This window comes from Prionailurus viverrinus, chromosome F1 (genome assembly GCF_022837055.1).
Source record: "Prionailurus viverrinus isolate Anna chromosome F1, UM_Priviv_1.0, whole genome shotgun sequence".
NCBI lineage: Eukaryota > Metazoa > Chordata > Mammalia > Carnivora > Felidae > Prionailurus > Prionailurus viverrinus.
This window is the reverse complement of record NC_062577.1, coordinates 32629163-32746468: the sequence shown is the minus strand read 5'-3', so window position 1 is coordinate 32746468 and position 117306 is coordinate 32629163. Positions and strand designations below refer to the sequence as shown.

At 40.2% G+C, this 117306-nt stretch overlaps 2 protein-coding genes and 2 long non-coding RNA genes across 10 annotated transcripts; 2 read left to right on the top strand and 2 right to left on the bottom strand.

Moving 5' to 3' along the window:
* Positions 1-3293: 3293 nt before the first annotated feature.
* CR1L (complement C3b/C4b receptor 1 like) lies at positions 3294-70117 on the top strand. 2 transcript variants are annotated; one of them, XM_047841161.1, is made up of 19 exons: positions 3294-3676; positions 8599-8778; positions 9422-9521; positions 16391-16476; positions 26743-27141; positions 28840-29016; positions 29107-29209; positions 30491-30576; positions 35474-35701; positions 37985-38164; positions 38780-38879; positions 44193-44278; positions 52280-52507; positions 53496-53672; positions 56046-56231; positions 59711-59734; positions 60543-60618; positions 65298-65399; positions 69294-70117. In XM_047841161.1, exons 1-19 carry the CDS (start codon positions 3559-3561, stop codon positions 69304-69306), a joined length of 2649 nt encoding a protein of 882 aa, XP_047697117.1. In that variant the 5' UTR covers positions 3294-3558; the 3' UTR covers positions 69307-70117. The 2 variants fall into 2 exon arrangements, with proteins under 2 accessions (XP_047697117.1, XP_047697118.1); XM_047841162.1 differs by lacking the exons at positions 59711-59734; positions 60543-60618; positions 65298-65399; positions 69294-70117 and adding exons at positions 59891-59894; positions 61327-61337 and having other exon boundaries at positions 56046-56315.
* Positions 70118-72418: 2301 nt separating this feature from the next.
* LOC125155675 (uncharacterized) lies at positions 72419-75378 on the bottom strand. Its single transcript, XR_007148303.1, has 2 exons — positions 74723-75378; positions 72419-73980 (listed from the first exon to the last, which is right to left on the bottom strand). It is a non-coding gene; the product is annotated as an uncharacterized LOC125155675 (long non-coding RNA).
* Positions 75379-75471: 93 nt separating this feature from the next.
* Positions 75472-108455, top strand: LOC125155674 (membrane cofactor protein-like). Of its 6 annotated transcripts, none has more exons than XM_047841174.1 (10): positions 75472-75689; positions 83025-83204; positions 83534-83633; positions 88074-88159; positions 89081-89167; positions 97836-98018; positions 100556-100603; positions 106458-106508; positions 107020-107055; positions 107554-108455. In XM_047841174.1, the coding sequence occupies exons 1-10, from the start codon at positions 75572-75574 to the stop codon at positions 107613-107615; spliced, it is 951 nt and encodes a 316-aa protein (XP_047697130.1). In that variant the 5' UTR covers positions 75472-75571; the 3' UTR covers positions 107616-108455. The 6 variants fall into 6 exon arrangements, with proteins under 6 accessions (XP_047697130.1, XP_047697133.1, XP_047697128.1 ...); XM_047841172.1 differs by having other exon boundaries at positions 75473-75689; positions 88970-89167; positions 107020-107025; XM_047841171.1 differs by having other exon boundaries at positions 75473-75689; positions 88970-89167.
* LOC125155676 (uncharacterized) lies at positions 79755-89191 on the bottom strand. The gene is made up of 3 exons (XR_007148304.1): positions 89062-89191; positions 82949-83075; positions 79755-79858 (listed from the first exon to the last, which is right to left on the bottom strand). It is a non-coding gene; the product is annotated as an uncharacterized LOC125155676 (long non-coding RNA).
* Positions 108456-117306: the final 8851 nt, after the last annotated feature.

Below are 117306 nucleotides of genomic sequence, written 5' to 3'. Positions count from 1 at the left end.
AAATTTCTCTTGCCACCCTCTCCTAGACTATGTATTCTGTTTGGCATCTTTTTTGTTTTTGTTTTAAAATATACATAACATAAAATTTAGAATCTTAACCATTTTCCAATGTCCAGCTCATAAATGTTTGCATATTCATTATTGTGCAACAGATTTCTAGACCTTTCTCATCTTAGAACATTGAAATGCTCTATCCATTAAACAATAACTCTACATTCCCCTCTTCCTCCAGCCCTCAGAAACCACTACTCTACCTTCTGTTCCTATGAATTTGACTACTTTAGATACCTCCTATGTGTGGAATCCTACCGTGTTTGTCTGATTTATTTCACTCAGCATAACGTCAAGTTTTCCCCATGGGTAGCATGTGTCAGAATCTCCTTCCTTTTTCAGACTGAATGATATTTCGTTGCTTGTATATATCACATTTAGTTCATTCATCTGTCAGTGGACATTTGGGCTGTTTTCATGACTACCGTACATAATGCTGCTATGAACATGCATGTGCAAATAGCTCTTCAATTCAATTCATTGCTTTCAATTCAATTCAATTCATTGCTTTCAATTCAATTCAATTCATTGCTTTCAATTCAATTCAATTCATTGCTTTCAATTCATTAGACACATACCCAAAAGTGGGATGCTGTTCAGCACCTTTTATTCAGTCATAATCAGTACTATTTTCATTCCTCCAAATTATCCGTCCATGCACCTCAAGCCATCTATTCTACCTTTGTCTCTATTCTCCTTCTCTTAGGAGCTGATGAAAGCATCACAGGGTAACTGGGTCAACCTCCTCTCCCTCCACCTCTGTCACTTCACCCAAATACTTGTGTCCGGCTTGTACAGCTTCCTTAGCTTCTGTGAGTATGGGGATGGTAACAGGAGTAACGGCAGAGAAGGCTGCTCTGAGCTGAGAACTAGACCTTCAAGAAAGGGGGTGAGAGAGCAGATGTCAGGAAATCAGTGCAAAAGGAAGTGGTAATGGGTGGTCTAATATCTGCTACTATATCTTCCCACCCCCATCCTCCTCCCTTCTCTACAGCATTTGACGGTTGCAATTATTCCACTCTCCACGCAACTCATTCCAACTCTTGCTTTACATACAACTGACTCTTATTTTAACTAACTTTTAAATCTGGGGTCCTTAGGGACCACAGACCTCCAAAGGTTTATGGCTAGAACTAAATTTCAATATAGCCGCTTTCCTTTGTAATCCTAGATATTCTATTTTGTGCATTAAAAAGATTAATTCTAGGGCCACCTGGGTGGCTCAGTCGGTTAAGCGTCCGACTTCAGCTCAGGTCATGATCTCACGGTTTGTGAGTTCAAGTCTCACATCGGGCTCTGTGCTGACAGCTCGGAGCCTGGAGCCTGCTTCGGATTCTGTGTCTCCTTCTCTCTCTGCCCCTCCCCTGCTCTCTCTCTCTCTCTCTAAATAAACATTTAAAAAAATTAAAAATTAATTCTGGAGGCACCTGGGTGGCTCAGTTGGCTAAGTGTCCAACTCTCAATTTTGGCTTAGGTCATGATCTCACAGTTCTTGAGATCAAACCCTGCAACAAGCTCCACATTGACAGCTCAGAGCACGCTTGGGATTCTCTCTCTCTCCCTCTCCCCACCTCACACACTCTCTCAAAATAAATAAATGAACATTAAGAAAAAATAATTCTGAGGAGGGGTCCAAAGGCTCAGCCAAAGAGACAAATGGGTCCACCATACACAAAAATATTAAAAACCATGAACCACATGTGAACCACATCTAAATGTTTCCATCCTGATCTTCCTATAATTTATTCTACATACATGTTCTCCCTTAAGAGTGCCATCAATTCCTGAGGTTTTGACCCTCTGCCACCCATTTCCTTTTCAAAAGGCCTCTTGCTGGACATCTCTGGAAGTCCGGTTTCATAATCAAACTATATTCCCAATATTTTCCTAGAACACTCTCACACTTCCTGGCTCTCACTAAAACTCCATCTGTCTCATGCCCCCAAGTCTTTCTCAGGTTTAAAAAAAAAAAAAAATCTTTTGACACTCTCTCTTTAAAAAAAAAAAAAAAAAAAAAAAAAGCTTATTTTTGAGAGAGAGCACGTGAGCTGGGGAGGGGCAGAGGATCCAAAGTGATGCGGGGCTTGAACTCACAAACTGTGAGGTCATGACCTGAACCAAAGGCTGACACTTTACCAGCTGAGCCACCTGGGTGCCCCAACACACTCTCCCTTGATCAAGTTACCCTCTCTCTCCCGTATGTTTCCTACTGGTGCTGCAACAAGTTACTTTGTAGCTGGAAATGACTCAGATGTATTCTTTTACCAGCCTGGAGGTCAGGAGGCCAAATGAATCCTACAGAGCTAAGACCAAGGTGCTGCCTTTTCCAGCATCTAGAGGTGGCTGTCATTCTGTTCGGCTCATGGCAGCACCTCTCCAGTCTCTGCTCCGGTCATTGCCTTCTCTCACTCTGATGTAGTGCCTCCCTTTCATAAGGAACCGTGTGATAACACTGCCCACCTGGATAATCCAGGGTAATCTCCCACCTCAAAGCCCTTAAATCAATCACATTTGCAAACCCCCTCTTGCCGCCTAAAATAACATAGTCACTGGTCTGGGGATTAGGATGTGGGCATCTTTGGGGTCATTATTCAACCCATCACACACACCCATTTCTCTCACCCTTGAATTCTTAACCCCCTGCTCCAAATGCATCCTTCCCCCACGTTTTTGTTCATTTCAACAAATAGCACCATCACTCGTTTTGAATCCCGAGGCTAATTCAGGATTCAAGGCTAATTCTCTTTCTCAGCACTAACTTTAAGAAAGGAAGTAACCAAAATCCAATGCATGAATAAATTCTGTTCATTCTGCCTCCAGTTTCTTAATTGTCCACTTTACCTCCAGTCAAGGCCACCATCAAATCTCACCTGGATGATGGCAAAACCTCCTTGCTGGTCAGCCCCATTCACTATCGCCTTATTCCAAGCCAGTCTCCCCGCCGTATAGACAATTAATTATATGTTTAAAATGTAAATCTGATTAGGTCAGCTAAAAAAAAAAAATTTCCGGTGGCTTGGTATTTCTCAATTCAACTTAAAGGAATTAGTTCCTGGTATTTCCTACATACTGTACATGGTGCCCCAAACGGTGGCTTTCACACAAGGAGCAGGCATTTCGTTTGCTGACCTATTCACGCGGATTCTTGACCAGGGGAAAAGTCATGCGGAGGCGTTGGAAAGCTGAGCAGCAAGATTCCACCGCCTTTATCCGGAGCCGCCCAGCCTCCACGCGGACGACATCAAGGAAACGAAGCATCACCAGCTTTTGCTCCTGCGGAGGGCTCCCGACGGTGGTCGTGGGAGCGAAACTCGTTAGAAACGTTGCAAATTAGTAGTAAACAGGCCCTCGCCCCTTAAGGGGAAGCTGCGGTCAAAGTCTTCTTTCCGCCCCTCCCAGCTGCGCTCTCCACACTCCGCAGCGCTGGGAGCGAGCGCGTTGCCTCTCATCTCCCCGCTGCGCTCTCTGCTGCGCTTTCCTTCGAGGTCGCACCTCTTCCTGGAGAGGATGGGAGCCTCTTCTCGGAGGAGCCCGCAGCCTCTCGGGCCGCCGGCGCCCCCTCTCTCCCGCTCCGGAGGAGCCCTCCTCGCGGTTCTGCTGCTGCTCAAGCTGCCGGCGGCCTGGGGTGAGACTCGGGGCTGGGCGCTGGGTGGGGCGACAAGGCAGGGGGACTCTGAGATCCCCGCCCATCCCCGGACCCTGGTGGCTCTGGGTGATCCCCTCTGCCGGGGCTTGTGTTGTGCCAGCGCCCGGGAGCGCGCTGGTGCCGAGCAGGTGCAGAGCAGGTGCAGCAGGAAATTTCTCTGCCTTTGTCTGTTAACAAAGGCCGGCGAGAGAGGAGCGTAGTGCTGATTGCAGCCAAGAAACGGGGGGCTGGAAATACGACCAGCTTGGGTTCTAATCCTAGCAAGTTCTTAAGTGTGAGGAAGGTTCCTGCACCTGCCCGAGTCCGTTTCCTTTTCTGTGTGGTGTGAACCCGGATTTCTACCTCGTGGTGTTATTACCTAAATGGCATGAAGTGTGTCCAGGGGTCTAACACAGAGCCTGTCACTTAAGTTCTTTCCTCCAGCCAATCTTTCTGAACTTTGTGCATGAGGGTGTTTGGACAAGGAGTCCTGCCGGTGGAGTTTTCACCGTAAACTGCCTTGCATCTGGTTGGATGCGCCCCACTCACACCCCAGACCACCACGTGCACCTATTGAGCGCCAACGTGTGAAGAAGTCCCAGGGGGTTGGAAGAGCCAGCGAAGTTCCAGAACCCTCCGTGTCACTAGTCGCAGATAGAAGGGAAGTGTAGAGATGTTATCACAGTGTGGCAGTGTGGTCATGTGTTTTAGTAGAAAATAAAGCCTGTTATAACTGATGGGAAATTTTGAGGTGGCATCTTCCCTTCCTTCCTTCCTTTTAAATAGGTAAACATTTTCAGTTTGAACCCTTCTCTTCTTATTTTTGGCTTTCTGAGAAGTCTTAGTTGCTTGGACTCATTGGTAAAACCTCTCCGTTGAAATGAGAGTCTTAATTATTTTTGTCCAGCCTCTTCTTGACCAAGTGACTTTGTTCTCTGTTGTCGCTAGACATTGTGTGTTCATTGTTTGTGCCGTCGAAGAGAGTAAGGAAAAAGGAAAACCAGGTTTCCACTGAAGTCATTACTAATAGACGTCCTAAAGTAACCAACCAGGTGAAGAAACGTGATAAAGCCGAAAGTTTTATTACTAGAAGAGAAGCAAGCCAAGTGTATTAAGCAATCTGTGGTCAATGAGTAGAAATTTTTGTGAGCCTTTTGAGTATATTTGTGTCTCTTCTTACTGGAATGTTAATTGCAAAAAAAAAAAAATATTTACTAAGGTTATCATAATAACCTGAAAATGTGAAACAGCTTAGTAATTTACTTGCCAAAGGAATTTAGGTAAAGAAAATGTTTATGGAATGCTGACAGTGTGCACAGCACTTCGGACTTTATGAGAGAGCTATTTCTCCAAGGTGCATTCATGTAGAAGCTGTGTGGTGGAGTTTTATGAACTTTTCTTAATTAGGAGGCCTGGGTTCTGTTTTTTTCAGCCGCTACTTACTATCTGTCGGCCTGGAGCCCAGCAAGCCAGTCACATCCCTGACTTTCAGTGTCCATACATAGAAAATGAACATAGTCGACATCCTGCCATATGAGAGGACTATTGTGAAAATCAAATGAGGTAGTGTATGTGACAGTGTTTTTTGTAACCTGAAAAGCCCCTGTAGATCTGAGAAACCATGAGTAGGACCTTCCCTGACAAGAGCCTAAAGACCACAGCATGACTCAAAAGGGGGACATCTCAGCTTTGATGATCAGAGAAGGCAGAGGGCAAGGAGCATGGCGCTCGCAGCATTTAAGGAGTGAATCCAAATTGGACATGCGGATTCACCCGGATAGTTACTTCACATACACAGGAGCACACTCAGGGTACTAGGGCAGTGTGGAGCATAGGACGGACTCTGGCGCCCTCACCTGGTCCTTGGGGCAGATCTCACTCTGTTGCCGTGCTGTGTAAAGACGCAAGGTAGAAAAGATGGCCAGTCCAGTGGCTTTCTGTGAATTGTCACCTAATTCAGTTTAAATGTGTTCAGATGAGCAGGTTGATGGTTTATATTACCTCGTTTTATCTAATATAACCCCTGTGATCGCACAAGTAACTTCGAAGTGTTTCCACATAGAAACAGAATGAAGATAATTCTAATAAGGCCAACTTAAGCAAACAAGACAATCCCTTCCACGCATGGACACACGCAGACATGCGCACACAGACACACGCAGGCACACACATATCCAAGCTCTTTGTCAGAGACGCTAAGAGGAAGAAACATTGTCAGTCTAATCACAAGTGGCCAGAAGTTCACAAAATAAAAAAAACGAGAAAATGTCAAGACTACTTGAAATGAACATCCACCTTGTGAACAGAGAAACTCATTGTGACTATTTTGTCCCTTTAGACATTAATTAATGATCATATTAAGTCATCATGATTAGCAAAGCATTTAAAATGTTTATTTCATCTCTACCGTGTATTTTAAAATTTCTATTTATGTATAACATGTGATATTATATAGTTTTATAAATATAAAATTATCACATATATTTAAATATATTTACTATTTTAATATATAATATATGTGATATAGTTCTTTTATATAACAATGTTATATAAATTATGTTATATTTATATATATATAACATGACATTACAATTTGTTATATAATTAACATATATAATTACATCATATGCATGTAAAATTTATTAAGCTGTATAATATGAATATAATTTAATGTGTAGTATTAAGTTGTTATAGTTTGTATATATAGTTTATAAGTAATTTATAATACACATTAATCTGTATAATAGATATAGTATATATTATATATTATAATATAATAAATTAATATGTTATATATAACATAATATTCCAAACTATATATTATAATACATAATATTATATATTACATTAGATTATATAATATACCAAATATAATATGTAGTATATACTAATATTATAAAATATATAAATATTTTAAAATATTAAATATAAATACATTATTTTTTTTAATGCATGCTTTTTTGCCTTAACTGATGAAGGTGTTTTAATAAAACATTTGCAGACATTTGCAGATCTTTTCATAAAAGAGTAGAATCTGCAGACTGGAGACCAGAGTGTGCCCCAGGTTGACAGTTCATGTTTGAACAGAGGCATGGAAGTAATACGTAAATTGTTTTTCTAGCACAGAATAAATCAATCTGCCTTGAATGGAAAGTTTGGATTGGGAGTATTTCAATGTGGACTGGGTCACCCAAGACAAAACCACAGCGAGATGATTGTATACACCCACTAGAATAGCTAAAATGTTAAAAATTGAGCATACAGTGTTGGCAATAAGATGAACTAACTGGAATGACTTCCAACTCCTTTGGAAAACAGTTTGGCAGTTTCTTAAAAAGTTAAACACAAATGTGTCATACGACTGAGCATTTTACCCCTATGTATTTACTCAAGAGATGTGAAAGCATGCGACCACACAAAGACTTCTATAGAATTTTCACAGTGGCTTCACTTGTAATAGCCCACAACTGGAAACAACCCAAATAACCTCCAGCAGCTAAAGAGATGAACTAAATTAAGTATATTTGTACAACTGAATATTACCGAGCAAAAAGAAATATTTTTTTTTTAAATGCAACAACCCGGATAAATCTCAAAATAAGCTTTCTGTGTAAAAGCTAGGCCAAAAGAAAAGAAAAAAAAAAAGTACCAACTGAGTGATGTGGTTTATATGAAATTCTAGAAGGTCAAATCAGTCTGTTGTAAGAGGAAGCAGGTCAGAGATCACCTAGAGGAGGAGGTGGAGAGATGGATGCATTACAAAGGGACGTGAGGAAACTAGAGGGAGCCTGATGGAAGTGTTTGTTATTTCCATTGCGGTAATAGTTTCATGGGGCATACGTGTGTCAAAAGTCATCAAATTGAATACTCCAAATACTTTTCAGTTATTGTATTTAACATACTGTAAAGCTATGCGGAAGAGGTTTTTTTTTTAATAAATTAGAGTAGATCTTGAGTTTATGGAGTTCACGTTAATATATTTATTATAGGACAAATAGGATAACTTATTTATTATAGGATAAATAGGATAATTTGAGGGATTGGAAATGAAGGAGGAAAAGGAAGCTAGGTCAAGCTTTCTCTAGTGAGGATTCATACATTCTTTTTTATTTGGGTTATTATCCATATTTGCATTTTTACTTTTGCCTCACAGCTAGTAAGTAGAAGTTCAAGTCCAGATCGATATGAATCCAGTTCCTAACACTATACACCATTATATTTTGTATTAGTTTCTTATTACTCCTGTTACAAATTACCACAAGCTTAATGAACCAACTTCAGTTCAGGTCACGATCTCACAGTTTGCAAGTTCAAGCCCCACATCGAGTTCACTGCTGTCAGTGCAGGTTCCCTTTGGATTGTTTGTTGCCCTCTCTCTGCCCCTGCCCCACAGGAGCTCTCCCTCTCCCAAAAATAAATAAAAATTTAAAAAATTTTTAAATAATAAAAATTAAAAATTTGAAAAAACAAAACCGACAGATTTCCAAACCTAGAATAAAATGATATTTTTCCAACAGGTATTTCTTCTTGATTACATACTGTTTGACTGTAAATATTATTTTTATTACCTTAACTTAAACCTATTAGGCCTGAAGGGGAGATAGCTGAGTCTAGTATTTAAATACATACACACACACACACACACACATATATATACACACACACACATATATATACATACACATACACACATATATATATTTAACTCTTAATTGCCTTCAAAATAGCAACGACTTTCTAAGTGAGTAGATGCTGATTTAAAAAGTTCATATCTAAGATCGCTACTAAGGGAAGCAATCATTTTACCATAATTACAGTATTCTTTTTCTTTGATCACATCCGTGAAGTTTATTGGAGAAAAACAGACAGCAGAGTAGAAGTTTCTCCATTAACTCTGATGCCACTGTGGTCTTGGTCTCCAGGTAATTGCAAAGCCCCGGCACAGCTCCCGTTTGCCAGGCCTACAGAACCGATTGAGAAGTTTGAGTTTCCCATTGGGGCATCTTTGAACTACATATGCCGCCCTGGTTACTACAAGAAACAGTTCCGTATCACCTGCCAAGAGAACTTGACCTGGTCAAGTGCTGAACACAAATGTGAACGTAAGTACCTTTAGACTGAGAATTCCACTGTGTCAGTTAAACGTCCATAAGAGCTGATTCAATTGTTCAGGTTTTGGAACCAAGATGCATATGACTTAATAAGTTTGCCTAAAAGGGATTGCAGATGTGAGAGTTATTCTTTGCGTCCTATCTTCCTATTGCTTTGATTTCCTGACACCTTCATTACAAGTTCGATTCATGAGAAATGACTATCACAAGGCATGACTGAGGGAAAACCTCCATTCAGTAGGGGTTCCCCGTTGTCACCACTGAAACTGAGTAACGAGTGACTTGGGAAAGGAAAGAGAAGTGTAGGCGGGGAGAAAATCCCACACTTCGAGACCCTGATTTACACTGGTTGAATTACAAAGTGAACACTTTGGGAATAAGGGAAGTTTACATTTTTCTGGGAGGCACAGTATGAGGATGAGGTAGATCTGGAGGGAGGCTCTTTTTGAAAGTGGTGCTTAGTGGGTGGCTGGTCCTAAGGCAGTCTTGTAAGTGTCTTCCAGGGGGCAAAAGCCTTGGAACTACAAATGCTTTTCAGTAAAGGTTGGGACAGCCCGTTGGGATCTTATGTACTTACTAAGAGAAGTTTGGAGTGTTCGATGTCCGGTCTCCAAATTCTACTTCTTTCCCATAGGTAAATCATGTGGAACTCCTCCAGAACTCATAAATGGCAGAATGACCATAAACGGAGACACCAAGTTTGGATCAACTGTTAATTATGCTTGTAATGAAGGGTGAGTCTAGTGCCAAGCATCACTGTTTGGGAGGACAGTTCCAGAATTGTAGCACCAATCTCTAAGCAATAGTCTTAGAAAGTCTACCTGCCTATTAAAAACATAGCAATAAGAGAGGTGCCCGGGTGGCTCAGTTGGTTAAGCTTCTGACTCTTGGTTTTGGCTCAGGTCATGATCCCGATATCATGAGTCCGAGCCCTGCCTCGGGCTCTGCTCTGATGCTGAAAAGCCTGTTTGAGATTCTCTCTCTCACCCTCTCTCTCTCTCTCTGCCCCTCCCCTGCTCTCTCTCTCTCTCTCTCTCTCTCAAAATAAATTTTTTAAAAAAGAGGTTAAAAAACCAGCAATAAGATTTCTAAATAGAAGTGGTGGTTTGAATCCAGACATTCAACTCTGCCTGAAATGACTAAACAAATATTGGAAAAATAGGAAAAAACCTATATCCGTGCTAGAAACCTGGGGGTGGAGAAGAAAGATGCCTACTGCACAACCAATTAATGTACCTAAAACCAAGCGAAACATTCATTAAATGGGAAGGACCAGCTCTCTAAAGAAGCAAATGGAACAAACATTAGTTGATCCACGCATCTATTCTTGCCCCAAAGCGCCAAGAACTAGAGATGTTGGACTGAGAAGTGGGAAAGAATGATTTGTTTGGGATGATGGAGCTGTATGGTAGACAGGCAAATTTCAATTGTTAGAGCACCTCTCCAGAAACGCACACAGTGCAGAAATCTTGCTGTGGGCATATTCTTGGCTTATCCTGAAGGGAGACAACCAATTCAGGAAAGAAGTAGACTGCTTTACCATAGATCTTAACTTTTGCTTTGTTTTTATTCTTTATTGCTCACTTAAAATACATTTACTGTAGCATAAGCAATAACAATAAAATGAACTTTGGCGTATACACCACCTACCTTAAGAAACATTGCTAGTACCTTGGAAGCCTCCTATGTGCCTTTTCCAATTCCGCTTCTACCTCCGACATCTGTGTGGAAGTAACGACCATCCCGAATTTTGTGTGGTTCGTTCCCTTCCATTTGTTCCCCTTCTCTCCCATACATACTCCAAGTCAGTTTCTATTTAGCTTTCCCTAGTTTAAGCTTTATGTCACTGGCATGATAACGCTATGTACTTCTCTTCAACTGGCTTTTCTATTTAACAGTTTGTTTCTGCCAATTATCTATGTGGTTGTGGTTAATTCATTTTCACTTGGGAGAGTATTTCCTTATGTGGGTATGCCACAATTTATTTTTTCTTGCTTGTTATATTTGGATTGTTGCCAGTTTGTTTTACTTTGTTTTGTTTTGGCTACTCTAGGCATTCCTGATATGAATATACATGCCTCCTAGCGCACATGTACCAAAGTTTCCTTAGGACAGTGGTTTTCAAACTTCTCTTATCATGATCCACAGCTAAGAAATGTAGTTTTATAACACACACACACACACACACACACACACACACACACATCACACACGATTTTAATATAAATTAAAAGTTATTGAAAACTTCTTACCACTTCTAATCAACATTGTACTGGAGGTTCAAGCCAGGACAATTAATCAAGAAAAAGAAGCAAAAGGCATCCAAATTGGAAGGAAGGATTAAAACAGTTTCTGTTTGGGGGCACCTGGGTGGCTCAGTCAGTTAAGAATCCGACTTCAGCTCAGGTCATGATCTCACAGTTCATGGGTTTGAGCCCCACATTGGACTCTGTGCTGACAGCTCAGAGCCTGGAGCCTGCTTCGGATTCTGTGTCTCCCCCTCTCTCTGTCCTTCCCCTGCTCCCTCTCTCTCACTCTCTCTCTCAAAAATAAACAAACATTAAAAAAATTTAAATAAATAACTGTTTGAAAATGATGTGTTTTGTATAGAAAATCCTAAGGAATGTACACACACACACACACACACACACACACACCAAAAAACCTATTACAGCTAATAAATAGTTCAACAAGATTCAGGATATCAGACCAATACACAAAATTAAATTGCATTTCTATACTCTAGCAATAATCAATCTGAGAATGAAGTTAAGAAACCAATTCCACTTACAATAACATCAAAAAAATAAAATCACTCAGAAATAAACTGCACCAAAGAAGTATAAAATTATACACTGAAGATTATGAAATATTTTGGAAAACAAAATGAAAGAGGATCTACATAAATGGAAATATATTCTATATTCATAGATTGGATGACTTAATATTGCTAGTGTTATAATAATATTGAATATTATAGAATTACAGAATATTGACTTCACCAAATTGACCTGCAGATTTAATAGAATCCCTATAAATTCCGGCATCCTTTTGCAGAAATCGACAAGTTGATCCTGAAATTCTTATGGAAGTGCAAGGCACCCATACAGTCAAAAAAAATATTGAAAAAGCAGAACTTCTCAATTTCAAAACTTACTATAAACCTACAGCAATCAAGAATGTGTGATACTGACATAAGGACAGATGTACAGATCAATAGAACAGAATTGGGAATCCAGAAGTAAAACCATACATTTATCATCGACTATTTTGCACCAAGGCACCAAGACTGTTCAAAGGGAAAAGAAGAATCTTTTCAACAACTGGGCCTGGGGCAACTGAATAACCAAATACAAAAGAGTGAAGGAGGAGGAATGCATGTCATGAATTGCGCTAACAGATTAAACCTGAAATGTTGGAGGAACCCAACTCAGTCTGGAAGTATAATAAATATTTTCTATATACTGCTAGATCTGTTTTATAATATTTTATTTCAGATTTTTTTCCTTTTTATTCTCATAAGTATGATAGGCCTCATAATTTCCCATTCTCATGCTGTCCTTGTCTGGCTTTATAACCAATTTATCCTCATAAAATGAACAGAGTGTGTTTCTTTTCTAAAGCAGGCTTGATCTATCAATTTTTTTTCCAATTTCCTCTTGTATTTCTGGGTTTTGTTTTATATATTTGAGGCTATGTAATTAGGTGCATACACATTTAATACTTCCATATCTTCCAAGAGCATTAAAACTTATGTCGATTGCAAGAACTTCCAGTTCCAGGACACGATGGGCAGACTCACTTTTCTCGGCGTCTCTCTATGTAGCTAAATACCCTGGAAACTGTTCAACACGTAACCATGAAAGGACCACAAAAGGTGGAAAGGAGATGGGCTGGAGGACTATAAAACTTAAAGAGTGGCCCCGTAGTGAGGTCCCTGGATTTCCTTTTTATCTCCAAGACTGGGTGCTTGGAAGGAACGCAACCCTGAATATTCAGCAGGCAGGAAGAGAGGGAGAGAGAAGCCTTTTCTCTGGTCAAAGGGCTGGGAAAAGGGAAGCTTAGTGGGGAGGTGGTGGGGAGACATGTTGATGGCAATAGTGGTCCAATCTGCCCAGCTTAGCAGCATAAGCAGAAATCAGGGATGGGGTCAGGGGAGCGTCTCTCCTTCTCGGAGAAGCCCTGAGAAGCAGCAGGTCCCCAGGTCACCAGCAGCTGTATCAATGGTAGAACCTGGGCTTCAGTCCCAATGACAATTTTATCTAATGCCCCACACCAGCCAGCAGCAGTGATCTCTCTTCTGCCGGTGGTGACGGCGTCAACGGAGCCCAGTTGGCGAGACCTAGACTTCAACCCAGCAGCAGAAAGGGAATCAGGTTCGGGGTTTCCTCCTCCTCCATGCAGTAGGAGAGAGCCTCCCAGACCCATGACTCCTGGTTCTCCACCCAGCAGCAAAATGCAGCCTAGATAGGGGCTTCCCTCCCCTGGTGGCCACAACACAAAACGAAGGGGGAGCTCCCCCTCCCCAGATAGCCAGAGAACAGGCCAGGGAGGTTGCTCTCCATGCAAGGGTTGAACATCTCTCACGCCTCACCTAGTGGTACCAGGCAGGTCAGAGAAGCGCCTCCGCTGTCCCAGGCAGTGTCAGCAGGGATGCGGAGCCAGGAGAATGAAGCCAACCAGAATAGCCCTGCAAGACTGGAAAATGCAATTGTCGTTGGAACTAAAGCCCACAAAAATAGGCCAGAATCTACACACTACCCTAAAGAGAGCGGTTACGTGCTAAACTTGATTTCACTAAGAGCAAGAGTCGCTTAACACAATATCCCAAGTGTTAGGATCCAAGAGAAAAATCACGTGTCACATCAAGAACCAGGGAAATGGCAGCTTGACTGAGAAGGGATAATCAATACCAGTAAGGATGCCAATGCCAAGATGAGTCAGATGTTGGAACTATCTAACGAAGATTTTAAAGCAGCCTTCATAAAATCGCTTCAATAAGTAATTACAAATTCCCTTGAGAAAAATCTTAAAGGCAAGCAAAGAGAAAGGACACACTACCTATAGGGGAACACAATTTGAATGGCAGTGGGTTTACTATCTGAAAATATGGAGGCAAGAAGGAAGTGGCACACCTTTTCCAAATACGAAAGAAAAGAACTTATTAACTGTGAACTCCATGTCTTTAAAAATATTAATCGCATACCTGGAATAAATCCCAGTTGGCTATTGTATATGATTCTTTTTATGTACTGTTGGGTTTGATTTGTTAATACTTTATTGAAGTTTTTTTACCGTCTATAAAATGTTAGCAAATCAAACCCAGTAAGGCATTAAAAAAATTGCCTACAGTGACCACAGTGGAAACTACTCCGGGTATGCAAGACAGATTCAACATCCAAAAATCAATCAACATAATCAACTATATTAACAGGCTAAAGAGGAAAAAATTTTTAATATTTTAGAAGTGTTTTATGTATGTATTTTAAGAGAGAGAGCGGAAGAGGGGCAGAGGGAGAAGGAGAGAGAGAATCCCGAGCGGGCTCCACACTGTTAGCATAGAGCCCGATGTGGGTTCTAGCTGGTGAACTGTGAGATCATGACCTGAACTGAAATTGAGTCAGACACTTAATCGACTGATCCACCCAAGCTCATATTAATTTGTATGCTCAAAGTAGAAAACATATATGCTCATATCAACGGTCCCAGAAATTGCAGTTGACAAAGTCCAATAACAAATCATGGTAAAAACTCACAGCAAGTTAGGGATGGAATTGAACAAGTCTGAAATCAAGGTGTAAGCAGGTTGGTTCCTACTGGAGGCTCTAAGGAAGAATTTATTCCATGCTTTTCCCCTAGCTTCTGGTGGTTACCAGCAGTCCTTGGTATCACTTGGCTATAAACACATCTCTCCATCTCTGCCTCTGTCTGGCTTTGCCTCACATGACTTTGCCTCTGTATGTGTTACCTTTGTCTTCCCTCTGTGTGTCTCTTTGTCCAAACTTTCTTCTTCCTTTGAGGACACCAGTCATTGGAGTAGGGCCCCCGCTAATCCAGTGTGACCTCATCCTAACTCTGTTACATCCGCCACAAACTTATTTCCAAATAAAGTCAGTTTCTGGGGTTTCAGGACGTAAATTTAGAGGCATACTATTGAATCCAGAATGGACATGAATGGACATGTCATTGAAGAGAATATGCGATGTAAGTACATGAACATATATTCAGCTTCATTAGCCATTAGGAGAATGCAAACTAAAACAACACGGGGGTGGGGGGGCGTGCCTGGGTGGCTCAATTGGGTGAGCGTCCGACTCTTTGGATACATGTCATTTTACATTTGTCCAAGCCCATAGAATGTCCAACACCAAGAGTGCACCCTGATGTAAACTATGGACTTGAGATGATAATGATGTGTCCACGTAGCTTCATCAATTGCAACAAATTGTACCATTCTGGTGGGGGATGTTGCTAATGTGGGAGGTTGTGCATGTGTGTGGAAAGGGAGTATATGGTAAATCCCTGTACCTTCTGGTCAATATTTCTGTAAACTTGAATCTCCTCTTAAAAATAGTCTGTATAGGGGCGCCTAGGTGGCGCAGTTGGTTAAGCGTCCGACTTCAGCTAGGTCACGATCTCGCGGTCCGGGAGTTCGAGCCCCGCGTCAGGCTCTGGGCTGATGGCTTGGAGCCTGGAGCCTGTTTCCAATTCTGTGTCTCCCTCTCTCTCTGCCCCTCCCCCATTCATGCTCTGTCTCTCTCTGTCCCAAAAAAATAAATAAACGTTGAAAAAAAAAATTTAAAAAAAAATAGTCTGTATAAAAAAAAATTGCATAGATGTAAATACACATGCACCCCTCACACAAATTAGCACAAATAAAACTGAGGAAATTTGAACCAAATTGGCAGATCATACCTATGCCAATGTCCTGGTTGTAATATTCTACTATAGTTTTGCAAGAGATTATCAATGGGGGAGATATTCCACATTTATGGAACGCTTGGAATAGTTTGTGGCATACTAAGTGGGAATTTCTGCCTTGACCATTTTAAATATGAAATCAGTGTTGGACTTTTGTTGTTCTGTTTGGATTTCCTTTGGTTTGAGGTTGATGAATCTTTTTTTTTTTTTTTTTTAAATTTTTTTTCAACGTTTATTTATTTTGGGGACAGAGAGAGACAAAGCATGAACGGGCGAGGGGCAGAGAGAGAGGGAGACACAGAATTGGAAACAGGCTCCAGGCTCTGAGCCATCAGCCCAGAGCCCGACCCGGGGCTCGAACTCACAGACCGCGAGATCGTGACCTGGCTGAAGTCGGACGCTTAACCGACTGCGCCACCCAGGCGCCCCTGAGGTTGATGAATCTTAAATACTGTAGGTTTCTACAAAAGCGTGGCTTAAAGTAGAGAGAGCCCATTTAGTTGAGAAGGCATGAAGAAAAAAATTTAAAGCCCAAATGAAGACATAAACTTTGGGAAAGTGATAGTACTATGACAAATGGAAATTGTCCTTCTGAATTCTCCAAGATTGCGATCTCTAGTAAGTAGCAATATAAGTAGGAAAATGAACAGGGAATATAACATTCATTCTTCTTTATCTTTAGATACCGACTCATTGGTCAGCCCTCTAGCACGTGCCTCATCTCGGGTAATACTGTCGTCTGGGATAACAACCCACCTACTTGTGAAAGTGAGTTGAGATATTCTTTCCTGTTACCTTCACCAATGGATTCTAAGTTTCCTCCTGGAGTTGTAAAAATCTTAATTGAATTCCTTTTGTGCATTCTGTCCCTCAATCCCTAGGGGGTTTCTGGCAACTGTTTCCTTAAATGTTTCCTTATCCCAGGATGTACCTTTTCTGAATCTGGGAACTTAAATGCAGAAAAGCCTTCAAACTTTATTTTTACTTCAAATAATTTGGAATTATGTTGACTGTACCACCCCCAGTATAACAATCATTCTGCTTGGCAAATTAGTGAAGATTTTTTTTTAAGTGTTACTCTCGAAGGTTGGTGAAGCTGTGTATGAATCAACACTTTCATGTACCTAGAGTTACACAAAACCTCTTGAAGGGTACCATGTACTGTGACCCTCAAAAGTGGGCATCTATTTTGACCCAGTTCTTAGAACTTATGCTTGGGAAATAAACACAGACTTTTACTAGGGGTTCACTGTAAATGTTTCACTGCTGCATTCTTTATAATGGCAAAAATGTTAAAGTAACCTAAATGTTTGAAATCATGGTCTGGAAAGTACTGGAAGGAGTCATGTTAAAATGACTATGGAGAGGGGCGCCTGGGTGGCTCAGTCGGTTAAGCGGCCGACTTCGGCTCAGGTCATGATCTCGCGGTCCGTGATTTCGAGCCCCTCATCGGGCTCTGTGCTGACAGCTCTGAGCCTGGAGCCTGTTTGAGATTCTGTGTCTCCCTCTCTCTCTGACCCTCCCCCATTCATGCTCTGTCACTCTCTGTCTCAAAAATAAATAAACATTAAAAAAAAATAACTATGGATAATTCCCTAAGAAACATAAAATCAGAGTTAGAAGAAATACCAGCTATGCACCAGAATATTATTCAGCCATTAAAAAAAGGGGGGGGGGTCATCTGGGTGGCTCAGCTGGTTAAGCTTGGGACTTCAGCTCAGGTCATGATCTTACAGTTTGTGGGTTTGAGCCTCTCCATCAGGCTCTGTGCTGACAGCTCAGAGCCTGGAGCCTGCTTCAGATTCTGTGTCTTCTCTCTCTGCCCCTTCCCAACTCTCTCTTTCTCTCTCTCTCTATCTCAAAAATAAATAAGCATTAAAAAAAAAAAGATGTCATGGAAAAGCACTTCATGACATGTAAAGATGTTAATTATATATTTCATGTGAAAAAATTAGGTGACAGGACAGTACTCTGGCTAGATCTCTTAATTTAAAGATAACACACCTATATCTATTCCTGTATTTTCATCTCTGTTTCTAAATCTGTAACCTTTTGTATATCTAAACCTTGGTGAATGGCTTTCCGCCTCCTTGGTGAAAGTGGGAGGAAACTTCTGGTATACATTTTGACCGTGTAGCCGCATGCTTTCTCAAGAAGATCCAGTCTCCTATTTATTCAAACTGCCCTAGGTCCATAAACTGGCTCTCAAGTCTGGGCATTGGTTGGTGAATAACCATAACTTTTTTTTTTTCAGTGATTCAAGTCAAACCTAGATCTTTTCTGCTTCTACCCATCTAATAACACTTTAGTCTGTTATTCTTCTATTTCGGTTTTAGAGATTCTACAATCAATCAGCCAGGAGCAACGATTTCTGCAGGCAAATCATTCTCATTTCTGTTTCAATTGTCTCTGGCCCTCTGGCCCTCGAGTGCTGCCACTTGACGCCTACCATCCTGAGGTCGTTCCGTCACCATTAAATTCAGGGAAGACAATTCCATAACTAAATCCCAATGTCATTCCCAGCCTACAGAGAATAAGCACCATAGATGTTTTTCAAGGTTACTGAATATTCTTCATGAATGTATTACTCAAAGCCTTGGGTGAAAAGATAAATGTTCTCTCTTTTTTTTTATTTTTTATTTTTTTAACACTTATTTATTATTGAGAGACAGAGCATGGGCTTGGGAGGGGCACAGAGAGCGGGAGACACAGAATCGGAAGCAGACTCCAGGCTCTGAGCTGTCAGTACAGAGCCCAACGCGGGGCTTGAACCCACAAACCGCGAGATCCGGACCTGAGCCCAAGTTGGATGCTCAACTGACTGATCCCCCCAAGCTCCCCTAAAAGTTCTCTCTTTCAACACCCCACCCCTGTGCACATTGGTGGGGAGTTGACAAACAGATACTACATAAATCCACTCTGGCATTCGTAAACCCCAAATCATAGAATTGCTTCCTCAATAGTATCCTGAAAAGGCTCTGGTATTTCAGCTTCGTTCAGCAGAGGCCAGACTCTGACCCGCTGAATTCACAGTCTCATTTCTGGTGTTCTGCACCTTCTTGTAGGTCATAACTTGTACTCCCCACCCCCTCCTGTACTTCCAGGTCTGCCAGGACTTAAATCAGGTTTAAGGACCAAAAACAATGCGAGGTAGTAGGGGTAGGTCCGGAGGAAGATCAGCAGTCCCTGAAATTTGGGCTGCCCGATTTAGTAAATAAAAATACACGATGTTCAGTTAAACTCAAATTTCAAATAAGCAACAAATACTTTTGTATTCTAACTATGTGCCTTGCGATATGGGGGATATACTTACGCTTAGAGTTTTTTCACTGTTTTTCTGAAATTCAAATTTAACTGGACATTCTATATTTTCTCTGGCAATCTCATCAGGGCAGCTGCCTCACGAGAGATCATTACAGTTTCTTTAGAGAAGGGGAGGACCCCCTCAGACAGGGGAGGAGGGCCTGTTTCCCCTAGCAAAGGAGAGTCAGCAGAACTCCCAGGTTCAAGGTATTCAGCTTTGTTCGAATCTGTCCATATATCTCCATCCCAATTTTCAGAGTCCTCCTTCCAATCAGTTCTCAAACTTTAACATAAGAGACCCTGTCGTGAATTCGATTTGTCGTGGAATCCAGCTACGGGATTGATTAGATGTTAGATTTGTGCTTCAGAAATTTTGGCTCTGTGACTACGGAATGCAAGTGTTTTTCTTTTCTTTTTTCTTTTTAAGTTTATTTATTTATTTTGGGAGAGAGAGAGAGGAGAGACAGTGAGCGTGGGAGCTGGGGAGGAGCAGAGAGAGAGGGAGAGGGAGAGAGAACGCTGTCAGCGCAGAGCATGAAGTGGGCTCTATCACACCAACCTTGAGATCATGACCTTAGCCCAAATCAAGAGTCAGACACTCAACTGACCGAGCCACCTAGGTGCCCTACAAGTATTTCTTTTAGGGCAGGTAGAGAAGCTTTCAGAACCAAACCTTGAACAGGAATTTAGAGCATTTTCTTTCTCTTAAGTTCTCCAAAGCACTTGGAAGCAAGCAACCAACCAGCTCGCTTTTCCTTCCTTCCTTCCTTCCTTCTCTCCTACTTGCTTCCTCCCTTCCTCCCTCCCTTCTTGTCTTCCTTCTCTCTTTTTTTCTTATACTAGATAGGACCCCTAATAAAATCTTGATGAAGGTATCTTTGTCTTGTTCCCCATCTCAAAGGGAAAGATTGAAATATTTCACCACTAACCAATATTTGCTGTAGGCTTTTGTAGATACCCATTTTTAGATTAAGAAAATTCCCTTACAATATTCTTCATTGCTAAGAATTTTTTTTATCATTAAACCATAAAGTTTACCAAACACATTGGCTACATATAGTGAACAATCATATCTGTTTCTCCATTACTCTCTCTCTCTTTTTTTTTTTTTATTTATTTCTTTTTGAGAGAGACAGAGACAGAATGCGAGTGGGTTGGGACAGAGAGAGAGGGAGACACAGAATCCAAAACAGGCTCCAGGCTCTGAGCTGTCAGCACAGAGCCCGACGCGGGGCTCGAACCCACAAGCTGCAAGATCATGACCTGAGCTGAAGTCGGATGCTCAACCGACTGAGCCACCCAGGCGCCCCTCTCCGTTACTCTCTTAATGTAATGAATAGTTTTAATTTCTTTTTGAAAGACAAACTGATTTTGAATTCCAATTTTATATGCTTGGAATACATCAACTTGACAAAATATTTTATAATTTTTGTATGTTGCTTAACGTGCTTTTGTAATGTATTTTAGATGTTTTTGAGATATAATTTACATATCATAAAGTTACTCTTTTAAAGGATACACTGTAATGATTTTTAGTATATTCGTAAGGTTGTGCGACCAGCACCACTCATTCTAGAACACTTTTATCACCCCATTCCTAATGTTTTTTAGAGGGATCAGACTGTAATATTTTTCCCGTGATTTAAATATCCCGTGTAATATTTTTCCCATTTCATTTCTCCCGTGAGAAAAAAAATGAAATATTTTTCTCATGTCCTTATGAGGTTTTGGTATCAAACTTACAATAGACTCATAAAGCCACCTGATTGTGTTCCATAGATTTGTTTCCCTTTAAGGCATTATTTCTTCCTTAGATATTTGAAAAAAACTCACCAATAAAGCCCTATTGCCTATAGTTTATGTTGCTGGAAGTCCTTTTTTTCTTCTCCTTTTTTAAATCTCCAAGTTTTTATTTAAATTCCAGCCAGCTAACATATAGTGTAATATTAGCTTCAGGAATAGAATTGAGTGATTCATCACTTATATACAACACCCAGTGCCCATTACAAAGAGTGCCCTCCTTGATAGCCATCACCTACTTAACCCATCCCCCTGCCCGACTCCCCTGGAAGGCCTTTTTTGCAACAATTTTTTCACACCATCTAGACTTTTTATTGAAAGACATATATTTATATATTACTGCATATATATAAAGTGCTCAGTAGTAATTATTCACTTCAATGAATCTTTACAAAGTGAACACACATTAATAGCATTCAAATAAGATACAGCACACCAGAAGCTTCCCCATGCTCTTCCTCAGTGCTCATCTTTCCCAAATAACCATTATTCTGGCTTCTATCACAAGGATTAGTTTGCCCCGTCTTGAATTTTCTATTAAAGGAATCAAAAAGCATGTACTCTTTTGTGTCCAACTTCTGTTGAGTGTTATATGTAGGAGACTTATCCATGTTGTTGTATATGGATTAATTGGATCTTTTTTTTTAATTGTTGTATGTATTTCATTGTAAGAACTTAACAATGAATTCGTAAACTCAGCTGTTTATATATCAGCAGTATTTTATGCATGTGCATATGCAATAAATATCCATATATATGCAAATATAAATTTTCAAATCTTTATATATATATATATATATATATATGCACATCTACATAGTGTTTATATTTACATAAGTGGAATTGTTGAGTATGAACATAGCCAGTCTTAATAGATACTGCCAAAAGATGTCATACTGTGGTTGTACACATTACACTTCTACCGAAATCAGATGAAAAGTCCAGCTGCTCAATATCTTTGTCAACTTGATAGTTATCAATTGTTTGAATTTCAGCGATTCTAGGGGCTCACTGTGGCTTTAATTTGCATTTTCCTAATGACTGATGATGCAGAGCACCTTTTCATATCTTTGTGCAGTGCCTGTTCAAAAATTTCACCCGATGTTTGCTAGTTTGTGGATCTTTTTTATTGTCTTGGAGAAATTCTTTATACACAATAAACATAACACAATAAACAAAACACATTTTCTTCCAGGCTAAAATTGGTCCTTTTGCTTTCTTAATGGTGTCTTTTGATGATAGAAGGTATACATTTTTATAGTGTTTTTTAATAAGACGTAATAAATCTTTTCCTTTCTAGTCACTACTTTCTCTGTTCTTTTTTTTTAATGTTTTTATTTTTTATTTTTGAGAGAGAGAGCAAGTATGAGTGGGGGAGGGGCAGAGAGAGAAGGAGAGAGAGAATCTTAAGCAGGCTCCACACTCAACATGGAACCTGACATGAGGCTCGACCCCACAATCCTGGGATCATGACCTGAGCCTAAATCAAGAGTTGGATGCTCAACCAACTAGATGGGCCACCCAGGCGCCCCACCACTTTCTCTGTTCTATGTAAGGAAGCTTTGCCTATCATTTTATCTCTTAAGTTTATGATTCACCTCAAATTTATTTTTTGTGTGGTGTGAAGTATGGTCAAGGAATGTATTTCCTTTTTTGTATGTGTTTTTGTTTGTTTTTTTCCTAATGGGTAGGCAATTCATCTAATATTGCTGATTTTAAAAACCATTAAAAAAACATTTTTGTATATCACCATACAATAGTTTAATATCTGTGTCAGGTGTCATTGTATGTGGGTCTCATTTCAGAGAAGTTCTGTGCTATTTTCATTACTATAGTTTTCATTACTATAGTATTTCATTACTATAGTATTCATTACTATAGTATTCATTACTACAGTATTCTAATAAGAGTTGATATCTGGTGGCATATCCTCTGCCATGTACTTCTTCCAAGATTTATTTGGTGATTCTTGGCCCTTTGCATTTCCATATAAAATTTAGAACCAGCTTGTCAGTTTCCACAAAAAGAATACTACTTGAATTGGCATTGGGTTTCTATTGACTCAGCAGATGCAATTGTGGGCCACTTACATTTTTTAATTTTAAATTCATGAACATGAATTTTTGAAATTTTTGAAATCTTAATAATATTTGCCAATTTACATTATAGAAAATAATGTAAACATAGATATGTAACATTGAAAAATGTAACATTTTCTAATTGTTTCTTAAACACGCAATCATTTGACTTTGGAACCAACAATCTTGCTAAATTTACTTAGAAATGCAGTAGTTTATCTGTATATTCTTTTGGATATGCTGTATACATAATCATGTCATTGGTAAATAATTATCCTATTTTTTTTAATCTTTTCCTTTCTTGCAGCTTTTTATTTCTCTTGCTTTACTGCGTTGGCTAGAACCTCCAGTACAATGTTGAATGGAAGAGAAGATACTGGGTTTTAAAAAAAATCTTTTTGTAATGTTTATTTATTTTTGAGAAAGAGAGGCAAAGTGTGAGTGGGGGAGGTACATAGAGAGAGAGAGAGAGAGAGAGAGAGAGAGAGAGAATCCAAAGCAGGTTCCAAGCTCCAAGCTATCATCACAGAACTTGACGTGGGGCTTGAACCCACAGACTGTGAGATCATGACCTCAGCCAATGTCAGATGCTTAACAGACTGAACCACCCAGGTTTTTTAATAGTCATTATATTGGGTTTTTAATATTGGTTTTTTAATAGTCATTATAAAGCATGATGTTTACAGAAGGTTTTAGGGAGATATTCTTTATCAGATTAAGGAAGTTGCTTTTTATACCTAAATTGCTAAAAGATTTATCACGAATGTGTATTCTAATTTATCACTGTTCATCTAATGAGATGATCAGATCCTATTTCTCCTTCATTGTGTCGGTTTTTGTGCTTTTACATTGATCTCACAAGACATTATTGTTGTTTTTATAAAAAGAGTATTTCGGGGCGCCTGGGTGGCGCAGTCAGTTAAGCGTCCCACTTCAGCCAGGTCATGATCTCGCGGTCCGTGAGTTCGAGCCCCGCATCGGGCTCTGGGCTGATGGCTCAGAGCCTGGAGCCTGTTTCCGATTCTGTGTCTCCCTCTCTCTCTGCCCCACCCCCGTTCATGCTCTGTCTCTCTCTGTCCCAAAAATAAATAAGTGTTGAAAAAAAAATTTTTTTAAAGAGTATTTATACTCCTCCATCTATTAACTCTTTCTGCTATACTTCCTCCAAACTGCAGTTCAGTCAGTTCTTTATGACACTATTTTCCTTCAATCTAAAAAATTATCTTTTAGCATTTTTGTATTGTAGGTATTCTGGCAATAGATTCTTTAAATATTTTTCTAGGCATGCTTTCGTAAAAGTTATCACCCCTGTTTTCTGGCTTCTTTTAAAATTGATTGATCTTGATTTTTTTTTTTTTTTTTTTACAATATTACTATGATGTGTCTAGGTAAAGTTTTTCCTTTTTTTTTTTTTTTTTAGTATTTGTATTGTTTGAGTTTGTATGGCTTCTTGAATCTGTAGGTTTAATGATGTCTTTTATTGGTTTTGGAAAATTCTCAGCCATTACTTCTTCAAATGTTCACGCCGTGTGTTATTGCTCCCCTCTCATTATCGGAATTCATTTAAACATGCATTAGGCCTTCCTTATCCCTCTATCCTATAAGTCTATTACTCTTTTTTATGTATTTCTGATCCTTCTGTGTCTCTGTGTTTTATTCTGGATATTTTCTTCAGTCCTGGCTTCCAATTCATTGATCTTTATTCAACTGTGTCCCACCTGCTGTTAATTGCATCAGATTCTTAATTTCAGTAACTGTATTTTACAAAGACAACAACTTTTATTTGATTCCTTTCAAAATTTTCCCTGTTGTTTTTAATTGTTTCTTGTTCTTACCAAAAGTTTGGGTATCGTATATTTTACCTTTGAATAGATAAACATAATTATCTTAAATCTGTGAGTGAAAATTCCAATAGCTGGGGTCCTAACGGTTCAGTTTCTATTGTCAGTGATTATGCTGCTTCTAATTCATGTTATTTTATCTCATTAAGTATCTCATTGATTGTATGTCAGGAATTATACTTGAGAACCTTTCTCTGTACAAATAAATTCAAGGTCTTAGAAAACGAACCTTCTTTAAGAAGGATTTTTGTTGTTATTTCTTCCAGAAACCTGGGGACCTAGCAGTCTGGGACCACTTTCATTCAATTTCAGAAACTGTTATTTTTCTAGGCCACCCACAGTACTTGAGGAACAACTCCAGTAATCTTGATTCCCAAGGCCTATTTCTTTGAGGTCCCTATAAGTATACAGCAGAAGATATTACCAAGGCTTCCACCTTGCAAGATCTGGATTCCACTTTAGTTCCTTGACTCCTTGAGACTATCAAAGTCTGCTCACCACTCAGATCCCCCCTCCTGATTCAGCTATCCTTCCCGCAGAACAGCAGCCTAAATGCCTCTTACCCAGCTTTTTATCTTCTATCAGATTATGGTCTGGTAATGCTTCACTAGTTCATTGCTTTCTGATATATCACAGACATAGTTTATATCTTATCCAGCATTTATAGTCTTTCTTGGGGTGGGGGGGAGAATGGAGGGGTAGAATGATTTAAATTGTTAAGGTTACCCTTATCAGAAGGAGTATCCTTCTTAAGAATTTTTATTTTTAATTTCAAGTGTTTTGGAGTTTTGGCTGAAGTTACTTCGTTCTAGTTATATAGTATTATAGTCGTACAATGTACTATGTCCTACTTCTAGATTTTCAACTGTATTGCGAGTTTTTTTTTTATGAACTAATATATGATCCCTTTTACATGGGTATCATGTTGTGATACCAAACTTAGGCTTGATGAAATGAGCTGGTAAGTTTTCTATTTTCTACATCTTGTGAAAAATTTGAAATTACATTTGAAAGTACATATTACCTGAAAGTAACTTGATAGCATTTTTATGTAAAATATTTTCTTCTATTCTTACAAGTTTCTTTGCCCATTCTGGCTTTCTGTATCTTCTTGAATGCATATTGGTAATTTACATTTCCATTTATATCATTTAGATTTTCAAAATGTTTAATTAACATATATTAGCCTACAGCTGTATAAATTTCTCATATATATGCAAATATATTTAATACTATTTCCCACTGTTGTATATCTGTGTTGTTTCTCTTCCCTTACATTTTTTTCTTTTAGCAAGGGTTTTTTTTTTTTGTTTTTTTAAAGCTTTACTGAGCTAATAACAAAAATGAAAATTAAGAAGGAAAATGGAGGGGCGCCTGGGTGGCGCAGTCGGTTAAGCGTCCGACTTCAGCCAGGTCACGATCCCGCGCTCCGTGAGTTCGAGCCCCGCGTCGGGCTCTGGGCTGATGGCTCAGAGCCTGGAGCCTGTTTCCGATTCTGTGTCTCCCTCTCTCTCTGCCCCTCCCCCGTTCATGCTCTGTCTCTCTCTGTCCCAAAAATAAATAAACGTTGAAAAAAAAAATTAAAAAAAAAAAAAAGAAGGAAAATAGAAAAGAGTAGGGGAAAGCTGTGTAAAGTATGGTAAAATAAAATGATCAAAGAGCTGTTTAAAATGAAAGGAATGTGAATTATATTAAAAATGCATATGCTTATAGGAAATAATGTAAGTAAGAAAGGCAGTACGCATGCTACTTATTATGCCCACCTAAATGACGACTTTGTACATTGAGGAGGGCACCTGTTGGGATGAAAACTGGGTGTTGTATGGAAACCAATTTGACAATACATTTCATATTAAAAAATAAATTAAAAATAAATTATGACTTTGTAAAAACATACCCACATGTGAGGAAAGATCAAAAGCAAATAGCAAATGTAAAAAGAGTTATACTCATTGGATCTCTGCCTAGTTATTTTAATTCACTATTATTTAAGTCACTGTCTCTTTTCCCAGGAATTCCTTGTGGGCCGCCCCCAAACATTGCCAATGGAAGTTTCACTAGCATCAACAGAGAATATTTTCCATACGGGACGGTGGTGACCTATCGCTGCAATTCTGGACAGAGAGGGAAAAAGCCGTTTGAGCTTGTGGGCCAGCCGTCAATATATTGCACCAGCAAAGACAACCGCGTCGGCACATGGAGCGGCCCTCCCCCTCAGTGCATTATACCTAATAAATGCACACCTCCGGAAATTGAAAATGCAGTAATAGTATCTGAGCGCAAAACCTTATATTCCTTAAATGAAATCGTGGTGTTTATGTGTGAGTCCGGCTTTGACATGAAAGGACCCTCCAGTGTGAAATGCCAACCTCGAAACAGATGGGAGCCACAGCTGCCAAGCTGCTCTAGGCGTGAGTCTGACTGAGGCTTTGAAGGGGCCTACAAATGGCATGAGTTGTAAAAGGATCAGGAGATTAGTGTTTGTTCCGGGGGAGGACGCGTGGGAAGCAGTGTGGGTCAATTTGGGGGGATGGAGCATGAAATTAAGAAAGGGGGCGTGTGCATGTATGTGTGTGTGCACTTATGTATATGTGCCTTCATTTTGAAAGCAGGAGCTTAGTTAATCAAGGAAGGAGACATTTGAGACTCTCCTATTGAGCAAGTCTCCGGGCGAAATACCAGCTCCAGTATCTCTCAAATATATTGAAAACTGAGGTGGACTTTCTAGTCAGCTGTGTCACAAGGACTCCAATTTTTTTAGTCTTTATTTATTTTTGAGAGAGAAGGCAGGGAAGGGGCAGAGAGAGAGGGAGACAGAGCATCCGAGGCAGGCTCTGCACTGTCAGTGCAAAGCCTGATGCGGGGCTCGAACCCACTAACTGTGAGATCATGGACCTGAGCCGAAGTCAGACGCTCAACCGGCCAGGTGCCCTGGTGATCAGCACCTTAAATGCATGATCTCATCTACCCTTCACAACACTCCTTTACAATAGGGCTATTCTTATATCCATATGGCAGTGAAGTTTGTTTGGTATTTCAGAGGTTGAGTAAACCGTCCAGATCACGTGCTATTAAGTGGAGTACCCAGGAATGGAAGCAAATGGGTCAGACTCCAGGGCCTGAGTTCTCTGGTCCTAGTTATACTTCTGTCAGCATCTCTCCCAGAAAATAAGAAACTGGCTTATGAAGACAGATATCATAGCCTCAGAATAGTGGCCAAGACCTTAGAGTTTGTCTGTTCTGGTCCATCTCCTACATTTTATCATTAGGAATCTCAAGTTGAGAGTGAAAGTTGCTTAAAGCCAAACAGATTTTCCCTCATTGTTCATTGGATATAGATTAGGTTGAAGTGCAAATGAGTTCAGATGCCTTGAGCACGAAGAGGGCTATGAATGGAGGTAGCCAGACCTTGAGTCAAATACTCTTTAAGCGATATGCCCTCTCGTTACAAGGATGGGTTTATTGAGTGGATGTTGTTCTCAATGGCTTATCTCAATGGCCTTGTATGCCACAATAGCTGCCTTAGGAGTGGATGGGTAAATGCTGTGGCTGATACGTAGGGACAAAGACGGACTTTACCATTCTGGTGCCAACTAACACCAGCCTTGTACAACCACTGAGAGCTGGAAGGACAAACAGACAAAGTGATATAAGTATGAATGATTACTACATTCGATCATAGGAGTACAGTAAAAGACATGGGAAATCTATTAAATAGATTTAGGCTCAGGCAGCCCTCTCCTCTGAAAGATGAGCCTGTAAATTGGATCGCCTTTCTACCAAATATGTGGGTGGAGAACCCCACCAATACTAATAACTCCATCTTGAATAGCCAGCACTAGAAGAAGGGACTTGTAAATGTATTTCACCTTGTGCTGGGGAGAACTTGGCTCTAATTATCTGCTTCTGACTAGCTGTGAGGTCTTCGGCTATATCTCCATATTTTTAACTTCTATATCAGTAAAAGGAGGGGGCTAGAGTATCGTTTGATTTCCCTTCTTATAACACCAAACCCCTTTAACTGTGTCTCTGCTCCTCAGAAGGGTTAGAATTTAGCAAAAGATATTTCTCCCTTAATGACTGGTACTTTGTGCCTGTTCTTTCCACAGTATGTGCGCCGCCTCCAGAAATTCCGCATGGTAAGCCCACCCCAAGCGACAAGGACAGTTTTTCCCCTGGGCAGGAAGTATTCTACAGTTGTGAGCCTGGCTATGATCTCAGAGGGACTGCTTCTGTGCGCTGTACGCCCCAGGGAAACTGGAGCCCAGCAGCCCCTACATGTGCAGGTACCTGTGGTTTCCTCTGGTTTGCAGATCAGTCTTCTTGTTCTTCACAGAGGCAGTCTTACCTCTTTGTTGTTGTTGTTGTTTTCCTAGTGAAATCATGTGATGACTTCCTGGACCAACTCCCTAACGGTCGTGTGCTCTTTCCACTTAATTTCCAGCTTGGGGCAAAAGTGTCCTTCATTTGCAATGAGGGGTGAGTATGATGACCTGGCATGGAGACCAGGGACTCGGTTCTGGATGCTAATATGCTGGCGCCCTGGGCAGTGGGCGTTTATCCAAAAAGCAAGCTGTCTAATGGAACAGAAGTACCAAAAAAAGACTAGTATTTGAGGCAACAATTGGGAAGTATTGTAGCAACCACATAGAACCATGAACGGATGCTTAAAAAGGAAGAACAGTAAAATATACTGAACAGCAGAAGTATAACAACAGATCTTGACTATTGAAGTGAAACTATTTATTACTACTGATGCCTATTTATTACACGTGTGAATAAAACGTAATTTGTAGGCGCCAAGGGAGAAATATTGCAGAGGGGTTGTTTTAAAAAAGTTTGATATAGAAAAGAAAGTTACTTATAAGATAAGTGACATGCAGGGACTGTTTCAAGGAAATTTGAAACCAGTCAGTAGTGAAATGTGGAATAGGAATGAAAGAGTAAATGGGAGTATTTTTAAATCTAATTATATGTCATCTGATTAGGATTAGGCTGTGTTGAAGGAGCATGAAGACTGATGTTCATGTTCCAAGCAATGTCATTAACTCTTTATGTGACTGTAAGTGATCTTGGTATTATGTTCCCACACCGCTGACAGGTAAAAAGCATGTTGTTGTCAGTACATTCCAAGGGCCCTTCATCAGGCATCAAATATCTGTCACCCAATAAACACCTGGAGGCAACTCGGGCAGCTATTGGTCCAACAATAAGCCAGATGTTTGGGGATGATTGTCCTCCAAAGAATCCTCTCTTCTCACCTTGTCTTATTTTTCCTAGATAATTTGGTTTTCCCATCAATAATCTGGATATGCCACAGGTGTCATTCGGGAACATTCCGAATGTGTTGGCAAAAAAGGGCAGTCTCTGATGCCTTTCTCTTTGCTAACTTGAATTGGAAGTTGTTTCCCTCCTGGTCCAGTAAGAAAGGAAAGGGCTACGGGTTGCGTTAGAGGACAAAGTTCCTTACAGAGACAAATAGGGAGCTGTCCGAGGGCAGTCAGGGGCAGACGACCTCCTGAAGGCCGAAGACCAGAGACAGTTGTTACCGCTCTGTCCTCACTGGAAACTGCAATCTCTCCAGACGTCTTGGTGTCAGTCCCTCTATCAGCTGAGAAAACAAATGAGCGGAACTTTTTCACCCGGGGTTTAACTTAGGAACGAAACTGGATTTCAGCAGAAGGACAGGAGCTGAGATCTGTCAATGAAGGGGAGAGAGACACGTGCGCTCGCCCGGTCACTACTGCTTTTGTTCCTCAGGTTCCGTTTAAAGGGAAGTTCTGCTAGTTACTGTACCTTGGTTGAAATGAAAAGCCTTTGGAACAACAGTGTTCCTGTGTGTGAGCGTGAGTACAAGGGATACCTGTTGAGGTCTGCACCTTCCTCCTTGTTTGTTTGTTCAATGTGCTTTGCCTGTAAAATTATCTAACGTTTGCCCCTCTGTTTATCTTCACTTTTGATTGAAATATTTCTTTGTTGCAAGGATTGTTTCTGGGGGAAATAAATCTGTGCATCGTGTGTTTTGGATACCATCCTATAAACGTTTACGAGCATCCTTTGCGCTACAGGTGGAAAGACATGCTTCACAGATGGAGAGAAATTTAAGGCCTGGGCCCTTTTTCCTGTCAAAAATGATACTCCCACTTCTGCTTTTCTGTCCTTCCTTCAATCATCTATTCATTCCTGTCCTCATTCTTTCCACAAAAATTTTTGAGCACCTGCTATGTGCCAACAACCAGTCTTCTAGACACTAGGAATATACCTGTCAACAAGAAAGACTAGGACCCTGCTTTCGTGTTGTTTATATTCTTGTGCAGAAGGAAAGACAAAGAAAACAACAAGCAAACGCATAAATAGATGATTTCAAATAACGCCAAGTGTTATTAAGAAAAAAAAAACAGAGTGATGCAATAAAATGGTTATATGAAGGGGGATAAGGAATGCCAGGAAAAGAATAAAGTCTCCATTTAAAATAAGGTGATTATAGAGGGGCACCTCGGTCCCTCAGTCAGTTGAGCATCTGACTCTTGGTTTCAGCTCAGGTCGTGATCTCATGGCTTGTGAGGCTGAGCCCACGTCAGGTTCTGCACTGGACAGCCTGGAGCCTGCTTGGGATTCTCTCTCTCTCTCTCTCTCTCTCTTTTTCTCTCTGGCACTTCGTCCCTTGTTCATTCTCTCTCTCTCTCTCTCTCAAAATAAATAAATAAACATTTAAAAATAATAAATAAGTAAAATAAGGTGATGATGAGAATCCTCACTGAGAAAGTGACATTTGAGTATCGATGGAAAGTGGTTACTACCAATGGACATAGACAGAGGAATAACTTCCCATACAGATGGTATAAAGGCCCAAGGCAGACACGTTCCCGGCATTTTCTTTGGCAAACCTGTTTTTGACATGTTCTGATGTTTTGACATGTTTTGACATGTTTTGACATGGCTGATACAGAGCGAGCAAATAGAGGAGTAGTCGGAGGTGATAAAAGAGCGGTAAATGTACATCCCGTAACAACGTGGGTTTTCATTCTGAGCAAGATAGAAAGCCACTGGAGCATTGTAAGTAGAAAAGTAACATGATGGAATTTATTTTTAATGATATCACTTTGGCTACTCTAGAGAGGACTCAGTTGGAAGGAACGTACCTTAGATCGAGAGTCCCCGGAAAACAGTGTTGGAGGCAAAGCATAAATTGTCATGCTCTATTCGAGGGTGCCGTTCTGGAGCAACAAGAGTGAAGGAGGAAAAAAGGGTGCAGGAAGGAAAGAAAAGCTGATAAATAAAATATGTTGTGTTGCTGAGGTGGCCGTAAGCTTTACCAAAACAAGCAAACAAAAAAACCCAGCTGGCTGTTGGCTCATATAACACATCCCTGAAGAGGTTCTTTGAAACCAAAACTGTCTAGTAGAAAGAGAAAGAATGAGCAGTTTATTTGCTGGATCTTCCCTGTCTCTTGTCTCCTGTTTATCCCAAGGGTATTAAGGCCCTTGTTTCTATGCTGTATTATCTCATCCCTCTGGACAAACTCTGAAGACACCGGAGCCCATGACCTGCTCCATTTAAGACCAGAAGTGGTGGAAGGAGCCAGAGTGGCCATGGATCCCAGTCCTATTGGCTTGGATGTGGGAGTTACTGTGACCTCTACGTAATGTGCAAGAGCCCCTATCTCCCCCTCACTTCCGGGGGGCTGAGACAGCCAGTACTGTTAGAAAAGGAGGTGACGGGGTGTCAATCAGCATTCCCAAGTGAGAAAGGGAATGCTTTCTCCCAAAGGGGAGAATGCTCCCAAAAGGGAGATGCAGCCAAGGAAATGTAGGGGGATGGCTGAGGGTAAAAGTTGGAAGGCTGTTACACAGATCTAACCACAGATGTTGGATGGCAGTGGGAGAAGAGGTAAGAAGTGGTCACAGGCTAGGTATATTCTGAAAGGTGAAATGACACAATTTGCTGATGGTTTAGAAACAGAGTTTTTTTTTAATGTTTTTATTTATTTTTGAGACAGAGCATGAGCAGGGGAGGGGCAGAGAGAGAGACACACACACAGAATCCGAAGCAGGCTCCAGGTTCTGAACTGTCAGCACAGAGCCCGACGCAGGGCTCGAACTCATGGACCGTGAGATCATGACCTGAGCCGAAGTTGGATGCTTAACTAACTGAGCCACCCAGGCGCCCCAAGAAACCGAGTTTAAAATAGAAATTCAGTGAGATCACCGAGGGGGGGAATGGGGCCAGAAAAGGGATGCAGGGGCTGAGCCTTGTAAATCCAACACTAATAAGTTGGAAAGGTGAGAATGAATCAACAAAAGAGATGAAGAAGAAGCAGCCAGTATATTAAGAGAAAAACCAGGAAAGGAGGAGGTACAGGCTTCCAGTTATAGAACGAGTACATCACGGGAACAAAAGATGCAATGTAAGGAACACAGTCAATGATACTGTAATGGCGATGGGTGCGGACATACAGGAGCTTCACTTGTGGAGAGCAGAGTGTAAGATATGGGAAGGGATAGGGTTGTCCAGTCAACCGTACCCAGGGAGAGAGAGAGGGAGACAGAGACAGAGAAACAGGAGGGTGATATACCTTAGAAGCCAAGAGAAAATTCTCTGAAGGAGGTGAGATTCTCCAGAGAGGTCAAATAAGATGGTGGAAAATTATTATTGGGTATAATGACTTGAAGGTACCAATTGGCCTCAACAAGGAGTTTCAGTGGAATTGTGGGACAAATGTTCTGATTGGAATGAGTTCAAGGGGGAATGAAGGGAAGGAAGGGAAGACCACAGACCACATCTCAGAGGAGTCCTGGTGTCACAGGAGTAGAGAAATGGGATTATTGCTGCACAGGGAAGTGGGATGAAGGGAGCTAGTTTTTTGGTTTTGGTGTGTGTCTGTGTGTGTCTCTGTGTGTGTGTGTGTGTGTGTGTGTGTGTGTGTGTGTGTGTTTTAATGTTTATTTTTGAGAAAGAGAGCTCAAGCAGGAGAGGGCAGAGAGAGAGGGAGACAGGATCTGAGGCAGGCTCTGTGCTGACAGCAGAGAGCCCGATATGGGCTCAAACTCACAAACCATGAGATCATGACCTGAGCCGAAGTCAAACCCTCAACTGACTGAGCCACCCAGGCGCCCTAGTTTTTGTTTTTAAGAGGACAGAAATATAATGTGTTAAATACAGAAATACTATGAATATATTCAGTCTGCCCATTTACTTCTTCACTAAAACAAACAGGATGTTGCTTCACCTTCTGATCATAACTATTGAAAAATATGTTTACAATAGAATTTTTTTTTTCAAATGAATGTTTTACTCTAAAATTGTTTGGAACTTTTGTATTTCTATAACGAAAATTGATCATTATATCCTTCATATTTGGAAGCCAGCTATTTGAAAATGTTAACTTTCCTGGAATATAGTTAATTAAGAAGCATGAAAGAAAGAAAACAATGCTCCCAAGAAGCCAGATACAGCTAAAATCACTTGCTAGAGGAAAAACGTTGGTTAGGTTAGTCCACCTTTGATTAGTTTATCCATAATCCTTTCAAGAGTATCATCTTCCCAAATACAGATCAAAGCAGAAGGGGAAAGGAGCTTCTCCAGATCGTTATTTAAAAACAAACACACAGGGGGCGCCTGGGTGGCGCAGTCGGTTAAGCGTCCGACTTCAGCCAGGTCACGATCTCGCGGTCTGGGAGTTCGAGCCCCGCGTCAGGCTCTGGGCTGATGGCTCAGAGCCTGGAGCCTGTTTCCGATTCTGTGTCTCCCTCTCTCTCTGCCCCTCCCCCGTTCATGCTCTGTCTCTCTCTGTCCCAAAAATAAATAAACGTTGAAAAAAAAAAAAAAACACAAACACACAGGGGCGCCTGGGTGGCTCAGTCGGTTGAGCGTCCAGACTCCGTCTTGGGTCATGATCTCACGGTTTGTGAGTTTGAGCCCCACATCAGGCTCTGTGCTGACAGCTCAGAGCCTGGAGCCTGCTTTGGATTCGGTGTCTCCCTCTCTCTCTCTGCTTCTCCCCCGCTCTCTCTCCTTCAAAAAAATAAAAACATTAAAAAATTGAAAACAAAAACGAATAAAAACAAACAAACAAACAAACAAACAAAAACTCCTGTAGAAACCAATAAGTATCTCAAAGTCGTAAAACATTTCTGAGTCTTCTGGGGCATGCACAGGGCCATTGGGATGTTTCATTTCATTATGATGGCGTCACTACAACCATTCATTTTGCTTTGGAGCCTAACAGCCTCAAGTCATCAAGAAAAGATGAAATCAGTGATAGATAGTAAATGTATAATATATTTTGAAAGATTTCTCTGGGATGAAGAGCCTCGATGTTAAAAGATTTGGTCTATCTTGTACTTAAAATAGTAGGGGATGTACAGTAGGTCCTCAAAAAAATTCCTGTTGAATTAATGGATAACTTTCTTATTAAATGAATGCCTTTCTTGTCAATGTGGTTAAGATTTTTGTCTATTTTAAAAAAATGAGCTCTCAATTATCCAGAAGTTTTACGTCTTCAAAGAGTTCAGGATGATTAAGTCCCTCCTGGACGTTGTAATAATAAACATTGGTTTCAGTGTCATTTCATTTGGAAGCATCTCAACAGCGGCCTAATATATTTATTTTATGGTCTATACTCTCCCTGAGAGTTTAATCATTTAATTGGCTACACAGTCACAGCATCCCATAATTGTAGAATCAACTCGGGTTAAAATGTAAACATTTTGATGTAACTTACAGCTCTTGTGTTCCTTCTAGAAATCTTTTGTCCAAGCCCTCCATCTATCCTTAATGGGAGCCACACCAGAACTCCTCAGGGAGACGTTCCCTATGGAGAGGAAATTACTTATATGTGTGACCCCAGCTCGGCCAGAGGGATGACCTTCAACCTCGTCGGGGAGAGCACCATCCGCTGCACAAGTGACGGTGAAGGGAATGGGATTTGGAGCGGCCCTGCCCCTTCCTGTGAACCTGCTGGTCCTGCTGGTCAGTACCCACGTACCCCAAGTGTCTTCAGATTATCAGGCCCAGATCCTTCATATGTCTCTAAGATTATGGTGTGTGCTTGTGAGTTCAACTTTGTCATAAGTGGAAGTGTCAAAGTTCTAAAACTCTTCTTGCTGGTGCAGTGGTGAGCAGGGTGGGGTAAGAAGGGAGAGGGACGGGGAGGGGAAGATCAAAAAGAAAAACGTATTCACTGGAGAGGACATGAAAACAACTGGCTATGAACAGTAACCAATGGCGGATGATTGCCAAACACTCCCCGCAAGTTCATCATCTGCAAAACTGGCAATATGGATATTATTTAGCTAAGGCTTTAGCCGGTCCTGTGCCAAATAGGCTAAGTGACCAAAGAGACTCTACTTTTGTAGCTTAAGACCTTGACTCAAAGTATGCCCATCTGTCCGCTGGCTTGTGGGGCCCACCTTAATCTTTGCCCTTGAACTTACCCGTTCTGAGAGTTAGAAGCAAGGAAAGATCAGCTCAAGGGAAAGAGTATGGAAAGGAAGAGGCTGTTTCTTCCGAAGGACTGAAAGTTACCTGGTTCTTGAGGACTGACTGTAGGCCTTCCCAAGACAGAAGCAGGGTACACAGGGAGGTGGCACCAGACTTGGGATACCACATGACAGAGAAAAGCAATCCGATGAGAAAAGGCAACACATGATAAAACGCGTTTAACTTTTCTTTGCTGCCCCTCCCCTTCCCAATAGAATCTAGTGAGATTTCTTTAAAAGCAGTTGCCTAGGCCACCAGGCACGCTTATTGAATGGGCAAACAGAAGCAGTCTCCTCCAAAAAGGAGATCGTTGAGGTCAGACTCTATTTGAAATATGCAGCACACAATATACCCTCTCATAAAAAAAGACATAGCTTCTTTTTTTTTTTTTTTTCCCAGTGCAAAAAGGTGTTTTTATTAAAGGACAGAGACAGGGCCCATGGGCAGAAAGAGCTGCCTCGGGACCTTGAGGAGAGACTGGTTATATGGGTGGGGGTGGGGGGCATGGGGGGGGAGGTAAAGGCAAGGGGAAGGGGAAGTTTCCAAAGGGATTTTTCATATGCTAAAGAAGCTACTTGATGGCTTTGTCTGTTTTGTCCTTTTCCTTAAATCTCTGGTTTAGCATCAGAAGAAGAGCGCTCTGTTCGTTCCCTAGGACTGCGTACAAACTACCACAAACTAGGTGGCTTAACACAATAGAAATTTATTCTCTTCACTGATCTGGAGGCTAGAATTCTGAAATCAGGGTTTTGGTGGGGCCGTGCTCCCTCCTGTGACTCTAGAGGAGAATCCTCCTTTACCTCTCTTAGATACTGGTGGCTCCTGGCATTCCAGGGCTAGTGGACACATCATTCTGATCTTTGCCTCTGTCTTCACATGGCCTTCTCCCCTGTGTCTCTGTGTCTCAAATGTCCCTCTCGTTTCTCTTATAGACACCACCAGTCATTGGATTGAAGGCCCACCCTGGTAATCCAGGATGATCTCATCTTGAGATTGTTACCTTAATTATAGCTGAAAAGATCCTTGTTCCAAGTACGTTTCCATTGTGAGGTCCTGGATGCATGTGTCTTTTCGGGGGACATCATTCAACCCACTACAAGTAGTGACTGCTATTTAGTGCCAGAGAAGCTACTTATGGTGGACACCCTGAGAATGAGGTTGGGAGGAACAAATGGAGACAGAGGGTGAAATATGTCTTGATGGATATGAGTACATTAACGCTAATAAATGAGGGTATGAATGGTTAACTCTACACAGAGGCAGTCTGATAGGCCTGACACATGACATCCTTAGCTAAAATTCTTGCTTTGGGTGCCCAGGTGGCTCAGTCGGTTACGCGTCCGACTCTTGGTTTTGGCTCAGTTCATGATCCCATGGTTTGTGAGTTTGAGCACCGCATTGGGCTCTGTGCTGGTGGTGTAAAGCCGGCTTGGGATTGTCTCTCTCCCTCTCTCTCTGCTCCTGTCTTGCTTGTGCTCTCTCTGGCTTTCAAAATAAATGAATAAACTTTAAAAATCAATGAAATTCTTGCTTTGGTGAAACAAGAGCAAAAAGGCCAAAAAAGTGAATCGTCTTCCAAGTAGTAAAAATTTCCTGATGAGTACATGCTGCTGGAAAGCCCCATCCTAAGGTAACTTGAAGGGGAAAAAGACCTTTTGCCATTTTTAGAAGTCTGTCTCCATGAACCCATCTATCAGCTTAACTGGACAGAAAGAGGAGGAAGGGCGGAAATCTCTCGGCTCACTTTTGTATTCCTGTGGTTTTGCTCTCCAGGTTACTGTAAAGCCCCAAAACAGTTTCCATTTGCCAAGCCTACAACTCAGACTGATGAATCTGAGTTTCCAGTTGGGACATCTTTGACTTTTAAATGTTCCCCTGGGTATTTTGAGTCTACGTTTTCTATCACCTGCTTGGAAAACTTGGTCTGGTCCAGTGCCGAAGATACGTGTAGACGTGAGTAACCCCATCCTGGGAGCTAATTCATGTATGTCAAAGTGTCTGTGGGATCTCATTTAATTTGTTCAAATTTTGTAGACATCTAAGTTTGCCCACAGTATTTAAATGGAGGGTGAACTTGTAGGTCAGCCTTTCTTACTGCCTGGAGTTTTTGCAGTCTTGACTCAATGTTTATTTCGCAAGAATGTCTCTCACAAAAGGAATCAGAGGGGAAGTTTCCATTCCCTGGAGGTTACTTTTGATGGCTAAAACCATGACATGAGTGAAATAGGGACACAAAAGAAAATCACGTAGATCACAGTGACCTGTGTTTCAATAACCAAGATGGAGGGGAAATCTCAAATTTTGAGGCCTTTGATTTAGGCTCGTGGGATGAGAAAACAATTCTTTATCCATATATTTCTTCTGTTGGGAGACTCAGGCATCATCTTTTAAAAAGCAGTACCCCAGAGCTGCTTGAGTCTGAAGTTGGTGCACTTCCTCAATGTGGTCAATCCTTTGGAACAATCAGAAGTATACAGACTGTTCAGTCTGCTACACTCCAGACTGAATCGTAAAAGCAAAGGTAATTTGAACTCTACACCTAGTCCCAATTTTCCTTCTCTCCCATAGGAAAATCATGTGGAGCTCCTCCAGAACCCTTCAATGGCATGGTACATATAAACACAGACACCCAGTTTGGATCAACAGTGAATTATTCTTGTAATGAAGGGTGAGTTGAAAGCACTATCCCTGGAATATGAGTTTCAGAACAACAATGCTATCTCTGACCTACTCCCAACCAGACACCCTAGACTATCATCTACACTTCAAAAAGTTGTCAATAGGAACTCCCGGATAGAGATGATAGCTTGAACATGGGCATATGACCAAAGGAATATAAAAAAGTAGCAACAGCTGGAATGCCCAGATGGCTCAGTTGGTTGAGTGTCTTGACTCTTGATTTCTGCTCAGGTCAGTATCTCATGGTCTGTGGGTTCAAGCATCGTGTTGGGCTCTGTGTTGGGCACAGTGCAGAGCCTGCTTGGGATTCTCTCTCTCTCTCTCTCTCTCTGCCCCTCCCCCCACCTCTCTCAAAATAAATAAGTGAACTTTTAGAAAAAATAATTTAAAAAATAAAATAAATTCTAAAAATAAAAAAAGGAGTAGCAAGCAATTTGTATTTTAACTAGAGGACAGCACCAGGTTCCTGCGGAAGGTAGTATGTGTGAAGCCTGGTAAGATATTCACTGGATAAAAAGGACCAGTCTATTAAATGAGTAAAAGGAAAAATGCTACTTGTACCATGCATGGAACATTCTTTAAAAAATTTTTTTTTATTTATTTTTGAGAGAAAGACAGAGTACAAGCAGGGGAGGGGTGGAGAGAGAGGGGGACACAGAATCGAAGCAGACTCCAGGCTCTGAGCTGTCAGCACAGAGCCTGACACGGGGCTCGAACTCAAGCTCTGCGAGATCATGACCCGAGCCGAAGTCGGAGGCTTAACCAACTGAGCCACCCAGGTGCCCCCGTGCATGCAATGTTCTTAACTAAGATCAGCGAGCACTATAGCTGAATTGGAGGACCTTGAATCAGGGGTTGCAGGGTAAATCTTAACGTGATAGCAGCTCTGGGAAATGTAAGTATGAACATGCACAGAGCGGGAACATTAATGAGTTCTTGCTCTGAACTTTTCTTTGGCACAGGGAACCATGCCAGAAACATCGCCTCAACTTAGAGGGAGCAGTTAAAGAATGCGTATTAATTTTCAGTTGCCACAACAAATTCAGAGAAAAAAATAGAATTTTATTGGATTGTAAAATCCAATGAATTTTATTGGAGTGAACATATTTATTGGATTGAACATATATTCATTAGACATACTTGGAAGCCACGAATAACCCAAAGATCAAAAAAATCACCACCCACAGTTCTACTACTCATCATAGTTAATATTTTGCTATGAAGTCTTCTAGCCTTTTTTACCTAAAATATGCATGTGACCCACATGTCAGTTGAGCTCAGTTACCCTTAGAAGAGAGAGGTGGTTAAATTGGACACAAGTATCAATTGCATTATCTGGAAAGTATAGATTTTGCCCTGCTCACCCCTTGCCCCCAACAAGGAGTTCTGACTTCTTAGTTCATCAGTCCTTCAAATGACGGGAGCCCCAGGCAACACCAGGGACATATCAAGGCAGTGACAGGACAGCCCACAGAATGGGAGAGAATATTTGCAAATCATTTCTCTAATAAGGGTTTGATATACAGACTATATAAAGAAGTCCTGCAACTAAACAACAAAAAAACTAACAACCCAACTTAAAAATGGGCAAGGGATTTGAGTAGACATTTCTCCAAAGAGGACAGACAAATGTCCAGGAAACACATGAACAGATACTAAATATTATTAGTCATTAGAGAAATGCATATCAAACCCACTCCATACCTTATAGGCTGGCTATAATGGAAAACAAAAGTATGGTGAGGATGTGGACAAAATGGAACCCTTGTGATTACTACTGGGAATGTAAAATGGTGCAGCCTCTGAGAAAAACCACTCGGTGATTCAAAAGTTAACACAGAATTACCATATGATCCAGCAATTCCAATCCTAGGTACATATCCAAAAAGATTAAAAACATACACTCAAACAGATACGGGTTTATCAGCTGTTCTACCTATTTTTAAATACATCCTGATACATTTTATTTTTCCTTTATATTGATACATCTCATGGATGTTTTCAATTTCATTAAGATAGAGAGGATATAATATTTTGATAAAGTATTGAGTTTTTTTAACATCTGTGATGATAACTACTTTCTCGTTCATGTATATATATTTGTAGATGTGTCATTTTGTGAGGTTACAATTGGCCAAGTTCTGTTTATTTCAATTGACCACTTTAAAGAAATGGCTCTTAGATTTATTCATCATTTATATTCCATTTTTCTTACTTATTAATTTATTTTAGTAATTCCTCAGACCAGCTTCTTTCATATGTTCATGTTTATAGTCTTTAAAACATCTGATATAAAATGTTGTGTTCATTTATTTGAAAATTTTCTTGTCAAATAACAAAAGTACTAAATATTTCTCTAAGGATGGTTTTGGCATCAGTGTCCTAGAAATTTTCAAAGAGTAATATTTGCATCAGCATTTGTAATGAAGTAGCTGAATAATGTAAGGTTTATTACTACAGGCTGTTAAGGCCAATTAACATTATTCAAACTCGAACCTCAATATCTGTCATGTGAATTTGAACAAATTTGTTAAACTCTCTGTTTCCTCTTTTGTAAAATGGGAGCTATGCATAACATTCACTTCAAAGCATCATTTTAAAGATTAAATTAATTGGGGGCGCCTGGGTGGCTCAGTCAGTTAAGCGTCCGACTTCAGCTCAGGTCACGATCTCGCAGTCCGTGAGTTCGAGCCCCACGTCGGGCTCTGGGCTGATGGCTCAGAGCCTGGAGCCTGCTTCCGATTCTGTGTCTCCCTCTCTCTCTGCCCCTCCCCCATTTGTGCTCTGTTTCTCTCTGTCTCAAAAATAAATAAACGTTAAAAAAAATAAAAAAAAATAAAGATTAAATTAATTGATGCAAAGCACTTTGAAGAGTTTTGGGCACATGACTCAATGATCATGCGTCACTGTTATCCTATAGGTAATCTGCGATGGCTGTTTTACTTTCGTCTTTGACCAAGATCCAAAACTTTCAATTTTGTGTTTATTCTGTGATTATTAATTCCTAGTGTTGTTATATTATAATGAGGGTGTAGAGCTGTTTTGATTTCTTCTCTGTGCAAATTCTTGGGGTACACTCTGCCGAGTGATATGATACAACTTTTATAAATGGCTCCTGGAGAGAAAGTTTATATTCTCTGTGAGATGCAAAGTTTAATACACAATTGTGTTATGATTTATTGTTATGATTTATCATATTGTTACATGATTTGTGCCGCAGAATCCTATCTGTGAGCAACTTTTAATCACTTGCAGCCTATTGAATATCTCCATAGATTCCCTCTACTCCCAAATACTTAGAAGTCCGTGAACAAATAGGAAGGATGGAAGGAACACCACCCTCCAGCCCTTAATTATCCCATCCCTGACCTCATGCAATGGACTCTCCGATGCCTGTCTCAGCATGCTTCTCACAGTGTGTATTATTTGCTTATAGGGAAGGGAATCTCATGGCTTTTCTTGAACAGTGGTTTCGCTTTATGGCCACCCAAATTTCTAATGCTGATGGAAGCTAAGGAGTAAGGCTTGAGTACAATTATGAGTTTCAGAGAGATGGGTAATCGAGTCAGGAAGAATTACAACATAATGGCGATTGTAGCATATTAGTGTCTTATAATACTTTAAAAAATATTCACTGTTTTTTACAGCCACACATAGGCTGGAACCTGCTTCACATTTTTTTTTTTTACTCCAGTTCTCTAACTTAGTCATAGTGAACACATTAAGAGCAACCTCTATAGTCAGAAGTCGAGCAAATCCGTGATGTTGTGCTCGTAAGACAACTTTTAAATGTAGGACAGAAAGCAGGCGGAAGAAAACATACTAGTGGCTCTCAAGCTGTTTCTTTGAAGAAATTTTGAAGATTAAATATTTGTTGGCACATTTGAAAGGATTTTACACTGTAATCAATGAAAAGTAACAGTAAGTAAAATTCACTCAATTTGTCTACAATCTGTCAACAAAAGTGACTCAATATGCCTACAAAAGTATTCACTGTCATTGCTATGCCCACATAGCTCCCCATCATCTTTATATCACTATTTTTGCAAGAGCTGGTACATATTAGGGTTAGATTAAGATATAAAAGAACAAATAAAATAATAGGAGCTTAAACAAGATAGTAGTTTACTTCTCTCTGAGGTTAAGAACAGGGGCAGTCCTTCAAAGAAGACTGTAAAGTTTCCAAGTCCAGGCTGATACCTGGCTCCATGATCCACATAAACCTGGGATCCTTCTATTTGAGACTCTGTGTCATCACATGGCCCAAACTCCAGCCAGCAGAGAGAAATAATGGAAGAAGAGAACACCCATTCCTTTAAAGACACTTTCCAGAAGTTTCACAAGACCCTCCAGGGGCATCCCTTTAGCCAGAACTTAGCCATATGGCTGTACGCAACTGTAGGGAAGCTGAGAGATGAAGCCTTCAATGAGGTGGCCAATGGCCCAGTTAAAAACACACAGTTTCATTACTAATGAAGAAGAGGAAAGGAGATACTGGAGATATCAGTAGACTCTGCTACAAATGGTTACTGTCCTGATCACGTGTCTTGGGTAATCAAGAAGCCAAGTTCTTAGCTGTTCCAGTAACTGCTCACTATTATATGACATTGCATTATATCCCTTACCTTTTACTTAATCAAGTTTAACCCTACTGTACATGGAACACGTGAATGGTTTAGCTGGATATCCTTTGTGACATGTCTTACAGTAACTGTATAGTTACCTAATCAATAAAAAATAAGTGATGACAAAATGTTCCGAATTTTGTGGCCTACTTTGAGTGATTGATGGCAAAATAGGTAAGTACCCCTGCCTTTTACATTTAAGGTGTGAAGATGGTTAGCTGTTTCCCCTGCTTCTCACTTTTGAATCTTCTTAGTAAGGCCATCTTTCTGTCCTTTGAGTACCACATGCTTGATCTCTAGGCAAGGTGCTAGAGGATGTGAATATTTCAATAAGGCATCTTCCCTGTTAATCAAGGAGCTTATCATTTCCTTGATGGAAGTGCGCATGAATAAAATAACTCCTGAGGTTCCCTAAGGACAAGTACAAAATGTCCCACGATGAAGGGAATTTTTGTGTTCAGTGGGGAGGGACTAGCAGTAAACATGGATAAAAGCAGTAAGAATATAAGCTTGTCCTTAGAAATAAAGGACTAATTCGCAGATAGAGATGAGGTTTCTTCCTTGACTTCTCCTGTTTGAATCTTCCTGTAATTTGTAGCATCTACCTGCAATTATTTTCTCATGGTGACTTAAGTAAGAAGTGTAGAGTATAATCATTTTTCATTCTTTGCTTCTAGGTATCGACTCGTTGGCTCCCCTTCTGCAGCTTGCCACCTCTCAGGCAATACTGTCACTTGGGATAAGGAAACACCTATTTGTAAGAGTGAGTCGAAGTATTTTTTCCCATAATTCCCTCTGCTCCATCCATATCTGCCTCATGTTACGAAGAGGAAATCCAATCCATCTTGCAGAGAGTAGTCTCCCTGATATTTGAAATCCAGAGTCCTATGCTACATAGTTGTCCAGATTTTTCTTTATTTTAGGAGGTTATTTGTCTAAAACTGTGAACCTGAACTCAGGTAAAATTGCTCTCCCTTCCTACTTTGATAGTAAATGCTTCCCAGTGTAAGGCTTTTCCTCATGACTAAATTAAAAGACATTGAAGAAAATAAAATTTGTCTCTGCCACCTCTTAGTAGCATATGCTAAGCCCAAGAAGTAGGTAACGCCCTTTCTTATTATTTTTACTCTGAAAAAGGAAATAAGATCTCATAAATCTTAGCGATTGCCCCAAGCCTCTGATCGTTCTGCGCTTTATCCTTTCTTTAAATTCTTCCAGGTTGTATTTGTTCTTGATTAGTTGACCCTGCATCTTTTCAGTGGGATATTGCAAAGTGAACCTCCAAAACTTTGAGGAACCTGGAAGAATGACCGATTGCAAATTGGTAAAATTGTAAGGCTCTGAGGAAGTCAAGATCAAACACACAGGACTGATGGCAGTAAAAGTGGGCACAAACGTCTGGAAGGCTTATGAGCAATATATACAAAAGCCTAAAGTAAATACCCTTTGACCTAGTAATTCCATTTCCCAGAGTTTATCCCAAGAAAATCATCATGGAATTTTCCCATGATTTTGGTTCACAGACACCAATGCAACAATACTTATGACAGTGGAAAATGTTAAAAATCTAAATGTTCAGCATGGTTGGAAAATAGCTAATGGAAGAAATAAAACTTATTAAAAATAAGTCTGATAAATTTTTAAGAAATGTAAAAAGTATACCATGAGGAATTAGAGATTGCCCTTTTTAAATCAGACTGTTTGGTTTTTGCTAGTGAGTTGTTTTATGAGTCCTTTATATTTTTTGGATATTAACCCCTTTATCTGCTATATGAGTTGTAAAAGTTTTCTCCCATTCTATAGGTTGCCTTTTCATTTTGCAAATTGTTTCTTTTGCTGTGCAAAAGTCTTCAGGTTTGTTGTAGTCCCATTTGTTGATTTTGCTTTTGAGGTTTGTGCTTTTGGTGTCATGTCCAAAAAATCAATGCCTAGACCAATGTCAAGGGCATTCTCTTCATTTTCTGCCAGGAGTCTTATAGTATCAGGTCTTTGATCCATTTCGAGTTAATTTTTGTGAGTGGGGCTCTTGGCTGTCTTGCCAACTATTAACCGACTGTATAACCAGGAATTTCATTCAGGGCTTTCTATTCTATTTTATTGGTCTAGGTATCTGTTTTTGTGCCAGTACTCTACTGCTTTTATTACTGTAGCCTTGTAGTATAGTTTGAAATCAGAATGTATGATACCTCCAGCTTTGTTCTTTTTCATCAAAATCGCGTTGGCTAATCTGGGTCTTAGTGTTTTGATTTGTTTTTACATTGTGGTTCCAAGCAAATTTTAGAAATTTTTTTGTTCTGTGAAGAATACCACTGATATTTTGATGTGGATTGTACTGAATCTATAGATGGGTTTGGATAGTGTAGACATTTTAACAGTATTTATTTTTCCAATCCATGAACATAGGTTGTCTTTCCATTTGTTTGTGTCTTCTTTGATTTCTCTCAGCAAAGTCTTGTGATTTTCATTGTACAGATCTTTCATTTTCTTGGTTAAACTAATTGCTAAGTATTTTATTCTTTTTGATGTTATTGTTAATGGGAAATTTTTCTTGATTTCTTTTTCAGATGTTTCATCCTTAGTGTATAGAAATGTATCTTGATTTCATATCCTGCAGCTTTACTGAAATCATTGGTTAGTTCCAGCTGTTGTTTGCATTTGAATTTCCTATATATAGAATCATATCATCTCTAAAGAGTGACAGTTTTACTTCTTCCTTCCTGGTTTGAATGCCTTTTATTTCTCTGTCTTACCTAATTGTTCTAGCCAGGATGTCTAATACTACATTGAATAAGACCGGTGAGAGTGGGCACCCTTGTCTTGTTCCTGACCTTAGAGGAAAAGCTTTCAACTTTTCTCCATTGAGTATAATGTTGGCTGTGAGTTTGGCATATATGATATTTATGACATTAAGGTATGTAAATACTCCTTCTATACCTAATCTGCCAAGGGTTTTTGTTATGAAAGGATGCTGTGTTTTGTCAAATGTTTTTTCTGCATCTGTTGAGATGATCATGTGACTTAAAATTTTTCATTTTATTAATGTGATATATTATATTTATTGATTTGTGTATGCTAAAGCATCCTCACATATCGGGGATTAATCCCACTTGGTCATAGTGTATAATCCTTTTTTTGTGTTCTTGAATTTGGTTTGCTAATATTTTGTTGAGAATTTTTACATCTATATCATCAGGAATATTGATCTATAGTTCACTTTTTTTGTTGTGTCCTTATCTGGCATTGGTGTCAAGGTCTCATAGAATGAGTTTAGATGTAGTTTAGATGTAGTCCCACCTCTGCAGTTTTTTGGAAAGGTTTGAGTGGGATTGGTATTAATTTTTCTTGGAACGTTTGGTAGAATTCTCCAGTGAAGTGATCAGCTCTAGAGTTTTCTAGAGGATTCTGATTCCTGAGTCAATCTCTTTGCTTGTCATTGGTCTTTTCAGATTTTGTATTTCTTCCTGAGTTGGTCTTGGTAGGTGTTATGTTTCTAGAAACTTATCCATTTCTTCTAGATTATCTAATTTGTTGGCATATAATTGTTCATAATAGTGTCTTATGGTCTTATGTACTTCTGTAGTATCAGTTGTCTCCTTTTTCATTTCTAATTTTATTTATTGAGTCTTCTCTCTCTTTTTTTGGTGAGTCTGGCTAAAGGTTTGTCAGTTTTTGTTTACCTTTTCACAAAACCAACTTTTAGTTTTGTTGCTTTTCTGTTCTCTATTTCATTTCTTTCCACTCTGATCTTTATTATTTCCCTTCTTCTCATAACTTTGGACTTAATCTGTTCTTCTTTTTCTAGTTACCTGAAGTGTAAAGTTAGGTTATTTGAGGTCATTCAATTTCTCAATATATGCGTTTATCACCACAAACTTTCCGTTCCTAACTGCTTACGCTCCATCCCATAAGATTTGATATGTTGTATTTCCATTTTTATTTCTTTCAAGATAACTTTTTAATTTCCTTTTTGATTTCTTCTTTGATCCGTTGGTTGTTCAGAAGTGTGTTGTTTAGTGCACATATTTGTAGATTTTACAGTTTTCCCCTTGTTGTGGATTTCTGGTGTCCTATTATTGTAGTCAGAAAAAAATAGTTGGTATGATTTCAGTCTTCTTCAATTTGCTGAGATTTGTTTTGTGCCATATCAGATGATCTACCATGGAAAATGTTTTGTGTGCACTCAAGAAGAATGTGTATTCTGCTGCTGTTAGGTAGAATGTTCTATATATGTATGTCAAGTCCATTTGTTCTAGAGCATGGTTCAATTCCGATGTTTCCTTATTGGTTTTCTGTCTGATCTCTCCTTTGCTCACAGTAGGGGTACTGAAGTCCCCTACTACTACTGTAGAGTTTTCTGTTTCTCTCTTTAATCTCTCAGTATTTGCCTGATAGATTTAGTGCTCCAGTGTTGGGTGTGTATATTCGTACAATTGTTATATCTTCTAGCGATATTGACCCGACCCTTTTATCACTATATAATGACGTTCTTTGTCTCTTATCATTTTTGGCATGAAGTCTATTTTGTCTTATGTAAAGTATGGCTATGCCCACTTTCTTTTGATTTCCACTTGCACAGAATATCCCCTTATATCTGTCCACTTTGAGCCTATATGTCTTCAGAGCTGAAATGAATTTCCTGTGGGCAGCATATGTTGGGTGTTATATTTTATCCGCTCAGCTACTCTGTGCCTGGTGATTGGTGAATTCATCCATTTATATTTAGAGTAACTGTTGCTACATAAGGACTTACTACTGCCATCGGATCATTTGCCTTCTGGTTATTGTCTTGTTTCTCCTCCCCCCCCCCCATTTTTGTCTTTGCAAAATGGTGGTTTTCTAGGGTGATTTGCTCATTCTCTTCGTGTTTTATGTTTCATGAGTCTATTCTCGACTTTTGCTTTGTGGTTGCCATGTGGCTTACATGAAGCATCTCACAGATAAACAGTCCTTTTTTATGTTAATAACACCTTATCTTCATTCACCTATAAAGCTTCCACCCTTCTACTCGTCCCCTTTTATATTTTTGATGTTACAGGTTACCTCTTTTTATGCTGTGAATTCATTGAGAAATTATAGTAGGTATAGTTATTTGTAATGTTCTTTTCCGTAAGCTTTTTAAAAAAAGACCAGGATATATTTTTTTAAGTTTATTTATTTGTTTTGGGAGAGAGAGGGAGAGGGTCGGGGAGGGGCAGAGAGAGAGAGAGAGAGAATCCCAAGCACAAAGCCCAGCATGGAGCTGGAACCCATGAACCGTGAGATCATGACTGGGCCAAGATCAAGAGTTGGACACTTAACTGACTGAGCCACCCAGGTGCCCCTCTGTAAGCTTTTATATTATAATTAAGTGGTTAATATGCCATTCCAATATAGAGTTACAGTTTTCTTTATTTTTCATCTTGGCCAGAGTGCTGTGTACTTCCATCTGCTATCATGTCACTCATTAACGTCTCTTCGTTTCAGCTGAAGGGCTTCCTTCAACATTTCTTGTAAGCAGGTCTAGCGGTGATGAGCCTCCCTCAGTTGTTGTATTTTCTGGGAAAGCCTTTATTTCCCATTCATATTTGAAGGCCAGTTTTGCTAAAGTGTTGGTGGCTGGCAACTTTTATCTTTCACCACTTTGAACGTATCATTCCTCTCTCCTGGCCTGTAGAGTTTCTGCTGAGAAATACACTGATAGCCTAATGGGGGTTCCTTTGTAGATTGTTTTATTCCCCACCCCCCCCTCCACTAGCTGCTTTTAAGATCCTTTCTTGCTCATTGATTTTTGACAGTTTCATTATAATATATTTTAGGAGGGTCTTTTTGCAATGGGATAATAGGGTGTTCTATTAGCTTCTTAGATGTGTATGTTCAATTTCTTCCCCACGTTAGAAAAATTCTCAGCTACTGTTTTCCAAAAGACACTTCTTGCTCCCTTCCCCCTCTCTTCTTCTTCTGGCAAACCAGTTATATTTGTTTTTCTCATATCGCATAGCTCTAATCGGGTTTCATCGCTTTAAAAAAATCTTAGCTCTCTCTCCTCCTCAGAGTCCTTTCTAAATTCCCATCCTCCAAGCCACTAATTTGTTCTTCAATCTGATCCATCCTATTTCCTAAGCTCTCCATTCTGCTTTTCATCTGATTCATTGAATTTATCGTCTCCGGAATTTCTGGGTTTTTTTTTTTTCTTTTAGAGAAATAGAAAACTTTATTGTGCATGAATAAAAGGGTAGTTTAGTGGGTGTCTGGTTCTTTTTTTTTTTTTTTAATTTCAGTCTCTTTGGTAAAGAACTCTTCTCCATTAATTTTATTCCTAAACTCATCGACTCGTCATGCTGAATTTTCTTGTAGCTCACTGAATCTCTTCATAACAGCTGTTTTGAATTCTTTGTCAGTTAGATTGCAATACTCCATGCCTTTGTAATCGATCGCTGGAGAATTATCATTTCCTCTGTGCGATTCAATATTCCTGTGATTTTTCATTGTGTTTGACAAAATGTATCTCTGCCATTGCATTTTTTAATATGAAATTTATTGTGGAATTGGTTTCCATGCAACACCCAGTGCTCATCCCAACGGGTGCCCTCCTCAATGCCCATCACCCACCCTCCCCTCCCTCCCAACCCCCATCAACCCTCAGTTTATTCTCAGTTTTTAAGAGTCTCTTATGGTTTGGCTCTCTCCCTCTCTAACTTTTTTTTTCCTTCCCTTCCCCCATGGTCTTCTGTTAAGTTTCTCAGGATGAACATAAGAGTGAAAACATATGGTATCTGTCTTTCTCTGTACGTTCCTCTGAAAATTAAAAATAGATCTGCCCCATGGCCCAGCAATAGCGCTGCTAGGAATTTACCCAAGGGATACAGGAGTGCTGATGCATAGGGGTACTTGTACCTCAATGTTTATAGCAGCACTTTCAACAATAGCCGAAATATGGAAAGAGCCTAAATGTCCATCAACTGATGAAGGGATAAGAAAATTGTGCTTTATATACACAATAGAATACTACTTGGCAATGAGAAAGAATGAAATATGGCCTTTTGTAGCAACATGGATGGAACTGGAGAGTGTTCTGCCATTGCACTTGAAGTAGCACACACCTTTATTTGTTTACTCCAGTTCAACTAACTTGCAATTAGAAACCATTCTTTTGTTTTCCAGAAGGTGGCGCCTTAGCTCAAGTTTTTGGTTTCTCTTCACCTGCAGTGGCTCTGGGCTGCACAGGGGAGCATGCTGGTTTTAAAAAGCTGGTGTAGAAACAGCTGACGGTGGAGTTGGAGGAAGTGTGGGTTTAACACCTGTTGCTCTGTGGGTGCCCACTGCCCACAGATCAGGGGTACTCCCAGAGGTCTGAGAGCAAACCTCCCCCTAACATCCCAAAGCTGATAGCCAGGAAGCAGGTCCCTTCAAGGCCCTTTGTTATTCTTGACTGCCTCTCCTTCCCTTTCCTCTCTCTCCCAGGTGCACAGGTGCCCCCCTCAGAAATCTGTGCAGCTGGATAGAAATGGGTCACAGTCACTCACCACTTTCACTTTCCACCTCTTCTGTGAGGGAAGTCACTGGCCCTAAAGGGGGAGCTGGCTCCTCAAGATCCTTCTCCTCTGCCTCTGTCCTGCCTAGATGGGTGCCCGCTTCTCCCATCAAGTTGGCTGGGCCTGCAAAACCTCTGTCTCTGGTGCATGTCCACCATGTTTTTCTCTCTCCAGCAAATGTGGGTGGGGCAATTCCCCCCAATTCCCTTGGATCCATAGCAGCCTCTGAGATAACTATCCCCATTGTTTTTCGAAGCGCAGGTGTGCAGAAATGTAATGTACAGAGGCACCTTTGTTCAGTTGTGAATGGCTATCTTCCTCTGGATTTTGTTGAAATATCTTTGCTAGAAATCTCTTTGGACACCTGATGGGATTGTGATGGAACTTTACAAGAACGATCGGTATAAATAAAACTCAGATATCCAACAAAAACAAACTCTACTTTCCTGAGACATGTAAATCGGAGAGTAAATACATAAATAAACTTTAGATAAACATAAACACATGGGTAAAATCCAGATATGAGAAGTCAATCACTGTTTGACGTCCTAGGACCTTCACTTTGTTTATTCACACAATTCTGACAGGCTTGGGTATCTATTCTTAAGTTCATGTCAGATTCAAAGCATCAGATTAGTTTAGGGAGGGAACTGCTAGAAACAGATACACTAACAGCAGAAAGAAAGGACAGCTGGTCACCTGGAAGAAAGAAAAAAAAGCAAAAGGGAAAAAAAAGCCTCCCAGAGCCACTTCATCTGGCTCTGAAAAGCCCTGTAATCAGTGTATCCTGAAGATATTATTGTGTATTTGTTAGTGACACGGATAATGGTCTTGAATTATCAAGAAACATTTATTTCTGCTGAAGGTGGTCATCTGTGTTTACTAAAGATTTACAAAGATTTCTTGGCAACTTCGGATCTTTGAGGGCCAATCTTGTCTGTCTTGTGTCTCAGTGTCAACCCAGGACTGTCTTTATGCCAAACAGAAAGTAGACAAATGATAGTTGCTGAAAAAGCAAATTAGTTACCTTTCAAATTAAAACCTTAGCTACCTGGAGGGTCTTGGAACTTTTGCAATAAACTGTAATTAAAGTCTCACTTCAGTTCGTTCCTTCTCAGAAGAAGCCTTACATACTTAAGTCCACCCACTGTAGTTGTGTTCTCACGGAAAAAATACAGTCCCAGGGCACCCCTGCTGTATGATCGTTTTGATTAAAACTCTAATGGGATCTAAAGCTCTTGCTCTCTTTCTAGAAATCTTTTGTCCAAGTCCTCCATCTATCCCTAATGGGAACCACCCCAGAACTTCTCAGGGAGACGTTCCCTATGGAGAGGAAGTTACTTACATGTGTGAACCCCGCTCAGCCAGAGGGATGACCTTCAACCTCGTCGGGGAGAGCACCATTCGCTGCACAAGCGACGGTGAAGGGAACGGGATTTGGAGCGGCCCTGCCCCTTACTGTGAACTTGCTGGTCCTGCTGGTCAGTACCCACTTCCCTATGCCCCAGCCGGATCAGAATATCTAGGCTAGAATGTCCTCATTTCTGTGGTGACAGCTGTGTTTGCTTGTGAACGTGGCTTGGTTATAAAAGTCAGACACACAGAATTGCCTGCTGAGCAGCTTAATAGATGGGTTCTAGATGTGCCATGCTGTGTCCCAGTCCGTGGTACTCTGATGATCCTTCCCACGGGGGCGAGGAGTGTGGGACAGTGAAAAGAGGAGGAGGTGGAGAATGGGGAGAATCAGCGAGGCCCAGATTTTCTCGAGAGTATTTTCAAAGCAGTAAAATACAAGTGCCAAAGAAAATACTCTGTCGTGCCATCTCCAGCACAAGTTGTCTTTATGCTCGCTAAGTGGGTGTGCAGAGCAAAAAGCACATGTTGATGGCCTCACTTTACTTCAGACTGGAGGCTACAGACATAAAGAAACTCCAGTGTAGGCACTTGTATTCCTTTTGTTACCCCTAAGTGTTCTGCTCAGCCTGTAACTGCATTTTGGTGACCCTTTGTCTCACTTGTAGCAATAGGACCTCAACACGCCCTAGAGAAGCGGAGTTCAAGGTTGTGCTCTTAGCAGCTCATTCCTTTTACACATTAGTCTGGCATGAAGTGACAGTGCCTGGCACTTGGAGGCTCATCTGTGGCTGTGATTGTCCACGCAAGCTCTGTGAGCCAGCGAGGACAGACAGCATGCAACTGGTCATTTGAGATCCTGGTGGTATTCCCAGCCAGTGTAGTATGCAAGGGACAACGCAGATGGTCCTGCTTAAAGGCTGAGAGGTCTCCGTTTGAAGAATCATTCTTCCCAGGGATCAGTAAATATTTAGTGCCTTTGGAACCTGCCTGCCTTGGGTCTCCGTGTGGCTCTAATAGAGATGTTATTAGATACGTTGGCGTATTTGTACTTCTTTGTTTAACTGAATGTCTTTTCTTGTGTTTTTTTTTTTTGGGGGGGGGTCTTGTTCTCAGCATGCCCACATCCACCCAGGATCCACAATGGGCATTACATTGGAGGACATCCATTTCCATATCTTCCTGGGATGACGGTCAGCTACACTTGTGACCCAGGCTACTTGTTGGTGGGAAGGAACTTCATCTTCTGCACATACCTGGGAACCTGGAGCCATTTTGAACATTACTGCAGAGGTATTTCTTATTCTTGCCGGGTTTTGTTAATGGAAAATTGATGAATGAGGCTGCTAAGGCGAAGCCACCTTTCTGAGAGGATTGTGAAATGAGTATCGATAGAAGGGGGAGAAAAGCAGAGAAAAAGATAGGAAGGAGGCTGCCCAAGGATTCTCAGCTCTACCAAACAAGTAAGAAGCACTGATGGAATTTCCAGTAATACAGTAGACATCGAACACCAATTTAAAGTGCTTTGCAGGCTTTTAACTAATAACATATCTCAGCTCTAAGAGACCTCAGAGGAGTTACAAGCGGTCCTCATAAATACCTTCGAGAGGAGGCTGGAAGCACACTTTCTTGTGAGGAAAACTGAAATATGGAGGCAGGTTGAGAGCAATTAATTACCGGAATTACTGGACACGGGTCCTCCTTATAATTTCCAAGACCAAAGGTGAAATGTCTGTTTCATCTCTTCCTTAAAACAAGTGCCAAAACTTACTTCCTCTATTCCTGTCTATGTTTGCGAAACCGGCATCTGACTCAAAATGTCTTTTGTTGGCAATATTCTTTTAAAAAAAAAAACCCACAATTGGGGCGCCTGAGTGGCTCAGTCGGTTAAGCATCCGACTTCGGCTCAGGTCATGATCTCGTGGTCCGTGAGTTCGAGCCCCACATCAGGCTCTGTGCTGACAGCTCAGAGCCTGGAGCCTGTTTCTGATTCTGTGTCTCCCTCTCTCTCTGACCCTCCCCCGTTCATGCTGTCTCTCCCTGTCTCAAAAATAAATAAACGTTAAAAAAAAAAATAAATAAACCCCACAAAATATGGAATTAAAAATATTATTCAGTGACTAAGCATGGTACCGAGGTCTTTATAAAAGTCATTTGTGTTAGTCTCCAAAAGAATCTGATGAGATGGGATTATTCTTGCTATTTTACAGAAGAGGAAATAGAGAGCCCCAATAATCACTCGACGATAGGCAGCTCCCAGACGGGGGTGCCAAGACTGGGTGACTGCCCAGCCCATGCTTTGGAACACTGCACTGTATTCTGTCTCCTATTAAATGTGGTTCTTTTGACTTGGCACAACTTTGAGTTAGCAGTTTGCTCTTTGTCTCCTTTGTAGTAAACTAGGTGAAGGGCAGGGATGAGGTAGGAGGGACTTCAGACAGGCCTGTTTTTCCAACGTTAAGGAGCAGTTAGTCCTATGGCTGATGGGGTGGTCACAGGATCATGGGGCTCTCCCCAACCTAAAAGTCTCAGAAGTCCTTCTTGTCCAGCCGACCTCTGGTTTTAGAGATAGAGAAAATATCCTCTACAGACACGGTAAGTGGCTCTTCTCTATTTATTCTCCACGAACTGTGGAGTCCCTGTGCCTCTACAGGACAGGAAGAAAGCTCACCCCTCTTTGCTTTAGTTACATGGAGAAGTATGAAGATTCAGAGAATACTTCAAAGACGGATTATTCAAATTAAGACTCTGGGACGTTTTTTCTCCTGAATATAAAAGGGTACTATTCTAGCCTCTTGGCAGCTGCTTCCAAGTGAAATTCGTTTTGTCTTAATAATTGTCCTCGTCAAACGTGCTTTATAGCGGTCATTCTGTATTTAGCATTAGCAAAATCAGCCAGGCACCTAGTTAAGAAGATTCCAGTCTCAAGCTCCATTCCTAAGAACTCTGATTCTGACATTTTGAGGTGGGGTCTCGAGGTCTATTTTTAACAGACCCATCAGCATATTCTGATGTAGGAAGACCACAGACCGTATTTTGGGAAATACCACTTCGCCTTGTTGGTTTTTTGAAAATAATAATTTCGCCTAATTTTGAGATAATTACAACTGGAAAGCGGGCTTTGCTGGTTGAAGGAGGTATCAATAGCTGGGCAGAGAAAGAAAGCAAAACAAAGGATAAGATAAATGAGATAAAATAAATTAAATTTTAAAATTATGTTTTAAATTGAGAATCATGATTTACTAGCTTCTATGCATAGAAATGAGCCAGAAACATGCATTTAACCAAGAAGCAAAATACCAGTATTTGTTGCATACCTAGAGAGAGTTAATGTGATATTCCTCTTTCCTTACGGTGTGACCCAAGCGGATCCAGGATTAGAACATGGTTATCATAACTCCCAACCTGTCGACCACTTTACAGTTGCAGAGTTGTCAATAATTAAAAGCGGATTGCAGTAGCTTCCATATTCTCTTTCTTTACCTAAGAAATGAAAGAGAATTTAAAATTGTACGGTGTTGGGTAGGTGTCAATAGGTCTTGATTGAAAACATGACTCATCTTTGCTGAAGGCAGGGTAGTTTGGGGGTCATAGATCTTTGCATTATGGTAGTTTCAACTAAAAATTAATAAAATATCAATTTCCTTCTGATTTTTCTATTTTCAGAGGCAAAATGTAGACTCCCAGCGCATATGAATGGAATCCGGAAGGACGTGGAAATGAGAAAAGTCTATCACCATGGAGATAATGTAACTTTTGAGTGTGAAGAAGGGTATACTCTGAAAGGTAGTCCCCAGAGCCAGTGCCAGGCAGATAACACATGGGACCCTCCTCTGGCCATATGTGCATCTAGTAAGTGCACCTGCAAGAAATGTAGGTCCTTCCTTCGTCATGGTCACTGTTCATTCACTCGTCCATCCTGTCATTGAATGTGGTGTGATGTTCATGGCACCTGCTAAGAACGAAGGAGTCCAGTGGGAGAGCCCCATATTCTTCCAAGAAAGCCCTTGGCAATGAAAGTAAAGCAGGCCTTGCTCTTCTCACAGTGCTCAACCCATTCAACTCTCCTCAGGACCCCCTCTGACCCTTTTTTGTCTATATTACTCTACTGCTGGTTGCATGGCATGGAAATGATTTCGTAGCCTGTGGGCCTTAAGAGTCAGAGGAAGCACATCAGTGGTAAAGCAGACCTTCAAGAATATTTCAACATGAGTGAGGGAGCACTTTCCAAGTTGCAGACACCAGATGGTCAGCCTCATTCACTGGTGTAGGCTACAGGATTTTAAGCTGGTAGAGTTGACTAGAGCAGTTTAGAAATCATGTATCCTTGAGCTCAGTAGACGAGTAGCCCTCTGCTGGCAAACAGAGAATGATGTAAGATAGAAAATCTTAAGCCCCAAACTCGTACACAGCAAGTTGCTGATGAGCAAAGTCAACAATGCATAATCATCCTTAATCTAAAGTAGTGCTAGGCTGCCCTCCATAACTCTTGTACCTTTTTTTTTTAAAAAGGATTTATTACAATATTTGTTGGGCAGAAGAAACAGGTAACAAAAAAAATCGTTTATTTCAACAGACAATCTAAATTAGTGCTAGGTTGCCCTCCACAATGCTTAGAACTCCTTTTTTTATTTTATTTTTCAACGTTTTTATTTATTTTTGCGACAGAGAGAGACAGAGCATGAACGGGGGAGGGGCAGAGAGAGAGGGAGACACAGATCCAGAAACAGGCTCCAGGCTCTGAGCCATCAGCCCAGAGCCTGATGCGGGGCTCAAACTCACGGACCGTGAGATCTTGACCTGGCTGAAGTTGGACGCTTAACCGACTGTGCCACCCAGGTGCCCCTAGAACTCTTTTTTATGACACATGATTGAATACTAAGATTGTTCAGGATCTATTTTTTTATAGTTAATCCCTTAAACACGTTAATTAAGCTGACTCAGTAATATTTCCAAATTACAAATTTGACCCTCCCTTCATGTCAAATTATATTCACTTCTTTGGCAAAAACCTCACCATGGAACTGACTGGATGCCTTCAGAGTATCCTGAAGAGGTGGCTGTGAGAGAAAATTCACGTAATTGAGGAACCAGCCCTACCAGATAGCAAAACAAAATATAAAACCACATTACATAAATCACTTTATGCTAGTACAAAAATAAACTTATTTTGTATAAGTGGAACAAAACAGATATTAATAAAATAATGATTACTAAAAAGAAAAGTTATAAGTAAAATTTAATAACGAACATCAACCCATGGGAAAGGAAAAGATGGTCAGATACTCGAAGTAGCATGGAAGAACATTTAGACCCTTTCTTTTTATCTTACAATAAACACCAGATTGAATAAAGAGAAGTTTTCAACGCAAATATGGAAAAGCCAAGGTAAACCATAAAAAAAGAATGTTTATGAAACAGCTAGAAGAAGGCCAGCGGTTTGAGCCTCTTGATAGGATGGAGGAAATCATGAAAGGTCAACAAATTTGACTTAGAATTTACGTACGTTGAAAAGTAAATGGACTATGTTAGCCAGATGAGAAATATGTTCAATATAATGAAGAGCTAATAGTGTTATCGTGCAAATTAGCAATAGTGATGGTTGTGAGGATTGCAAAAGTTGATTCCATCGTTCAAATATTAGATGCATATAGAGAGTCTAGAACCACGTAAAAACTTAGATGCATGGGAAAATGTCCCAGGAAAGAACGTACCAAAACATTTCAGGATATTTAAAAAAACACCAAAAATCAAAAAACAACAGTGCTTCTCAACCAAAGTGATTTTGTTCTCTAGAGAAAATTTGGCAAAGAAAAATAAAAGAAAGAAAGAAGAAAGAAACAAAGAAATCACTTGATGCTTCCTGGATGAATACTGATTATAACCAGTTTTTGGCTTATTACATCCTGAGAATTCATTTCATAGATGCCCTAGGAAGAAAAGTCCACCAAATACATTAAGAGCCATTTTTTTTTATGTTTATTCACTTCTTGAGAGACAGAGATAGAGTTTGAGCAGGGCAGGGGCAGAGAGAGAGGGAGACACAGAATCCGAAGCAGGCTCCAGGCTCTGAGCTGTCAGCACAGAGCCTGACGCGGGGCTCGAACTCACGAACCGTGAGATCACGAACCTGAGCCGAAGTCAGATGCTTAACTGACTGAGCCACCCAGGCCCCCCCCCCCCAAATTCTTCACAGTACAGGAGAATATTACAGGGACTCTTATTTTTCCTTCACATGTTTGTACATTATTTGGATACTATTACATTTGTGATGAAGAAAAAATACATATACATTATGAACAGTAAACAAGAACTAATATCTATTTATTAATACCTTTACAACAAGCACTTCTCCGAGTCCTTTACATTTGTTCTTTTAATTCTATGAAATCTTGAGCAAGTTAATTAATGATTATGCCTAAAGTAATAAAAAGTTTGTCCCATTAAGTGGTTTGTAATATTAAATTGGGGGAAATATATGAATATAGATAGAGAGATAGAGAGATATAGGAATATAGATGTATAAAACCTCCATGAGGGCAGAGATTTTTGCTCTTTATTTCACTTCTGTGTCCCCAGTACCCAGAATTAAATAGCTCATAATATGTGCTCCATAAATATTTACTGAATGAATGATGTTATGAGTTAGATGTACTGTGAACCCCAATATACAGATAAGATAAATGAGACACAGAGAAATCAACTAACATGGCAAATATATGGCTATTTAGTAATAAAACTGATTTTTAACCAAGCCAAATTGACTGCAAGGACTTGTACCCTCTTCTATCATTCTCCTATTATTCTTTTTAGAACAAGGTAAAAGAGAGATAGAAGTAGAATTAGTCCTAAAAAGTAAGATCGAATTAAAGGCCCTCTAGTCCCTGAAGACTTAACCGGAGTTATGAAATCATAACTTCCAGAAATAGCTTTTTAGATCTGAATGTAGAAAAAAGGTACCATTAGGCAAGCATAGTCTGCCTAGGAAGCTGGAGAAATGTACCCCACAATTTTTGGACAGTTTTACCAAGAACAAAAAATGTCAGGGTAGTGGGACCAGGTGTGATATTTTTCTCTTGTACTGTTTTATAACTCTCTGATGTAATTATGTTACTTTTATGCTAAAATGTTAAGTTAAAAAGAAATAAAAACATACTTTGCTGAGTGCACAAGATAAAATGAGGTTGTGTGAGGGAAACCAATGGCTTTTTATATTAGAAAAACATTAGACTGTGTGATGAAAAATATCAGATGAATTTTCACTGTCTGAGCGCTCCTGTTTGACCACCCTGTGTACCAGACTGATGTCCTGGCTTCTGTCTTCCCTTTAGGCACACACGATGCTCTCATAGCTGGTAAGTTCTGTGAAGGGTTTGCTGAGGAGCTCTAGCACGTTCCACAGTAAGTACTCACTTACAATGGGTGAGATGTATAAGGAGAGATCAAAATCTGTAACGTTACAATTTTAGTCAGAAGGAAAAGAGTCTACATTCAGGCCATGGTGTGGCAAGACTGGTATCCTCACAGGCACAGAGTGAGTGAGTGTCCTCTATCGAAGGTTCTACACCGTCTTTGAATCATTACAAATGAATAATCATCATCCTTCCTATTTTAACGGGGCTGGAGAACACAACGTCCCCTTTGGTTTACAACCTGGGAAGATTCTTCAGGATGGTAGTCATGCCCACTTGCGCAGATTAGAAGCCACAAAGATCAATTTTCTTAGCCATTTCTGTGACCTGCCTGTGCAAGAGGAGTGGTTTGGTGAGACTTTGCCTGCAGGGATCAGTGGAGTCGGTAGCACAGAACAGCTCGGGCCTGTGCCTGACATAAGATACGAGTGCGGGGTCCCCGGGCGCCACAGCCAGGAGCTCCCGGGCGGTTCTCGGCTCCTCGATGAAAGGCTGCTTTGGACTAAAGGTTACGCACTGCTCTGCTCACCCCTCATCTGTGACCCTGGGGCAGGAAGACTAATGAGCCAGATCAAATCAGGAGCAGAGGGAAAATCTTCAAGCTAAGCCTGTTTGAGGGGTTTCTTAAAGGCAGAATTTATAGTTGCCTTTAAAAAACTCACTGGCAGCCTCTAGCGGGGCTAGATATTCATTGTTTAAGACCCATGGGTTATGTTTGCCATGCATCCAATGACTCTGTTTTACTGCCTAGGCATTTTCTTTGGCACGATCTTCTTTCTTTTACTCATCATCGTGGCCGGTTGGATAATTGTGAAGCACAAACAAGGGTAAGTACAACCAAACTCGCCTAGAAAAAGGTTGTAAGTGTCCTTGCCTCCTCTTGGAAGCCAAGAGGAATAAAAAAGAAAACCTCAAAAAAAAAAATTAAAAAAAAAAACACCCCACCACTACTATATAAACAGATGTAATAATCGTCAAGAAGGCCCTGAGGCACACTATGGATAGATAAGTATTCACACTAAAAGAAATATATATAATAATATGTTTTTAAAAAGCTTAGGATTTTAAGGACTCAAATTTTGCAAAAGGGAAAACGGACAGAAGGAATTTTTCCAAAGATGAGTGAGACAGTTGGTATCCCAGTTTTGCCAAAACATTCCAGACTCAGACCTCTATACACAGCCCTCATCAAGGCACTAGAAGTTAGAGAGTATGATCCACTGGTTGCCATCACAGGCTGCCAGTATGGAAGAAGTGAGACTTGCTTTGGAGTATTCAAAAAAAAAAAACCCAAACTTTTATAAACACCATTTACTTTTTAACTTTGCAAAACCTTTGCAAAGATTAAGATCTAAATAAACATTTTGACTGGGAAAAGAACGCATACAGCTTTTGTACTATTTATTTCTAGCAAAATCATTGGTTCAAAGTCAATGAGATCAATGTTATAAGCTTGATGAGCAAATCTTAGATCTATGAGAAAGTTTATAACTTTAAGTGAACAGTTTTCTGCGGTAAACGTTCTAAGCAAAGAGTCTCTTAAACAAGCTTTACAGAAACTGAAATGTTGATAATTTATAGAGGATGCCAATCCAATGTAAACTTTTTAAAAAGCAGAGGGTCATGTATTTCCTCTCTCTGCCCTGCATTGGGCCTTCCCATGCTCTGTTAAATTAGCTCTTGTCTCCTCAGTCCCCTCCCTAGACGATGAACATTTTATGAGCAGGGACTGCCTGTAGCTACTCAAAATCATTTTTTAGGTGATTTCTTTTGTTTTTGTTTTGTATACGTATTTTTGAGAGACAGAGCACGTCTCTTTGGAGACGGAGCCTCCAAAGCAGGCTCCAGGCTCTGAGCTGTCAACACCGAGCCCGACATGGGGTTCGAACCCACGAATTGTTAAGATCACGCCCTGAGCTGAAGTCGGAGGCTTAACGCACTGAGCCACGCAGGCGCCCCTAAGTGATTTCTTTTTAATTGAGATATAATTGACATGTAACATTATATTGGTCTCAGGTGTGCAACATAATGAGTTGGTATTTGTATACGTCGCAAAATGATAACAACAGCAAGTCTAGTTTAAAAATAATTTTAATGATTTTTTTTCTACTTTTCCTTGCATTAGTAGTTAAGATTCATGAAGAGTTGCAACAGCTAATATATTTGTTTACAAAATACTTCACCATTTATTGTCTTGTTTCTTCCTCAAAGCAACCCTGTGAGGTAGGGAAGCCCAAAAACGGTGTTATCCCAAAGCAGAAGGCTCTGAGTTTGCAGAGACATTCAGTGGCTTGCTTAAAATCGTACCAGCAGGAAGTTGTTCAGGGGTAGGGCTTCAGCCTGATGATCTTAGAATCCTGAACCCATTTGGCTCTCAGGTAAAAATTTCAGCTGCTCATTTCTGAATCTGATTCTGTATCATCCAGTACAGCATACAGCACAAAACAGGAATAATTCCGTTTTTCTTTCAATATTTCCCATCTGCTTTATTGGATTTTTTTTTTTTTTAGGGACTCTGGTACATTAAGAGTACATTATTCTCCTAGAGAATAGTATGCAATCTCTTCCTTTTTATTCTCAGTTATTATACTATAAGATAATTATAATATTTCTGTCAGGACCTCCGTCCTTATGAAGCCCTTCATTAGCCTTTATTAGGTTTGCTTAAAACTTAGGGAAGTCCATTCATGCAGACGTAAAGTTCTGTGACTTTTTAAAATCGTTACTAAATAGGTACTTTTAGGCTCTGAAGATCATGTAGACCAGAGTAAATTACAGTTTGGTTTGGGTCACTATTCATTGTCAAGTTCATTGGGATGATCATGTTTGATAAATGCGTGTTCACTGGAAATATTTTGTGTTCAGATGCTTAACTGGGCAATGAAAGTAACCACGGGTGCAACTTTCTCATGCTTAATCTCAGGCTAAATGTAAAGGTTGTTTGTAATGTTTGAATAAAAGTCTGCTTACTCATTTTGAGTGACTGCATGTTTAAAAATTGAAATTGTTCATTTTGTGATTACAAAACCTCACTGGCTTGATATTTCACTAGTGAAAAATGCTGTTATCTGCACAGTTGGAATTTCACTGTGTATTTACTAAATACTTGTGACAAATGTTAACAAGGTAAGTCATGAGCTTGATCACTGAGGAGTAATGCTGTGACACTTGTCTATTCAGAGCCCGTTTATCCTTGCCTCTTATTTCTGCCGCTGATCTATTTCCTTTTCTCTACAAACAGCCTTCTTGTCCATAGTGAGACAGCACTTTAAGGTCTTTGTTGGCTTAATGCTTAGTGTGACAAAACTATTAAAGCCCCTCTGTGCAAAGGCTCCCTGTGTTTTCCTATGTTCACATTAACCACAATATTACAAAAATCTGTCTTTCCTCCTGAGGGTCCCCTTAACTGCTCACACAGAACACTTCACTTTTGACTTCTGGTCACTAAATGTGCGGGGTTTCCCCCTCCCCCCCCATACCAAACAATTCTGTGACACCAGCTGTGTGTCCTACAATTTAACTTAATTCAATTCTTAAACTGTCTACCTGGAGATAATGTCAGATCGCACAGCTTCGGGTCTCAGTTCTGCAAGACTATTCCCACCCCACTTCACATGTCAATCTCAAGTACAAGTTGTCATCTGTGCTTCTGACAGATGGGCTATAAATCTGAGTTCCCAGGAATCCCTCCTTGAGTTTGATGTATTTGCTAAAGTGGCTCATAGAACTCAGGGAAGCATTTACTTATATTTATCCATTTATTAAGGGATATGAGAAAGAATACAATGAACAGCCAGCTGAGGAAAGACATAGGGTGTGGTCTGGAAGGGTCCCCAGCACAAGAGCTTCTGTCCCTACGGAGCTGGGGTGCATCACATTCCCCAAACATGGATACATTCACATGCTAGGAAGCTCTCTGAACCCCATACCTCTGAGATTTTATGGAAGTTTGTTGATGTAGGCATGATCAATTATTAATTCCATTTCCAGCCTCTCTCCCCTCTCTGAAGGGTAGGGGATGGGGCTGAAATTCCAACCTTCTGATCACAGTTTCATCATTCTAGTGACCAATCAGCTATCCGGGAGCCATCCAGGAGCACAGCCAGAGTCACCTCATTTGAAAAAAAGATTCTCCTAGTGCTCTTACCACTTAGGACTTCACAAGGATTTTAGGAGAACTGTGTCAGAGATGGGGTCAAAAAATAAATATTAAAACAAGAGATCATCCTAGTGCTCTTAACATTATACATGGGTTTCAGATATCCGTGCCAAGGACTGAGGGAAGAAAACAATATATATTTCCTGTTATCTCATAACCACCATCAATCAACTGGATAGGTATTCATTCAATGTATATTAAGGTTGTATTTTCTCACACCCCACGTACCACTCACCCAAGACTGCTTTTACGCCATTCCTCGGCTAACCACTTAGTCATTTCTCCGTGGACGCCCATAACACCTGTCAGTACAACCCTCTACTCTTCCTCAGGCATGGATCTCAAGTTTGTCCTTCCTCATTCTGGGAACACTTTGGCTTCTGACTCAGTCTTCCTCTTTGTCTCAGGGACGTCCTCATTCTAATTTCCACCGAAGGGTAAAGACTAACTGAGCAATGAGGAAGTACTGGGAGGCGGTGGAGTGAGTTAACTCTTTGCGCTTCGATCCTTAAGTCCCTAATACCAACACATATCTGACCTCTAAGGGTACTGGTATTGTACCATTTACCAGTTCATTTATGTAAAATGAAGAGCTTAAACAACTGCCAAAGAGGCAGAGTAGCATCCCAGGTAAGATGATGGGCTTTGCAATCATTAGGAGCCGTGTCATACCCAGTTACTAGCTATGAAACCCTCAGCAAGGCACTCATCCTCTCTAAACTTTATTTTCCTTGTCTGTAATGTGGGGACAATAATAGTTCCTACCTCACTTAACATGGTGCCTCAGTTAGGATGAATGTCAGAAAGTGTGAGCTATTGTTATTTACATGTGATTGTTATTGACATTTAAAAGTGCTTAAATGCTTGGATTTACCCTAGTCCTCACACACCTCCGGACAACTGCTGCTGCTTTCCAAACTCTGGGTGTTAACTGTACACAAAACAGAACTTCCATCTTCGCTGTAGTGGAAGAAGGAAGCCTTGTGTAAGATTGTTGTGCAAAGCTGTTGCCCTTGTGAAGCCTAAATGTCACCACCTGGTGGTAAACAGTATTTACCAGTCAAAATGACTTTGGAAGCAAATGTCGTTTGAAGGCATGGACACTTGTGTATAAGCAATTCTAGTCTCCTGGCAACGTACAGGATGGTTTTAGTTTTATTTCCTACTCTGAGTTATTTAGTCTTGAGAGGTGGGATTTGGTTGTGTCCTTTTTACATATCTTGCAAAGATTTCAGAAACTTGAGGCAAGTTATGCCCTCAATTTCAAAACGAAAGCCACTGACTACTTTCTTCCAAGACTGAAATGTATAAAATGATTTGTCTTATTTTTCTCCCTCTGCCAATTAGCAAAACTACAGATGAAAAATGTAAGGAGAGTATCCATTTACACCCTCAAGAAGACAGCGGTGTAAGTCCTCAAACTGTGCAAACAAATCAGGAGAACAGCAGGTACCTAATGTACATATTGAATTCATAACGTTGTCAATAACTCAGATAGCGAAAGTGAGAACAGGATGTGCCTAAGATGTTGCTCTGGCTGGATCACTGGGACCACCGGAGATAGAAAGTTCTTCAGGAACTGGAAATGCCTTGGTTGTTCTTTTCTTAGATTCTTGTTTCCAGGGGGTTGGGTGATGGCTGTCAGCGCTGTGCTCCGGGCACTGTTTTCTCAAAGCATTCCTGTATTTTTGTGCGCTGGTGCTATAAACCTTCGAGAAGAAGCAAGCTTTTGTTTTCTTGTGGAACGCAAGCATTTGGCACTTGGGTGTCCCCCTGGCTCCCCCTTCCCTTAAATGTACAGGATCACCTGGGGATCCTGTGGAGACTTTGCACTTACCTCCCCCTGCTTTCTGACTCCCACTGAATTCTCTGCCTCACCAGGTCTCCTAGGACTGCTCTCTCCTTCCTGTTTCCTGTCCTCCCCAACAGGGGCTTGTCACCACACCTCATTCCTGCATGCCACCTAGTCAAAGTACCAGCCTACTACCATAGCTGTTGGGTGGTCACTGTTTAGCTGTTTGCTCAGGACCGGGGTGAAAAGGGAAATTACCAAATTATGTGTACCGAAGTGGCACACAGGTAGAAGTGAATATTAGAAATCAATGGACTAAAAAGTGACTGTTTTGTAAATATAGGTATTGGAACCCAGCCTCCCCCACTGTTAGCCTATTTATGGCTGCTTTCATGCTCTAACAGCAGAATTGAGTGGAAGCTACAGAGACCAAGACTTACTATCTGGTCCTTCAGAAGAAAAATGCCAAACCCTGAACTCTATCATATGATCAGGATTTTCTCACTGTTTAGTTCCCCTGTAAGCCTTGGCTTTCCAGTCTTTTCCTAGGCCACTCTCACATTAGACACTTGTCAGTTTTGTTAAAATCTTTAATGTGTTCTCAGGGTACCTCATTTTGACTCTTGGTCTTGTCGTAAATTCAAAATTCCATTTTTTCTTTATCATACAGAGCAATTCACCCAGTCCTTGCTTCCTCTGGCTGTGCCTAAGTATCCTAAAATTTTTTTTTTTTTAATTTTTTTTTCAACGTTTTTTTTTTTTTATTTATTTTGGGACAGAGAGAGACAGAGCATGAACGGGGGAGGGGCAGAGAGAGAGGGAGACACAGAATCAGAAACAGGCTCCAGGCTCCGAGCCATCAGCCCAGAGCCCGACGCGGGGCTCGAACTCACAGACCGCGAGATCGTGACCTGGCTGAAGTCAGACGCTTAACCGACTGCGCCACCCAGGCGCCCCTAGTATCCTAAAATTCTTATTCAGATTCTTGGGTGTCTGAAACACCAGCACGAAAATGCCATAAAGGGGATTGGCCACTCCTGTAGAAAGCAGAAGCAAAAAGTATCATGTGTTTTCATCAGTTTCCTTTCTGTCCTCTTTCCCATATATCAATGTGCACTTATCTAAACTTGGCATTTTATATCTGCACACATGTCCCAAATCTTAAATTCAACATCGGACAGTAGAAGTGGCCACAGGAAAAGGCAAGGGGTCAGAGAGGCATTTTATAATCAAGACACAGGCAATTCAAATCGTTTGAACAAATATATCGGGTATGGTCAACTTTCTCCTAAATAGAAATTTGTGAATCCCTAGGTTTGTTTTCTGGCTTGTACTCACCTTGCTTTTGCTGAACAGTTTGTTTTTCATGACTGTTTATGGAAGCAAATGAAATGTGCATTGCTTTTTAAAAACTCAGTATTAGTAATTAGCTTTTTGAAGCTATAATAACCATCAGCCTGATTCTTCTCAAAAGAGCATATACCTAGAGAAGCTTGACTAGTAGATCAGTAGGATATAGAAGTCATGAGACAGGAATGGCATGATTTCCTAGGAGAGTGTTTTTTTTTTCTACTGTGATCCCAGTAGTTTGAAATGAAAAGAGCATTATTTATATCTTAACACAAATACATAGGTATAGGAACAGAAGTCAAATAATGCAGATTTTAAGATAAAATAAGACAGATAATACTATGCTTTCAGGAATACTTTACATTATGCCTCCGAGGCTCTTGGGGTGATGTACTGCTTGTCCTTTACTATGATGGAAAAGCTGGGCCAGACTGATTCATCCCTAGCCGGATTGTCACCCACTGTAAACACACAAAGTAACTGCCCACTGTGAGGGCAATGGTTGTCTTTACGAAAGTCCATTCAAAAATAATACAGAATTATACTTAAAATATCATCTGATATCTCCTCAATCCCGGCCGGTTACCCACCTAAACACTTTACCATTTTCCTTCCAATCCTATCTGCATTACTCCGCTCAGAATTCACTCACCCAAGAAGCCCTCCCAATGTGCTGTGGTCCAAAGTAATGTCTTTCTTTGGCACTCGTAGAACTTAGTGCCTATACCATTTTGAAAATAGTGTCTTTTAATAGTAATATGTGCTTATTGAAAAAGTAGAAAATACATAAAATATAAAGTATATAAAAATGACCTATAATAGCCTTCATCCAGTGGCTAGTACTCTTAAGCTTCTTCACATTTACCGGGTTATACACTGAGAATATATTGACTGTATAACATTATTCCTGGTGTGGTTTCTACCAAATAACCACCATCCCTTTATCATTAAAAACTGTATATACGCTTATATCCCGCAGTATCCAATATTTCATTTATTGTTTTTGCCCAGTAACACCAATGCATTCATTCGCTTGCTCATTCATTCTTCAAATATTTGTCACTTGTAATCTACCAATACTGTACTTATGTGTTTTCTTTCCCATGCTAAATTAACTTATGAGTAAGTTAATTTCCCCAAATTCTAAGTACAGACTTACTAAAATGAGAAGTGTACACTAAACAGTTGAGAATAAATTTATCAAAATTTCATTTATCCTCAACTTTTTGGAAACATTTTTTTACATCAAGGTGCATCTCAAATTGTGTAGACTGACTGTTGACCACCGTTTTAATAATAATACAGGAAGTCCGAAATGAATTTGTCACAAGTCTCTTTTTCAAGATTGGGTTTTTGGCCACAGTGTTCCACAGGAGCGAGGTTGATCATTTGTGGCCACATATGGCAGACAAGGAGTGACTTAGTGTCTGTACCAAACTTAGGACCCGTGCACCCGAGCCAAGTGCAAGGGCAGAGGGTGATACAGGGCAAGAGGCAGACTCCAAAGACACAGCTGCATGCTGAAGGACTTGAGAATGTTCAAAGATGACACAGGTACCAAGCGTTGGGAAGTGTCACGAGGTAGAAAGGGAACAATGATGGGGGATCAGGCGGCAGTAATAATGGGGTGTCCGGTGAGCCGATGGGCCTCAACAGGGATCTGTCCACTGGCAGAAGGACAGTCTTCCCGGCCTTGAGGAAGACGAGAGGCTTCAGCATGGGCAGGGAAGCATCTGGACATCATGGATGATACAATGATTTCTTCCAGTCTTGACGGTGTTGGGGGACGAGGACCTGTTCTCTGAGGCTGGCCCTCCTCCAAACTACCAGCTCCTGTTTGCCTTCCCCCGCCACAACATGGCTCAGAAGAGACTCAGAAACATTTGGTGTGTTATGAGGAACCTCTGTTTCTGGAATGAGGCTCTTTTTATTTAGTTGCCCAACGCTGAGAAACATTTTTCCTTTGATAAAAGCAGCAACGGGGAAAGGTCAGCTTATTCATTAATCTCTCTTATCTATTAAGTGTCTCAGCTTATGCAATACCTTCTTGTGCCCTGCACAGCAACCGCTAAAGAAGGCAATAAACACTTCTTCTGAACTCATAATTGGTGTAATACTGTCCTCATGATTATTACCGGTAAGTTCTGGGTAGTTCATTTCAGCCATGCCGTCATCTGAATAAAAATATCCTGTTATTTCAGTGTCCTACCTTGACAAAGTATATAAAGCTGGAGAACACCTCGAATTAAAATGTTGGTCGGGAAGGAAGCGATTCATTTCAACAGAATAAGATGTGAAACGCATAAAATCTCAACTGGAAGTGACCTCACAGAGATGCAAGTATGTGCACTTGAAGATGCCGAAGTGCCCCCGGAATCTAGGAAAAGCTCCCTCCTCTTAGTTTGGATTACTGTCACTCCTTCACCCTCTGTCCTTGTGCTCAAAGCACACACCATCCATTTAGGGGAAAAGACTGCCCTTGGGCTATATAAATAGCCTCACTTACTTAAAGGACAAAGGGGTTGCCTAGGATCTTGGTTTACCAGTTTGTATTTTCCTTTCTTATTTTCAAATGTCCTACTACGGAATGGGCTTATTAACGAGAATTTGAAAATCCAAAGGGAAGATGTGAAAAACAAATAAGTCACAGAGAATTACACTACTCTGTGAAACCGCTGGTAATATTTTGATTTTTCTGCTAACCTTTGATTTTTTGCTAACCTTTGTTCATGTATGTTTCTTTATACACAAGTCTTACTTAAATAGTTAGGTTTTCTGTTATAGAGCAAAATCTCCTCCTATTAGACTGAGTAAAATATAGCTATATCAGTTTTTACTTTCCTTAGAAAAAAGGATATTTCTGTTTATTAAAAATACATTAAATGTTTCTGGAGAAGAGGTTTTCAAGAGAAATATCTGAAACAATGAGTTTTGGATATTCCTAAGTTGATTTTCAAAAGCACTTTTACTCTATTCTTTACCAAAACATAAGTATTTTAAATAAAAGAATAATTTTATTATAAAAGCAACTGGCTTACTTTTGTATGGATTCAGAATACACTAAATAAACTAAGAAACTATGACTTTATGAAGTTAAAAAATTGGGGCTCCTGGGTGGCTCAGTCGGTTGAGCGTCTGACTTCAGCTCAGGTCATGATCTCACAGTTCGGGAGTTCAAGCCCCGCATTGGGCTCTGTGCTGACAGCTCAGAGCCTGGAGCCTGCTTCAGATTCTGTGTCTCCCCCTCTCTCTGCCCCTTTCCTGCTCATGCTCTGTCTCTCTCTGTCTCTGAAAAAATGAATAAACGGTAAAAAAAATTTTTTTTTTAAAAAGAAGTTAAAAAATTAATATATAAATAAGTGGTCTTGGAGTCCTTAACTAGTCCACATACTTATGGATCAAAAATTATTTGGTGTGATATTATGGGTCATGCTAATAATCTAGAAAATATCAGAATCTTCCTGGATATTTAACAATAGATTCGCATAGGACTACTGCTATCTACCGTGTAATCCTGGGTTTTAAGCTGGTTTTAGAGTGTATTCTGCCAAATTGACCTTGATAAATATAAAGAGTGAGCTGAACATCAACTTGAAGTTTTCTTTAAAATCATGGAAGATAGGGAAAAACAGAATAAGCAAAGTTAACTGACAAACCAGAAGAAAAAATTACAACTTAGATCATGGACAGGGGAAACAGGCATATTTAGAGAGTTAAAAATTCAAAAACCATCCCTCTCCATTCCCCCTCCCTGCAAAAGGGCAAAAAATATACAGCCAGCTCACCAAAAGAAGAAAGGGAGGTGACCTATGAATATATAAAAAGATCCTAGGGGCGCCTGGGTGGCGCAGTTGGTTAAGCGTCCGACTTCAGCCAGGTCACGATCTCGGGGTCCGTGAGTTCCAGCCCCGCGTCAGGCTCTGGGCTGATGGCTCGGAGCCTGGAGCCTGTTTCCGATTCTGTGTCTCCGTCTCTCTCTGCCCCTCCCCCATTCATGCTCTGTCTCTCTCTGTCCCAAAAATAAATAAAAAACGTTGGAAAAAAAAAAAAAGATCCTAAATGGCTTTGCTTAGCTGGAACATAGGGAAATCTATTACGTCTTAAGCTTCTGAAGAAGTACATTTTTTTTTTTTAACGTTTTATTTATTTTTGAGACAGGGAGAGACAGAGCATGAACAGGGGATGGTCAGAGAGAGGGAGACACAGAGTCTGAAACAGGCTCCAGGCTTTGAGCTGTCAGCACAGAGCCCGACCCGGAGCTTGAACTCACGTACCGAGAGATCATGACCTGAGCTGAAGTCGGCCGCTAAACCGACTAAGCCACCCAGGCGCCCCTGAAGAAGTACATTTTAAAGGAGGGCTAGAAAATAGTTGTTGGGGACTGGGCTGTTTTAGAATCAAAATTCCCTATCACATGAAAAAAATGTAAATTCCTTTTTTTCCACCCAGAATGAAGTAGGTCTGTGAGTATTGTGGTTAACAACTATCTGATGCCTGGGTCATTTAATTTCAAAAAATTCATGAGACTTTTTTTACCTGTACAACATTTATATAAGGGAAATACTGTATATACTAACTATGGGTAAAATACTGAATTTCAAGTTTAAAAATTTTTAAATTAAATATTTTTAAATACAAAAATTTTTAAATACAAACTTTATTTGTATTCTTGAGCAATTGTGTTAACCTCTGGCCTTATATTTTCCTTCTGAAAAGTAGGGGCTGGTCCAGCTGGTCTCCAAAGTTATTCCTAGTGATAATATTCTCTTTTTTCTCATTTGCCTTTTGTGTACATGCAAGTGTAAGGTGTACGTTAGTTTAAATCTATGACATTTAAGTAAAATGTTCTGTCTCCACCATTATAATGAGAAAGGGATAAAAGATTTTCCTTTCTAAATCTACTTGTGGACTATGGTTTGTAATATATTTACATTTTAAACCTTCCCAAGCCAAGAGGAAACAAAATGAATATGTGTTCCTTCTAAGAAATGCCTTCCTTTCTGCACTTGATTGTTTTAGAATCCCGGGGCAGGTAATGGCTTACCACAGGAATGCTCTTGCGGGTAAGAGCTAAATAAGAAGGTCAACTGAATGGCAGGTGTTTACCAGATACAAAGGGCGGTGGCACAGCCCCCAGGGCCAACATCAGCAAGATGGTTGAACCATCCTGTTTAGCCATCCTCTTTCAGGTTTTCACAAATGCCTCGTGTGTAATTCACCATGGCAGCGGAAAGCCTCTCCTGAGAGCACCCACAGGCCCATTCCTGCTGCTTACCCCCACCTCTGATCAGCACGATGGAAACAGACTAATTTAGGAGGCCAGGAATCATCCAACATTACGATTTATTTTCCAGAAGTTGGCCTGTGTTTAAAGACATCCTCACACACCTACCTCCTCCCCACTGGCCTTCACACAGTCTGAAAGGAGATGTAGCACGTAGCTCCAAACCTGGTCTACGCACAGGCATGTTCTCCATGCTCTCCTCTCCTGCACTTTAGCAGTGTGACAGAATCTCCAGGGGGAGCTGCAGAAACCATGAGCGTTTACTCCCCCGCTTCACTCAAAGCCTGGACTCTTGAGTGCCATTCCCGTCAGGGCTTCAAGAAGTTCACTGTCGACACTCTCCCTTTGAACCAAGTCACTAAAACGATCTCAAGGCTAAGGGACAGACAGCAGCTCTGCTTCGTAACACAGCTTGCAGTGCCCGATCCAGGAACGGTTTGTGTGCACACAGTTGTAGCTGATTCCTTTTAGAGGCAAACCCCACTTTGCTCCCAGTATCTTAAAATTCTCACAACAAAATCTCTCAGAGCTTCCCCAGCATTTGGTAAAGCCATGGTGGCGGAGAATTGCCAGAGACATGTTAGATGCACGAGACAGCAACCCCCATTTATTTCATTCAGTATATATAGGTTTTTATTATACACCTTACAGACACAGAACTGTCTCAGCACTGGAGCTATAGCAAGAGAACTCTATCCCTGTCTCATGGAGCTTGTCCAGAAAAATAAGGAACAGGGCTCGGGACCTCTCAGATAAATTATGTGATGCATTGCGTCAAATAAAAATAATCAATGTGAAAGTACTCAATTATATTAAGAGTGGTTTGATGAACGCCAGGTATAGAAACTTGACTGATTGAAAGTTCCAGTAAAACCCCAAGTCTTGAATCTAATCTAGTATATGACACTAAGAAACCAAACACTAGCCATATACCGTTCCACATCTTTTAAATTTTTTCACGAGAAAATGTGACTTCCAAGCCTAGAAATAAATGTGGAAGTTTTTTCAGCTTTACTGAGATACAACTGACATATATCGTTGTGTACAGATGGTTGCAAAGAGTAAGAAATAGATTATCTGTTTGCAGAAATAATGTCAACATTGAGCTGAAAAACATTTCTGTCCTATCACTCTTAACAATTCTAAGAATTTCCAGAAATGATAATTCTCCCTCATTTGAGTTTCCAGTGTCTCCTTAATTATATATACCTCCTTCAATTAAGTGTCATCATGGAATGCCTCGTTTTTACACTCCAAGATAGTAGGTAAGGTGTTGATTTTATACAACAATCCACAATTTTGTGGCCTACAGGCTGCCCCCAGAATTGAAAATCATGTTTTGGTCTGGGGAGAGGAAATGCCACGGTTTGTCCAACCCAGAATGTCTTCAGTGCATTTTGGGTACAGAATTTTAAAAATAGAGATTTCTGTAATTCCAGAATATGAATCTGAAGTGTATGCAGAGAGCTTACATGTCCTTCCCATCGTCTCATACCTTGACTCTTTGTGGTGCAGGTTTCATCAGTACCGTTCGTGCAAACAATAGCAGTTGGGTTTTTTTTTCTTTACTGATTCCAAATGTAATGTAAGACCGTAACAGAAAACTGAAAAGCACAAAGAAAATGAAACATCCATAATCCTCTCAAGTATTAGTTAATTTTGGTACGTGTCCAACTAATCTCTATTTACATGTATCACTATACTACTTTCGTTTTAATAAAGGAATACCAAAAGGCACATACTGAGCTGGAATCTGCTTTTTCCACTTACATAGGTATCATATTTTTAACATGGATTTTTTTTTTTACACTGCTCGCTGCCTAGACATTCATACCGTAAAGCCACCTATCAAAACTGCCTTCTACTTTTGCTAGACCCTTAGGATTTATTTTTCCCCCCTAAATTGTACATCTTTGGTCACAGCTCTGACGCTTTCTTTGGCATGAACCCTAAATGGAACAACTAGTGGTTTAAAAGTCATGTCCATTTGAAAACTTGACATATGGACAAGTTAACTTGAGAGCCAAAAGTTTCAGGGTGTTGGCCCCCCGATATATTTACTCACGCTGGTTGACATTTATCCTTCTTTGCCAGCTAATAGGAAGAAAATGTCACCTCCTTTTGTGTGCTCTTTTAATAAAGGTCATGTTACTTCTCCTCCTACTAGTCATACAGGTTTAATCACAACGCTACAAATAGATCTGGCTCATTCTTCATTTTCCGCTTGACTTTCCACCGAGAGATTGTTTCCCCAGAAGAGCTCTCTCCTATCAATTCCTCGCATCCCAACAATAACGGCTTTGAGTATCTCCAGGAGATTGGCAATTAATACTCCCTTGTCCTTACCTTTTTCGTGCATGTTTTTTCCTCTTCAATAAAACATTCAGTTGCTCAAGGGCAAGGGCCCCAGAGAGGTGAGGCCCGATATGCTAATGGCCCGGTGTCCTTTAATAATTCATCTCCCATCCTTTCCTTAGGGGTTGGGAGTGCGGTGGCCAAACCTTTGAGATTCTGAAATCTAGCAGGCCTTGAGAAGATCCAAGAGCAGGTGCTGAGACCCGGAAATCACAAGTATTGTCCCTAAGTATTTAGGGACACTGCCTAAATATCCCTAAACATTTAGGGATCATTTAGGGCAGTTGGATCACTGCCAACTCTTGAAACAAGGGCCCAGGGGGTCCGGACAGTCCCGAGTGCCTCAGGACACGACCGGAGCCCCGAGGGGTGCTGCCCCCACGACGACGACCCGCTGCCTGGGCTCTGGGTTTGTATTTTCAGGGCGAGGCGCTTTTCCGCTCCGGAAAAGCCACAAGGATGACCCCCCAGCTCTCGTTTCTTTTCGACCCTTCCAGATGCGGCGGGGAGCCGGCCGAGTCCCGCAAGCCGCCGGGGGCCTCGCGCAGGTGCCCAGACGGGGTCGCCGCAGGGCGCCCGCGAGGGTGGACGCAGGAGGCTGCCCACCGGGTGGGGAGACCCCAGTCTAACGGGCCCCGCCTGCAGGCCCCGCCTCCAGCCGCCTGCCGGCCCCGCCCACACTGACTGGAAGTCCCGGCACTTCCGCCCAAGCACCGCCCAGGCCACGCCCCGCGCCTGGGCGAATGACACCTGGGTACTGGGGGAATTGTTGCGTCTGGTACCGGACTCGGGAGGGTCCCTGCTCTGCGGACACTCGGGTTCCCACAGATATCCAGGAGGATGATGGCGTCCTGCGCGCGGCGCCCTTGCCGTCCCCGCCTCCCCGAGAGGCGCCTTTCTTGGCGCGTGGTCGGGATTCTTTTGGTAGCCCCAGTGCTCCTGCTCTCTCTAAACTCTGGTAAGAGCCTGGAGAGGGTGTGTCCCCTGGCTGCAAGGGGGAGCGGGTCCAAAGGCCCAAGGCCCCGGACCTTTACTTTCCTAACCTTCGGATCCTTGTTTCGCTATTGATCTGGTTGCAGTCACATCGATATAAGCAGAGACTGCATTACTCACTGTGAGGCCCCCAGTGCCATGCACACAGTGGCCGTCAAGAAATAGTTGCTAAAATCTATTGGGAGTGGCAGACACCAAGCATACTACTGATAAATATGTTGTAGCGCAGAAGTGCTCTGGAGGAAAGGAGCTTGAGTCCCTGACAGCATTTAACTGGAGGCAGGAACAGTTTTCTCTTTAAACAGGCCATGCTCTGCCACTGTGGGGCTTCTGCACTTGCTATTCCCTTAGACTTGGAGCATCCACCCCCGGCCCCTTGTGCCTAAGGCTCCTTCTTGTCCTTCACACTCAGCTGAGATGTTGCCCCCTCGGAAGGCCCCTCTCTGACCACCCCGTCTCAGGTGGACCCACACACTCCACCTCAGATCCCCCGACTGGGAGTCACCCTTGCAAACCTGTGTCTTCTGCTCTCCCCAGTAGAATGCAGAGAGCTCCTCTGTCTTGTCACACTTGTGGTTCCAGATGCCCATTTTCTGCGTCAGCATCAACACTCTTGTATACACATTAAGTACCAGAAAATGAAATAAAGGATTCAGGTGAGGCTTACAGTACCGGAGGAAGGTTCTTTAAAGCATCGTGCTTAGGATGGCCTATCCGTGGTGCCTAAGCTAAGGCAGGGGCGCCTGTCAGAGGGGCTCTGTCTTCCACTGTTTATGTAGAGTCTGCAGTGCTCACAATAGTCTTGCTTGATACTGATCATCAAACAGTTCATTTCTGTGTGGGGGGAGTGGAGTGGAGAGGGGCCAGTGGTGGTAAAAAGAAAAGAAAAAGAAGTTTTTAAAAAGGATCAAGGTTAGATTAGCCTTATAGCTAAAAGGGGAAGGAGACTCTGAATGTCATTTGGAATAGAGGAAAGAGACAACTGAAATGAACAGAGTGCAACATGGAAGGGAATAAGACTTAAAAACGAAGAAAAGGGAAATCAAGGCCAAGTGTAAGGTTCAAAGGTAAATTCATGGGGTGCCTGGGTGGCCCAGTCAGTTGAGTGTCCGACTTCAGCTCAGGTCATGATCTTACGATTCGTGAGTTTGAGTCCTGTGTCGGGCTCTGTGCTGATGGCTCAGAGCCTGGAGCCTGCTTCAGATTCTGTGTCTCCCTGACTCTCTGCCCCTCCCCTATTTGCTCTCTGTCTCTCAAAAATAAAGATTAAAAAATACATTTTTTTTAAAGGTAAAATCAGGACAGGTATGAAATTAGGGAAAGTACAGATGAGCCTTCATTATGTTGGGCAGGGAAACAGTGGGAAGGGCGTACACAGTTCAGTTTTGATGCCTCTCATCCTCTCAGGAGAAGGTGTGTAGGCAGGCAGCGTTGTGCCCGAAAGCACACCACCTCAGAGGGAGTTGGTTCCCAGCTGCATGAGATGGCAGAAGGGAACATTTGTCCAGTTTCGGGACCAGTCTCATTCTTACCCAAAGGGTCTGCTGGTTTTGTACAAAACCCACTATCTCCTGTTGTGGGTCATGTCGTTAGGTCTTTTCTTTCTCTCTAATTAAAGAAGCCAAGATCTATAAGTGCTTACATGCTAGTTTCTTAGTTTCTTTACTCTACATATTGTAATACCCAGAGGACAGTCCTTCTGGTCAGTTGCTAGGTTACAGAATACTAGGAGATAGGCAACAGAAGAAATGACATGGCCAGATCTTTCTCCAGTGCTTCAAGCTTAAAGATGGTTAGTTTCAATGTTTCAATGTCAGACGCCTGACAGCGTATTCTTCTCCATGGTGTTCTGTTTGACACCAGTGGTCCTTTGAGTGCCATGTTGTTTTGCCTTGCTACTCTGAGGGACATGCTGTGCTTGGTGTTGTGGCTGCATGGATGAATGGAGCCAGCCATGGGAACTGTTAAACACAAAAACATGTGATAGTGACTTGAGAGGTCCATGCAAAGGACGGTGCAAGGGAAGGGGAAGGGGCCCTGCCTCCCCGGGGAAGTGGAAAACGCTTGCTGGAGGAACAGTTGAGTGGATTCAGTGTAAGGAGACGAGAGTTGAACAGGGCTTGCGGGTGAGCAGGTAGGAAGGGTGTTCAGAGCAGAGGGAATGGTGTGATCAGAGGCTTAGCGATGTGACATGGCTTAGGGCATCCATGGACTGTGGAGCTACCCAGTGTGGCAGCAGGAGGACACAGAGGCGAGACAAAGGCAGAGGACTGGATCACAGAGCAGATCACTGTGACAGCAACAGGATAGTCAAGAATGAACAATCACCATCATTAAAATTCAGCATGACGTTAGCATCTGTCCTTTTAGGGCACCTTGAGCCCTTTTGTTTGACTTGGCACATGGCAAATCTAAACCAGAGTTCCTTTAATTTCTCTAGACTCAGTAGAAGATCATTTCTTGAGGACCACATTGTAGAGTGTTGGTGTAAGTGCGGGAGGGTTTCAGACGAATGTGGTGGGAAGAAGTGTTGGCAGTGGAACCATGGTGCCTCGCTGCTGGAATATGTTGGGGGGTATTTTACTTAATCCCCTTGCCTCAGTTTGCTCATCTTATGGGGTGGGGTGGGGAGAGGGTGGATAGAACCCAACTCATTGGATGCATATGAAGATTGTTAGTTAAAATGCTCTTAAAATAATGGTTGCACAAGTAGTGTTGAATGTTTGCAATTTCTAAAATTATTAGTGTCACCACTGTTGTTTGAGAAAACAGGATACAGAATCTTTCATTACTGTACTTTGGGAGAAAACAAAATCCCCAGTGTTTGGAATTCACCTTCTGTAATGTCAAAATACTGTTTCTAATAATAGCTGTAAGGGAGAAAGCGTTCATAATAAAACAAGAAAGCATAGATAGATTGACATGAAAGAAATTAAATACTCTGACAAGGGGAAATAGTTGTCACTAAACCGAAGGAAAAAGTTTGAAGACAGGCATAAAACAGCAGGGAAAAAAAAAAAAAAAACCACTATAATTTGCCGCTATCTCCGGAAGAAGTTAGCTGAGCAGAAAAGAATTTGAGTTTTGATCTGAGAGCGTATGGAACTGATGACAGTGCTCATTCAGCTCTGGCACTTGGCATTGGAAGTGCAGTGATGAATCACACATGGTCCTCAGAAGGTGACCGTCTCATAGGGAGTATGAACAATAAAGACTAACACTTTGAAGTGTTCCCTGGAAGAGGTAAATGGGACATCATGAGGATACCTAACCCAGTTTTTCGATGAGAGATGTCAAGAGCCATAAAGAGTGGCATCTCAGCGGAAGCTGAGGGATGAGTGGGTGGGAGGGACTTGGAGTCTCTCTGGTCGAAAAGTTAAATGATGCATGGGAGGTCTGGAGTGCTGGTGGCATTCAGAAATGCTAGTGGCAATGTAGATAAGACAGGGTGGTGATTTGAGCTCAAAGGAAAGGCAGAATTAGAGAGGTGGAACAGGAATTTCAGTTGTGAAAACCCTCTATCTTGTTTGCTGGGCATACGTGAGGCTGAAGAGTCAAGAGGCCACACTCTGCCTTCATAATGTTATTTGAGATAGCTTGACACTTTCCAAGTGGAGCGTGTGAACCAAAGCCCAGCACAAAGCTGATATGCAGCAAAGCCCAGCACAAAGCTATCGGATATGCAGCGAGGAAAGTTTATTTGAGAGGCAACCCAAGGAGGGGATGGGAGAACAAGCCCCAAAGCCCCCTCTCTGAGGGAGGCAAGAACAAGTTTTTTTTTTTTTTTAATCATAGGGTTGGGATTATATACATATTGATAAAACAGTGGGGAAACTTACAACTAATCATGAGGAGAGGTAGAGCATGTGCATTCAGTGACCGCAAGCATATATCCCACGTTCCCTTTGGGGTGGATACTTAGCATCAGAAGGAGGCAAAATTTAGCACCCTGGCCTCATGCAGGTATCTTAGGACAAGGAGAAGGGGCTATGGGTCTGCTCTGAGAGCCAGTATAACCTGGATTGGGTCTTGGACTCCTTATCTCGGGTAAGGAATGTATGGCCTTGCTTGTTCATCCATTGACCTTGAAACCAGGCTGCTGCAGAAAAATCTTCTGAGTTTTTTTAGTAGGGTCTGAAAAGAAACAGTAGCTGATGAGGGAGAAACAGTTCTCTGGAAGAAAAAAAAAAAGGTTTAAGCTTTGTGCTAGTTTCAACCTCATTAAGCCGATGGGGTACAGTTTCAGGGAGGCAACTGAATATATGCAGTAGGCTCCCTGGCTAGAGATAGAGGATCTCCCTGGCAGACCAGGATACAGGAGGCAGGTCTTCTCAGTGCTAATGAAGTCATGAGAGTATGCACACTCACCCCCAGAAGGATCTACAGAATGAAGTAACAAGAGTTCCTACAGGAACCCGTCGGGAACATCACATTATCTAATTAGGCGGAGAAGGAAAGGTAGCCAGAGGACAAGCTGAAAACCAGGGTGGTTTGCTATCCTGGAAACCAAGGAGAGAGCTTTTTGGGCAGGAGACAGCTAAGAGTCATCAATGGCTACACATGTTATACACAGGGTAACTGACATCACTGAGGAAGAAACTGTTAAGATGAATTTACCAAGAAGAGAGCCACCTAATGACTGAATAATTTAAGTGATTTTTATAGACTCAGAAGGGAGTGGAAAGTGAGATTACAATTGACAGGGGTAGATGCCACAGTCTGTGTTTTAAGGAAGCAAAGAAAACTAGGTTGTGTAGACGCACGAGATGTAGCGGGTAGGTCAGGTTTCACTGAGATTACAGTTTTGGTCAGAGACCATGATTTTCTGAAGGTAGTGTTTTGGGTGGAGCTGTGGGTGGGTGCTGCTGTCTGGGAGTTATTTTAATTGTTGGAAGGTTAGGGAGTGCTTGCACGATTTTTGCAAGTGTAGAGGTGAACAGTTGTCTTGATCCATAGTAGAGCACTATTTCACTTTCCTGAAACTCCTTTGGAACATTGGGGAATTTTCTGTATACTGCCTATGGTATTATATAATGGCATCTATTGTTAAAGTATAGTATTTCCGGGTAATAGTAATTACATGTAGACTATCTAGAACAAACTAAGCCAAGATACTCTTTTTCTGGAGCTGGAAATATTTAGTTTCAAAATCCCCATAGGAAAAAAATTCTGAGCAATAGAAGAAGTCTGATTATAAGAGGTATAAACCTTGTAATCAATCAACTGGTTGCCAAACTAAATTATAAACTCTGCATGTTGTTGAAAGCATGTCTTTTATAGTGCATGTTAGGAGGAAGAAATACTTCAACTTAGTTGAATAAGTTAAACAATCCAGTTGATTATTTCTTTTTCCATACAGATCACTGTCTATGAAAGTCATATTTGGAATTCTATCTTCTTTATCTGCTTTCAAGATAGTTACTGAAATTGAATGCATAAAACAGGAATACTTGTATAATTTAATCAGGGGTATGCTGTTCCTTAATCTTTTTCTTGGTGGTTCCAGGATTTCTAATGATGTTACATATTTGTATCTACAATGGAATTATGTAGCATTTTTAGCTTTTTTTTTTCCTATTGTAAAATGACTCAGGGTATTCAGTGCATGTAATGTCATTAATACAACTCTATATTAGTCCTCTTTTTAGACAATGCTTTTAATTGCTATGATTTTTTGTTTGCTTTTTGCTTTTGTTCTGATTTGGACAGTTGATTGAGGAACATTCACATATCTTGGTCAGCAGAGTGGTAATGTGGAAAACATATTGCCAGTAGGCGGATTTGAGGACATGATGTAAAGGAAATGTTGGACGGTGTTTATAGATACAATTTTAGAATTTAGGACTATGGTGTAAAAGGAGAGTAATATTTCACTTGAGTAGAGTTCTCTTGACCAGTCTCTTAATCTGAAGTAAGACGGAGATCCAGGGAGTAAGAAAGAAAAGTTTCCTCAGGGATCAAAGTACATCTGTCTCCTTTGTCCTTAGGTCCTCACCCTTACAGGAGAGGCCTCCATGTTCTTTGAGCCCTTTAGGACTTTACTGGATGTGTCTCCATCGTGTTGTTTTACATAATTGTTCTGACAGATCTGTTTGGTTTTCAAGCTCATGGTTAATTGAAAGGGAAGAGGAATTGCTGAAGTAGAAATGACACTATTCTAGGGGGAAAAAATCTCCCCTCCACTCCCCTCAAAATTCTAAAAGCATAGCAACATCATAGCTTTTCTGTAAATGGATATTGGATAAACAGCCCAGACAGCTACCTCAGGGAGTTTCTGAAGGAATGTGTGATCCACTGATCAGTAGGGGAGATGAACTTTTATTTGACATAATGCCCTAAAATGCAACATTTTTTTTTCCATGTAGGGCTATTCAGAGTAGTAAATTTTGATATTTAAGTGACATCTTTTCACTTATGAAAAGCTCAGTTCACTAACATGAAATGAAGCCTTATATTTTGAAAGACTTTAATGCATATTTATTTTGAGCTATGAAATATGTAATGCTTATTTAATAATCACTTGTTACTATAGCATTTCTTAAGCATCCACTGGGTACAGAGTATACTAGAAAAAGAAGGCGTAAGTTGCCTGACCTCTAGGAACTCTCCTGAGAGAGACTGAACCTGAAGTGACAAGTTATCATTAGTTTGTTTCAGATCATGGGAGAGTAATCAGAGCAGAGTGCTATATGCTATAGAAAGCTTCTTAGAGGAGGAGCGAGGTGGTTTTTTTTTTTGTTTTTTTTTTTTAGCGTTTATTTATTTTTGAGACAGAGAAACAGAGCATGAACGGGGGAGGGTCAGAGAGAGAGAGAGGAAGGCACAGAATCTGAAACAGGCTCCAGGCTCTGAGCTGTCAGCACAGAGCCCGACGCGGGGCTTGAACTCAAAAACCGTGAGATCATGACCTGAGCCGAAGTCGGCCGCTTAACCGACTGAGCCACCCAGGCGCCCCAAGGAAGAGCGAGTTTTGAAATGAATTTAGATAAAAGTGGGGAAGGTTGCCTATCTGTATATATTTTAAGAACATGAACATTAATTTTGTCTTTTCAGTTTTATTGTTGAATGTAAATTCAGCTTGTTCCCCATCAAATCAAAAGCTAATAGGCGGTTATTTAACGCAAGCAAGGCACACATCTTACATACTCCCACTAAGTGGGCAAAAGCATGGAAGAATCATTAAAATCTTGCAAAGATCTTTCCCTTTTTTATTCTATTACCTACCTGCTGCCAGACCAGAGCCTTGGCTGGTGAAAGAGATAAATACTTCATTTTCATATTCTCATTGTCTTATCACTAGATGCCTGTGGTGAACCACCAAAATTCGAAACAATGAAGCTCAAGGGTAAACCTAAAAAATATTATGAGGTTGGAGAGAAAATATATTATGAGTGTCTTCCAGGACGCATTACTGTGTTTCCCGTCATGGCTTATTGTGAGCAGAATCACTCGTGGTTCCCTCTCCAAGAAGCTTGTATGAGTAAGTAAACAAAACAACGTATATGTATATATATTGTTTTCTCTAGAGATTTTTACAAATATTAGGGTCCATTTTCCACTACCGCAATTTTTCTCATGTGAAAAATTAGTTTCAGATAGCAATATTTTTTCCAGAATTTGATAAATCTCCAGGGGATCTTTTTCTTGGCAATAATTGTTTACCTGGTTGAGTGTGAATTTTTAAGTTTGCATAACAGCTAGGTATAGAAAATAATATTGTGTTAGCTGCAGAGAGTCGTGCAGAATTTTGACCTTGATTTAAATCTGTTCTGAAATTGGCATTAAAGTTTTTTTTCAATCTTATTTCAGAAAAAGAATGCGATAGGCTATCACTTCAACATGGTGAAGTTGTTGCCCCAAATAAAACCTTTTCGTTTGATCACGAAGCTCACTTTTATTGTGATGAGGGGTAAGTTGCTCCTTAGAGAAAATCAGTTGAATGTCACTAATTCCATTTTTGTTTTGTTTCGTAAGCGTTCCCATAAAGTTTATTTCATTATTTTGTATGTGACAACTCACATTTATAGCCAAACAACTCTTGGGCTTTTTATGGAGACTGAAAAGATGCATAATTAATTCAAGGAAATTTATATTGAAGTGAAGCAAAATTGTCTAATACTATAGCTAATAATAAGTTTATTGTAAGCACCAAAAATGTAGTAATCATGGTGACTTTATTCTTGACCAAGTACATCCTATTTAAAATGCCAACTCTCAGGTTTGAAGGAGGACGTACAGAAATGTTGTGTTCTTAAAGTCCTCTATTTTTTTCTTTACTTACATTGTCTGCTTGTTCTATCCATTATTGTGAATTGGGTAGTGAGGCTTCCAACTACTGTTGTAGAAATGCCTATTATGTAGAAATGTGTATTGTTTTGTCCAATTCTGTCAGTTTTTGCTTCAGATGTTTTGACGGCCTGCATCAGGTGGCATAAATGTTTACAATTGTGACATCTTCTTGTTGCATGAACCCTTATTAATTAGTAACATATAATATCCTTTGTCTCTGGTAACCTTTTTTAATTTAAAGTCTACTTGGTGTGATATTAGTATAGCCAACCATACTCTCTTTTGGTTACTATTTGCTGAAATATCTTATTTAGTCCATTTACTTTCAACCTGTTTTCATCTTTGGATCTCAAGTCTCTTATACATAGCATATGGTGTGATCATGTGTTTTTATCTATTCTACCAATCTCTGTCTTTTGATTGGAGAGTTTTAATCCACTTAAGTTTGAAGTAATGACTGATAAGGAGAGGAATTACTTCTGTCATTGTGCTATTTGTTTTCAGTATGCCGTACAGCTTGTTTTGGCCCTCATCTCCTGCATTACTGTCTTCTTTGTTTATTTGACTTTTTCTGGTAAACTGTTCTTATTCCTTTCTCATTTCCTTTTGTCTATATCCTATGGCTGTTTTTTTGTGGTTACCATGGAGATTACATTTAACATCCTAAAGTTAAAACATTCTAATTTGAATTTATACCAGTTTAACTTCATAACATACAAAAACTTTTATCCTTTATAACTCCATCCCCACCCCATTTGGTTGTTTATTACACAAAAGTACATCTTTATACATCATGTGTGCCATAACATAAACTAATAGTTCTTATAAATTAGTCCTTTCAGTTATGTAGAAAACAAGATTTGGTGTTAAAAACAAAGTTACAGTAATACTATGTTTTACACTGCTGGTTTCTTTTTTTTCTTTTAAATGCACTAGTCTCTTAAGTTATAAAGAAAATAAAAATTGCAATTATAAGCCATTGTTACAATAATACAAGCTGTAATAATTTCCCATGTATTTACCTTTAGTGTGATATTTATCTCTCCTTATGGCTCAAAGCTACTTTCTAGTATTCCTTCGTTTCATCTTGCAGGACTCCCTTGAGAATTTATTTCTTGCAGGGAATGTCTAGTGGTCACTAACTCCTTCAGCTTTTGCGTATCTATCAAGTCTTAGTTTCTCCTTCACTTTTTTTTTTCAGAAATACACATTTAACCTTTATTTTTTTTAATATGAAATTTATTGTGAAATTGGTTTCTATACAATACCCAGTACTCTTCCCAACATCCCCTTCACTTTTGAAAGACAGCTTTGCTGGATAGAGGATTCTTGGTTGACAGTTTTTTTTCTTCTAGCACTTTTTGAGTATATTGTCCCACTGTCTTCTGGCCACCAAAGCTTCTGATAAGAAATCTGCTGATGGTCTTATTAAGGATCCCTTGTATGATGACTCACTTCTGTCGTCCTTCTTTTGAAGATTCTCTCTTTGTCTTTGTCTTTTGAAAGTTTGAGTGTTATGTGTCTTAGTTACTCTTTGAGTTCACTTTACCTGGAAGTTTTTGAGCTTCTTGGATGTTTATATTTATGTCTCTTTTTCTTTAATTTTATTTATTTATTTTGAGAAAGAGAGAGAGAGAGAGAGAGAGAGAATATGTGTGCTAGAACAGGGGAGGGGCAATAAGAAAGAGAATCCCAAGGGCTTCATGCTGTCAGCCCAGAGCCCAACATAGGGCTCGATCCCATGAACCATGAGATCATGACCTGAGCCAAAATCAAGAGTTGGAGGTTTAACTGACTGAGCCACCCAGGCACCCCCAATATATTCATGTCTTTCATTAAATTTGGGAAGTTGTCGGCCATCACTTATTCAGATGTTCTCTCTGCCTCTGTCTGTCTCTCTTCTCCTTCTGGGACTCCCACAATATGTATGTTGGTCCACTTGATGGTGTCCCACGGGTCCCATATGTTCTGCTCACTTTTCTTCACTCTTTTTTCTTTCTTTTCCTCAGACTCAATAATTCCCATTGTTCTGTCTCCATGTCCACTAATTTCTCCTGCTGCTCAAATCTGCATTCAATTCCTCTAGTGAATTTTTCATATCCCAGTTATTTTATTTTTATGTTCCAGAATTTATTTTTTATTTCTTTTTAGGGTTTCTGTCACCCCATTGACATCTCCATTTTGATCATGCATGATTTTCTTGACTTTCTCCAGTTCTTCCTTAGTTTTTTGAGCATGTAAAAATAGTTATTTTGAAGTCTTTGTCTAGTAAATCTGCCATCAGGTCTTTTGGGGGAACAGTTTTCGTTTATTTATTTTTTTCTTTTCAGTGTTCCAAACTCTCCCGTTTCTTTGTATATCTTGTGATTTTTTGTGGAATACTGGACATTTGAATCTAATAATGTGGGCACTCTGTAAACCAGATTCTTCCCTTTCCCCAGGGCCAGTTGTTTTATGTTATTGTTCATGTGTTTTTTTTGTTTTGTTTTGTTTTGTTTTTGAGTGTTGTACAATATCTCTGTTGAAGACCAGCCTGAAATTTAAACCGAAGGCCTTCTCAGTCTTTTCTCAGCCTTTCCCTGGCCATGCACATTCACTTTTTAACTTTATTCACATATTAAGATGTTTCTGAATAATCTTTAATGTCTGGCTCCTGAGAGGGGAAAAATGAAAAATGATATGGGGATCAAAGAGCACTGGCTGTTTAAATCCCCTGGAAGTCACTTCAGCCAATTAGGAAGGGGCTTAAAAGGGTTAGGAGTTGACTACATCTCTGTGACCAGAACCAGAATTCAGTGATAAGAGCACAGATCCCTGCTATTCAGAGGACGGGGCCCTTTTTGCCCACCCTTGATCCCCCAAACTGCTTCCAAGCTGCTCCAGGAATATGTGCACAGCTGCCTGCTGGGGGTCAGGGATGGGTACCTGACACTGTGCTAAGATGAAATCGACTGAAATCAATGGAGTTTACCTGTCCAAGTCTTTCCTGGGAAGTTGCAAGCCATCAACAGACTCCAGAGTTCCACAGTAGTCACCCTTGACAGATTCTGCCATTGCAGTTGTTGCCCAGTTGGGGAGACAGGTTCTTCGCACTTCCCACTCTGCCATTTTCCTAGAATTCTCCCCCAAACACTCTAATATAGAGAAAAGGCAACCGCATCCATGTATAGACATTTTCACTGACTACTTTTTTCACTTGATCAAGAAAACATACTGGAATATCCAGTCAGTAGTTTTAGAGAGAGAGAGCCTGCTAGGCAGTTTGAGGGATGCCGAAAGTTTAAGACCTATTCTTTCCTCCAAGAAGTTATAGCCTTGTTGAGAAACACAATGTATACAGAGAGGTGTCAAAGCAAAATAATTAATGAGAAGTAGCAAATAAATAAAATTATTCATGATTGTTACAAAAAAGTCGAGCAGAAGAGAGTACTGTGAATTTAAATCATGAGAGAAAATTTCATTATGTAGTATTCCTGAGCTATTCCCAGAAAAATATTCTTCCCTAAAAGTATTAAAGGGGCTGAAAACTACCCAGCACTCACTATGTACCAGATGCTAACTCATCTAATCCTTAAAACAATCCCATGGAATATTTACTATTATCCCCTTTTCATAGATGAGGACTCTGAGCAAGAGAAACATTAAAGGACTTGCCTGGGCTCAAACAGAAAGTGAGTCATGGAACTGGGACTCAGATCCAGGCAGGCAAGCTCTAGGGCCTAATGTCTCTACTCAGTTGCTTTCACTGAGAAGAATGGAGTGAGCATAGACATAGAAATGGATGTGTAATGTGGTTGCTGGAGATGACAGACAGACCAGACTGACAGGTACGACAGAGTTATTTCACAATCTTCTGGCTTTTGGTCAGTGAGCATTCACCTGGGGAAACTCTATTTCATTAAGTGCAGATATGGTTAGCGCTTTCACGGTATAATGTTGTTTAAGAAACTTCTCCCTCAGACTACTATAGTGCAGAAACGCAACTGTATTGAAATTTTCATTATTATGCACATCTTGTTAACTAATAGAGAAAACAGTAAGTTTTTCTTTTCTCATTTAGTTATTACTTAGTTGGGCAACAAGTTATAGTTTGTAACCTTCGTGGAAATGACGTGTATTGGAGTGATAACCCCCCACAATGTAAAAGTAAGTAAATTTTCAGTTTAGAATTTAGACTAGCGAGCCTCAGTCTTTTTTGACCTCATATCCCCTTTAAGCTTTTAAATTGTCAAAGATCCCAAAGAGATTTTTTTTTATGTGGGCTGTGTTTATTGATATTCATTATATTGGAAGAAAAACTGAGAAGTTTGGGAAATAATTATATATTCATTCCTGTTTAAGAACAGTAAGCTCAATACATGTTAATGTATGTAGCATATTTTTATGAAAAATAATTTTCTGAAACAAAGGCTGAAAATAATGCCTTTTTTTTTTTTACATTTTTGCAAATCTCTTTAATATCTGGCTTACAGAAGGACGTCTGGATTCAGTCTGTTGTGAAAGCTCACAATTTGTAGCTTGGAAAATTTCACCGTACATTCATAAGGATGTAAAGAAAGACAATATCTTGGTATTGTTGTGAATCACCCATTTAGCAAATGGGTATATTTAAATATTATAAAGAATTTCTCAAATAGCAGTGAATTTTATTTTTAATCACAAGCATTTTTTCTCATTACATTTTCAGTAATGAGACTAGAACGAAACTTAGCATGGCCTTCTAAAGTAATAATAGGTATTTCATAGAGGTATTTGAGAAAAAGAGTTTTGTTTTGAAAGTTCATTTGTATATGGCTTGAATTGGGGATAATAATACATTTTCTCATAGAAGCCTAAATAAACAGCTTGTAGAAATCATGTTAATGAATTTACTGAAGGCAGTTCATAGGACTTTACAATGCTATCTTGACACTTTTCCTTTGGCCCTGTCTTGCCTCTTTGTATTTCCTTTTTAAGAGATTTACTGTCAACCGCCTGCAAAAATAAATAACGGAAAATACAGCAATAGCCACAGAACTATATTTGAATATAATGAATTAATAACTTACAGTTGTAATCCTTCACAAGGATCAGACGAATTTTCACTTGTTGGAGACAGCAAACTTATTTGTGTTGGGAATAACAAGTGGAGTAGTGACCCTCCTCAGTGTAAAGGTAATGATGTTTCCATTTATTTCCTTCTTCATTTGTTAATTGTAAGTTTGGAAACAGTTTGTAAATGGTTTTATCTGTAAGTAAGGAAAACAGTCATATGTGCTTCCTCCTCCTGTTAAATTGACTCCCAACGTAGATTAATATAGAGAAAGTCAAATCAGTTTTACAGAGCTACCCACCCCCCATTTCACACGTTCTCAGAATTCTAGTTCACACATTGTGAACCACTGCGTATATGGCATGAGTTAGGAATTTTTGGCTTGAAAGAACTCAAAAATTCAACATATACTGTCTTAAAAATAAGAAATCTTTTCTTATATTACAAGATGTCTGAGAGTTCTGGCTGGACAGTAAATTATAAAAGACTAACCCTCTCACAGCCAAGATAGATAAGCTCTGTACAAAACATAATTAAAAAACGGGATCGCCTGGGTGGCTCAGTCGGTTGAGCGCCGACTTCAGCTCAGGTCATGATGTCACGGTCCGTGGGTTCGAGCCCTGCATCAGGCTCTGTGCTGACAGCTCAGAGCCTGGAGACTGCTTTGGATTCTGTGTCTCCCTCTCTCTCTGTGTCTCCACTCACGCTCTGTCTCCCTCTGTCTCAAAAATAAATAAACATTAAAAAAATTAAAATAAATAAAATAAAAAACAATGATTAAGACACTGGAGGGGCGCCTGGGTGGCGCAGTCGGTTAAGCGTCCGACTTCAGCCAGGTCACGATCTCGCGGCCCGTGAGTTCGAGCCCCGCGTCAGGCTCTGGGCTGATGGCTCAGAGCCTGGAGCCTGTTTCCGATTCTGTGTCTCCCTCTCTCTCTGCCCCTCCCCCGTTCATGCTCTGTCTCTCTCTGTCCCAAAAATAAATAAATGTTGAAAAAAAAAATTAAAAAAAAAAAAAAGACACTGGAGAACGATCAAAAGCAGGGGGTCACTGGAGAGGATTTGACTCTTGGAAGAAAGGGACCACTGAATAATAGCAAAATATGTACTGTTTTCGAGCGCACATGGAGCATTCTCTAAACTGAGCAAGATAATTTTTAACAAATTTCAAAAAATTGATATGATTCCAAGTACATTACCTGATTACAGTGGAATGAATGTAGAAATCAAAACAGTTTAATAACTTAGAAATCTTCAAATATTTGAAAATTATGCAAGATACTGCTAACCAACCCATGAATCAAAGAAGAATTCATAAGGCAATTTAGAAAGTGTTTTGAATTGAATAAATTGGATAAAAAGGAAAATACAGCATATCAAAATATCAAAAACATTGCTTAGAGGAAAATTTATGACATGAAATAGTTAATGTTAGAAAAAAAAAGTCTCCATAACCTGTGCTTCTAAAAAAGAACAAATTAAGCTCTAAACAAGGAGACAGAAAGAGAGAATATCTTTAGAAATAAATCAATGAAATTGAAAAGAGAAAATTACTGAAACCAGCGCCTGGTTTGGGGGGGAAAACCAATAAAGTAGATAAAGTTATAGCCAGACTGAAAGAAAAAAAAGAAGATACTTATTATTAACATCAAAAATGAAAAAAAAACCCCAAATATCCTATAGATGTTTAAGGGATAATAGGGGAAAATTATGCAAACAAATTTGTGTTTATAAATTTGACAACATATGTATGAAATTGACAAATTCCTTCAAAGACACAAAATACCAACCCAAACTTATTCAAAGATGTACATAAGCTGAATAATTATCTCCTTCTCCTCCCCCTCTTCCTCCTCCTCCTTTGCTTTTTTAAGTAAGTTCTATGCCTAATATGAGGTTTGAACTCACAACCCTGAGATCAAGAGTCACATGCTATACCCACTAAGCCAGCTAGGCATCTCTGAATAGTCTTATATCTATTAAAGAAATAGAACTTACAGTTAAAAACCTTCCTAAAGGGGCGCCTGGGTGGCTCAGTCAGTTGAGCATGAGACTTCGTCTCGGGTCATGATCTTGCGGTTTGTGAATTCGAGCCCCAGGTCGGGCTCTGTACTGATAGCTCACAGCCTGGAGCCTGCTTCTGATTCTGTGTCTTCCTCTCTCTCTCCCTTCCCCACTTTTGCTCTCCCCCCCAACCTCAAAAATAAGTAAACATTAAAAACAAACAAAAAACTTCCCACAGTGAGAACTGCAGGCCCACCTGGCCTCCCTGGGGAATTCTAGCAAACATTTCAGGAATAAATAATAGTACCTTCATGCAAGCTTTGCAAGACATATAAGAGGAGAGGGACACCTGGGTGGCTCAGTCAGTTGCATCCAACTCTTGGTTTCAGCTCGGGTCATGATCTCTTGGTTCCTGAGTTTGAGCCCGATGTCAGGCTCTGTGCTGACAGTGAGGAGCCTGCCTTGGATTCTCTCTCTCTCCTTCTGTCTCCTTCTCTGTCCCTCTCTGTCCTTCTCTCCCTGCTCCTTCTACATGCTTTCTCTCTCAAAAATAAAAACAATAATGGAAAAAATTTAAAGACATATAAGAGAAAGGAATATTTCTCAACTCATTTCATGAGGACAGCATTACCCTGATGCCAAAACTGGACAAAAACATTGCAAGAAAATTACAAACAACATCTTTAGTGACCATAGAACCAAAACTTCTCAACAAAATGTAACAAAGCAAATCCTGCCATGTATAACAATAATAATACATCACAACAAAGTAAGATTTATCCCGTAAATGCAAGATTCGCTCAGATTCAAAGATTAATCAATATACTAGATGAGGAGACTATAAATAAAAAAAAAAGTGAAACTTTTAATAGATATTTAAAAAAAAAGCACTTCACAGAATTCATCATCTTGTTCAGGATAAAATTTCTCAACAAAGTGGGAATAGAAAGGAAGTAACTACTTCATTCTGATAAAAGCCGTCAACAAAAATCTCAGAGCTAACATTATACTTAATGTTAAGACTAATTTCCCCCCAAGCAGGAACAAGAGAAGGAAATCCACTCCCACTACTCTCCAGCGTTGTACAAGAGGTCTTAGCTACTATAACAAGGCAAGAGAAAGAATTAGACATACACATTGCAAAGTAAGAAATATAGTCTCTAATCACTTACGACTTGGTTGTATACAATATTCCAATGACTGAAGTTTTAACAAGGTTTCAAAATATAAGATCAGCATATGGAAGACAGTTATATGTTTATATACTAGGAATAAGCCATTAGAAATTGAAATCTTAATCAACAAAACTAAAAGGCAAACAACAGAATGGGAAAAGATATTTGCAAATGACCTATCGGGTAAAGGGCTAGTATCCAAAATCTGTAAAGAACTCACCAAACTCCACACCCGAAAAACAAATAATTCAGTGAAGAATTGGGCGAAAGACATGAATAGACACTTTTCCAAAGAAGACATCCAGATGGCCAAGAGATACATGAAAAGATGCTCAACATCACTTGTCATTGGAGAAATACAAATTACAACCACATTGAGATACCACATCACACCGGTCAGAGTGGCTAAAATGAACAAATCAGGAGACTACAGATGCTGGCAAGGATGTGGAGAAACGGGAATCCTCATGCACTGTTGGTGGGAATGCAAACTGGTGCAGCCACTCTGGAAAACAGTGTGGAAGTTCCTCAAAAAATTAAAAAAAGATCTACCCAATGATCCAGCAATAGCACTACTGGGAATTTACCCAAGGGATACAGGAGTGCTGATGCATAGGGGCACGTGTACCTCAATGTTTATAGCAATGCTCTTAACAATGGCCAAATTATGGAAAGAGCCTATTGTCCCACCAACAGAAGAATAGACTAAAAAGATGTGGTTTCTTATATACAATGGAATGCTACTTGGCAATGAGAAAGAATGAAATCATGCCATTTGAGCAACGTGGATGGAACTGGAAGATATTATGCTAAGTGTAATACGTCAGTCAGAGAAGGACAGATATCATATGTTTTCACTCATATTTGGATATTGAGAAACTTAGCAGAAGGCCGCGGGGGAAGGGAAGGGAGAAAAAAAATAGTTACAGAGAGGGAGGGAGGCAAACCACAAGAGACTCTTAAATACAGAGAAAAAACTGAGGTGGATGGGGGGGGTGGGGGAAAGGGGAAAATGGTTGATGGGCATTGAGGAGAGGGTCCTTGCTGGGATGAGCACTGGGTGTGGTATGTAAGCCAATTTGACAATAAGTTATATTCATAAAAAAAAAGAAATTGAAATTTTAAGAAGCATTTACAGTAGTTCCAAAATATGAAATTCTTGAGTATAAATCTAACAATATATGTGAAAGATATTAATGCTAAAACCTACTAAACACTAATAATGGAAACTAAAGAAATCCTTAATCAATGAAGGGATATACACTAGGTATGGTTTGGAGGATTCAATGTAATAGTCAAGCCTCTCTAATTTATCTAAACTCAGCACAATCACAACAAAAATCCTAGCAGAACCTTTTTTTAATGGTTATTTGTTCTTGAGAGACAGAGCATGAGTGAGGGAGGGGCAGAGAGAGAGAGAGACAGAATCCAAAACAGACTCCAGGCTCTGAGCTCTCAGCACAGAGTCCTTTGCGGAGCTCAAACCCACAAGCCATGAGACCATGACCTGAGTCGAAGCTGGACACCCAACTGACTGAGCTCCCCAGGTGATCCCAGCAGAACCTTTTGTATAAATTAAACTGATTCAGAAATTTATGTGGAAAGACAGAATATCTAGAATAGTGAAAATAATTTTGAAAAAAATTAGAAGATTCGCTCTACCGGACGTTAAGACTTAATATAAAGCACACTTAAGGCATATAATCAAAACAATGTGGTATAGGTGGGGCGCCTGGGTGGCGCAGTCGGTTAAGCATCCGACTTCAGCCAGGTCACGATCTCGCGGTCCGTGAGTTCGAGCCCCGCGTCGGGCTCTGGGCTGATGGCTCAGAGCCTGGAGCCTGTTTCCAAATCTGTGTCTCCCTCTCTCTCTGCCCCTCCCCCGTTCATGCTCAGTCTCTCTCTGTCCCAAAAATAAATAAAAAACGTTAAAAAAAAAATTAAAAAAAAAAACAATGTGGTATAGGTAAAAGGATAGCCATATAGAGAAATGGAATAGAGTACTACATCCAGAATTAGATACCTGCCAATATGTCCAGTGGGTTTTCTTCAGGTGTACGGGTATACAAACAGTTCAGTGGAAAATGATGATGTTTTCAACAAACGGTACAACACAATCAGATATCCAGGTGCCAAAAAAAGGGAACCTTCATCGATGTTAGAACCATAGACAAACATTTATTCAAAATGAATCATAGAGATCCAATAATTCCACTACTGCATATTTATCCAAGATGAAAACACTAATTTGAAAAGATATATGCACTCCTGTGTTTATTGCAGCATTATTTAGAATAGTCAAGCTATAGAAGCAACCTGAGTATCCATCAAGAGATGAATGGCTAAAGAAGATGTAATGTATGCGCGTGCGCGCGCACGCGTGGCGCGCGCGCACACACACACAGGAATATTACACAGCTATAAAAAGGATGAGATGAGAACTTGCCACTTGCAACACGAATGGACCTAGAAACTTTATGCTAAGTGAAATAAGTTAGACTGAGAAAGACAAATGCCATATGATTGCATTCACGTGTGGAATTTAAGAAACAAAACAGATGAACATAGGGAAAGGGAAGGAAAAATAAGATTAAAACAGAGAGGGAGGCAAACCATAAGAGCCTCTTAAATACGGAGAACAAACTGAGGGTTGCTGGAGGGGAGGGTGGTGGGGGATGCACTAAATGGATGATGGGCATTAAGGAGGGCACTTTTGGGGATGAGCACTGGGTGTTATGTGTGATGAATCACTACATTCTGCCTCTGACCACAATACTGCACTGTTTGTTAACTAACCTGAATTTAAATAAATAAATTTAAAAATATATAAAAAAGGAAAAAACTAAAAATGACTTCTATTTCCTTGAATAATGAATTCTACACGCTGAGCTGTGATGTGTAATTCTCATGCTAAAAAAATAAAAGAGCAATTAAAATTAAAAAATTAGGGGCGCCTGGGTGGCTCAGTCGGTTAAGCGGCCGACTTCGGCTCAGGTCATGATCTCGTGGTCCGTGGGTTTGAGCCCCGCGTCGGGCTCTGTGCTGACAGCTCAGAGCCTGGAGCCTGTTTCAGATTCTGTGTCTCCCTCTCTCTGACCCTCCCCTGTTCATGCTCTGTCTCTCCCTCTCTCAAAAATAAATAAAACGTTAAAAAAAATACAAAAAAAATAATAAAATTAAATTTAAAAATTAAAAATAAATAAACTTTGGGAAAAAATGGATCATAGAATTACATGTAAAACCTAAAACCTTAAGATTTTTGCAAGAAAACATACAAAATACTTGTGACCTAGCCAAAAATTTCTTAAATACCACCCATAAAGTGTGTGATCCTTTAAAGAAAAAAACTTGGATGTTCCAAATTTGAGACTTCTGGTCTGCAAAAAAATTGTTAAAGGAATGGGGAAAAAATTAGCAATAGACTGGGAAAAAAATATTAGCAAAGCATATATCAAATAATAACTTTTACCTATGATACATAAAGAATTCTCCAAGCTCAATCATAGAAAACAAGCCAATTTTATAAAAAAAATGGTAAAATATTTGAGTAGACCTATTTCAACAAACATGATATATGGAAGACAAAAAGCACATGAAAATTTCTCAATATAACAGAAATGTAATTTAAAACCACAAAGAGATACCACTCAACACCTCTAATAAAAGAACTGAAATTGAATACAAAAAACTAACATACCATGTACCAGCAATGATGTAAAACAATTGGAATTTTCACACATTGCTAGTAAGAATACAAAGTGGCGGGGCGCCTGGGTGGGGCAGTCGGTTAAGCGTCCGACTTCAGCCAGGTCACGATCTCACAGTCCGTGAGTTCGAGCCCCGCGTCAGGCTCTGGGCTGATGGCTCAGAGCTTGGAGCCTGTTTCCGATTCTGTGTCTCCCTCTCTCTCTGCCCCTCCCCCGTTCATGCTCTGTCTCTCTCTGTCCCAAAAATAAATAAACGTTGAAAAAAAATTAAAAAAAAAAAGAATACAAAGTGGTATATGACCACTTGGAATATATTTTTACATTTTTCATAAAGTCAAACATATACTTACTATACAACTCATCAATCCAAGTAAATGAAAACATGTTCACATAGAAACCTGTGTGAGAATACTCAGCTCCCTTAGTCGTAATTGTCCCGCACTGGAGACAACCCACTAGCCCTTTAGCTGATGAATGGCAAACCACCATGGTACGTCCGTACAATGCAATTATACTCAGCAATCGAAAGGAGTGAGCTCTAACCCATGCAGCAATAGGAATGACTCTCAAATGCATGATGCTGAGTGAAATAACTCATACTCAGAGGCCGCGATCCCCTTATGACATTCTGGAAAAGCGACTCTTTAGGAATGGACAACAGACCAGTGTTTGGCTGGTTGGTGAAGGTGGTTGTGGGGGTGGGAAGGGTTGATTACAAAGAGGCATGAGGAAATGTTGGGGGGCAATGGAGCTTTTCTGTGTCTTTATTGTTATAATTACATAATTATTTGCCTCTGTCAAACCTCATACAGCTGTCCACTTAAGAGGACGAGCTTTGCTATATGTAAATTGTGTCTAGCCAACATAACATAAAGAAAATCATTAGTGCAGTTAACAGTAGTTTCACACAATGGCGAAAAGATTAATTAATAGATTCTGAAATGAATCTATCAGGTCATGAGCAGTAGTTTACTTCCCAAGAGGTGGAGTAGAATGGGAAACAGCAGAGCACGCTGGTATGAGGCTGACCTGTATTTCAGGCCTGTGTGCTAATATACTGGTTTACGATGTAAAATGTGCCTTTCGATCTCTGGCTTGCAGGCCAAGATGTTTGGAAAACACTGCCCTAACTCCACTGGCCTTTCTGTTTCTTGAACATCCCATTTGTGTATGTTGTTGCTACCTGAGCACTTTCTTTTTGCATATCTTTGCATGGCTACTTGCTTTTCAACTTTTAAATCTGAACTCAAGTATTACCTTCTCAGAAAAGTCTTTCTTACCTTTCTAGAAAAGCAGGGTACTGCAGCCAGTGTCAGCATGACCTTTAAAAAAAATCCCTAGAATTGATGAAGATCAAAACTTGCCTCGAATTTGTATGTGGTGGTCAGACCTTTCTCAAAAATTGTCAGTAATGGAGGGACACCTGGGTGGCTTAGTCGTTTGAGCGTCCGACTTCAGCTCAGGTCATGATCTCACAGTTCATGAGGTCGAGCCCCACATCGGGCTCTGTGCTGATGGCTCGCAGCCTGGAGCCTGCTTTGGATTCTGTGTCTCCTTCTCTCTCTGCCCCTCCCCAACTTGTGCTCTGTCTCTCTATGTCTCTCAAAAAATAAATAAATGTAAAAAAAAATTGTCAGTAATGGAAAAAAATGTAGGAAAGTCAATAAAGTCTAATGACAGTCTTTCTAGATGGAAAAAAGTTATTAGATTTCTCTAAATCCATTTCATTGGAATTAAAATGTGCATATGTATAAAGGTTTCTTGGGTATTTTTTTTTTCTTTTAACACCTTGCCTTTCATTTCTTGTATGTTTCTTCCCGCTGGAAATTACTACTTGGCGCTATTTTTCCTAATCCTATGTTAAAGCAGCTTTCCATTAATTCCAGAGTTTCTGTACTTTTCAGTGGTCAGATGTGAACATCCAGTACTTGTGAATGGAAGACTGGTATCAGGAGTCAGAGAAACCTATTCCTACCAAGCAGTGGTTCTATTTGAATGCCTCCCAGGTTTCTATCTTAATGGCAGCAACCCAGTGTTCTGTGGTGGGAGAAATACTTGGGAACCTGAGATGCCGACATGTATTAAAGGTACAAATGTGTTTTTTTTCCCATCTTTTTAGTTTTAATTTTTTTGACATGAAATATCAGTGAAAACAAATAATTTAAAAAAATTTAGTATTTTGTTCCATCTTGTATTTATTTACATGATGGAGATATGACATCATTCCTATGTTGTGATTTTGTACGTTTTCATAGGGTCTTTCCACGTTATCTACATCACATACAAATTTCTCATTTAGTATTTTTATGTGTAAAAATGTATAGCAACCACTTTTATTTTTTATTTATTTATTTTTTAAATTTTTTAATGTTTATTTTTGAGAGAGAGAGAGAGAGAGAGACAGAATGTGAGCAGGGTAGGAGCAGAGAGAGAGGGAATCCGAAACAGGCTCCAGGCTCTGAGCTGTCAGCACAGAGCCCGATCAGGGCTCCAACTCACAAACCGTGAGATCATGACCTGAGCCGAAGCCGGACGCTCAACCGACTGAGCCACCCAGGCGCCCCTAGCAACCACTTTTAGAGTAGACTGAAGCATGAGAATTTTTTACATTTGTAAGTCAAGACTAAAAGAATTTTACGTACATTTATTTACACTTATAAGTCAAGAATAAAAGAATAATATTCATTTATATAAATGAAATGAAGCCAATAATTCTGAAGTCGTTGATTCTACATTATTTCGTTTTTCGGTACAGATTTCTCCCAAAATAAAACCTCTAATTTTGAGTCATTCCGATTTGTACTTTCCTGCTTATATTTTACAACAATCCTTTACATTTATGTGATTTATAGTCATTCACATTTTGAGTAGTGAAAGGGTGAAGGACGTATTTACAGCCATTTTAGTTCTATTTAGTTTTTCTAAAATTATTTGGCAGAGTCCACAGATATAAACAGGTATGTAAACTTGGGAAGGTTACATACCATTTAAGTGGGATGCATTTAACACTTAACATATAACTTATAGCATCACTCGAATTAGTATCAGTGAAGAGGAAGGATTAGGGCTTCTGTTTTTTAACGTGTGTTTTCTGGGTCGACTTTGCTGTTTCTTTCTTTCTTTTTTTTTTTTTTTTAAGTGATCAGTTTGCTCCCAGGGTATCTTCCTGGTCTAGGACTATGTTTCACTTGCTGGACTACAACCAGTTTAGTTTGTTGTTTTTTATGTAGCACAATTTAAACTGGGAAATACCTGCTGTCTCCAAATAAGACCTGTATGTCCTCCCCCACCCCACCCCTTCCAACTTCATACAATTTTTCTTTTTCCCTTTACTGGGCATTTTTATTTGGCAACTGCACCTAAACTTCATAGCAACTGAAAGGCAGGAAAAATCCTTATTCATTGAAATGAAATGAAATGAAGGATTTCCTATAGGTCAGCTACTTTGTTCAAGACTTGAAAGATTATTTTTACTATGTTGGAAGGAAATATCTTCCTGATTTCAGTGCTCCTATCTTTGGCCTCTCTTTCCATCAGAAGCAAGAGACAACAGGAATAGTGGGAAGAACATTATCCTGGGAGACCTCACTAAGGTCCTAGTTTGGCTCAGCTTACTCAAGTAACCTCATTTCTGTGGACTTTAGCTTCTTGTTTTTTGAAAGTGTTGAACTCAAACAGATCATGATTAATAGCTTTTCATTTGTTTGTATATTTCTTATGGCCATAGTATTTTAAAGGATTTGTGGAATTATGCATGTTAATACGGTAATTAGAATATATTTTTTAAATAATTCCTGTAAACCTAGTACCTGATACCCTCTTTGTGTGCTTTAGTTGAGGGCTATGAGGTTTGGGGGGAAAGAAAATGGTTTTTTTTGGTGGACTGATTTATTAAGATTGCATATGAAATTTATACTGCAGGAACCATCCGTATTTACTTACATGATCCTAGTGAGTATATGCACTGTGGTGTATCCTATGTTTGTTGATATGCTCTTTTGAAAGAGTTGAACCATAAGCATTTCATAAAGGACTTATAAAACACTGATACAGTTTAGTTTTTAGAAGAAAAATTGTAAGAAGAAGCTTACAAAGAGGACAAACTACAGGGATCCTTTTTAAAAAATCAAAATCAAAACTCTCCATGGGATTGTCAATCATTTTTTTTTCATCAGTCAGAGAAAGACTGTATCAAAAGGACCAGCAACAGATAATGGTGTTAAAGCATACTAAATGTGCAAATATTTTTTAAGTCCAAGAAATACAAGGCAGAAGAGAAAAAGGTACACCTTCTTATGTAGTATGATACGACTTGGATGGTTTTTTTTTTTTAAAGATATGTGTGTTTACTCTGAACATATTATTTTTATGATTTATTATTAGTCATCTTCTAGGATTTCCATATAAAATACAAAGTTGTAGGGAACATTCTTAGTCATACACGCTTATGAACTTGTGCAAATATACATTAGACTACATTCCCAGCAGTAGAATTGCAAACTTTGGAAAGTATTTGTATTTTTCATTTTGAGAAATAATGAGTCTTTTTTGAAAATAATTCAAAATTAAATCCATAATTTTGTGTTGATAAGGCTAGTGAATTGTATCCAATTTACTTTTCCAGGTTTCAAGCCTACTCATCCAACCAAACCTCCGGTTTCAAAGTATCCAGGTTCAGTAATTCTTTCTCCTGCTTATATAGTTAACAACTTGATAAGGTGATGAGTGGCACGTTGTGTCTTGTTCTAATTTGCATTTCTTTAATTATCATCAAAGAATTTGAATTTTTTTGCCCCACTTTGATTTATCCAGGCCCTTTGCTCATTTTTTAAAAATTAGATTTCTAGAATATTTTTCTTGTTGATTTGTGAGAGTTCGTTGTAAGTTAAAACACTTTTAATACGAAGTGAACATTTTTTCAGGGGCTTTGGGGCCTTGTTTTCGCTGGTCAGTTTCCTTTCAAGATTTTTATGGTGTACTATTGGTTACAGATGGCTTTTTGTAACATTTTGTTACATGAGTGGTAAATGGATGATATATTTTTATAAATTTTCAAACATTGTGAAAGTATACAGAGTAAAGAATTACCCTTCTTTTTCTCTAGTCTTTTACTTGAGTTAATAACTGTTAATAGTTTAGGGTTTCTCTTTATTTCTGTCCGTCAACATCCTTAGATGTGTAGTTATACATATAGTTGGGCATTTTTTCTTTTATCTTGAACAAAATTGACATCATCTTGTATGTAATTTTTTGAAACTTGCCCTTTTCCCATTGAATGTCTTATATTGGGGTTGTATTTAGATTTATTGCCATTCTTTCTGATGATGACTTTGAAATGTATACAGTATTTATTTATTTAACTATTCTGTTAGTGGTCTTTTACATGTATAGAAATTTTGCATCAATAAGTAGATGGACTGATGGATGTATCGATCTTCTCCCTAATGGCTGTGTGTGTTTTGCCTGTCTTATAAAAGCTTTAGGCTTTTCCCATGCTAAAACTTTATAAACATTTCAACCCTGTGTTCTGATTATATTCTTTGCATTTAAATCATTGGTGCATCTGAAATTCGTTCTGACAAATGGAGTGAGATAGGTCTCCTCTCCACTCTACCCACCCCCTTGTAATGGTGAAATAGCAACATCTGTTGAAGAAGTTGTCCTCTCTCCAACTGTTTTCCAGTCATCTTTATGTTTCCTTGAACTCTGGCCATTCTGAGTCATTTTCCCCCACTATAATACTGTGAAATATTTGGGGTTTTTAAAAATTTTTATTTAAGTTTATTTATTTTGAGAGGGAGAGAGTGAGAGCAGAGCAGAGGAGGGGCAGAGAGAGAGGGAGAGAGAGAGAATCCCAAGCAGGCTCCTCACTGACCGCACGGAGCCCGACGTGGGGCTTGAACCTGCGAACCATGATGTCGTGACCTGAGCTGAGCCATCCAGGTGCCCCACTATAATTTGTTTTAATATCTGGCAGAACACTTCCTTTTCAGCAACATTTAGACTATTCTGCATATTAGTTTTTCTAGATAAACTTGTATTATATTTTATTACTGTTTTAACCATTTTCAATGTGCATTTCAGTGGCATAAAGTGCATCCACATTGTTTGTAACCAGCACTATCCCCCAAACTTTTTCATCATCTCAAATTGAAACCTTATACACATTAAACAATAACTCAATCCGCCCCCACCCCCCCCCCACCCCATCCCTGGTAACCATTCTGTTTTCTGTCTTTATAAATTTAACTAGTCGAGCTACTTCATAGAAGTGGAATCATTTCTGCCTTATTTCATGTAGCATAATGTTTTCAAGGTTCATCCACCTTGCAGCATGTATCAGAACTTAATTCCTTTCTATGGCTGAATAATATTCCATTGTTTTGTACATTTTGTTTGTTCATTCATCTGTTGAAAAGACACTTGCTTGGGTTTTTTCCACATTTTGGCTACTCTGAATAATGTATCTCTGAATATTGGCTTTCAAGTGTTTGAGTCCTACTTTCAATTGTGAACTTAACAATTGAAAAGTTTTAATTTTGGGCCCCTGTTTGCAATTTTGGGGTGCTATATATCTAGGAGAATTGCTGGTTATATGACAATTCGGTGTTTACTTTTTCGAGGAACAACCATACTGTCTTCCATAGTGGCTATACCATTTTACATTCCCATCAGCAACAAAAGTTCCGATTTCGTGGGGTGCCTAGGTCCAACTCTTGGTTTCGGTTCACGGTATGATCTCAGTATCATGAGATCAGCCCTGTGTCAGGCTCCACACTGGGTATAGAGCCTGCTTGGGATTCTCTACCTCTATTGCCTGTGCTGTCTCTCTCTCTCTCAAAAAAAAATTTAAATTTCTTTTTTTTGTTGTTGTTGTTTTAATTTGAAAAAGTTTCAATTTCTTGACCTCTATCAACACGTATTATTTTCTGCTTTTTGGTAATAACCATCATAATATATGTTAGGTAATATACATGAGGTATATTGTGGTTTTTACTTGCATTTCCTTAACAATTAATAATGTGTTGAGCATCCTCTTGTGTGCTTAATGGCCATTTGTATATCTTCTTTGGAGAAATGTCTATTCAAGTCCTTTGTCCATTTTTGATGGGTTGTTTTTCTGTCTTGTTTTTGAGTTTTAGGAGCTCATTTTATATTTTGGATCTCAATCCCTTATTAGATATATGATTTTCAAATGTTTTTTTTCCCCGTTCTGTGGGTTGTTTTTTCACTCTATTGTTAGTGTCCTTTGATGCACAAAAGTTTTTAGTTTTAATGTAGTCTAATTTGTTTGGTTTTTCCTTTTGTTGCCTATGCTTTTGGTGTCACATTCAATAAAACGTTACCAGATCCAACATCATGAAGCCTGAACTCTTATTTTCTTCTAAGAGTTTTATGGTTTTAGATATTTATGGTCTTTGATCGATTTTGAATTAACTTTTGTGTTTGGTGTATGGCAAGTGTTAAAATTCATCCTTTTGTGTATGTGGATATCCAGTTTTCAAAACCATTTGTGAGAAGTTGGCTCTTTCCCTATTGAATTTTGATAGCACCCTCGTAGAGAATTATTTGACTATATATGCAAAGGTTTATTTTGTGGCCTCTCTTCTATTCCATTGGTCTGTCTGTCTGTCTTTTGTTTTTTTAATGTTTATTTACTTTTGAAAGAGAGAGAGCAGGGGAAGGGCAGAGACAAAGGGAGAGAGAAAATCCCAAGCAGGCTTCATGACATCAGCTCAGAGTCTGACATGGAGCTTGAACTCACAAACCATGAGATCATGACATGAGCTAAAATCAAGGGTCAGACGCTTACCTGACTGAGCCACCCAGGTGCCCTGCTTTATGCCAGTGCCATTCTGTTTTGATTATTGTACTTGTAGTAAGTTTTGAAATCAGGAAGTAGAAGTCCTTCCAACTTTGCTCTCTCTTTTCATGATTGCTTTAACTATTCCTTGTCCCTTGAGATTCCATATGAATTTTCAAATGGATTTTTCTATTTCTGCAAAGAGCATCATTAGGTTTTTGGTGGGTTGCACTTCATCTGTAGGTTGCTTCATATCACATTGGCATCTTAACTTTATTAGGTCCTCCAATCCATGAACACAGGATTTCTTTCCAGTTACTTAGGTCTTTTTAAATTTCTTACTGCGGTGTTTTATAGTTTTCCGTGTACAAATCTTTTACCTCCTTTGTGAAGTTTATTCCAAAGTCTTTTATTATTTTTTTAGAATTTTATTTAAATCCAAGTTAGTTAACTATAGTGTAATTATGGTTTCAGGAATAGAATTTCGTGATTCATCACTTACGTATAACACCTAGTGCTCATCCCATCAAGTGCCTTCCTTAGTGCCCATCACCCATTTCGCCCATCCTCCCACCAACCACCCCTCCAGCAATCCTCAGTTTGTTCTCTGTATTTAAGAGTCCCCTTATAGCAGCACTATCAACAATAGCCAAATTGTTGAGTGTCCATCAATTGACGAATGGATAAAGATGTGGTTTATAGATACAGTGGAATACTACTTGGCAATGAGAAAGAATGAAATCTGGCCATTTGCAACTACATGGATGGAACTGGAAGGTATTATGCTAAGTGAAATAAGTCAGTCAGAGAAATACAGATACCATATGTTTTCACTCATACGTGGAACTTGAGAAACTTCACAGAAGACCATGGGGGAAGGGAAGGGGAAAAAATAGTTACAAAGCGACAGGGAGGCAAACCATAAGAGACTGTTACATACAGAGAACGAACTGAGGGTTGAGGGGGAGGCAGGAGGGAGGAGGAAATGGGTAATGGACATTAAAGAGGGCACTTGTTAAGATGAGCACTGGGTGCTGTATGTAAGCAAGAAATCATGAGAATCTACTCCCCAAACCAAGAGCACACTGTATGCGCTGTATGTTAGCTAACTTGACAATAAATTATTTTTAGAAAAATAAATAAACAAACATTTTTTAAAAAGGGTCTCTTATGGTTTGCCTCCCTCTCTGTTTTTCTTACTTTTCCTTCTCTTCCCCTATGTTCATCTGTTTTGCTTCTTAAATTCCACATATGAGTGAAATAATATATTTGTCTTTCTCCAACTGACTTATTTCGCTTCGCACGTATTGAATGTATTCGTTCTAGTTCCATCCACATTGTTGCAAAGGGCAGGATGTCATTGTTTTAAATCACTGAGTAATATTCCATTTTAAATATATTCCTTATCTTCTTTATCTATTCATCAGTCAGTGGGCATCTTTCCATAATTTCGTTATTGTCAATAGTGCTTCTATAAACATCGGGGTCCGTGTGCCCCTTTGAATCAGCATTTTATATCCTCTGAATAAATATCTAGTAGTGCAATTGCCAGGTCATAGGGTAGCTCCTTTTCATTCAATTGTAAATGGAATTGTTTTCTTAATTTCCTTTTTACATTGCTTACTGTTAGTGTGTAGAAACACAATTGATTTTTTTAATTTATTTTATTTATTATTATTTTTTTAAATATGAAATTTATTGTCAAGTTGGTTTCCATAAAACACCCAGTGCTCATCCCAACAGGTGCCCTCCTCAATACCCATCACCCGCCCACCGCTCCCTCCCACTCCCCATCAACTTTTATTTTTTTTAATGTTTTAATTTATTTTTGAGACAGAGAGAGACAGAGCATGAGCAGGGGAGGGGCAGACAGAGGGGGAGACACAGAATCCGAAGCAGTTCCAGTCTCTGAGCTGTCAGCACAGAGCCCGACGCAGGGCTCGAACCCACAGAGTGTGAGATCATGACCTGAGCTGAAGTTGGATGCTCAACCGACTGAGTCACCCAGGTGCCCCAAAACACAATTGATTTTTGCATGTTGATTTTGTATCCTGCAACTTTACTGAATTCATTTATTGGTTGTACTAGGTGTGTGTGTGTGTGTGTGTGTGTGTGTGTGTGTGTGTGTGTGATCTTTAGAGTTTTCTATGTAAAATATCATGTCATGTGTGAACAGAGATCATCTTATTTCTTCCCAATTTGGATGCTTTTAATTTTTTTTTACCTAATTGCTCTAATATGAACTTGCAGTATTTATGCTGAATAGAAGTGACAAACATAAGCACCCTGTCCTGTTCCTGATCTTAAAGGAAAACTTGCAGTCTTAAATATGATGTTGGCTTTGGGTTTTTCATAAATGGCTTTTATTATGTTGAAGAGTCTTTCTATTCCTGATCAACTTCTAAATTGTTTTAAAGTCCTCCTCTATCTTTTAATTTTAAGTAGACTCATGTTGAATTCGGGCTAATTTTGAGGATGCGGTGGTGAAAATTTTCTTGCCATACTACAGAATCTTGTCACAGGAAATACCAATGTACAGGAAGAAGATTGTTGGTGACATCAAATATAAATTTATAACTTATGATATTTTTATTAAGAAACATTAATATATAAGGAAAATGAAATTATTAGCAGTTTCGTACAAAAGCAAAAAATAAAAACCAGTGAATTTATGGATCTTTAAGGTTTAGTCTTTCTTCTTTTTTTCCATTTTGCCCCCCAGGCTATCCTGAGCCCAATGAATCAGCATTATTTGAAGAACTGGAGGAATTAGGTATTACTTTGGCTATTACTCTTCCTTATGAAACCTTGGAGTACTATATAGAAATAGCTATCATGTTCCAATTATTTGTAGTTAAGGAAGGAACCAAGTTTCACAAAATTTGACATTGATAGTGATTTTAGTAGTCCAGATAACATGATAAACATAAGTGGTACTTATGTGTAGACACATGTAGGTAATTTCCTCCCATCTAGGGAATTCTAAGTGCCCAATAAGCTTTACTAAATAACCTGGTGTAGTAGCCACAACACAAAACAATGAAAAGCGATTCCAATTAAGAGTTTCACAAGATGGCCCCTGGATGTGGGCTCAGAGTCCAAGGGCTCTGTGATCAGAATGATCTGGGCACACTAGCGGTCATGCTAAAACTACACTGAGGAACTCTTTCTTTGCTGTCGTGTATAGATAGATGTAGTGTATGATCTGAGCAAGATTAAATGCGACTACTCTCTGGGACCCTTGTGTGCTCAATTATCTTCAAACTGTTTTCATGTTTTCCCAGATGCAGGTATCATTGCTGTGATTATTCTTACTATCCGTAAGTAGCCCAAACTTCAATGCCACTTAAATCAAAATAGTATTGCGAGGAAGTGCATTATTTTTTTAAGTGACTTTTCAGTTTCTGAGGTTTTTATAGCTTGAAATGAAGTACAGCAGTCTAGAACAGTCTGACCTTGTATATGATACTACCCGTTTTGCTGGTGAATGTATATTCTTTTATATTCCACTTGTCCACTTAGTAACAAACCTAAATACTCCATGTGTTTTCGGGATGATTAGTCATGACCCTGCGTCCCAAATATGCTTTGGGTACTTTTCTAAACTAAGCAAGGATTCTTCCCTGACTTACCGTGGACTGTTCATGAACTTCTGATAGTGAAGAGTCTAGATGGAATATGAATCTATATGTGCTTAAATGAAGTAGCATTTTCTGACCACTGAAATGTAACCAACACTTGCTTATTTCTGCTGCTACATTTTGAATCCTGGCAATTAGCTCTCGGTTACATGTCGTTTGTTTCCTGGTTTCTTGTAGTTGTCGGCCTTGCAGTACTTTGCACCTGCCTGTACAGATGTCTTCAAAGAAAGAAAGGGTAAATTAAAGGACATTTCTTCTAACTTCCGGTCCTTCTCACTCCTCACCTACGTGCGTGCAGCATTTGCACCTGTGCCTATGCCATCTTTCCCTAAGCTGAGCCCGCATCAGTGTGCCCTGCCAGTCGCATCTGTTTACTAACAATATTTTAGGCTGCTTTTCCTGTCCCGGCGGCCAGAGCAACCTGCGCAGACTTGCTTCGTCTGTTAGGACTTCACGAAAAGTTTCTGCGGGGTGGGACTTGAGGTTTAAGTTCTGTAGCAAATCACGGAGCGTTACGGGGCCTTCCCCACCCAGCTTCCCCCTATTTCCTAAATTGGACCAGGGGGGCCAAGATGAAACTTAGAACAGTTCACTGTGGAGACTCGGACAGTTGTATTCAGTGCAGTTTTTATGTGAAAGTTTCCATTTGTCCGGGTAAGTTAGGGAATTGTAAGAAGCTGTGCAGGTGTCTCTTTCGAATACCCAGTTTGATTTCTTTTCCTTTAGAGCTGTTACTTACACTTGTTAAACCGGGGAGTGAAAAGCAGCAGTGTTTGATTTCCCTCTTATGTTCTCTCAATTTACTAGGTTGCAGTAAAACTGTTGGGGTTAAACTTAACATTACTGAGGGGTAAGATTTACAAGGCACCGCATTACCCTTATTTTTGTTTTCGTCTATGAAAATGAAAAATGTGGGGGAGGGACTTATAATAGAAAAAAAAAGTGTACAAGTACGTATCTTCTAGGGAGAATAGGGTTTTTAAACATCAAACTTAAATTTTAATGAAATAGTTTTCTTTTTTTTTTTAATTTTTTTTTAATTTTTTTTTTTCAACGTTTATTTATTTTTGGGACAGAGAGAGACAGAGCATGAACGGGGGAGGGGCAGAGAGAGAGGGAGACACAGAATCGGAAACAGGCTCCAAGCTCTGAGCCATCAGCCCAGAGCCTGACGCGGGGCTCAAACTCCCGGACCGGGAGATCGTGACCTGGCTGAAGTCAGACGCCCAACCGACTGCGCCACCCAGGTGCCCCTTAACTTTTTTTTAATGTTTATTTATTTTGGGGACAGAGAGAGACAGAGCATGAATGGGGGAGGGGCAGAGAGAGAGGGAGACACAGAAACGGAAGCAGGCTCCAGGCTCTGAGCCATCAGCCCAGAGCCTGACTCGGGGTTCGAACTCACGGACCGCGAGATCGTGACCTGAGCTGAAGTCAGACGCTTAACCGACTGAGCCACCCAGGCGCCCCTGAAATACTTTTCAATTTAGTGAAAGACTTAGAATAAATCCTGGAGCATAGACTAAGATTAGGTACTTTGAAATTTGATTTTTATTGATTTTCAATAATTTTCTTTCCTTGTAGTCTTGGAAATGACTTTCACAGCAAACCTAATAATTTTAAGACTTTTGGTATTCATGGTTTTATGATATATTTTGCCTTTATACTAGTCATCTGGTTTAGGGCATGTAATAAAAATACATTCTCTACACATAACGAGCTCAAACTCTTTTATGTTATTGGTTATCTTTTTTATTTTTATTTTTATTTTTTTTAATTTTTTTTTCAACGTTTATTTATTTTTGGGACAGAGAGAGACAGAGCATGAACGGGGGAGGGGCAGAGAGAGAGGGAGACACAGAATCGGAAACAGGCTCCAGGCTCTGAGCCATCAGCCCAGAGCCTGACGCGGGGCTCGAACTCACGGACCGCAAGATCGTGTGACCTGGCTGAAGTCGGACGCTTAACCGACTGCGCCACCCAGGCGCCCCTTGGTTATCTTTTTTAAATCACAATGCCTCCACTTGAATCTTCAATCTTATATTTGTAGGACACTTGATATGCATATTTGATTTGTCAATCAGTAGCATACATTTTTTAAATTACACATACACATAGCGCGAGTCGGAAATATTGTCAGTAGAAAATTCTTACAAGTCTCAAAAAGTTTTGTGGCGAAAGCAAGACAAGATAGCTTTTTGCTCCTCACTTTCCTTTTTTGTTTAAATTCTCTGCATCAAAATGCTGGTTCCTTCAAAGTATTAATCGAAATCTCTTTAGCTACCAAGTAATGGGTCTTGTAAGCTGAGCCTCTGGTTCAAGATGACAACGTGAGAGGATCCCCTGAACTCACCTCCTGTCCGACACACGACGTCTATAGCCACGTTCAGAACAGTTTCTCTCTGAAGGAGATCTGAAAACTAAATCTACGTTGGGTGGATACAAAACCACATCAAGAGGTGCCTGGCTGGCTCAGTCAGTGGAGCATGTGACTCTTGGTCTCAGGGTCATGAGTTCAAGCCCCACATTGGGTGTGGAGCCTACTTGAAAAAAAAAAAGAAGACAAACAAACAAACCCACATCAAAAATGAGTAGGAGATAGTGTCTCACCATAAACTCCTCCCCCAGTGTGGCAACCCACAGTTAGATGGAAGCTCACAACTCTGAGCTTCTTCCTGGGAAGCCAAATGTTTGAACCCCACGTCTGGCACCTCAGCTTTTAAGACCTGCACCCCGAGATGGGTCCACAAAACATCTGGCTCTGAAAGCCAGTGGGGCCTATGTCCACAAGGCTACAGCCAACCGAGAAACAGTTCTTAAAGTGCTCATGTGGTTTTACTTTGGCCAACCCTCCAGGGTACAGCACAGACACAGCAGTCTGAAATGCACCCCGTCTTTCTGGGAAAGAGGCCTATTAGCTTATCTGTGTAGCTGAGGCCTGAGGTGACAGGCTTCTACCTAGACCCAAGTCTGGCCGCAGTCCTCTCCACAGACCTTGGAGGGCCGGAGCGACCTTTCACGCTCCCTCTGCCGTGCTCCACATCGCCAGTACCTCCCGAAACGGAGCTTGTGCACCTGTCTGGTGGCCCTCAGGGCTTATGTTGGCGGGTCACGTAGGACTGGAATAAATGGAGGAACAGTTGTTAACTGGCCGCCCTACCCAGGACACAGCACAGAGGTGGCCAACTGAAATCATCCCGGTCTTTCTGTGACTCGCCTTTTAGCTTATCTGCATAGCTATGGCCTGAGGAACGGGCTTCTAATTAAACACATGTCGGTGAGCCCAAGGCAATCCCCCCCCACCAGAAACTGGGGAGACTGGTGGGCAGGCACCATCCTTGAACTCGCCTATCCTGCCCCAGATTGTCAGTGTCTCTGAGAAAGGACCTCATATACACGTCTGGCACCACAGCTTTTGTGGCTGCAACTCACACGTCCCTTGATAACCAGGCCCTGCTGGTCAGCAGTGCAGTAACAAATAAAGAGACAGTTCTTTTTTTTATGTTTATCTTTGAGAGAGATGGAGAGACAAAGCATGAGCAGAGAAGGGGCAGAGAGAAAGGGAGACACAGAATCTGAAGCAGACTCCAGGCTCCGAGCTGTCAGCACAGAGCTTAACGTGGAGTTCAAATTCACGAATCTTGAGATCATAACCTGAACCGAAGTCTGACGCTTAACCTACTGAGCCACCCAGGCACCCCGACATGTGAAATTATTTTGAAAAGAATCATTTATTTCCTAGATCAGGGTCTCTTGCTACTACAGATATATGTTTTTAGTTGTCCATTTTCCTACTAGGCCTCTGGATTTAATTCCTGTACTAAATTATGCTATCTGTATATCTTGCCTTTTAGTGAAACAGAGGTTAGAGGTGAATATACCACTTACTGGAATAGATCAACCACTGAGGCAGAGCAGATGTACCAAGTGGTTTCTACGAATGAGGGCATCACTTTATCTTTCGATACAATTAAAGTCTTAAGATCTACAGAAGCTGTTCTCCAGTGCTTGTACTCTCACGATGCAACCATTAAGCCATAAGGCTGACATTTCAATGTGGTTTGAGTGTAATCACCACCCTTTGATGCTGCTTTGAATGGTGTATGCATTTGGGTATGAACATCTGGCCTGTTTTCCCTTAAATAACACTTGTATTTATAAGGCAACTCTGTACAATACCCCTGGGAGTATTTAGATGGGGAAACAATTTTTAAACTAAATCTCCATATCTAGGGAACTATCGTCCAAAATAAATTACATTGCATTTGTAAAGAAAGTTATTTTGGGGGCACCTGGGTGGCTCAGTCGGTTAAGCGGCCGACTTCGGCTCAGGTCACGATCTCGCGGTCTGTGAGTTCGAGCCCCGCGTCGGGCTCTGTGCTGACAGCTCAGAGCCTGGAGCCTGTTTCAGATTCTGTGTCTCCCTCTCTCTGACCCTCCCCTGTTCGTGCTCTGTCTCTCCCTGTCTCAAAAATAAATAAATGTGGGGCGCCTGGGTGGCGCAGTCGGTTAAGCGTCCGACTTCAGCCAGGTCACGATCTCGCGGTCCGGAGTTCAAGCCCCGCGTCAGGCTCTGGGCTGATGGCTCAGAGCCTGGAGCCTGTTTCTGATTCTGTGTCTCCCTCTCTCTCTGCCCCTCCCCCGTTCATGCTCTGTCTCTCTCTGTCCCAAAAATAAATAAACGTTGAAAAAAAAAATTTTTTTTAATTAAAAAAATAAATAAATAAATAAATGTTAAAAAAAATAAAAAGAAAGAAAGTTATTTTAAAGTCTCTTTTGTTCACAGAGTAATGCCAAGTCTTAAGATTCATTCTTTCAACAACTCTAAAATGTGTTTTATATATGGTTGGGTGTTAAATGCATTTACAAATATATATATTCTACCTCAGCCCTTAAACATTAGAAACAAGAACACTGAAAACTGGGAATGTGAACAAGTTTGACTTCCTGAACTAAGAATATTATTGAGAAATACTCAAAGTAAATAGGGTAGAATTCTATATACTTTTTAGCTATTTATAATATCTTGGTGACCGAAGGAAGCTATAAAGTTTATGGCCTTTGTTCTTCACTTTTTCAAACAACAGTAACAGTGAGAAATCAGTTAGGAATTCAGAATCAGTCAGAAACTTCTGTACGTTAGAGAGCTCTCACACTTGTAGCAGTGCTGGGCGGGGGCACAGAATGAACCTGTGGCCTGTAGTCTTCTCGAAGAGGATTTCACTCTTTAAGAAAGTTAGATTCCACTCTAAATTCCAGCAATGGGTGATTTTCTCCCCGTACTTGAATAAGGACATGTCTTACTTTAAACAATGTCATATAAGAGTAGTGAGTTTGGCAGGAACATCTCTATCCAATAACCTCAGGCTGTATCAGAATCTTAGTTGTTTTTGTTTTTGTTTTTTTACTGTTACTTACTTTTGAGAGAGAGAGAGAGAATGAACTGGGAAGGGGCAGAGAGAGGGGGACAGAGAATCCAAAATAGGCTCCTTGCTGAAAGCAGAGAGGCTGACACAGGGCTTGAACCCACAAACCGCAAGATCGTGACCTGAGCTTAACGGACTGAGCCACCCAGGTGCCCTCGGAATCTTAGTTTTTATGTGCATCTTACCACATCTGCTAAACGCACAGTAAAAATTAAGCCATGCATTTCAGGAAAGGAAACAGTATCTGCTGTCGGTGGAACAAAGGAACCAAAAAAAGCAAACAGCTGTGCTAGCACCGGATGCTGGGGTGGAACAGACCGTGACCTTGCTGAGTCCTCACATCAGGCAGGGTCTCTTTGAAACAAACCACTGGGCAGAGAGGAGGGACGGCCGCTCACATTCAGATTACGGTTTTGCAAATTTTGTTTTGCACTTTTACAGTTAGTAGCATAAGTTAGGCCAAAGAAACGCTGCCTTGAGAAGGACATGATTGGGAATCATGTTTTACAAGTATTGATAAAGCATGTTTATGATGCACTGTAAGTGTCCCCTCCCTGAGGGATCGGTGAGGTACTTCGGGAAGATACGCTTGAGCAGAAAGAAACAGGAATTTTGAATTAAGTACGAAGGTGAAGTTTTACTATACCCATTTTCACATACTTTTCAGGGATGTAGCACTTGCTCAGAAACAAGAGATGGCTGTACTGTTGATTTTTTAACAAGCCCAGTTGACTCTTTTGCAACCAAAGATTGTTATGCTATTTTCCAAAAAAATTGTTATGCTATTGTTACGTTGTTTTTCCAAAACAGACTTTTATACTAGTTTCTGCTTCAAATTTATTTTTTTTATTTTGTATATTTATACAAAATTGCTCTCGATATGTAAATATAAATTTCGTTTTTCAAATAATGGCAATTATATATGCCATTATATACATTTATATATATGGGATAAAATGAAAAGTTTCTCTAATGACGTGGAAAGCAGCATATGTGAAGGATTGCTAAAACCGGAAGAATATTTGCAGTGAAATGAGAAGTCCCATGGGGGAGGGGGGTCTTTATTGTTCATATTTTGAAAATGGGGTCTTCAAGTGTTGTGAAAAATAAAATCCAAGTTGGGAGAATTTTCATTTGTGACGATGCGTTCATTTCCAGTGTGTTTCAGCTCAGAGCAGAGCATGCTTGTACTTGGCCCGACTTCTCTACGCGTTCCACTGCAGCCCCTCACATTGCAGAGCCTTGAATGTGTCCAGGCTCCTCTCCCAGCCCGTCCTGGGCCTCTCCTGCTCAGAGGTGTTCAGTCCCAGGTGCACAGCGTCAAGTGCAAGGCTTCTCGCAGGCACCCTGAAGCTTTCTACAATTAAATCCCAACTTGTCTTCCGAAGACTTCTGCCCCATTTCTTCAAAGAACCTATTGTCCGTCGAGCGGACCGTCTGCCCCACGTGCTGGGCTGTGTTCCTGGTTCACTGTCGCCTGTAGCACTTCTAGTCCTGGCCGGGTCCTGGACATCTTCCCCAAGGCTCAGCTCCTACTGCCCATTCCGTGAAGCTTCTCCCGACTTGCCCAGCTCTTAGAGCCTTTGTGATGTCACCGAACCTTGAGATAACCGGGTGTCTATATGCCTGTATCTGGTGGCAGATATACCTTCCACATCACGTCAGTGCGTGGGTATGATTAAGTGCTTACAAGCCCAAGCCCCAACGATGAAAGTAGAAGGTTTGATTTGTGTAATAACAGGGTTTTCTTTTGTTTACACAAAAAGTTTTCATGGTCTTTTTTGCAGATTCGAATTAAATCAGATTGCTACATGTCTGAGATCAGACCTCAGTATTTTTAGTATCATGGCTGCACGTTGGAATTGCCTGGGGAGTTTTGCTGATGCCTGGGTCCCACCCCCCATAAGTTTCTCATGTCATTGATCTGGGATAATGCTTTGGCATTGCTATTTTTTCTAAGTTTCTCAAGCGATTCTAATAATGCAGCTATGGTTTAGAACCTCTGCATTAGTGATTCTCAAGCTCCATAGCCCATTTCTACACATAAACTAATAAAAACAGGACGTAAAGGCTTATATTTACAAAATGCTGTTTGTTTTAATTGAGCATATTACATCACAATACAGTTTGAAACTTAAAATGTTATTGCCTGGTTAACAAAACAAGACTTTTTGTGGTTTGAAAAAAAACAGAGGCAATCTTTCTGATAACAGCTCTGGATGAAAGTTAGGTTGTTTATAAATATAGAAAATAACTTACTAAATTGTATATGGCTTTAGATTGAGAGTGTAGCGTATTTCTTAAATTGGTATAAAATATACAAGGAAGTTTTTTTTGTTGTTTTTTGGTTTTTGGTTGTTTTTTGTGTTTGTTTGTTTGGTTTTTTTTTTTTGGTAACCAGGGGAGCTTTTAAGGTGAAAAGGTGACTACCAAAAGTCTTCTCAAACAATGCTGAAGAGAGAGAGGATGGGCACAAATCGGAATTTACATTGTTACAGAATACTTTAGCTTTAAAGAAACAACCGCTCTGGTATTTGAAATCTTAATAATGTCTGACAGTTAAACTTAATTTTAACCAAGAATGCACTTTCTTAGATCTTTTACAAATTTGCATATTTTTACTTAAGAGCAGGATTTAACATAGTCTACTGACTTCCAGAAAGATGTAAAAATTGAGTGTCCATGCATTTCCTCCCCCCTTACGCATGGTTGCTTTCATCATTTCCAGGTTCATTTCAGAAAAGGTTACACTATGGGGCGCCTGGGTGGCTCAGTCTGTTAGGCGTCCCACTTTGGCTCAGGTCATGATCTCATGTTCCGTGAGTTTGAGCCCCATGTCAGGCTCTGTGCTGACAGCTTGGAGCTTGGAGCCTGCTTTGGATTCTGTGTCTCCTTCTCTCTGCCCCTCTCCTGCTCACGCTCTTTCTCATTCTTAAAAGTAAATAAACATAAAAAATAAAAATTAAAAAAAAAAGGTTGCACTAAACTGAAGCCGTCAGCCTTTCCATGACGGGGCACTGCTGCCCTCCTGTGGCCTTCCCCGGCATTGACCGTCCCGAAGTCCTTCCAACTTTGTTCACAGGCTCCGACCATTGCGGTGATTCCCAGAAGCCATTTTTAATTTCATGTTGTATCCAGTATTAACTAGGTCTTTTCTGCTTTCCTTCTGTGAAATTACCATTCTAAAAGGGCTTAACTCTGCCCCTTGTTGCTTAAATATGGGAGAAATCCAATACTGGGGTTTGTGGTCAATAACATCTTCCTTCCCTCTCAGTTCCGTACCTGAAGGTAAACAAATCACCACAAGTATAGATCGCGTGGAGAAAGTTCCCCACTCTGACTCCTGACTTGCTACCCCAAGAACATTTGCAGCTGGGTAGTAAAACTGATGTTCGCATAAGCTACTTACGTTAACATCATTTATCTCCCTTACGCAGCTTTTAAAAACTTGAACCATTTTCTGTGGCCGTGGCAAGCCTTGTGCCGATCTATGGAAATCAAGCAAGAGCTATGACATCCTGGTGCTTAGGGCTGGTGGCTTCAGTGAGAATCTGGAAACCACCATTGTTTAGATGACAGTTATGGTGTTTGGGAAAATGGTCAACGGGTCACCCAGCACCACCTGAAAAGGCTCCCAGGAAAACACCCCTTCCATTTGTAATCGATGTTCATTATTGGAGAATTCCTGGTGTAGGACCCCATGGGACTGCGCTTCAATTTCGTGTGTAGTAAGTCTTTTTGAAATGCAGATTCTGATTCCCTAGGTCCCAGGTGGGGCCAGGGTTCAGCATTTCCATGAGTTCTACCTACTGCCATTTGTGGTAGGCTAATGGCCTCTGACCCAGTGCCTGGGAAGCACAGAAGAGTGTGGAGGGAAACAAACTGGCCCACTCATGCTAGGGGCACTGGGAGGACAGCCTGAACAGAGTGGTTTGGGACACCTGGTGGGGAGGGTGGAGAGACTGGGGTGTTGCTATTTTTTACCTGATGACCAACATGGTGGGGCTTCAGGGAATCGACAGTGGGCCCACAGTGGAGGCGGGACCCACCTACACCAAACCACACTCCTCCGTGGGACCAAACCAGACGGCCCCTCCTCCAGACCAGTGCAGCCACTGGTTCCAAGGCACCATCAGATATCGGTCCAGTGGTTTTCAATTTTCTGATTTGATTCTTGGTCAATTCTTATATATATATGAAGGGGAAGGAGGCAGACTTCCAAATCCAGGAAGCATAGAGAACTCCCTTCAGATTTAACAAGAATAGTTCTTCTCCACGGCATATTAGAGTGAAACTGGCAAAATACAAAGATAAAGAGAGAATTCTGAAAGCAGCTAGGGACAAACGGGCCTTAGCCTACAAGGTAGACACATAAGGGTAGTTAGCCAGAAGGGAGTGGCAGGAAATATTCAATGTGATGAATAGGAAAAATATGCAGCCAAGAGTCCTTTATCCAGCAAGGCTGTCATTCAGAATAGAAGGAGAGATAAAGGCTTTCCCAGAA

What these genes read in the sequence shown, in the direction of transcription:
- CR1L (XM_047841161.1), top strand. Translation starts at nt 3,559, where the DNA reads ATGGGAGCCTCTTCTCGGAGGAGCCCGCAGCCTCTCGGGCCGCCGGCG. An exon ending in AATTATGCTTGTAATGAAGG is followed by an intron (nt 9,522 to 16,390) that starts GTGAGTCTAGTG and finishes CTTTATCTTTAG; the next exon opens with ATACCGACTCATTGGTCAGC. An exon ending in GGAAACACCTATTTGTAAGA is followed by an intron (nt 44,279 to 52,279) that starts GTGAGTCGAAGT and finishes CTCTCTTTCTAG; the next exon opens with AAATCTTTTGTCCAAGTCCT.
- LOC125155674 (XM_047841171.1), top strand. Translation starts at nt 75,572, where the DNA reads ATGATGGCGTCCTGCGCGCGGCGCCCTTGCCGTCCCCGCCTCCCCGAG. An exon ending in CACTTTTATTGTGATGAGGG is followed by an intron (nt 83,634 to 88,073) that starts GTAAGTTGCTCC and finishes TTTCTCATTTAG; the next exon opens with TTATTACTTAGTTGGGCAAC. An exon ending in TGTGATTATTCTTACTATCC is followed by an intron (nt 107,056 to 107,553) that starts GTAAGTAGCCCA and finishes GGTTTCTTGTAG; the next exon opens with TTGTCGGCCTTGCAGTACTT.